Genomic DNA, 130734 nt, shown 5'->3' with positions numbered 1-130734 from the left:
GAATGTGCAGTGCAGCCACCTTCCATGAGTTGAGCTCACGCACGTGTGGTCCCTCACCTTCACTCTGCCTTTTAGGCAAAATGTGTGGAGCTAAAGCTTAATGTATATATATAAATGATATTGCAGACCTCCCTTCCTCTCCTTTTCAGTACTCATGGTGCATATTCTCTGACTTATCTATCTGCCTCCTCATAAATCTCAAGAGGTAACGTGTATATAATACATCACACATATCATCTTTTTTTAAGTTTATGTTTCAAATGAATTGAAAGGAAAAAGTACTGGAATAAAAAGTTTCTGAAATAGGCTAATGTTCTAGTTCTTTTCTATTAGTGAACCGTCGTCGTGTGTATAAAGATTAGAGCATAATAATAGAACATGCAAGCGGATACACACACACACACATGACACACCTCATTGTTCACTCTGAATGTGATTAACAACTAATCTTTCATAATAAACATGTTATAATCTATACCATTCGTTTGTTAAATCACTTCTTAAAAAAACCAGTCAAATTAGAAATAATTTAGTTATCCATATTAGCAAACAAATAAACAATTTTGATAACAACTTAAGATCTTCATAATGAACTATCTATTTTTTTTTTTTAATACATACTAAAACAAGAAAAACTTAGCAATTTCCTCTTCTTCTTTTTTTTTTTTTTTTCAGTTTTGATGCCATATTTAAATTGTTGATTGAGATTAAAAGGGATTGTTTGGTTCACATAGTTTGGAGATTATGAAGTGATATGCTTTCAAACTAAAAGTTTTAGGAAGATGGATTCAAACTTGAGACCTCTTTCAATATTGAGAAGAGAAATTTTAAAACTCAAACTTAAATTTGGTAAATGCATGATAAAGTGGAGTGATGTTGGACAAAGACATTAATGACGCGTGTGTATACACGTACACAAACGATAATATATTTCGAGCTAATAAGAACCTCTCACATACATGTTATCTCGTCTTATCACATTGTTGAGAGTACATTCCACATTGGAGATGAAGTCTGGCATTAAGTGCTTAATTAAAAGATTGGGTCTCTTTACTTATTATCAATTAGTTTTAGAGTTGGATGCTCACATATTCCGACATAGTAGATACTAGGGCTAGCTATTCACATGTTAGATCTAAGAGTCACACGTGCTCACACATCACCCAATATAAAACGAATATGTGGTACTCTCAGTCTCACATGCTAAGCCGTATTGGATGCTCACATTTTAACGTGTATCATGTCCATTTCTATTTTACTAGTCTATAAATAAGGACGGGGCTTCAGTTTCACGAATTATATCCATCGTTTACTCTTTTTTATTCCAATGGTGATCGTTACCAGCAATAGGAAGCCTGGCTTTCCCAAGATAGGCATGGATGAGGACCAAGTCCCAACTCCCTCTTTCTATACAGAAAATGATGGGGACGACGATGATGACGACGACGACGGAGATGTGGCACCAGCAGCATAGTTACTAGTGTTGTGGATGGGGATCAGTGGCATAAGGTTTGATATACTTCATCAACTTGAGTCTTGAGCTGAAGAGAAAAATTTATAAATATAGTAAGAATATCCGCATGCAGTTATGAACTTATACTCACGGATCAATATCCTATATTTAATACAACTGTTTGTAGACAAAAAATTTCCTTACACAGAGGAAGTGTATATATACTGGTATGGTAATCTAATATTAGGAGCTGCATGCATACAATGTAAATAAACAAAAGATTCCTCTGTGGCTTGTATATTAAGCACCAGAGGTATCTGAGTTAGAAGTACTATTGGTTGTCCGTGGTGCTCTTCCCCTATATCATCCTAATCAAGGACAGCTTCTTCATTACTGATGTGATAATCATGTACGTACCGATGTAATATTGGCATATTGCACTTTTGTAATTAGTGATATCTACTTAATTATTATGAGTACCTAATAAGATCTCTCTCTCTCTCTCTCTCTCTCTCTCTCTCTCTTCTCTCTCCCCCCCCCCCCCCCCCCCCCAAAAAAAAAATCTCGATTTGCATTTCTTACATGGACTTGATTTTGCATGTAGTTAATAAAGATCTTGATGTACGTAAGCTCAATTCTACCCCATATCCATCACTTGAACTATACTTATAATGTAATAGATAGTGCTGATTTTCGATACATAGGATTTGATCAGAAACAAGCTTTTCTATTCTAATCCAAAAAATTTCGGAATAAAAATTGCTTTCCAATTTCGGAATATTTAGAGTATTAAGAGTTTTGAAAATCGGTATGATCTCAGAATTTTTGAAACATATTACAAAATTCCTACATTTTACATGTTTTTCAAACTTAATTTTGTGGTCATGCAATCCAGTGTTTTCCCTTAATTTTTAGTACGTATTTTGTATATTTTTCATTACTAATTTGGCCTAATTGGATTATTAGTCCCCGTAGTAATAGGGTAGTTGAAAGATAGCCCATGCGGTGAAAAAAAAAACTAGGATTTAAGCCCATGTGGTGAAGTTTGTTAGGATTTATGCCCAAAATTGAAAATTACGTCAACTTTTTGTTAATTATTAGCACTTGAGCCACACATATTAGTTTAAAACAGAACTCTCCTTACACATATTAGGCTAAAACGAAACTCTCCGTTAATTGTTAACACGTGGGGCTGGCTCGTGTGCTAATGTTTAACAGAAAGTTAACATAATTTATAATTTTGGGCATAAATCCTAATAAACTTCACCATAGGGGCTTAAATCCTTTTTCTTTTCTTTTCTTTTCTTTTTTTTTTTTTTTTTTTTACCACAGGGGCTATCTTCTAACTATTATGTCACCACGAGGACTATTAATCCAATTAAGCCTATTAATTTTGTAGTATTTAAGTATGTTTATTTTATGAATATATATAACTAAGATAATGCTAGGGAGATCAAACTTTTAAACCAAATTTGTAATTGAATAGGAACTAAGTACATTAATCAATACTTAAGTAATAATCCAATTATCAATAGCCATGTTATTTGATTTGCAAATTTGGTCTTCCTAGCATCACCATAGAACTATGTTTATGAGTGTATAAAACATAAATACATGTCTGTTTGTAATATACAGGTACAATAGTGCACACCTAAATTTATACTCGTCAAATTCTACTCTTTATTTTGTATATATATGTTTATGATTAAATATAAGAAATAAAAATTAAAGGGAATCCAAAATTAGTTACAAATGGACACGATAAAAATATAAAATTTGACTACAAGATACATACAACTAGTAAATAACTAAAATTAAAGGGAATCCAAAATTGGGGCTTAGTTTGAAATTTTCAGAATCACTAGCTAGATGCATTTTGATTCAATCTAATTTTTTTCGGAATGATTAGATTTAAGACTTTTTCGATTGAGAAATTACTCATGTCGAAGTCGGACTTTCCAAACCAAAATGGTCAACATTATAACAAAAGTTCAATGACTACTAAACCTTCTTATGAAAGAAAATTGAAACACAAAAATTTCAATACATAAATTAGATTTGTTAGGAACGTTTTCTATTAGTATATATGAAATTACTCATAGGAGCAAGTGATCCTTTATTACAGTGATGAAAATCTGTTGAGCTCTTCCATGATGGCGTGAATTCAAACCTCATCGGTTGCTAATCTAACAAAATCTATCGTTTGACAACAAAAAAAAAAAGGTCATTTTGTTTCCGATCCCTAATCAACCTAGTTGTTATAATGAAACCTTATTTGTTTAAATAGTTTGACCAAGGTCCCTAGCATCATTTAAGGGATTTAACTACTGCTTTTATGCATTCAATATCCCACAAATTATGAAATTTAAACAAATCCAAATAATATTGTTACAATAACAATTACTTAAAAATTAATAATAGAGTAATTTGTTTGCACATAGTTCTAGCAAAAAAAAATTGTACCCACTTAGTTATTAATATAGTGCAAGAAATAACTATTGATATATTTTAAAACATAAAATAAACACATATAATTAGCATGGGTACATTCATAAAAAAATATTGGTACAAATTAAATTAAAAATATGGGTACATATTAAAATTCAAAACTAAGGGCACAAATTAAACAGAAAATATGGGTACATATTAAAATTCAAAATTATGGATAAAAATTAAAACTAAAAAGAATATTGGTATAAAAAAAATGATACAAATTATAAATAGAAATATATGAAGAAAAAAAAAACACTAAAAAGATTATATTTGAAAATGATTAATAAATTTTTATTTTTAAATTGACATATAATGACTTGGAAATAATTTAATATTCAAATAATGACATAAAGAAAAGTCAAGGGACCTTGATGGAAAGGATCCGGTGATCCTTTTTCCTAGGGATCCTGGGGATCCTCGGGTTCTTGTGATTATGACTGTTCATAGTATATCGTGCGGTCAGTTTTCTTTAGGTAGTTTTTATATTTAATTTTGAAATTTAAATTTAAAATGATTTCTGATTACACGATATACGATGAACGATCGCAATCACGGGATCCCCAAAAAAAGGATTCGAAGAGGATCCTTTTCGGACCTTGATGACTAAAAATAAATAAGGAATAAGGTTTCACTTAATGAGAAGGAGAAATGAGGAATGGAAACTTAATTTATCCAAAAAAAAAAAAAAAAATTCTCATAGTAGGATGTTTCTTCTTTCCAAGAGGATGAACATCGGGTCAAGAAAATCGTACTTACAATCAATTTTATACTACTTTAATCTCATTTATTGAAGGTATAGAGAAAAAAAAAATTATTTATTGGAAAGGTTGAACCCTTGCACGACGGCGTGGGTTTAAACTTAATCGGTGGCTAATCTAACACCTAATCTAATAAGATTTATTGTTTGACCAAAAAAGAAAAAGGTCTGATTTTTTTTTTTTGTTAATGAAAATATTGATTATTTAGGATATAAAATCACTCTTAGAGCTTCAATTTCAGATTTAATTGTTTGGCTTCGTACCCAATATTTGAGACTTAAACCCTAAAATCCAATCACTTAACCGATATAATAGCTCGTTTGGAAATGTTTTTCAAATGATTGAAAACGCTTTTGGTGAAAGTAGTTTTGGGTTCCAAAAGCACTTGAAGTGTATTTTAGAAGAAGCACCAGTTATGTGCTTCTTGCAAACACCAAGATTCACTTACATTTTTACTAAGAATTAGTTCCACAAACACTTTCATTAAAAGTATTTTCAATCATTTTAAAAGGAATTCCAAACATAGAATAAGACTAGCATCTTAATTTAAAGCTATAACATGTATGGATGTTGATTCTACACCCTCAAACATAACAACGTTAATAAATAGGACCAAATCTGCATAGACGAGTTATTTTCCTTTTCTTTTAAAACGTAGCTAAGTCACTTGATGTAAAACTATACTCTAATGTGACTAGATTGGATGGCGCAAACTGTGGATTTCCCGTTTGCTGTGCCGTAGCTTTTCCGTTGTAGAAATTGATTAGAAATGAGATTTTTTCAGCAAGTTCCGTGTTCTATGACATGGAGGTATAGGCCCTCAGAGCGTGGATGGACTGTTGATTCCACGTATGGAATGTGTAGTGCAGACACTTGCCATGAGCTTAGCCAACGTGTAAAAACCAACATCCCACTATGACAAATGAATGGAGGGAGCCCAACCATGTCATCACTCAAGATCAGAAAAAACTAAAGGGATAGCAGAACGCACCATAAGAAAATATCAGGTCTCTGTCAGAGAGATATGGTATTATTCCCTTGTTTCCTTATTATAAATATACAAGCAGAGATGTATACTATATACTATACTACTGCAGTCTCCAGCATAAAATATAAAGGTCTACCTGCAGTACATGACTTATTTAGTTTCTTGGTCAACTTCTTGGGTAAGCAGTTCCATTGTTGGTCATTAAGCGATTTAATATTTATTTATAAACACAGACACACACATATATAAATATATATCATTTGCTATGGAGACTTGGAATTCTTCCAAGTTGGTTGTTAAGGAGGACCTGATGAAGACTCAGCTCTATGTTCACAAAAAATATAATTGGGATGACGACGACGACGACGACGATGATGCAGGCGCTGTTGCCCCGGCCGCATAGTTAAATGTATGCATTGGGACAGCTTGAGGCACTTCCTCAAGATTGTGAGCTTGGCAACTATGGGGTACAGGATGGTGTGGTACTTCTACTTTTCTCAACAGGTGGTTGAGCAATGCTGGGTTTTGGCAAATGGTCCGTGCCAGTTCTCAAAGATATATCGTTTTTGTTTGATTGGGAAGGTTTCATATATATAGTATTGCAACAAACATTCAATAGAAAAAAGTATATAGATTACGTCTGCTTTATCTTGCTTTTCCCTGTGACTTAATCTATGATCTGGAGTCGTTACAAAAAAAAAAAATTATCACCATTTTTCAGTTGTAATGTACAAAGGCAAATGAGCTTTAATATCTTTCGTCATTTAAATGGGGACGCCAGACGCGTATGAATGTATGGTATACTGTTGGAAAGCTCATGCGACACAAAATCTTATTAGCACAAAACCACAAGATACCGTACCAAAAGCATCAAAATAGGCATGAAAATCTATGCAAAAACCTAGTTTTCTCAACCTTGCTAGGGTTTTCAAAAGCATCAGAACAGGCATGAAAATCTATGCAAAAACCCAGTTTTCTCAACTTTGCTAGGGTTTTCAGTTTTGTCCCAGACTAGCTTGTTCAGTTCAGATATAGCATGAAAGATCATTACCTAATTTAAAGGATTAGTGCAGAGGCTTATATGCTTGGATATGTTAATTTTTACTTCTAAACTTTGCGAGCGACGGATTCAAACTTGATTGTACAAAGAAAGTACAATAGTTTTTGCGGTCTAAAATTTCAGGAAGATTTTTGGGCGGTGTGGAGTATCTCTGTGTCTGTTTCCATTCTCTCTGCATGGAATGGGCCTCACATAAACACATCTTCCTAGTTTTTCTTTCCAATTTTCTCGTGGAGTTGGCTCAATAATTCTTTGGGCACCTTGAAAATCTTTTAGTGGTTTATGGGCTTGAATTGAGGAGCCTACTGGCTGAAGGGCCCAATTGGTATTCCAAATGGTGTGGGTAAATAAGAGATAATTCAGGACTAATGGATTTGGGCTATAAATAAAATTTGCATTTCGAAACATATTTTTATTACAACAAATTTATACTAAAAAATAAGATAATAAATTAGTATTGAACTTGCTATCCACGATATTTAAATCTAAAATCCGTTACTTATAAGTGAGGAATACGACTAAACCGTAATACTAAGTAACAAAAATACACTACAAAACATTAGAGAAATTTGAAATACGTTTTTAACTAAGGCATTACTAAACGTTGGGATGCTCTATCTAATGTTGAATTGCTTTTCTAACCAAGGACATGTTACTAGTGGATTTAGGCTACATGCATCGGCCGCACCTCCGTTTGCCAGAAATCGAGCACAAGAGCGATGGGCCGCCCTTCTAGTCCATCGGAAAACTAGCAAGTTTGCTCCCTATTGCTGGGCAGCGATGGTTGCATAGCCTTTTTCAAAAATAAAAAAAATAATCACGCCAAAACGACATCGTTTTGAACTTGGGAAAATTTGAAATGCAAAACATTAAGATCCTCTGTCTAATGTTGTATTTCATATGTAATCAAAGACTATTTGAGTTTGCATCTACAAGGGCTAAAAGGGTTATCTGTTTAAATATACTTTTTTGCCCTTTAACTTTTGTTTAAAAGCGCTTTCACTAAAATTTGCTAGTAGAAGCATGTCAAAATTAATTAAAAGCATGTGCTTCTTTCATAAAGCATGTCTAACATATAAACACCTAGACTTTTCTGTCAAACATAACCAAAAATGTTAATAATCTCAAGCGCTATTTTGTAACGACCCGTCTCTAAATATTACGGTTTTTATAATTTTTAAATGTGAAATTACGAAAAATGCCCTTCGAGGCAAATGCGTTGACTTTTGTTGACCGTCTTGTCGTGTCATGTAAGGACTGTTCCTTGGAGTATTCTTGTAGTACTCAATGTTACGAACGAGTAGGCACAAGCTGAATTGAATTTGGAGCTAAAATGAGGATTTTACAGAACTACGAAGTTGAGGGCAAAATGGTCATTTGACCATCATCTAGAAGGCTCCAGATTTGCTGGAGTAGTGAGATGGTGCCACATGTGTGGCTAGGATGTAGGGATGAGAGAAGAAAGTAAGGGGGACGACCAATCAGAGAGCAGAGAAAGAAAATAAGTGAGGAGCAGTCAACAACTTTTCACGGCTAGCCACCACTTGTAAACATCATCACAGAATCCCTCCTGTGATTCCCACCCCAAACCCGATGAGTTTTGGCCACATTTCATGGTGCATAGTACCCACGGGTTCGAAAACCCTTTGTCGACGATCGACCATTTCTAAAGCTTATTTCTTCCACCACCACCACTAAAGGACCTCCTTAAACCCCAGGAATAAGCCCTAAACAAGATGGGGGGTGTCGGAGTTCGATTTGAGGACGAATAAATGAATACCCATTTCTAAGGTTCCGACGAATCGAGGGTGATTTGAGATGTTTTCTGGCCCAATTGGACTTCGGCCCAGGTATGAAAGTTGTTCCTCTCATTGAGCTCTACTTGCCTGTAAAAGTTTGGTAATTTTTAAAGTAAGTCGAAAAATTGGGTTTCCGTTCGCCAGAAACAACCACATGCAGTGGCGCATAGCCTTCAGGGTCACCGCCCTGTGGTGGTTCGTGCAGTAGCGCGTGGGGGGAAACCCGAGATCCCTCCTTAGATTTTTCCACATGCTGAATCTGAATCCATTGTCTGTTTTCCCAAATTCTAACGTTTTAGCAGAGTTTTACTAAATGGTTCCTAATTCTGGTTAGGTGCATTGGTGGAAAGTGACTCAATCCTCGCTAGCTCGAATGGTTTTATAAAATGTTAGGTTTGCATGCATTGCATATTTTATGAAATGAGTAGGTTTTCTATTATGTCTTGTGAATTCTATATTCATGATTTTGAAATAATTATGATATATCGAAATTACGTTTTACTAAAGGATATAAATTATTGGATTCTCGTATATGAATTTTTATGGTTTTCGAATATGATTTATTTCACGGATTTATGATTGTGCAATATCATGGATTGATGAGATGAGACTTTGAGCTTTTGAGTTTCAGATTTGAGATGAGATTTTGTTTTCGGTACTTATCTAATAGGTTATCATACAACATATCCACACAACACGGGTATGTAGACGTCTATGGCCATATGACATAATTGAGGATATCTATGTATATATTTCTTCTCCGACGTAACCCAGAGTCGTACAGCTTCACCTTCGGGTGATGGGGCCTAACATATTTCTTCACTAGCGTAATCTAGTGTCGTACAGCTTCACCTTCGGATGATGGACATGTACTGCCTTTGGGTGAATGAGGAGTTCGTGATATTGATTATATACCCCCAGCTTCACTAGCTCGGGGCTAGTGTCGGTGTGTGATGTTATATGTTTCTTCTCTGGCGTAACCCATAGTCGTACAGCTTCACCTTCAGATGATGGGGCTTACTAGGTTTCTTCACTAGCATAACCCAGTGTCATACATCTTTACCTTTGGGTGATGGACAGGTATTGCCTTCAGGCAACTATGATACCCCTATAGAGTACAATATTGATGAATTTATGGATTTACCTTCAGGAGATGATAACACCATTATTGAGCATGGTTTTACTCGTACTTGTTTTACGAATGATGTCGTGGCATGCTAGAGTTTTCTGAAAACTTACTATATGTAGTATTGTATATGTTTTCAAAACATGGGGTTAGTATGTTCATAAACGAAATGGTTTTTATTATTATTAGTACTATTATTATAAACTTTGGTCCACTCACTCTTTTGGTTTTGCACCCCCTCAGGATTTAGATTTGAGGCACACTGATCCCGGCGTCAGGGCACATCCGCTCAGGCATCTTTGAGTCTCCTTTATGTAGTACACATTCCTCGGTTCGTACCTTTCTATAATGCTTTTTTCACTTTATTCTTGGTTAGTTGTATGCTCTGAACAAGTTTCTGCACTAGTATTTCTCTTTCTAATTACATATTTGATATGTATGCATGTTTTTAATGGCTTCATCACCCTTGGGTGTCGATCAGCATGTGCCTACCCTGATATTTAGGGGGGTATCAAGGTTGGGGCGTGTGACAACCCGTCCCACCAATTTAATTCAAGGAATTACATTTAGTGATAGGCCAAAAGTGTCGTTGTTACCTTTTATGTTAATAACCATTCTAACAATTCTCAATTGACAATTTTCCACTAAAATTTAATCTCGTTTATTTTATGGCTGCATCTAACTTCTCGTTAGACTTCCTACGTACCCTACGAAGGGATCAAGACATTCGTAGTTTACAATTTCTTTTTTAATCCATTTCCGATCATATCCAAATGACATAAATATCCAGCATTAGTTTTAATAATCAAAACACATCAATTGGATACCAAATACATTTTGAATATCAAAATTTGCATAAAAAGACAGCATCGGCCCACTGGCCACGTGCCGTCGCAGGTGGCGGTTTTTGGCAAACAGAAACCCAGTTTTCCGACGAACTCTAAAAATTACCAAATTTTATAGGCAAGTAGATTTCAATGAGAGGAACAACTTTTATACCTGGGCGGAAGTCCAATTCGGCTTGGAAACATCTCAATTCTCCCTTGAATCACTGGAAACCTTTGAATTGGGTGTTCTTGATTCGACTCCAAAACGAACTTCGATGCCTCATCCAATGATTGGGCCTTACTCCTGGGGTTGAGGGGGAGTCTATTAGTGGTGGGGATTGATGATAGTCGTTGTCAAAATCACCAGAAAAGGAAGAAAACCTTCAGGACAACCATGGGTTTGTGGCTTCGATTTGTAAAATTGGGTAAGAAATTGAGAAATCCAACACCTCAGGGATGTTGGGCTCACCGAGAGCTTCCTATAGACACCATAATCACCTCCAACAGACATTGGACGGAGGAGATGGAACCGGGTCAATGAACTAGGTCGGGTAGAGAAACTAAGTTGGCCGATTCTCTCATTCTCCCTTCCCTCATTTCCTTTTCTTCCCATTGGTCCTCCCTTCTCCCCTCTTTCCATATTGGTCACCCTTCCCCCTTCTTGTCACATCCTGGCCCGAACCCCCACCACATCCCGAGCACAACTCCACCGTAACACAATGTTGTCCGCTTTGGGCCCCTACCACACCCTTACGGTTTTGTTTCTGGGAACTCACAAGAGAACTTCCCAGTGGGTCACCCCTCTTGGAATTGCTCTCACGCGAACTCGCTTAACATCGAAGTTCCAATGGAACCCGAAGCCAGTGAGTTCCCAAAAGGCCTCGTGCTAGGTAGAGATGAAAATATACATATAAGGCTTACAAGATCCACTTCTCTGGGTGATGTGGGATGTTACACTTCTTCTCTCCCGCATCTCTCATTTTCCTTATCTCTCACGTTGCCATTTGGCAGCTTCCAGACTCCTTTTCCTCTTCTTTTCTTCTTCTTTTTTAAAAAAAAAAAAAATATTCTAAAACCTCTAATTTCTTCATTTCAATTCCGATTCACAAATGGTTTTTGCCTACGCTTTCGTATGATCGAGCTCTATTCAAATACGTCAAGAAATACGATAAAATACATGAGGATAAAATATGTCCTTGTAAAATTACATTTAGTCAACTAGGGCATTTTCATCTTTTTCACTTATCGATAAATTTTTTGACATAAATTATAATAAATTCTAGAAATAAAATTCTGAAATTTCTCTAATCAATTTTTTATAACCATAAATCTATTTATTCTCGATTTACTCCACATAATCATATATTTTAAATTTTCAAGATATTACATTCGACCCCCATTGAAATAAATCTTGTCCCTGAGATTTCAATTACATAATAAGGATAAGGTATTTCAAACCAATCTGCAGTACCGTTAACATTGAACGAAATCAAGATCTTATTCTATGATTTCATTCATATCCTTACGTGAACCAAACTAACCATATTTGTCACATCCCGGCCCGGGACAGACCACTTTCCGGGCCCGCTCCACCACCATAGCACGATATTGTCCGCTTTGGGCTTACCATTCCCTCACGGTTTTGTTTCTGGGAACTCACGAGCAACTTCCCAGTGGGTCACCCATCCTGGGAGTGCTCTAGCCCCCTTCTCGCTTAACTTCGGAGTTCCTACGGAACCCGAAGCCAGTGAGCTCCCAAAAGGCCTCATGCTAGGTAGGGATGGGAATATACATATAATGATCACTCCCCTGGGCGATGTGGGATGTCACAATCCACCCCCCTTAGGGGCCCGACGTCCTCGTCGGCACACACGCGACCAGGGTTAGGCTCTGATACCAAATTGTCACATCCTGGCCCGGGTGGGACCACTTCCCGGGCTCGCTACACCACCGTAGCACGATATTGTCCGCTTTGGGCTTACCAAGCCCTCACGGTTTTGTTTTTGGGAACTCACGAGCAACTTCCCAGTGGGTCACCCATCATGGGATTGCTCTAGCCCCCTTCTCGCTTAACTTCGGAGTTCCTACGGAACCCGAAGCCAGTGAGCTCCCAAAAGGCCTCGTGCTAGGTAGGGATGAGAATATACATATAAGGATCACTTCCCTGGGCGATGTGGGATGTCACAATCCACCCCCCTTAGGGGCCCGACGTCCTCGTCGGCACACACGCGACCAGGGTTAGGCTCTGATACCAAATTGTCACATCCCGGCCCGGGACGGACCACTTCCCGGGCCCGCTCCACCACCGTAGCACGATATTGTCCGCTTTGGGCTTACCATTCCCTCACAGTTTTGTTTCTGGGAACTCACGAGCAACTTCCCAGTGGGTCACCCATCCTGGGAGTGCTCTAGCCCCCTTCTCGCTTAACTTCGGAGTTCCTACGGAACCCGAAGCCAGTGAGCTCCCAAAAGGCCTCGTGCTAGGTAGGGATGGGAATATACATATAAGGATCACTCCCCTGGGCGATGTGGGATGTCACAGATACGCCCTGTAATACCCTGAAAATTTAAAATATATGATTATGTGGAGTAAATCGAGAATAAATTTATGGTTATAAAAATTTGATTAGAGAAATTTTAGAATTTTGTTTCCGGAATTTATTATAACTTACGTCGAAAAATTTATCGATAAGTGGAAAAGACGAAAATACCCTAGTTGACTAAACGTAATTTGACGAGGACATATTTTATCCTCATGTATTTTATTGTATTTCTTGACGTATTTGGATAGAGCTTGATCCTATGAAAGCATAGGCGAAAACCATTTGTGAATCAGAATTGAAACGAAGAAATTAGAGGTTTTAGAAAAAAAAATATTAAAAAAAAAGAAGAAGAAGAAGAGGAAGATAAGTCTGGAAGCTACTAGATGATAGCATGAGAGAGGAGGAAAATGAGAGATGCGGGAGAGAAGAAGGGGGAAGGGTAACCAATCTAGAAAAAATGTGGGGGGGGGGGGGTGGGGGGAAGGGAGGACCAATGGGAAGAAAAGGAAATGAGGGAAATGAGGAAAGGGAGAAGGTGAGAACCAGCCAACCTGGTTTCTCCACCCAACCCGTTCCTTGACCCGGTCCTATGTCATCCGTTCGATGTCCGTTGAAGGTGATTCTGGTGTCTATGGGAAGCTCAAGGTGAGCTTAACATCCCTGAGGTGTTGGATTTCTCAATTTCTTACCCAATTTTACAAATCGAAGCCACAAACCCATGGTTGTCATGGCGATTTTCTTCCTTTTCTGGTGATTCCAACAACGATTATCATTGATCCCTACCACTAATAGACTCCTTTCAACCCCAGGAGCAAGGCCCAATCATTGGATGAGGCATTGGAGTTCATTTTGGAGTCAAATCAAGAACACCTAATTCAAGGGATTCCCGCGGTTCGAGGGCGAATTGAGGTGTTTCCAGGCCGAATTGGACTTTGGCCTAGGTATGAAAGTTGTTCCTCTCATTGAACTCTATTTGTCTGTAAAATTTGGTAATTTTTGGAGTTCATCGAAAAACTGAGTTTCTGTTCGCCGGAAACTGCCACCTATGGTGGCTCGTGGCCAGTGGGCCGATGCTGCGTTTTTATGCAAATTTTGATATTCTAAATACGTATTTGGTATGCAATTGATGTGTTTCGATTCTTAAAACTAATGTTGGATATTTCTGTCATTTGGATATTATCGGAAATGGATTAAAAAGGAAATTGTGAACTACGAATGGCTTGATCGTTTCGTAGGGTACGTAGGCAGTCTAACGAGAAGTTAGATGTAGCCATAAAATAAACGAGATTAAATTTTAGTGGAAAATCGTCAATTGAGAATTGTTAGAATGGTTATTAACATAAAAGGTAACAATGACACTTTTGGCCTATCACTAAATGTAATTTCCGAATTGGCGGGGCAGGTTCTCACAAATGGTATCAGAGCGAATGATCTTACCTTACAATGTGAGATATTATTGGTGCTCATGGATGTGAATTGTGAATTGCATTGATATTGCATTATTTCATAAGTTCTTTGACTAATGGTGAATTTATGTGTAATGCCTATATTGTGAATCACTATGAAGTGAATTGAATTGAGTAGGAGTAGAAGATTTTAAAATGTCATATTTTATGTGTAACTTTAAGAATGAACGTTTGATTTAAAGTTTCGGATTAATCTTGAATTGGGTTGATTTTGTGTTATGCATTATGAAAAATTTGAATGTAAGATGATTGTGGAATTGTGACAAGTAGATGGAAAAGTCGTATTATACCTATGAAATTGAGGAATGTTGATTTGGACGAAAAGACCCGTGGATATCGATTTGGGCGTGATGCCCCGTGAAATGGGAGGAATGTTTGATTGGGCAAAATGGCACGTGGATGTTTGATTGGGCAAAGTGGCCCCGTGAATGTTGATTTAGGCGAAATGACCCGTGAAATGTGGAGAAATAATTGAATGGGCACAAAGGCCCAGTGTTTTCGGGAGAAAAGCTCCATGTGTGGGATGTGAGAATAAGTTATCAATGTGATGTGTATTGATCAAGTATATTACAATCTTTTCCAGTTGCTAGTCATGTATTGGGATAAAACAAAAAGATGATGAAATCGTTGTTTTGCCAATGATATCTATGGCTGAAAATTTTAATATTTACGAAAATCAAGATGAAATTTATCGAACGGGAAAGAAATCATAAATCGAAGTTATGAATTGTTCATTATAATTGGAATGGTGGAAAAACCATGGAGATTTCTTCATTTATTGAATTATTGGTGGACATGAATAATAGAATGAGAGTTTGAGTTCGTTTAATATAAAAGGAAATTGCAGGGTTGGTTTTAAATCCCTCATTTTTTTTATACAGTGATTGTGATTAGAAGTTCCAATGTTTTTTGTTGGAATTTCTGACATTTGGGTTGCCAATTCTGCTGGTTTGACTTGAAATTATAATATTGCTTAGCCACTAATGATTATGGCTTGAAATTCTGATATTTATTTGGCTGATGATGGCTACGATGGGAATATATGATAATTGTTTTGCTAAAAAAAAATAAAAATGAATACGGCAAAATTTTCTAACGTCTGGTATCGCCAGCGATTGTGGCCAAAAATTTTGAGGAAGGATTGAGGTAACGGTTATGTGTAGTCAATGATGGTAAGTAGTTTAACCCATGATTGTGGTTCTTATGCTTGTATTTATCTAGCTAATGGTAGATGTGGTTTGATAATCTGGTATTTACTTAGCCAATGAGGATTATGGCTTGATGTTTGGAATATTAATTTACCAATGTGTGTGGCTAGAAATTTGATACTTTTTTTTTCCACCAATTAATGTGGTTGGAAATCTGAGTGTATGAGTGAAAATTTTGATAATTGATAAATTGAATTACTTATTTTGAGCTTGAATAAAATCGTAGACTGAGGGTATGATTTTATTCACTATAAATGGAACGGTGGGATTAGTTCTAAATCCCTTTTTGTTATTCGATGGTTGGAAATCTCGAGAACAAGATTTATTATAATGGGGGTCATTGTTTTACCAATGATGAATATGGCTATGTGATTAATATTGTGACATCCCACATCACCCAGGGGAGTGATCCTTAAATGTATATTCTCATCCCTACCTTGCACGAGGCCTTTTGGGAGCTCACTGGCTTTGGGTTCCATGGGAACTCCGAAGTTAAGCGAGTAGCGCACGAGAGCAACTTCCCAGGATGGGTACGGTGGTGGAGCGGGGCCGGGAAGTGGTCCGTCCCGGGCCGGGATGTGACAATTTGGTATCAGAGCCTAACCTTGGTCGCGTGTGTGCCGACGAGGACATCGGGCCCCTAAGGAGGGTGGATTGTGACATCCCACATCGCCCAGGGGAGTGATCCTTATATGTATATTCCCATCCCTACCTAGCACGAGGCCTTTTGGGAGCTCACTGGCTTCGGGTTCCGTAGGAACTCCGAAGTTAAGCGAGAAGGGGGCTAGAGCACTCCCAGGATGGGTGACCCACTGGGAAGTTGCTCGTGAGTTCCCAGAAATAAAACCGTGAGGGAATGGTAAGCCCAAAGCGGACAATATCGTGCTACGGTGGTGGAGCGGGCCCGGGAAGTGGTCCGTCCCGGGCCGGGATGTGACAGTATCAAGATATTCCTTATTTTCTTAAATGTTGTACATTATATTTTGTTTCTCGTTTTAAGAACTAACGACATTTTATGTATTTGATTAACCAAGTAAAATTCAGAAATCGACTTATTTTTCTCACAAATAGATTGTACATTGTTCAATGTACTACATTATTCTATTTTATGAACATTTAGCCAAGCAAAAATTCTCTTTAAATAAACAAAAGTTATAGCAACACAATACATAATATATACAATAATGGCTTCTCATCTCAAAGATGTAAAGAATCAACAATGACGAATAAAAAACGTAAAGTATTGTGCGAGTACATTACAAATAACCAAGTAGCCCTAAAAAAACTATTGTAACAATGAGTTATTAATTTATATATTAAATGAGACCTACATGAATTTTTTATAATGTATTATCTTAAAAATTTAGCCATTTATTAATTTAACACGTTATCTTTAAGTTGAAACCAGTCAGACATATTACTTAACCGAGGTTATTTATCCAAGTTCTACCGTAGTTTGGAATCTCTCATCCAAAATCCAAACACACAAAGGGATGTTGCAGCATTGCAACTGAGTCTAACTGTTGATCGTGGACTAGAATTCTTTTCCCTCATCTTTACCTCCCCTTCCATCCCCTTCTCTCACATTTTTTATTTTGCCTTTCTCTTTCTATAAAAAATTAAAATAAGATGTTAACGTGACTTAACCATGATTGTTCAAATAAGAAGGAAGGGAAGGAGATGAAAAAAAAAAAAAAAGGAGAGAATCTTGCTCCGTTGACCATAACTTGCTTATGGATCAAACAGTACTGAATCTTGTAGTTCACACAGAGAATCCTGACCCAAGTTGTCTTCTTTTGGCCAGGCGGTCGACAAAGTTGTCAAAAATTTAGGACCCGGCTTCTCTGCCCTCCCAGTTTCCATACACTCTCATCCCCTCCTATTTTGTACGATCACGGTTAAGTCACGTCAACATTTTATATTTAATTTTTTATAAAGATAATAAGACAAAAAATAGTGATATAAAATGTTGACATGATTTAATCATGATCGTACAAATAGAAAAGAATAAGAATGTATAAGAACTGAGAGGGCAGAGAAACCAGGTTCAAAAATTTAAGCAGATCTCAGTTAAAGTTATCACTTCACTTGATAGTCGCGCTGGGACTGATGGCTCATGCAATTCCAGCCGTCCTTTTTTCGTGTGAAAAATCAACACGAACGTGTACATTGTGAGGACCAAGTCTCTCTTCACTATTCCCACCCCACAACATTCACCTGTCCCAACTCTTCAATCGTCAATTCTTCACCCAACAACACAAACTACTTCTGTCACAACTTATTAATTTCCCACAAATCTTTGCCTCCGACCCTCCAAGTTTCTCTGGAGTTTGGAGTTCTTAAATTTCAGAAACCTCACTTTCAGATTACTCTTTTTTCCACTTTCTGGAAATTTGACTTGTTTGTAATCATAAATTTGTTCGAATTCGAAAACCCATTTGTTGTTTTAGATTGGTTTTGTGTTTCTTCAATTGGGTAGTTCCTGGGAAACATGGCTATGCATGTTAGCAGTGCATGTTTTTCTGCTTTGAGTGAGAGGAGAGTTCCTAGGGTTAGAGCTGTTGCTTCTGAGAATGTGACCACAGAGGATGATAAGGTGCAATTGGGTGGCTCTGATTTGAAGGTGACAAGGCTTGGGATTGGAGCTTGGTCATGGGGTGACACCAGTTATTGGAATAACTTCCAATGGGATGGTAAGTTGCTGAAATTCCACTTAAACATTACTGAAATTATTAAATAACTGAAAATTCGTTTTCAAATTGGTGCTTTATCATGTTACTAGATATTATTAATTCTTATTAAAATATATTTTGAAAAATAGTGAACGTAACCAGCCACCGTCTTTGTTTTTTTTGTTTTTTATTTTTTGAAATCTCAACGGTGGAACAGTAATTTGGGTATTATAAAAGCTTCACGTTTTTCGTATTTCTTTATATTTATTCTTTATATATATAATTGTGGCTGTACTAGTTGCAGATGAGTTTTGCTGAAATTTTGTGCCTTTATTGTCTTTGTACATTAACTTTTAGCATCCCAGAAGTGGGTGTACGGTGTAACCATGTAGGCTAGTGTGGATGTGTTCCCTCTATGCATACGAGTTTAGATTAGTTTAAAGTAAAATATCGTTTGAATCAAAAGAAAAACTTTTAGCATATGAATGAGTGTCTTTAATTTAGCTTCACTCTTTGCACCTTCAATAACAAGGTGAAGTGTGAGCCATCATGGCTTTAGATTGAACGTGAGAAGTGAGTTGTATTTGCATGGTTCATCTTTATGCTAAAGCAATGGAAATTTTTGCTGGTGGATTGATGGGGTTTTAGGTTTGGCCATAAAATCCAAATAGTTGTATGAATTATTGTATGATTTGTATCCATTAAAGCAGTTTTCTTTTTTAGATTGGTTTCAATATTTATAAGGGGAAATTAGAAATTACTCAAATGTGTTTATGATGGCAATATGCTTGGAGAAAACTGCAGACAGGAAAATGAAAGCGGCTAAAGCGGCTTTCGATGTCAGTGTTGATGGCGGAATAACCTTCTTTGATACTGCTGAAGTGTACGGCTCCAGGGTGAGAAAAGCGTCTTATAGTTCTTCTGTTCCTCTCAAATACATTTCCCTAAACTTTGTTGCAAATCCATCGTTATCTATTCTCGCAGGCTTCTTTTGGTGCTGTAAATTCTGAAACTCTACTAGGAAGGTACATTGTAGGAATCTTCCGTAGTGGATCATTCTAATTTCAAGTCAACAGAGAGTACAGATAATCACGTCGGTTTCTGTATTTTGAGAATATTAGTAGACAACTGATTCCGAATTTTGCACAGATTTATCAAGGAAAGGAAACAAAAGGATCCAGGTGTAGAAGTTGTTGTTGCGACCAAATTTGCAGCTTTGCCGTGGAGGCTGGGCCGTCAAAGTGTCCTGGCCGCCCTTAAGGATTCCCTCAATCGCCTTGAACTTTCTTCGGTAGAACTGTATCAACTCCATTGGTATGTCCCTTATGAGGCTTTGCTCTTTGTGTAAATACTTGTTTGTGCTAAGGTAACTGCAAAATCTGATCAAGTGTTTGTGTTATTTTTCAGGCCTGGAATATGGGGAAATAAAGGTTGTTCATAAGCAACTCCATTTTTTCATTAAATAAATCTGTCTATCTAATATAATTAGGAGGTTACAACCGTTACGTATAATATTTTAATTTTGTTTCTGAAGAGGCGTATTTGGAAAATTAATTCAGGGTATCTCGATGGTCTTGGAGATGCTGTTGAGCAGGGCCTTGTGAAGGCCGTTGGTGTTTCCAACTACAGCGGTAGAAATCAATATCTTTATCTATTATATTGTTGGTTAAAATTAGCAGTTCAAACCATTTCTATCATAGATGCTCTTAACCAGAACATGATGCATAACGTTCGTCATTTCAGAAAAGCGATTGCGTGAGGCACACACGAAACTTCAAAAGAGAGGTATCCCACTAGCATCAAATCAAGTGAATTACAGCCTCATATACAGGGCACCAGAGGAGAACGGAGTTAAGTCTACCTGTGATGAACTTGGGATCACTTTGATTGCCTATTCGCCTATTGCTCAAGGTGAAGTTGGAACCTTGTGTTTTCTTACCATATTCTCATCGTCACTCACCTATGTTAGCTTATGAATTAATAAAAGAATTTCTAGAAGATATAATATCTTCTTATTTTACAGTATTCAAGACCTCTCTGCGTGAACTTAATCCTTTGCTATCACCTTCCAACTATATGCTTAAATGAAACAGTGAAGCACATAACATTCTGTATATCTTGTGCATTAATGTGCTTTATGTTTTCAACATCTTGCTTGTATTTGTCTTTTTGTTGAATTGAACTGTTGTTGGATAGTTGGCGAATAGCGGTCTTGCATGGTGAAGTTTTAAGGTGAAATATCTTAGCAATAGGAGGTGTTGTCTATTTGTTGTTCTACACTTGCACTCATATTTTCACCAAACCAATAATTACCTCACAAAGAATTCCAAACATCTTTTTTGGTTAAGAAATTAGACAGTTTTTAACGATACAAAAGGGATGTAGTTATTCTAAAACAAACAAAAAAAATAGGGATTCTTGATAAAAATGTCTGTTCAGATATTATATTAGTACTTGTAATCTCTTCACAACCCCATTACAACGAATATGGCCTTTAAACGCAGATTTTACTAGATTGGTCGTCACAGCAGTCACGTTTTGTCTGTCTGATCCAGGGGTGAAAGAGATGAGAAGATTGACACTTCTACTATTTATACATATGCAGGTGCTCTTACAGGAAAATATACACCTGAAAATCCCCCAAGTGGCCCCCGAGGACAGATTTATACTCCTGAATTTCTTACAAAGGTCATAGTCAATACCTTGAATGCCGCTACACGTTAAGTTCCAATTTTTTTTGCTAAAATAATGCTGTTATCTGCAGCTCCAACCTCTGCTGAACCGGATCAAGGAAATAGGAGAAAAGTACAGTAAAACAAACACACAGGTTTGTTGCTCTTTAAATTTAACTAGCTTTTATCTTTTTCAATTAGAAGCCCTACAGTTTTCATTTCTGTGTGAAGCATGGCCGAAAAATTATCCCCAAAAGATCTGTATTTTAGTAGTTAATTCATTTTGGACCCTTGAATACGAGTGTCAAACTCTTCATAGATACCGTTGCAACTTCCGGTTCATGCTGAAAGCAGCTCTTTGTTTCACTGTTTTATATACATGTGGTCCAACTCTTGGTAGTTTCATGTTCTCCATATAAGATCATAAAACCACATTGATATATCAGGCAAGAATTCTGAAATGTAGAAATAGGTGTTGGGGTACTAAAGTGTGTAAATATAGTTTGTTCTTGTTGCTGGGATTTAATGCGAGTCGGGTTCCTGTTAACAGGTAGTCCTTAAACTGGCTGATAGCCCAGGACAACGTTGTGCCAATCCCGGGAGCCAAAAACGGAGAACAGGCTGCAGAATTTGCAGGTGCCCTTGGATGGAGGCTCAACAGTGAAGAAGTAACCGAATTGCGCGCTTTGGCTACAGAGATAAAACCTGTTACTGGTTTCCCTGTTGAAAAATTATAAATTCTTATACAAGCATCTAGGCTGTAAATTCTTCTATACAAGAAATATATATACACATCGTCACATCTAATGCAAGTTTGACATATCTAATTTAAGAGTGACTGCAGGCTGACCATTGATGTAACTAGTAATCTTAGTCATACACTGTCATTGTGGTCTTAGAACAAGTTCATAAGTGTTTGTTCAGATGGACACGGTCCGGGCGGAGAACTAACATCGAACGACAGTTCTCTGTTTTCCGTCTTCCGATCCAAGTAGTTATGACTTACAAGGAAGAAAATAATGTTGTTCAACTTAACAATAAGTTGAAACACTATCATATAAATACTTAGATAAAGACATTTGCTTGTAAATGGAAAAATAAATCCAAGATCTCAAACATATCACTTGGACGACGAGGAAAAAAAAGCATAAAGTTACAGTACGCATTAACTAGCCTTTCTCTTAGATAAAGTACGATTATCTTCCTTCTAAATTCTTCTCATCTTCAATCTATTTTTATTTGAACAATCATGATTAAATTAAATTGTCATTTTATGAACTTCTTCACAATGAGAAAAAAAAAAGAAAAAAAAAAAAGGAAACTGAGAGAGGGGAGGAGGAGAAGAGAGAGAATCCTAATTCCCTCTAACTTGGTAATAAAGTAGCAGCTAAATGATAGGCCTGCTACTCCTGTACTGAAAAATCATAGCCTGCAGGTTCATGGATGGACAGCAGCAGGCCTCTGAGAACAAAGTGACATGAATGTTAAGTTCATATACTTTGGATCCTTAATCGATGGAGTCAGAAAATAATTGGCTTCTTGCGTACAAGTCGGACAATAATAATCTCTATGAGATCATTACTCATTACTTGTAAGGGAGCATTACTTTTTGCATTCCACACGGTTTTACGCATGTTCAAGTACTTTTTTTTTGTAAATTGGATGAGTGACTCCTTACATGTAAAAATGAATGATTCTTTACGTTTAAGAAGCTAAACTGTGTTTCATTAGTAGCATGTTTTTTACGTACTTAAAAATGGGAAGCAATGAATTAGGGCCAAGAAAGAAGGAAGGGTAAGGAAATCAATTAGTCCCTCCAGTTGATCTGATTCCTAAAATTCTACGTAGTGCATTGCAGATGGTAGTCAATAATCGAAATTATTTTAATTTCTGTTTTCTATAAGTAAACATGACATGTGTCTACCTCCCTCGTGAGCTCGTACGTAGTAGCCTTGTGCATAAACTTACATACACAAAATTCTAGCCAACAAGCACTACCTACAAATGAAAGCTAACATTAGCTGCAAGATTTTGCTCCAAAATCCAACAGTTTTCTCCAAAGACTTGGACCTTGCCTTTAGCTGAGGTTTTTAAAGTGGAAATCTTTTCAAGATATTGATCACGATTGCCTTTTGTCCTTGTGTTGATTCACATGAACATATAAAACATGATCTGTTAGCAGATTCGACTGGCCACCATCCTCCAAAAAATTTTGGCTTGGATCAATAGGTCTGCTACCTCCAATATTTATGGCAATTGTTGGCTTCCACGGTAGAAAAACTTTGGTGCAATTAGAGATATATTTCTGATTCCTCATCACTCTATATCACTTATTATGTATGTACTTATGACAATTCACATGATGAGTGATTTAGAAAATGACTAACAAATCTAAATTCTTGATTACATATATTGGGGGTTGGGGGTGCTTGTATAGACAAACTTCAAGGTATACCATCTTTAATTTTATTCTTTTCAGTACACATTTTCTTCTCTTACACAGATATTGTACTATGCAAACCGATATCATATTTTTTTTTTTATAATTCTCATCACTTGATTACATTCAAGAGTTGGCCTTCTACCGGACCTATATATCGATTGATGTTGTGGAACAGTGGATGTTCACTCAAAGAATAAAATAATGGGCCCTTCCACTGTTTGCCGAAGCTTGCCTCATACGACTCCTATTTTCTATAAAATACAAAGTCCACACAACATCAAAACAATAAGTTCACGAAGAGGAAGAGAGAAAAGAGAGGAAGAGGAAAGGAGATAACAAAGAGAATTATTTTGTACTCCTATTATTCTAAATTATAATGAAAGCACCACTACTGCTGCACACACCGTCGATTTTACAACACGTTATCAGCACGAGAAGCTCTCATGTCAGTGGAAAGTACAACGCCATAAATTCGGTGAAGCACTATTTACCTCTCACCTCTGTCAGCTAAAATCTCACAGAATAAAAGGTATGTCCATTTTCCGTCTCTCCAACCGCGCTAGAAGCACCCCACCAAATTCGGTGAGAATTGAAATTTACAACGAACTGCAGTCGTCACGAGATGAGAAAACTCATACTTGACAACTGGTTTCCAGAGATCCAGAAGAATCTCATCAAACTTAGAAACCCAGATCACGCTGTTTTTAACGGATGTCGAGGACTCCCATGAATCCTCAGTTGTCTGAGATGGTGATGGCAGGACTGACTCCACACATGCCTCCCTCTCTTGTGCCTCTATCAACCTTGCTGTCATCTATGTCTTTGTATGGAGGTTCTTGCTTCGCGATACCATGTTCCCTGGGTCATGCAAGAACAACGCAAGTCTCCGGTAGTCTTTTAGATTGAATTGAATTTGGGCAACCTCTACAACAACCCAACTGGCCCTACGTTTCAAGACTGACAGAAAAGGAAGAAAAATAATAGAAAAGGGGATTGATGGAATGGTAAGACACATGTGAAAAAAAAATTTGGAAATGTGTGGTGTTGACTGCACCCTAAGAAAAAAAATAATAATAAAATATAAAGGGATTTGAATGGTCCATGGCACCATTTGGTCAAAATAATAAATAAACAAAAAAAATACAAATATAAAGGTTTCTGTTGGTGCATGGCATCATGTTGCAGAAATAAGAAAAGTAATAATAAAAAGGTTTGAATAAGTGCTAACAAAAGAAAGAAAAATAATAAATAAAAGAAGGTATGATACTTCTTGTTATTTATGTGAATTGGTGTTAGTTTAAAACCCTTTCACAAATTCTATTTACTTTAAAGCAATTTATTTATCATGGACAGTATTACCGCCTACTGCTTTAAGTTTTGATTTATGTGAATGGTAATGAATTAAAGCCCTTGTCACAAATTTTATTTATTTATATGCAATTTATTCACTATGGCTGGAATTATCGCCTATTGCTTTAATTTATTTTACTTATCTTTTGTTACGATGAGTATAACAAGGACCCGAAGTTCCCTGATCAGATCAAAACCTGCAGTTTCTTGATCCTCATCATATAAAAATGATTGGACCCGAAGTTCCATCATACAAAAAGATTGGACATGAAGTCCCTTGATCCTCAGATCAGGTAATGAAGTTCCTTAATGAGTACAATAAGTTTGAAGTGCCGCAGTGCCTCAATTTAACTGTAATAAAGGCCAAAAAAGTCTCAATCCACACCAAAAGTTCCTTATATCCATATTCAAAATGATTTAGCAAAAACATTTATTAAGTGAATGAAATTGACAGTTCTTACATGAGTACATGCTATTTTGCATGATTCAGTATTAGTTCGGTTGAGACCTATTGCCAACCATCAATACTTCTCAGTACAACTCGTGTTTGGGCACCAGCCAAACATTATACATTTACGAGTTTTTGGTTGTGTTATCTATGTGCCTATTGCACTACCACAACGTACTAAAATGAGGCATCATCGCGGATTAGGCATTGATGTTGAACACCATCTATCATTCAATATTTAAAACCCTTGACTGGGGATATATTTACCGCGTGGTTTGCGGACTATCATTACAATTTTCTCACCGTTAGGGGGAGAAAATGACATCATTCCAGAAGAACGATGAGAAAATATCATTCTAGAAGAATGATGAGAAAAGACCGTTCTAGAAGAACGAAGAGAATTTGTCTTATTTTGATTCACGAAACAATCAATGAGAAAAATGAAATGAGAATGATTAATGATGCAATGAAAGTGATGAAATCACATTTACTTGCTGCAAATGTGCCTATAAGAATTGATGTTCTTGTTGAAAATAATAATACTGCAGTAAATGATTTATCTGTTACATTCCTGAAGCGTGACAGACCCTTAGACTCAAAAGGTTCAGTCATTTAAAAGAAGAAGAATATGATACTACTGAACTATTACATTCTCGTAGCATAACTGTTACATGCCGAAAGCATGACAGTTGCCGTATGGATACACATCCCAAAAAGGACAATCCGCAGACATGGGAATGTTGATGTCTCATGCATGAAGCATGATAGACGTATAGGTTCCAATGATTCAACTCCCAAAATAGAGATTAAAATTCAAGCTCTATAACGCTTAAGAGGAAGTTATGATCTGCATTCTCTAAATTATGACTATCCTAGAAGAGATAGTGTAATGCCCTTGAAGAGGTAATAGATATCCAAAGAAATGAAAAGCTTTTATGCATGCGCATGCAAATGAGAATATGGGATCACATATTGATGACAACCAATGGTAGTGTTGGTTTTTACAAGTAGCTACTAAATTCATTAATGAGTTGTGTTGATATTGAGTCTTGTTCTTTTTCCGTCAACAAAATTATTGGCCAAAATGGAGAAAGGCAATTCCATTACAATTTTGTAAGAACGTGGAAAAATAGACATATACACTTGAATACAATACAAATAGTCAAAAGATGTTAAACCTAGAAGGTTACATATGGGTATTTGTAATACCATGAAATACACTCACATGATATAACACAAGGTTGTAAAGGAGTTCATATGAATGAAGAATTATATACGAAGGGTTGTACGTCGCCCACATCATATCTCCATAAGTAAATCCCTGAAGAATACATAGGAGCAAATTGCTCTGTATAAATTTCAAAGGAAAATGTGTTATAAAGTGTAGAAAATCCCTGAAGAATTCAAATTGCTTGAAGAAAGCCCTGAAAAAGTAAAACATAAATTATGTACTCAATATCAATGGATGATATAAATTGCTTTAGTGAGTACTATCACTATGATATTGTTGCAACATACTAAAATCTCTTTCAAGAGTCAATGACAGTAAATTGGAACTCCTAAAGAGTTTAGAAAAATTATAAAGTGTTGAGAGAAATATTATCTCGAACTACAGATCGAACAATCTATTAACACGAATTTTATCCATGATGTTTATGATATTAAAGAATCATATGGATTGAAGATTATGAGTTGAATACTCAAATGATTTAGACACTAAGAATGATCATTTATCTTTGCGAGGGTAAAGATAAATTGATATTTGGTCCAGAAGTACAACATCTTAGTGAAGTATATGCTTTATTGTATTTAGCACAATACATTGAATGAAATAAAGTTTATCTATTGATATCTCAGAGAAATTACAAACATGTACATACACATGAGTTAAAACAAACAAGATAGAGCCTTCACAAAGATTGCTCATGTGATACCTCAGTATTCGAAAGTACCCCAGAAAGAGGAGGCATCGGAGGTTGATTATTTGGAACCTCTATACTTGGTAAAACTCTAGATTACGAAGACAATATGTGCCATTGGAACAAAGCCTTGAACCTCTGATTGTCACTTTGAGTCCGACTTTCGGATTTTGGCAGCTGGTCAAGCTTTTTTTTCATGCTCGTTGAGTAATTATTTGTAAGCATGTGTAACACTCTATTCTTGTGCTTAAGCTCTCTGATCTCTTGTTTAAGACTTGCCACCTCAGCTATCAATGATTCAACTTGGCGAGTTCGAACAATAGGCATTGGCCTATATTGGAAATAGAGGCAACACACTAAATGCTGAAAGGCAAGGAGTCTTGAACGACTGACTCATCAAACAGTTTTGAAATGATTCTGTTATCCTTTGGAGTGAGAAGATTCCTAGCTACCAATATAACGGTTATGTTATTCTTCATCACAGAGTCCCCAACCGTAAGAGGACCATTAGAAGATAAAAAGGACGTGCACCATATATTATCATGACGCTGCTCGTCTGTATCACTCCTAAGACTCAAATCTAAGCAAATATTAGATGGGCAAGCCATTTTCAGAAATGATGAAGGAAAAATAAGGTCAGATAAAATCTCAAAAGTGCAAGAAAGGGAAATTTCTACATCCTGCAGTTTTCCGAGCATACATTTTGAGCACAATTGATGACTCTATAAAAAGAAGAGGCAACATAGCCACTTGTTTGGAGATTGAAAAGCATCATTCTCAGAATTTCAAAAACCGGATTTCCTGGATCAAAGTTCATTAACATTTCTTAGACGCAATCTCAACTTTTTAGATATCACGTGCAACTTTGTCAAAGATTTTTGACAAAGTTGAAAATGCGTAAATCTTACTGTTCTAATTACACCACAGTTGCTAACAAAAGTAAAGGCACAGTACCACTACTTGTTATTGAGAAATCTCTATATATGTCGACCTCCGTTCTCCATAACAAGGCAGACCTGTAAGAATACCTAACTTTTCCTCATCTTCGAGAATGCATCTTCAACAAAGCATCTCGAAATACTCCGTTTTCTTCCTCTCCGAGAATACCTCATCAAACAAGTCACACCATAGCAACACCATAGCAAGCGTAGCTCATATCATCAGGGGGAGCATCCAAAAACAGATCAAGATTTTAACGAGTCAATCAAAGACTTGTGGCCATCTAGGAGAAATGTTGTAGAACAGTGGATGTCCACTTGAAGAATAAAATAATGGGTCATTCTACTATTTGCCGAAGCTTGCCTTATACGACTCCTATTTTCTATAAAATACAAACTCCACAACATCAAAGCAATAAGTTCACGAAGAGGAAGAGAGAAAAGAGAGGAAGAGGAGACGAGATAACAGAGAGTTATTTTGTACTTCAATTATTCTAAATTATAATGAAAGCACCACTGCTGCTCTGTAGACGTATTTCAGTCACACTAACTGTAGAAGAACCTTGTAAATTTTATATCTTATTTTATTTATTCCACTGTACACACCGTTGATTTTACAACAATTGACTAATTCTTTTTCCAACTCTTAGACGGAACTCAAAGCTGAAACTGATAAAAAATATAAATTAATATAAATTAAAAAAAAAAAAGAGAAAAAAGTTGACTTCATAGCTTTTCTTTTTCCTTACTTCTACCTTCCGTGGAGATAAGAACAAGATAAGTGCAGATTTGCAATTGCATCATCCAGCAATCAAAAAATTTGCCAATCTAGGCCAAGCTGTCAACAGAAACTTTGCCTCTGACAATCTTGTCCTTCATCATTGTCCAATAAAATACCACTGCCAATGCACACGTGGTACCACCCTCTCACATTATCAGATCACAGATCAATTGCCCTTCAAGTTGTAGATTTTGGCTGCCTTAAAATAACCAATCCCAGTCTTCCATTTTCCACACCATCCTGCATTGTACAAGCAACTGACCTAGCCACAAGTTTTCAGCATAGCACAAGTGGGTAACTGCCACGTGGCGTGATGGTATGGGTTTCTGTAGAAATATGTAGCTCTGTGTCACTAGCCAATCCTTGCTCTCACTGACAACAAGCCATGTCTTAACTCTAACTGCTGTAAAAATCTCATTAATTTGGTCGGATTCCCAGTTTCTTGTCGCCCTCCAAGCTCACCTCACAACCACAAAGAGAGGGGGAGAGAGAAAAAGAAGTGCTTTTAACAACAGCAGTTTAGAGCTTACTGTAAGCCTTCAGTTTCCAGTTCAGGAGGCGTGCTTTTGATCAGGGGTGCTTTTCTATTCAGTTTTCTGCTTTGGGTTTTCTTTTATTTCTCATTTCCCTTCTGGGTTTCTATTGCTCTATGCAATAAAAGAATTCCTTTTTGCTTTTTGGGTTTCTACTTTTGTGGAAAAGCAGAAAAATTTTCATGTCATAATCTTCTTTATTCTTTCTTATCTTATTTTTCTTAATAATATTTTCCTTTAAGTGGTGAACGATGTCTCTATTTCCAACTGCAACTTTCCTGTTGAAATTTCTCCATCTTTTGCGTGTTTTTATGGTAGGGATTATTATATTCTAAATTTTTAATGATTTTTTATGTTAATCAATACTTTAATGATGAAGAGTTCTGAATTTTTTAATCCACAAACTTTATGTGGTCTGGTAAACAGGATATTAAATTTTGTAGTTATATATTTGGGGTTCTTAGGATTGGTTCCATTTTTAGCATGCAGCATTTTTTAAAGTTTTTGAGATATCACAACTTCGAATTATAGTAGTATTAATCATTTGCAATCATCTCTAAATCTGTCTTCTTTCTTTGTTTTGCAGCAATTTCTGTCTGCTCAGAGACATGAATTCTTGCATTCCCGAGTGGAACTTTGAGTCTGATCTCCCCTTGACCAACCAGAAGAAATCAATAGGGTCTGTATTCTCTTTACTTATTCTCAAAGTTTTCGCCTTCCATGTTGAGCTATCTTGATAGGGGGGAAATATTTTACAGGCCAGACCATGAACTTGTAGAGCTCTTGTGGAGAAATGGGCAAGTAGTTTTGAACAGCCAAACGCATCGAAAACCAAGTTTTAATCCGAATGATCAATCGAGACAAGTTCAGAAACATGATCAGCAATCAATAAGGTCTGAGGGGTTGTATGGGAATTCAAGTAATCCGATTCAAGATGACGACACCGTTTCACTTATCCACTATCCGCTTGAGGATTCTTTCGACAAAGAGTTTTGTTCCCATTTTTTCTCTGAATTCCCTTCCTGTGATCCAATTGAGCTTGACAAACCAATCAAACAGTTTGAGGGAGAGAAGGTTGTGAAGTTTGATGCTTCTGACACAGCGCGTCTTGTTTCCAACTCACCGCGGCCTAACGGCAATTCCTCTGCTGGTGTGGAATACGCTGCAAATCCAATGCCTCCTCCAAGATATCAATACATTAATTCAACTGATCAGCAGAACCAAAATCAAGGAGGCGTGGGGAAAATAGTTAATTTTTCACAATTTGCAACCCCGGGAAGGGTTTCAGCGGGATCTTCTAGAGGACAGTTAGGAGGGAAAGAGTCCGGAAATTTAGCTCAAGCGGAGGTTAGGGAGTGTTCTGTGATGACAGTTGGTTCGAGTTACGTTGGTAGCAACCAAGTTCTAAATGACCTTGATGTGAGCAGGGCTTCAAGCAATTGTGATGGAACTACTGGTTTATCGGCTGGACATTTCTACGACAACGTTCATAAGATAATGCCTCAGAGCGAGACAGGGAAAACGGATACACTTGATCCAACGCTTACTTCGTCTTCTGGCGGTTCTGGTAGTAGTTTTGGCAGAGGAGGAAACCAGTCTAATGTTGTCAATAGCAACAAGAGAAAGGGTAGAGAGGCAGCGGACTCGGAGTGCCAAAGTGAGGTAAAAATTTAATTGAAACCCTCTTTCCAACACATGACTTGTAATAATGATTTTCGCCGCGATTAATAGGATTTTACTTATGTTTTAGGCTGCTGAACTTGAATCAGCTTCAGCTGCGAGAAGTAAGTCAGCGCATCGATCAGGATCGACCAGGAGGAGTCGTGCTGCTGAAGTCCATAACCTCTCAGAAAGGGTAGAATTTTTTAAGTTTCCTAGCATTACAAAGTTTCGGAATTTGTCACTTTTTGTTTCTTTCTAATAACTTGTCCATTTGTGCAGAAACGGAGAGATCGGATTAACGAGAAAATGAAAGCATTGCAAGAGCTTATACCTCATTCTAACAAGGTGAATTTACTTTCTTACAACCCCTTTAATTGTTTCTTAATTATTATCTAATTATAAATATCTCTTACTGATTTGATCCTTAATTTTTCAGACAGATAAAGCATCAATGTTAGATGAGGCAATTGAGTACTTGAAGTCACTTCAGATGCAACTGCAGGTACAACATCCCTTCATAAAACCGAAATTGGTCCTATATTGTTTGTACGTAGCTCAAGCTACTAATAACTTTTCTGGTTGATTCAGGTAATGTGGATGGGAAGCGGGATGGCACCAATGATGTTTCCGGGCGTGCAGCACTATATTTCCCGAATGGGAATGGGAATGGGAATGGGAATGGGACCGCCGGCCTTGCCTTCTATGCAAAATCCGATGCATTTACCTAGGCACCCGCTCGTTGATCAGTGCATGAATGTGGCTCCAGCAGCAAACCAGACTGTAATGTGCCAACCACCGGTCTTGAATCCCATTGATTACCACAACCAGATGCAAAATCCCTCTTTTCAGGAACAATACGCGCGTCTCATGAACTTCCATCACATGCAGACTATGTCTCAGGTTTGTTTTCTTAGTCTTGGAGTAAATTATTAGTCATCGGTGTCTTGTTAGACACAAAAATTTATTATCGTTAATTATCTAACTCAAACGATTTTCATTTCTATCATATCGAAATTTTTGGGTAGCCAATGAATATGTTCAGATTTGGCTCCCAACCTCTACAGCAGAATAAGATGATGGCACCAAATGGTTTCAGCAGTGGACCTTTCGGTGGAGGAGCTGCAACTAATGACCCTTTAAGTGGAAAAATGAGTAAGTCACTTGAAAGCACTTAACGTATAATCACTTTTTATACAAGAAGCATGCATAACTTTTTTTCAAACTTAAGGGAATAATTTGTTTAAGTAAGTTCTGTGAACCCTAGCAAGTGGCTGTCAAAATCAGGGGCTATGTGGTGAATTCGGTTGAATTTTTTGTGTTCATTTACCACCTTATCTTCATTGCCATCTCTCAAGAGAGTGAATGGTCACAAACTTTTTACTACTCTCTAAAGGGGTTGGCCGCATATATTCTTGTTGCGCAGTATAGCAGCTCATATCTGTTGAAGAATGTAAGAATCTCATGTCGGAGACTTGATAAAATAAATTTCAATATATAATTAATGGTTTCACACTAACTGTACTGAGACTTTAAAAAAAAAAAAAAAAAACTTTACACACCCAGGCGATGTTTTCTATTTGCATTCCCGTCAGCTAAACAATCGGACCAGACAGATGCAGGCCGCTTGACGGCCTTACCCGTCATTGAAACACAAGTTGGAGATGTATCGGCCTATATTCCAACCAATGTGATCTCCATTACCGATGGACAAATCTGTTCAGAAGCACATGGGCGCGTCTCACTGAATTGAATTCTTCTTCTAGCTCTTCTGTTTTACTGATAATATGTTCAAAGTAGTTTGGTTGGTTGAATCATTGATGCCATAAGTGTCACTGTCATACTAATTTCAGTGGACACACTGCTCTTTTCTGATGTTAACAGGTTAATGAGAGAGGATGCATACTTATCTCATCTCTATATATGGTCCCCCGGCCCTAGCTGGCTTATAAAACAAGATCATATAATTGGTGGCAGAAGTTGTTGAATTATATTGGAACATTTTTTGCTCACGCGGATCGCATGATCTTACCATTTAGATAATTCGAAGAGTCACTTCTCGTATGCGTATGCCAATGAACAACTACTGCAAGAGTTCAAACATCTCAATCCGGCATTGAACTGGTTCCGAAACCTTACAAGCGGACACAAGACTAGTTGTGTAGCTTTCTGAGTTGAGTTTTTTACTCTGGGAAGAAAGGAAGATGGTAGTTCATGCCCCATAAAAATGTATAAACACGGGCATATTATTGCTGCTCATTGATGTTCCTCTTGTAAAAGGATGCCTGAAATTTTAATGGAAACTGATATATGTTTCTTCAAGTGTTTTCTTTGTTTGCGCCGTTATGCTTATGCTTTGCCTGTGAGGAGCTTGTCTGTCACTGCAGATATATGGAGAAACTGGAAAACTCAAATGAATAAACAAATAAAGTTGAACGATCACATAAGCTTTTCTTTTTTCTTACCTTTAAATTTTGTTTTTTGGTAAATTCAATGTTGTACTTACAGTTCGAACACATGATAATAATGGTATGTTTCAAGAGACTTGTTGCTCAATTCATAAAGAGCATTCAACATTTGCACTGCGAAATCCTGAGTTCGATTCTCTCTTGTGAAATTATTGTATGTCGTTTTCAAAGTTGAGCATCAATAACCTATCTCAAGCTTTATATATCTTGGTCTCTTAGTCAATTACAGCGGTCTTGGAATCAAAATACAACCAAAGCCAACTTGTGATACCCTTTAATTATTTGACTCAACTATGACACAATTAACGTTTAGACTTTGTAATTCAATTTATGATCAAAGTGATTATTTTAACCTTCATAGTTGGAAGATTTACCAAAGTGCCATTCTGATTTTAAGTTAAGGTTTCTGGATACTCATGTGGAACCAAAATTTATAATAGAAAAATAAAATAAATAAAAACCAAATGAAAGGAGAGAGCTAGATGATCTAGAAAGGAGGGTAAAAAGCTGGAGAAAAAAAAATACAAAAAATAGAGAAAAGGAAGGAAAGCTGGAGAATTCGGGGTCCTATTTTCCTCTTGGGGGTGCTATTCCATCCTTCTTGGGGGTTAACCCTCTCTCTCATCTTTAGCTTTCTTTCCTTGGAGCCTTTGATTCTGGCCTCCGAAGCACCAAAGAACTGCCCTGGTGCGGTCGGATGAGGGTGCTCTACAGAGCTAGATTTAAGTTAATTGTAATTAGTGGAGACGTAATTTAGAGATTGAGGATACATTGAAGCAACCAAGGTAAATTCTCGAATCTTTGTGGCTGCTGGAGCTCTAATTCATGTTGCATGTTGGTTGAGTTGTCACCATAACGTATACTTTTATTTAGTTGGAACCTTAAGACAGATATTTGAGCAGATTGAGATATACTACTTAATAAGATGTATTCATGCAAAAAGTAATTTAATTGAAATTGTGATGGTACAATTTAAAGCTATGGTTGGATGTTGATGAAGTCAATAACAGATCAGGGATTAAGAAAATAATAAATAATTGGTGAAATCCAAATAGTTTGATCCCTACGTAAACAATTTAACCTAAAAGTTAAATACAACCATAAAATAAAAAGAATTTAATTAGTAATATGCATTTCAATTCATAATTATTGTGATACAACTACTTTCGGCTGATATTGGCTACCTTTTTATCTATAAACTTCCATGTTACATAGTCATCAAACTCCAGGATCATGCACATGGCTTGCACGACTTATCCATTTAGTGCATTATTTGACTTGGGATCCAAGTTAATTGCCTTTTATGTTTGAGATATTTGAATTGGACACTTGTCATAGGGACAATTATACAACTTTGTGCTTCTGCATTTTTAGCATTTTGAATTCAAGTCAACAGCCACCACAAAGTTATTGTCTCCTTAGTGGAATGGCCAGAAATGCGGTTGCATAACGCCTACACCTAGGCCCTAATTGAGGCTGGTCACTGCCTAATGTCTATAAGTTATCTAGGTCTATAAGTTATCTAGGTCGATTTTTCGAACATTATCACAAAGTAGCATATATTTGGTACTTTGAGAAAATATGTTAAGTGTAGTTGCCTACTTAAATGGACAACAATCGTCGTATTATTTATGCGATATTGGCCTCACATGCATTGATGGCCGATTAACTTACGCTTTGGTACATCTTATATATGGTGGGTCCACTTTGGCTCATGCAATGCCATCAATCACTTGCACTCATCAGCAACGGGAAACTACGGACATCTGCAGCGTAAACGCCTATTAGGATTTAAGGATTAGGGTTCTGGTACTTAGACTAACTAGTGCGGTTCTAGTTAGAAGTACAATATTATATAACAATGACTTACATGTGGACGTGCATAATTGACATTTGCCTCCCATCATCATTATAATCTATAAAATAATTGATCAAAAATCCATTCCCCTTTCCAGCAAGAAAGGATTTCTGCTTTCTCCGACATGCATGGGATAATAGCATTATATTCCACCAAGTGGGTGCGGTTCATTGTCATCTTTTCAAGTTCCTGAAAAGCTCACTTGGAAGAAAATGAAAATGAGAAGTTGAGAACTAACGTACACTAATCAGAGAGTAGAATGAAATGTAAACCTAAACGTAGTACACTTACTAATCGCATCTTGCATAAATAGAAAATTTGTGTGAAAGTCGCTTATATGAGCCAGTTTTATTTCCATCAAAGTTAGATATAATCGTCAATATGATCAACAAACGTAGTACGTGTAAATGTTAACTGTTATGATTTAGTTTTTTTTTAGTATGCAACCGTATACTATATGACGTCATCTATGATTAGTTGATTCTTGACTACACATCTCATACATCATATTCATGTCATATTCTGAAGTTTAGTACAACCTTTTCAAATTTTGTTCTCACTTCCCCCAACTTGTACCCTATTTTATGTCTTTTGTCCATTGATGTAATTCACATGCAAATATGAAATAGCAAGGCCTCACCACCACCACCACAACCACTGTCATCATCCCATGACTCCTATTGCCTCCCAATTGTTACATTGTACCGATGGGGCCTCCACCAGAAGATCTGGCCATATAAACAGATAACCACAAGAGCTGATACAGGAACCATTTGAAGCTAGTGGCAAAGGTCAGCTTCTCTTATTTACTAATATCTCTCTCAGTCGTCCCCACTGCATATCTTTTTCTTGATGTTGGAAAGGTGGACGAAGACTGATCGGCATCACTGATTGGTCCCATTTCTAGCAAAACTTGCCCGGCCAACTTTCACGAACATTTTTTTCCCCAACTTGTCTTATCCAAGTTGGATCGACATAAAATTAATATCCAGTAGTCATGTGCATGGCATTAATCATCACCATCGTTATACCCCACTTCATAGATTTTAACAACCATGTTTAAATCGTCATGAATCAATTTGATTTCCCTATCAATCATTGGTGTTCTTTACCATGACAAAATGAAGTTTTTTGTTTGTTACTTAAGATTACTATTTCAATTTGAATAGTTATATGTGTAGACATATATATTTGTACCTAAGATCAATTAATAATTATATAATCACAAAAATTAATGTCATGGAATCCACTACCCTAATAGTATGTCGGTAAGTTTTGTTTATAATGTAGAATAACTGACTGGAAGAATTGAAGAGAAGCTCATGAGACGTAAGCTTGGAAACAACAAAATCCAACATTTGCAAAATTGGGCTCCGAGCTCTAACTTGGGCACCATAATACAATAGAACGGGAAGAAGAGTCAAACAAATTGAGACTTTTTTTTAGTGCACATTAGAAGTACACATTTAAGTTATACGTCTAAATAAAGGCCGTTAAATCATTTAACCTTAGAGAATCTATTGACTGTTGTTCAAATGTATAACTTTAATGTGCACTAGAAAAAATTCATTAAGTTACCTGACTTGCATTTGCAAACAAAATGTTTTTGTGTAGTTTTAAAAATAGCAAATCCCACATTGGGCCTGCATAAGAAGGTGCTCAACTAGCACATTAACTGCTGGCACAATAACATTGTGTTAATGGTGGAGTCTCTTCAGATTTCCTTCAAAACTGCAGCCTTAATTTGGTTACATGCTCTTATTTATTTATTTTTTAAGCAAGATTAAATGGTTTCCTTAATCATAGCATTAGAGGTTAAGGGTCTTTTTTTCTCCAAAAAAAAAGTAGTTAAGGCCTGTTTGGTATCCTACTAAAAAAATTCATCCTTTTTAAAAATATTTCTTAAGACCATTTTTAAGAACAATTTTCAATAAGACTCAAAACTTATTTGGTATAAAATTCAAAATTATTTTTATGTTCACATTTTTTTTAAAGAAAAAAAAATGCACCCATCAATTCATTGGTGGCACTGACGGAAGTAAGAAAGAGAGGATCTGGCTTGAGAGTAGAAAGAGGACAGAGAGGATGTGGTGTTAGAGTAGAGAGAGATGAAAGAGAAGAGATTGGGACAGAGGAGGAAGAGAGAGAGAGAGAGAGAGAGGACAGTGTTGAGTTTGAAAACTCTGAAAAACTAACTTTTTCTGTTTTTAATATAGGCTGTTTTTCAAATTGGTTTTGAGTTCAATTTCTAAAAATAGTTTTACCAAACAAATATTCTTAGCTTGAAACTGAAAAACTGTTTTTAAGTTAAAAAACTGAATACAAATTGAATACCAAACATGCCTTCAGTTTCTTTGGTTCTTTGCTTTCGTTGATGGAAATTTGGTGATGTTACCTTGGAAATCAATGTCTCTGGACACATTGTTGGAACGGCTAGCCCAGCCAACTGGGCTGGGCCTAAGTCCACTTCGAATGCCACATTAAAAGCCTAATAGAGACTTGGGAAGCCCATTCATTTTTCCAATGGTGCATGCCAATTATTTTCATGTGCAAGTCACATGACTTAAATTGATGGTAATTTGAATTGAATAGCTTCTATTCTTATAGTAAAGATGAAATCTGCAGTTTTTAATGAGTTTAAGGACTTAGTTTATAGATAAAAATTTTACTCGAAATATAATTAAAGGATCAAATCGACAGTTTACTCTATTTTATCTATCTTAAATTTTTACCATTCAACTTTAGCAAGGAGCTTGTAGCTTGTAATTTTACCAATATGCAGCTTACTCTATTTGAAGATGGCGTTTTACTGTATGGTGAAAACAATCACACCTATGCACTCTGGTGCGCATTCCTCTCCCCTCTAACAACTAATTATTTAATCTATTAACCCTATCAATCTACTGCAATAAGAGGTTAAAAATATCTTCCATGCATCCAAAGTTCAAGATTTGATTTTTCCTCCTCTCAAAATCACTTGTAGAAAAATGTTCTCATAGAGAACAGCGACCATGAGATTATGAGGATCATATGTGAAACTTAAACTAAAATCCTCACACAATCCAACGTCATAAAAAGATTTACCATGAATTGATTTCTTAAATCAAATTTTTACTATAAGTTAAGACAACTCATTTTAGTGCGTGCTAAATGCCTTCTGTGAATATTTTTCTTTCCTTAACAAATATGCCAAAAAGAGAAAGCTTGTGTGGGATTCAAACTAACAAGTAATCTTCACAAATATATTAGAACATGTTGTGTATTAACTTATAAACGTAGCCTGATGCTCCAATGGAGTTGGGTGGACCGCGACAAACCGGATGTTACTTTTTGTGATTGTGTAATTTTATAGCGTTAACCTAGCTAGCTGATGCAATGTTTAGCATCAACAGTTATCGTGCCCTTTAGATTGTTCTTCCTTTAAAAAGAATCCTATGAACTTTGCAAGATAAGGTTTTCTTAGAGGCTTTTTCAACCCTTAACGAATAGGATGCTTACAAAAAAGGTTGCCTTATTATCTGACCCCTTCTCATATCATTTGGCTCCTCGTAGGGCATATTATACGTACACAGTGCATGCAGGGAACGTGCATGTGGGTCATGACCTTTCAGTTCCACGTTTCTCATATCATCTTGTGAGAACGAAAACTACATTTAGGGGTGTGTGAAGGGCAATGACCTTATCATTTAGGGGTGGACTGTCCATTGAGTTAGGTTAGGTGATAAAAACAAGAAGGACGAGAGGATATGAAAAACGTGTGGTTAATATGGAACATTAGATTGGTATCCAAAAATACGTTGGAAACCAAAGCGCATAAATCCAAGTCATGACTACGACTACGAATCGAAATTGCACAGATATATAACTCAACACATCTAGTCAGTAATCACGATTAATTTGTAGACAAATGGGCATATATATATATATATGAGAAATAATCAATATTCAACAATCCCACTAATAGTGAAGTTGAACAAAAGCTAACACATGGGCAAGTGGTAGCGCAGTCCACCAAATCAAGAGTAGAAAAGTTAGAGAAAATGATAAATTTAAAAAGAAAATTTTGGGGGAAGGATTAAAATGAAAGATTACTCTAAGATAAGTGATGGAATACTTAAATATGAGCATAACTTTACTAAGTCACCTTCATTTTCTTTATATTTTTCTATGTTCCTTGATGTTTGAAAATTTAAGCTCCTTATGTATGGTTACTCGTCAATATAATCCTGATTTTAAGCAAAACATAGGGTTGGAGGACCTAACTTTGTTAAACTTTAATTAGCTTAGAAAAGGCAAGCTCATATTTCTTGGTTTTAATAGGACTCCTTACGAGCGTTGTTTCTATCTAGCATCTCATGGTTATTGACAATGAATCAAATCAGATGGTTCTATTTTTTAATCTTTCTGACTCGCTCCTACAGAACTAAGGTCGAAAAGATTGAGAGTTATCCACAATCACTGATAAAGAGTTCCTTAAAAAGTTAAGGATTAATAATCCTTTTTTAGAAATTGAATGAATTCGACCTTATACATGATACGCGGGAACACCAAATAATTTTTTACGAGCGTTGTTTCTATCTAGCATCTCATGGTTATTGACAATGAATCAAATCAGATGGTTCTATTTTTTAATCTTTCTGACTCGCTCCTACAGAACTAAGGTCGAAAAGATTGAGAGTTATCCACAATCACTGATAAAGAGTTCCTTAAAAAGTTAAGGATTAATAATCCTTTTTTAGAAATTGAATGAATTCGACCTTATACATGATACGCGGGAACACCAAATAATTTTTTATGAAGAAAAATAACAAAAGAAAAGACTGGGTCACGGGCTCAAAAGCCTGAATAAACTCCATTTGGGGAGAAAGAAAAACAAAACAAACGTCGGGAAATGAAAGGATGCACGTGTCCCCAAGCCACCGACTTATGTCCCCAAGCCTCTGGCTTGACAAAATCCTCAAGCGGAGGAGTGGAAAGTAAGATATTTACGTGACCCTCGGCAGGGCCGGCCATGAGAATTTGAGGATCCTAGGTGAGTTTTTGCAGTGAGATCTTAGAGTTTTTTCATTCCCGATCCTTTATACATTGATATATGTAAAAAAAATTCACTAAATACATAAAAAATCTATTTATGCATCAAATATCATTAAAAATTAATATTAAAAAAAAAGATATACAAACATTATTCAAATATTACCCTGCTTGCGTTTTTAGATGCAAATGCACATATTAAGTTTACATAATCTAATTTTTCAACCAATTCAAACGAAAAGAGAAGTCTCTACCCAGTACGCTAAATTCCAATCATTTTTCTATCGTTACAATTTTGTTACATTGAATAAATGAATGAGTGGTTGGATTACAGAGACAACATCTTATAGCTAGGGAAAATACTAAAGTGAAGAGGATAGTAATTTTCGTATACGCGCCTAGGCAGATAAGGCGGATTTGAATAATTTATTATATTTTATGTAACTAATTAATTTGAACATTAAATAATATTATTTTTCAAAAAGGTGAGAGTTTCAACCTTTTAGGTAGATAATAAAGATACATGTGGTGTGATCTTTGTGAACACGGAAAATTCTCGATGTCTACAATCTTAAAATAGGGTAATAACATCCCATTAAATAAACATAAAGGTGATATTTAAGAGAGAAGCAAAAAAAGTAAAAATAAGATGGTGATGACTACTTAAAAGGAAGAAGACGTGCATCTATAAAAGAAGATGGTGAGACTATCTTAAGTAAAATCGTGCAATTAAAATGATGTTGGGAATAAGATTGTCTTCTTCCTCGCACGAGGCCCACCTATAACAAAAGATTTCCAGATTCCTGCGTATATAACCTCGCATAGCTCCAGTTCATCTCTGTCCAAACCTACCTAGCAGCCTAAAAATTGGGGGCCCTTCCAAAGTGGGAGCCCTAAGCGGGCGCCTACTCCGGCTACCCTCAGGGCCGGATATGACCTTTGGTTTACACCACCATAGGAAGATAATTTTGCGACAACAAATTAAACACGAATTATTTATGTCTTTTCAACACGTGGTTGGTCAAGTGCCCCCATGCATAATCCTCATGAATGTGAACGTCACTTTCCCCTTGACATTTCAACCTCTGCACAGAAATGGCGTTTGAGCCTTTGAGGGCTTTGAAAAAAATGTGGTCGGTGCTGACCGGCCTGAGTAATGAAAGAGCAATATTGAATGGATTAATCTAATTTAATCATTGTTTATTAGTTATGTAAAAGTTTGTGGCTGATAATCCTTGTGCAAAGCATTGGTAAGTAGGATCACCAAGAAATCATATGAGCTGAAACATTTGGTACGTAATTAGGTAAGGAAAATCATTTGGCATTTGCTCCAATTCTGCAAAATTAGGCTGCTAGTAATTAAAACTACATTGAAAAGATCTAACCCTTTGTATGTTACTCCTTTGGGTTGTTGTTTTTGTTTTTTTGTTTTTTTGGTTTTTTTTTTGGTTTTTTAATCCTCAAAAGGAAGGGTTGTATGTTTCAAATTCAAAAGTATTATTTTATTATTGGATTATGAATTTTCTGTCTCTTCTAATTTTTCTTATTAACCAAAGGACTTTTTGTATTAATGAAAATCTAACTAAAATGAGTCACTTAGTGTGACATCCCACATCGCCCAAGGGAGTGATCCTTATATGTATATTCTCATCCCTACCTAGCACGAGGCCTTTTGGAAGCTCACTGGCTTCGGGTTCCGTAAGAACTCGAAGTTAAGCGAGAAAGGGGCTAGAGCAATCCCATGATGGATGACCCACTGGGAAGTTGCTCGTGAGTTCCCAAAAACAAAACTGTGAGGGAATGGTAAGCCCAAAGCGGACAATATCGTGCTACGGTGGTAGAGTGGGCCCGGAAGGGAACTCACGAGCAACTTCCCAGTGGGTCACCCATCATGGGATTGCTCTAGCCCCTTTCTCGCTTAATTTCGGAGTTCCTACGGAACCAGAAGCCAGTGAGCTCCTAAAAGGTCTCGTGCTAGGTAGGGATGATAATATACATATAAGGATCACTCTCCTGGGCGATGTGGGATGTCACAATCCACCCCCTTAATGCCCCGACGTCCTCGTCGGCACACCACGGCCATGGTTAGGCTCTGATACCAAATTGTCACATCCCGGCCCGGGACAGATCACTTCCCGGGCCTGCTCCACCACCGTAGCACGATATTGTTCGCTTTGGGCTTACCATTCCCTCACGGTTTTGTTTTTGGGAACTCACGAACAACTTCCCAGTGGGTCACCAATCATGAGATTGCTCTAGCCCCTTTCTCGCTTAACTTCGGAGTTTCTACGGAACTCGAAGCCAGTGAGCTCCCAAAAGGCCTCGTGCTAGGTAGGGATTAGAATATACATATAAGGATCATTTCCTTGGGCGATGTGGGATGTCACACTTAGTACTACAATTTAGTGGTATTCATCATCACTTGTAAGTGAGAGGTTTTAGGTTCAATTCTGGCCGAAAACAAATTTGAACAATATTATTGGTAGGCCAGGCTTAGCCTACCCATCACCTTCTTAGTATAGATAATATTATTTGTTTAAAAAAAATTAAAAAAAAAAATCTAACCAGAAGTTATGGGTTTATGAGCAATGCACACATGCTAAACAGTTAACAGAACTTATTGATATTGTGAAAATTTTAGTAATTGAAATAGATAGCCCTGATAAAAAAAAAAATATTATACGAAATATCCCTAATATATAATAAGCGTAGGGAAGTGTTATTGCTATTAAAAAAATCACATTCTACACTCCTTATAAGTGTATTTTTCTTTCCTAATATAAAAAGTTTAAAATATAGAATGAAAATTTTAAAGTACTAATAATAATTCTCTAAGCGAAAAATATATTAGAAAAATGACGACATGATAAGAATTTTGGAAAAGTAGTTGACATGTCTCTTCCCTTAATAAATAGTTTAGATATGGATAGATGATATGCGAGTCATATGTCCAGCTACAATAAAAAAAATTTAACTAGTACTGTTAGAAATGCTCCACGTATTTTAGCTAGTACTGTTTGAGCTAGCCTCATGTATAGGATAACTCCTCTTATCGGTTGCCCTCCAACCATCTCTTAAATCTCAACCCTTTCGGTAAATTCTATTAAACCTTGATGAAAAATGTTAAAGATATCATATTTTGAGATAATATATTATATACTACATGTGACGATTGATTTAGGATTTAGGGTTTAGAATTACATCCATCAACATACACACTGCATAAGCATTTGTCATGCCTAATCACCCTCCATTAGCAACTTGGTTTCTCTTCGATTATTGCTATATTGCTTTCTTTATTTTTTCCACCCTATAAATATATATAATTGTTGGGATTGACAATTGGCTGCAAGTCCTCAATCACTAGTTGTAGTTACGTGGAAGGAGACTCCATGTACGTAGAACATGAAAAATGCTAAGGAGGTTCTCAAAGTGAGACTTTTTGATACGTCACAACTTAACGTTAATTTTTATGCCAACATTATAAAACATTGTGTAAAAGATATGAGATAACATAGAGTTCATGAAAAATCACTTTTAAGAGAGTCTCCCTTACATTTTTTCGTAGAATATTGATGTAGTCCTGTAGAAAGAGTCATCTCTGTTTCATCAGTAAAAGTTAAATGAATATCATATATTTTTTTACCACTTAAAAACGATGATGAACTTAAAAAACGATCATGAACTTGATGGGTGGTAGGATAGTTGGATTTGGGGCTCCTTTTGTTTCTGAAAAGGCACTCATCTGATGCCGACTGCTGAGGCAGGAAAAATTTACTAAAAAGGGAGGCCGACAGCTACCGGTTTCGGTTACGTTTCATTTTCTCTATAGATAGCCTTAGGGAGTGGTCCAACTTAGCGGTTTTCATAATAATAATAAGCGGGGCCTATAATTAAAGAGTCGTCACTCATGATACATAAAAAGGTTTGGCGATCAAATACATTTTTTTTTTAATTTTAATAAAGATTTGACTCCTCAAGGGTTAGGAGGAACTCTAATTAAGATACTACGTGATCAATTTATAGAATTTTGTGGTTATAATTGAGATAGTTTATATCATAAATTATTAGATAAACTGTCAAACTATTATTCCAATTGAAATTGACCCGTGAACTATTTTTTTTGGTAAATTAATCCCTTGAACTATTTGAAATCAGCCAATTGATCCCTTGTTAGTAGATTTCATCCACTATTTCGTCAAATTCAAAGGAAAATAAGTTTTTCCTTCATTAATTCTTACTTGTCAACTATAACCACCAATAAAATTATGACATGTGAAAACAAAATAATGTGTTGGTTTTTTTATTTTTTTAATACTTTCTCATTATGCTATATGTTTATGGATTATTTTGTATCCATGTGTCAAAATTTTATTGGTAGTTATAGCTGACAAGTAACAATTGATCATGAAAGGACTAATTTGCCCTTGAATTTGACGAAATTGATTTCGCATTCTAATGACAAGGTGTTAATTGATTGATTTTAAATAGTTTAAGGGGTTAATTTACCAAAAAAATAGTTTAGGAGCTCAATTTCAACTGGGATTATAGTTTAGGGATCAAACGACAATTTACCCTAAATTATTATATAAATATCATCTTTGTAAAAAATCAATTAAACTAAAATTTTTGTCATCGAACTATATGGAAACAGATAGACCGATTCAATAAAAGCATTCCAAACGGTCTATCTATTTGTTACAATTATTGATGAAATGATCTTAGTTTTAATGCATTTTTTGCAGAGATGTTCTTTATATAGTGATTTATAATATAAACGATCTCGATCATAAAATGAAATTCTGTAAAGAGGCCACAAAGTATTTTGACGAGGAACTCCTCCTCAACTTTAAGAAGCCAAGTTTTTTTCTTTCTTCTTCTTAATGCATGGTTTGGTGATCAAATACATATCCTCTCTACATGTCTTGGTTATTGACTGACAAACCCTAATAATTAATTAATTAATTGGTATTACTTCCAACCTTTAGTTCATTTCATCATTCAAGATATATGATCCAATTTGATAACAACTTTTACCTCATGTCATTCTTGCTCTTTAGAACATACAAACCTTTAGTTCATTTCATCATTTTAGAACATATAAACTTTTATAACACTTAAAAAACTATACAACACTAATGTAATATATATCTGCATGATCAAGGTGATGTAAAAACATAATTTCTCTAGTATTTTTCATCTTCAAGTTACGATCCACGTGAATTTAAAAATAGTAATTAGATATGACTTTTCATTTCAACATCGACATTTATTTAATTTTTTAATTTTACATTATTCATTTAACTCTAATTTATTGTTATTGGAAGACCTGTGAAGTGAAAACAGTGGCAATGGAAGTCCTATGTGTGACACAATAATTAAAAATGACTGGTTAGATTATCTTAAAAGTTAGAAAATAATTAATAAGAATTTGAGACGTCATTATCGTAAGATCTAAAGATTCCACTCACATCAATATTAATATTTATGAATTACTTGGTTTCACCAGTTACCATGTTTGACGGTTGAAATAAAACATCAGATGACCACATTTATTTTTATATAAATATCACCAAATAAGAGGAGTGGAATGTCAATATCACGAGTGTATTTGTCTGCAAACATGTTATATTGTAGAAATTTTGCATGCAACATATTTTTACATATCGTGACTATTGTGTCTATTCCGGAATTCCCACAAGTTTACACTTCTCAGTCTGTGGAAGATTTGTCCTTGTGTGTGTAAGTTTCGAAGATACTTTTTTTAATGGAGGTAGATTGTTTGCACTCTTGTTTGAATGCTTTTCTTATTCTTTTTTATTTGTGCAGTCACGGTTAAGTCACGTTAATATTTTATATTCTTATTATTTTTTGTCTTATTATCTCTATAAAAAAATTAATATAAAATATTAACGTGACTTAACGGTGACCTTACAAAATATGAAAAGATGAGAAGAGCACCAAACAGAAAGGCAGACAATTTGCCTCCTTTTCAAATGAGCCAAACTACCTCTCCAAGTTCAGGTTGTTTCGATGATGCAAGTGTGTGACAAAATGATAAAGATTCAATTGAGATGGAAAAGCATCTGATTAGCTCTTTATAATACTACTCCTGTTTTCTTATGGAAATTGTTATTAATACTTCAAAACTTTCTATAATAGGAAAGAAAATACATTAGTGAGGAGTGTAGAATGAGATTTTTGAAGTGCCAATAACACTTCCTTTTCTTATTTTTCAATATTAACCCAACTCCTATCATTCTCTTAAAAGATGCGCGCAAACAATTAATTTGACACGTAAATATAACCTTATCTACACAAAGCCCACAAAAGTGGTACATTAATATGAATCCAGATCCTCGACGAATCCTCTTTATGAGAATTCTTGGAATTCATGAATTATAACATTCCAGATATATTCAATTAGGATTTTAAAGAAATTTATAACATTCCAGGTATATTCAATTAGAAATTGATTTTAAAGAATTTGAGAAAGTTAAGGAATTAGAGGGAATTAGAGAGATTTTGTAGTGTATTTTAAGCATTCACAAATCTCATATCTTCCCATGAGATTTCAAGATAATTGAATCAAAATTTCATATGAAATCTCTACAAACAATTAAACTTCATAAAAATCTATTAAAATTCCTCAAATTCTCAATCGAATACACCTTCCTTATTTTAAGTTTTTTTCTTGTCATATTAAATTTTTAGTCATTTTCATTAAATAAAATTATTAGATTTTTTTCTTTTAAGAAAAAACTTGGATAAACTTAAGAAAAGAACAAAACAAAAAAAATTAAAAGTTAAAACACATTATTGCTAGTCTATTGTAAGATTAAATTCATTATTTCTTTTTTAATATAAATGTTCTCGTTTGTCAAAAAAAAAAAAAAAAAAAAAGAAAAAAAAAAGGGGTTTAATACCGTACACGGCACAGCAATTGACGCTTCACTTTCTTTGCAGCTGTTGCCACATTTAACCCTACTCGGGAAAATCCATTTTTGCGCGAAATTTTGAAATCAGAGTCCCTATAATTTCCAAAATATCATCTCCACGCGGCACAATCCTGAAGCGAGTACACATCGAGCTACCCCAGCGAGTACAGAAAACTTTTATCTCCTTAACCTGTTGGGGCTGGCCTAGCTGTCTATATATACGCCATGGCAACCATGACGGTGGGAACCAAATCTCTCTCTCTCTCTCTTTCTAGAATTCACGTTTCGTTTTCACCAATTTCTCACAAAACCCCCTAAATTCCAGGTTGCACCCAAATCCGCAGCCAAAAGTCACGACTTGCACCTCGCCCCGATCTCTCCAGTGTTCGATTGCGCTCGATATCTCGCCGGAAATCGGAATCCAATCGGCGATCGCAGCTTTTTGAGAAATCGTTTGGTAACAAGAAAGTCGCATGAGCTGGTCGGGAGAGCTCGGTTTTTCAAAGAGGACATTGAATTCCAATTCCAATCACTTCATTACGTGTCTGTTGATCTTCATTCTCCATTACTCCCCTCAATTGCCTCTTACCATTCTTAAATTCGAGAAGAAAGCCCTCGATCCTTTATTATTATTATCTAATTTAAATTTTAATCCCAATTTTAATTTTAATTTTAATTCCAATACCAATTTCGATTTGAATCACCATGGCGTCTGGAAGCAAGAGTAATCCCCAATTGCGAAGAGGTCCGTTCACATTTACCTTTTTAATTTCCATGTGGGGTTTAAAAGTTCGTTTCTTTTAACGGTTTTACTGCTTTGGTAATCCTGGATTATTTGTAAAATTAATTTGTTTGGTATTTTTCGCTTGCAAATTCAGCTCTTTGCTCAAATGGTGAGAAGAGGCAGCGATCGGCGCCGTCTCCGTCTGTAATAGTTATAGGCGGCGGCATGGCGGGTGTTTCAGCCGCTCGTGCTCTTCACGATGCTTCAATTCAGGTACCCAGATGGAATCCCAGCTCAGTGTTTTGCACATTGAAGTTTGCAGTTATGGGTTTGGTTAAATTTTGAATTTTGATGGTCAGGTTGTGCTGTTGGAGTCTCGAGATAGACTTGGCGGTCGAGTTTGCACCGATTACTCATTCGGTTTCCCTATTGATTTGGGTGCATCATGGTAAGCCAAGAATGTGGATTGCCTGCTTGTAATAGGGATTCGATTCGCCTGAATTTCGAATTCAGATGACTTGAATTTAGAAGCCTAAATTTTGTTGTTTGATGCTTCAGGTTGCACGGAGTATGCAAAGAGAATCCATTGGCACCATTGATTGGGAGACTGGGGTTACCCTTATACCGTACAAGTGGAGATAACTCTGTGTTATATGACCATGACTTGGAAAGGTACTAATTTCTTCCTCTAACTGATACTCCTTTTATGTAGGTGTTGTGTTGAAATGAGTGGCTGTATTGAAATGATGTGAATTTTAAATGTTGTTCAATTTGGGGTTGTCGGTGATCATTGCTTTAGTTTTACAGTGCTTGGTTCTTTGTTTTTGGGTCTAAATTGTTTCGTTGCTTTATACTCCTACATTCTAGTATATGACCAAGGTATGCCGTCGACAATTTACAGTATTACCAGCAGTCTTCAATGTAATATACATCTGGTTGATACGTTCAAGTGTGTTTAAATATTTGTGATGGTAATACATTGCTTTCTCTTTTCTTTGAAGTTGATTTTTTTCTCCCCGGCTGTCATATGCACTGGGATGTCTGACATTATGGAGATATTCTTGTGTTCTTTGCAGCTATGCACTCTTTGATATGGATGGGAATCAAGTTCCTCAAGATTTGGTCACGAAAGTTGGCGAAGTATTTGAGAACATTTTGAAAGAGGCAAGTCATCTGATGTGTATATTTTATTTTTCTAAAGCTATAGAATTGGGTTTTTGAAATGCTCTTATTGTTTCTTTGCTTTTATCTTAAGCCTTAAATAGTATCTTGCCATTTTGGCCATTCTTTGATATGCTTTTGTTTCCTTAATGCAGACAGACATGGTAAGACAGGAATTTAGTGAGGACATGCCAATCGCCCGTGCTATCTCAATTGTTTTTGAAAGGAAACCGGAATTAAGGTACATAATTTAAAATCATATTTAATTATGTTGTTTCAGTTGTTTACGTCTTTTGGTCTAGAAATAGTTTATGGAAAGTGTTATGCTTTACGTTGGACAGGTTGGAAGGAGTTGCGCATAAGGTACTGCAGTGGTATTTGTGCAGAATGGAAGGTTGGTTTGCAGCAGATGCTGATACAATTTCACTTAAATGCTGGGATCAGGCAAGTTTCTCATCCATCAGTTTACTTATAAACGCATTGCCTTTCTGTGTCTTAATTCAACTGTAAATTGTATGTCAGTGTACATTAATCCGAATTTTTGCATTAACGAGTTTATAACCTTGGCGATTTAATTCAAAATTTTGATTCTTTTATATAGGAAGAACTGCTCCCTGGTGGTCATGGTCTGATGGTCAGGGGTTACCTCCCTGTTATTAACACCCTTGCCAAAGGTCTCGACATACGCTTGAGCCACAGGTATGCATTTTTTTTTTTATTCATGTTGTTTTATATATGTTCGGCAATCTGCATGCAGCTAAACTAACAAGCATTGTACATTCCTGTTCTCAGGGTCACAAAAATAACAAGGCGATATAATGGGGTGAAGGTAACAGTCGAGGATGGGAGAACATTTGTTGCGGATGCTGTTGTTGTTGCTGTTCCTCTCGGTGTGCTTAAAGCAAAGAGCATAACATTTGAGCCAAAGCTACCCGATTGGAAGGAAGCAGCCATTGAAGACCTCGGAGTGGGAATTGAGAATAAAATCGTATTGCACTTTGAAAATGTGTTTTGGCCAAACGTGGAGTTCTTAGGAGTGGTTGCTGACACATCTTATTGCTGCAGCTACTTTCTAAATCTTCACAAGGCAACTGGTCACTCTGTGCTTGTTTATATGCCTGCAGGGCAGCTGGCTAAAGACATAGAGAAAATGTCTGATGAAGAGGCTGCTAATTTTGCTTTTACGCAACTCAAGAAGATCCTTCCAGATGCTTCTACTCCGGTAATTCTTGTTTTCAAAACTCCATAGACACTGTGAAATGCGATGTAGTCTGTTTCAATCTTTTGACCCCTAACTTAATTGATCCCTTTCCAACTTTCCAGATTCAGTATCTTGTTTCTCGCTGGGGCAGCGATGTTAACACGCTCGGGTCCTATAGCTACGACATGGTAGGCAAACCACATGATCTGTACGAGAAGCTAAGGGTCCCAGTGGATAGCCTATTTTTTGCCGGGGAGGCAACAAGTGTGGACTTCCCAGGCTCAGTGCACGGTGCATTCGCTACTGGAGCAATGGCAGCCGAAGACTGCAGGATGCGAGTTCTTGAGCGTTATGGGGAGTTGGATTTGTTCGAGCCAGTCATGGGCGAGGAGGCCATGTCTATACCGCTTCTTATCTCCCGCCTGTAACTTCCCGGCCGCCATCCTCCGGCTACATGAACCCAAGTCTTGAAGATACGTTCACGTCAGATTGGCTCACATAAATTCGCCATTTCGGTTGGGGTGGCGGTGGCTGGGAAAGGGTATGAAAAATTACCGTTTTCCCTGTGGATCAAGCTGTGGTGTTTGTGTTTGCAGGTCTCATGTGAGTGGCATATCTGTATTTGCGCGATCACTGAACTATTATATTATTATTATAAAATATAGCCTAAGAATAGGTAACGGAATATTATAAATAAATTGTGATATTTAGTAGGCCTCCGTTTAATTGGCGGTCTTTTCTGTTGGTTTTAGATAAACCGTTACCCGAATTACAAAGTAGAATTTGAATACTACAACTTATCAACCGCTCAGCGTTGGTTGATTTTCTCATTTGGCTGCTGCTGCAGCTTTTCCTACCAAATCAATTCAAAAATTATATTAAAGTAATATTAATTAATATTATCATTAATTGTCAAATGTGTGGGTATATCTGATTTGAGCCGTTAAACTTTTTTTTTATGACCGTTAAAAAGATGTAGTTGGTCTCGCCACAAGGATCATAACACAGGAGGCACGACAGCCCTGGTTGACAACGGCTCAACAATCTCAATCGTAGAAACTGGGCTTGTTGTGAGCCCACCCGCAGCGAATCTCCCGGTCATGTTTGCTTTTGACGCGCGGGACCACCACTTCCCCCTTCACGTGTTGCTGCAGCTTGCCGGGCCCTCTTCCCACTTGCATTTCTTATCCATCTAGGGTGGATGCAAGCACCAAATACCCACTTCCGAACCCAAATTCCTGTTTTTGTCACCCTCAAAATACTTTCTTTGGAGATGATCTGTTGAAGACAGCCTAAGATTCTTATATGCAGTATCTAACTATTGATTTTTCAAACCAACTCGGTAGTACGCCATGGGAGAAAAATTGTATTTATACCAGTGGAGATGGAGCTGAGGATGGTGAACATACGACCGTTGGCGTGGTGCCTAGTGGCACTACCCGAGAGGTGTTATTAATTTATGTGCTACAATATACGTTGACAATATAGTTGATATTGTATGAAATTAGAATATAATATTTGATAAAATAAAAAAAAATAATACGCGTTCTGTAAAGTGAATTTGTAACGCTACATAATGGTGTGCCGGTTGCGTAACACCTGCCCTCCAAAACTGAGAGAATGAGAAGATACAATTGATACAACTCAAGAAAATGAATATGTGAATTTCATTTAGATAAATACTTTGCTCAGTTAAACCACATACATTTACATAGCTGAGCATAAGTATTGCTAAAAACCAGCCCTCCAAAAATGAAAACAAAACAAAGAATAAAAGAAACAAAAATCTCCTATATTTTCACTTCTCCAATGCACAAAAATCAAATGAGCTTCTGCTTCCCTCGCTTTCGTTTCTTCTCGTAATACGCTCTAAAAAATGTTTCCTTTCAACAGATGAATGAGATGAGAGTTAAGCAGATTCCGAGTTCCCCGAGTGGCTCTTTCAGAGGGAGACATCAGAGAACAGAGCTGAAGCTTTCAATAGGATCAGATTCTTCAAGCATGGAAGCTGCCTGGAAGCAGTCTATGGCATCCCCTATTCGTCCATCATCTCTGTGAATCATTCCCAAGTAATACCAAGCCTTTCGATTGCTAGGATCGATCCTTAATGCATCCGAGAGCAAGCTCCTTGCCACAGGCAACGCCGTTGATCCCATCTTTGACAGAAGAGCGGCAATCAAAATCTTGCACGGAACATAACAGGGTTCTAGCAGAAGACAATCGATATAAGTGGCTAGAGCTTCCTGAATTTGTCCCTGTCCTTCAAAGATGACACCTACACATGATGTAACTTAACAGTCAACATAATGCACATCAAATGATCACATTACATTTCTATAAAGGTACACGGCTTCTGTGCCACGTTAGGTCCCCTAGTGTTGGAAGTGTTTGAAAGTTCTGTCACACTATTTAGTTCCTTCATGATTAAAACTCACCCTTGAAAAACACTTTGGAGATTTTCACGCATCACTTTCTAGGAAACAGAATAGAAATGCCTTAGAAATCCATTAATTATGGTACATGAGTTTAGTTCTTACCTTCTGCATGCAGCGTTTCTGCAGAGTGTTGCTTCAGCTCTCTGGCTTTACTCAAACAAATTTCAGCATCCTTCCAATATGAAAGGCTAGAGTATAAGTCTGATAATCCATGCCAAACTTCAAATTCATTGACTTTATCATCCTCAACCTACATAAAAAGGCGAACAAAAACATAGGAAGGAACAACTTGTTGAGAAAATATTTAAAATGTAATTTTAGATACACAAAATATTGCATCAGAAATGATTTGAAAATGAAAGAGGAACAAGTAAATGTTAATCGAATGGCAACAATTACTCGTTTCCCAGTTACTGGACAGTGCCACACATCTTGGTATATTTTAAAGTGCAGAACTAGGCCCCCCTTGTAAATCAAACTCATAACCACTTTTAAGCACCCCTACCCCCGCCCCAACCCAACCGATATCTTCAGATAAAGCAACTTAATCCAGCGTTCACATACCAACCCCAATATCTGAAAGAAACTACGTGAATGAAACAATCAGATCAAATTTCTAAACTTCCTCCCAAAATATTGCAGATTCACAATATAATATCACTTTCCCACCACTACAAATAATAGCTTAGGGAGGACTCTTATATTTAGGAGGAATCTGGATAGACTCTATTTTGATACAACGTGAAGAACGTAAAGCAGTAGTCAGAATGTTAACCTGAAGACTAATTCTGAGAGGCCCAAGGGATTTCCTTTGAGCTTGAACCAAAGCAAGAAGGTTACGATAAGTTTCAATTGCATCCATGGGTAACGATTGGGAAATTTTTAGCTTTGCTTTAAGCCTGAGAAGTGGCCCTTGTTCCCATTTTGTGGTCTCATCTAAAGCAGCATCAGTGACCACATGAGCTTCTGAAAATCGTTGTTGAGCAGACAAAACAAGAGCGAGCAACCTCCAACCTTTTATTAGGCAGCCCCCTGTTTGATCAATGAACTTTTTTGCATAGCGCAAAGCAGTATCTAGATTTCGGTGCTCAGCGTAGTGAACATCCCAACTCAAAAGCCAAATCTGAATTGTTCGGCTCCAAATTAATGGCCTCATTTAGTGATTTCAGTGCTTCAGACTGAAGACGAGACCTCTCGAAGTCAGAGGAAGAAACTTTTGCTTGCTTCACCAAACAAAGACCCAACAAGCGACGTCCCACACCCTTTAAATATTCATCCAACCCCTGAGCATTGCTAATAGCCCTTTGTGCATATCCCACTCCCTCAGCTGCAACATGGGAATCCTCACTGCAGATTTTGGCGGCCAATAACAATGCCATGAGTTCCTCTGGTCGTTCATGTTTGTGCAAAGACTTCCTTAATAGGTTCAAAGCCTCTTGGTTCTGTCCTGCTCCACAATAACAAAGGGCTAAAGAATTCCAACGATCAACACGGTGATATACTCCAGGCATGATTTCTTCAAGTTGCTTGGCTAAAACAAAAGTTTGGTTGCATAAAGATAAAGCAAACGTTAGATGTTCCATCAATGATGAATCCCATTTCGTTTTACCTAGGGATAATTTTCTCAAAAGGATCATCAAAAGCAGAATAGCCTCCTCCAGATTATTTTTAGGGACATATGAACCTTCAACCTGAGCACCTAAACTGGGTGGACCAGCCTCTACTCCACTATACAGCAAAAACACAGCAAACCCTTTCTGAATTCTTGCACAGCAGTCGTTGTCAAGGTTCCATTGACTAAGTAGGGCACGTCTATAAGCAGATATTGCTTCTTGAGGGTAGCCAGCTTGCTTCCAAAGCTCGGGAAGAAGCTCCACAGATTGGCTGACTGTCTCTTGTAATCTGCCATCTACTTGTGCATCAGGTATGCCCTGATGGAATATTTTTTCCACGGCATCAAGAACATTGTTGCATTCATTAGCAGCTTCTGCAAACACATAAAACAAGATTCCAATTTACTTTAATTCAAACTTACAAGGTAAAAGATAATGGAAAACCGTCACATAAATTACTGGAACAATACCAAACCTTTTAATCTCCCAAGCTTTTGTAGAGACTTGGCTTTTAAGTATATGGCATCAAGAACGAGAGTAGCAGCATGCTGTGGGACTGTATGCTGTGAGTCAGAACGAGATCGGCCCTTCTTAGAAGGTGTTTTCTCAGCAAGATTGGGTTGCAATCGCTCTATGGCAGCTTGAAGATCAATGCCATCAAACACACGAAGTGCACCTTCCAGGTTACCTCTTTGATACTCCAGCTTTCCAAGAAGGGCTCTTGCTTCCTGTAGATTACCAGAAACGAGTGTTTTTTTCATCTTGGATAAGTCATAATCAATCATCAAAGCACTACTCTGATTGGTGCTAATAGCCGTACAGAAAGAGATAAAATTATGGAAAAGATGGTTTCTTTTTGACACCTGTCGATGATGCAATAAACTAACCTCGAAATTGAGTGATAGCCCATCTCGTAATGAAGATTCTGCCTCCTGAATATTTCCTTCATCAAGCTTGGCCTGAACCTCTGTTGCTTTCATGGAATTCCCATTTGCAGAGAATTCAACCACCATGCCTTCCTCATACTCTCCAGACTCCATAGATTGGTTCACGACTATCTGTTCCCTCACCCTTTGTTCACAAATTTCACCTTTGTCCCGGTCTCTAATCCATTCAATACTTCGCTGACAAACATACAAATGCCACGGTTCTTATAAGTCAAACAGGAAAATCAAATGAAGTATAAAACATAATTTGTGTAAAAACATCCATCTACCCTCACAGATTCTGCGCATGTGTACTAATTCCATGTGTACATCTACATTAACTTGCATAGCAAAAAAGTCAAAAGCTGTACACTGTAAACTTTCACTTAATTGAAACAAAACCTTACAATGCATTACAACCTTCACGCCACTCGACCAAGTTAGCATTGCATCCCAGGAAGCAAAAACACAAAAGATAGCAGGAAAATGTGGGGGAAATTGTTCTAGTTAAACTGAAAATTATAACAAAACTTTGAGGGGAGGGTATTGGAAGCCGAAGAAAAAACTGAATCTTAGGTTTCCCCTATCTAACCTGTAACACATTTCATCTCAGCTAAGCCCAAATGCATATGACTAGAAGCTATTCCATTTCCCAAAATTTCTCAGCAGAGAAACAGATGGTTAAGTACTACATTACTAATATCTATATAATCTACAGTTTTACGTAACGAACAATGCCAAAGGAAAATTACCAATCTACAGATCCAATGCAATCCAATTAAGGTGAAAGAAAAAAAGTAAAGTCAAACTATCATTCGGTTGCTAAGAAAATGTAATAATTTGAAAAGAAAAGTGATCAAAAATCATAAATTTACAAGCTTTCATAATCCAGGGCCCAAAAAGCAACATTTTCTGTCAATGTTTAGTTGGTACCGACATTTCGAAATTCCAAAAGAACCCCATCTGAAAAACACAACCTTTCACAATTTCATCACATTGCCATTCCATTTTATTTCGTTTTCTCTGTCAACTTTCTCACCAACCAAACACCTTTCAAAATCCCCACTTCCTAATAATTGCTCACCTTCCCTGTCGTACCAGATTCAGATCACGGCATGCTGAAAACGACGGAGCTGAATATCGAATTCCCGCGACGGAACGCGACCAGTGGGGGGAGAATCCGCGGAAGCGGTGTGTTTGGTAAGTGAGAAAATTCAGGGCGTTTGTGAGGCGGAGAGGATGCCTGTGTGATCTGAGAGAATGTTAAAAGTATTATGCATTTAATGGGGTTATCTGCGGCTGCGACATAAAAATAAACGTTCTTCTTCTTCTTCGCCACCTTCTCCTTCTGTCTATATTATTTTATTTCATTCTTGGGGGTAAATCTCAAGTTTAAAATTGGTTTTTATGGAAAACAATGAACAGTGTTAACAATGGATGGTTCCCTAGAATCTTTTATCTAATTTAAATACCACTTGTTATAACGATGTATCGGTATTTTTTTTATTTGATTTCCGTTAAAGGTAAATTTGAACAAAATTATTACAGCAAATGAAAAGTTTAGTCCACTCTCTTACTAGTGATGTTAATAATATCGAATATATTAAAAAAATTCAAGTTATGAGCGGGCACTAGTATTATAGGGCGAGGATTCAAGCTAAGTTTTATTTTTCTTTTTATATGAAGGGCATTTGGGAAATGGGGAATTGAATTCGGGATTTTGTGTGCAAGGATGACTAACACATGACCAAAGTCGAGACGTGTTTGCCATCACATGAGGGTTACGTAGCCTAGTGCACAACAGAAATGATGATAATAATAAGAAAATGCGACTAAGTAAAAACCAAAACTAAACTTAATTTGTCACGCCCCAATCCCGACATACGTCCAGAATTGACACTTGACGTCACCAACAATCCGTATCCATCATACACCGCCCCTGGAATATGGCAAAGCACAACTCAGTAATCGAATCGCGTAGAAATTTTTTGTATGCCTTATGGCTGCATCTAACCTCCCCGTTAGATTGCCTACATACCCTAAGCAGGGATCAATCCATTCGTAATTCGTCATGCACAATAATTGACATATATCACAGTCCGATTAAGTCGAAAGACATAACATTTCTCAATCAATCAATATAACTTGACAAGCATGAAATTACTCGACTCAGGGTTACATAGCAAACCTACCTGAAAATCATGATTTCCCCTCCATCTATATTAGGTCATTATGTCGCAACATGAAACTGCAATTCACAACATATATCATTTCAAAGAACCAACGAAGCACAATACCATTCTCTAGCCACATTTATCAACAAGTCTAATCATAACAATAACAATGATATCCAACATAACAATCCCACATGACGATTAACATTTCCACTTCATCCATCACATAATTCATCACGTTTCCCACATAAAATCGCATTTCATAGTGTGTAACATAGTTAAGAATTAACAAAGTACGCATTATTCTCTAGAAATATTAATCAACTAAAATACTCTTGATAACCACACTCATATCCAACGTCATTCCATAATCACATCAATCAATAATGTCAACCATCACATCATCAATAACACATACAACATGTCGAAACACAAGGCTAGAGCAACACAATCCGGTTGAAGATTACATCTTTGGAAAAAGGGGATTTTGGACCACCCAACGGACAAAGGCACCAAAGGGGATTCTGGACCATCACTCAACGGAATCCAAGTAGAACTCAGTTCCAGACCACCCAACATAATTGAACGGAAGTCCAAAAAGCATAACAACGGCTTGAAGGAATAAGACATGATTCAAGTTACTCAATTCACGAAAACTCAACGAAACGAAGCAATATCGAGCACAAATCCACATCACAATGGGTTATCGGTCAATTACTAGACCTCACATCTCCCAAGCAATTCAATATGCATTTCAATCACATGTCACAACCATTTCCAATACACAAGTCAAATCACATTTCACTTCATCATACCAATCACTATGCTTCCAACATTATATCTCAATACATAGCTTGTAACATATCAAGCAATCACAAAGCACAATATTAATATTTAATTACGTTAATCAATCAGTGAGATAACATATCATTTCACGAATTTAATTAAAGAACTCTACATAATTCCCTACTTTGGTTAACATGGTAATTCTAATTTATTTTCACAATATCTATTGTGGGTAATTCTCATCTACTAGAATTTAGGATTCTAAGATCACCTTACGGAATGAACAAGAGCAAGGATTCAAACGGAATCCAACAACATTGGGTTCCAGACGACTCAACTGAATCCAACAACATTGGGTTCCAAACCACTCAACGGAACCAAAACATCAAGCAGTTTCTCATAATCTACCCATACCTATCATATGTAAAGTCAATGCCAATATTATGGAATTGGTGCACTGGCAAATCAGGCACTCAGATAAGCTGAGAGGCTCGGGTGAGGGACAATAAAATAAGCATGTGATACAATAATAAAACCAGCCATCAATCACAATTTATAAACCTTGAATATAAATCTTTCATCCAAAAGTTCATTTCAAACAACCATAACATCTCACACCCATATTCACATACACACAATGAAAGTAGAATTAGGGCGACATAGTTCATCCAAAGCCTACACCTTTGCAACTATCTCAAACTAAACTCAATGAACTACGGTGGATACAATCCCAAACCATCACTCAACGGGATCGCGGAGTAAGAGGGATTCCAGACCATCACTCAACGGAACCCAAACCAAGATACGATTCCGGACCATCACTCAACGGAATCGAGGAGTGGAGTAGGAAGGATTCCGGACCATCACTCAACGGAATCCAAACCAGGATACGATTCCGGACCATCACTTAACGGAATCGCGGAGTACATTGCATAACCACCAATCAATGAAACAACACATGAATCAAGTTACTCAAGTTATAAATGCTCAACGAAACAAGAAATGAAATAATGAAACGAGCATTGAGACATGTTTCGAAGAAACAAACCCCATGACAATGGGTTAATGGTCCACCACTAGCCCTCACCTTCATCAAATCAAGCCAATCATACAAAACAAACCATATTTCCAATATGCACGTCAAATCCCACTTCATATAACTACATCATTGGCTAAATATAAAAATTAACAATTTATAGGAAAAATGATTATAAAACCATTTCATATTCACATATATTGAAGTCACTCACATTTCATCATATCATACCATCTATGTAAATCAACCACCTTTCGAATATGCACGTCAAATCACATATCACGATCATCATCAATACACAAGCCAAATCATGTTTAATAAACATAGGTCTATGGCTAAATATATATATATATATATATATATATATATATATATATATATATATATATATATATAATCACATTTTAATAGAATCACATTATAAAACCAAGTCAAATTCACAGATGATACCAATATAAGAAATCAAGGTAATAACCATATCACATATGTTCAAGTCACTCTCTAACCAATGTAGGCCTACTAGACTTCACTTAAGTCTCCCATAGTACTAATTTTATTATTTAGAACGTTACGAGACATGTTGACCACAATTTAACTCTCGGTCAACGATGGGGTCCACAACGATCCGCAAATCAGATTTATGATCCATAACTTCCCAAAGTCCACATTATGCTTCGAGAATAACATACTAAAGTTTCATTATGATCCAACGGTCGGATTGTCGTCAATCACACAGACAAGTGGCGGTCCAAATTGATCACCACACCAAACAATTGAATCTTTGGAAAATGACCTAGACATAGGTTCACAGGGTCACTAGAATCTAGACATAGGTTCACAGGGTCACTAGAAGGTATTTAAAACCTAGACAACACTCGTGAACGATCCCACGCACTGCCACATACGGTGGAAGTCAAGATGGAGGGTTTAGAAACCTTGAATTTTCAACATTAACTAGATGAGTTCAAATTTACGTGGTAGCTAGAGCTCAACAAGGGAAACATTTTTCACAACTAGGCCGACGATAAATTCTAACCGGAAACTGTTCAAATTCACCGGAGAAAACCGGATTTCTAGGGTTCTAAACACCCAACTTTAAAATGAATACGAAAGTACAAACTAAGCATACCAACTTGAAGATTATGAATAGTAGATGAAGTTTCATACCTCACTCGAAGGAAATCGTTGCCGGAATCGCCGGAAAAATGATAAAACCGCCGGAAAAGTCGTGGGCTTGCGACCTCGAACTGCAAAGATGGAAAGGAAATGGAGAAATCTAACATCACAGAGATGTAGGGCTCATCAAGAGTTTTCCATGGACACCAAGATCATCCAAAACAGAGCTAGGATGAAGAAGATACAAGCAGGTCAAGTTTGGTGGGTTTATGAGTCCAAGTCTCCCTAAAACGGGTTAGTAACAACTTTTTTTCCATTTTTCAAAAACCTCCCCCTTTTCTGGAGGTTTCACTCCCATTTATAGCATTTTAGTAAAATAACCAAAATGCCACCAACTTCAAACGACTCTAACTTTTCCGTTCTGACTTGGAAATAAGATCTGTTTACGCATACGCGCTCATGGAATCAAACTCTACCTAACTAATTCAAGAGTTGACCGAAAAGGTCGAGAAAATTGGAAATGACTAAAGTAACCCTTACTTCGTTTTTCTTAAATTTGGAGAAATAAAGAACTAGTTCCAATCAAATTTTTGAAATACATCAAAAATAAAATAAAATAATAATTTTGGGAATGGAATATCACATACTTAAACTAGAGATAATATGTAAGTGGGTGAAAGTGATCAGGTATAAGATACACACATATCAAAGCATAGGTAAACGAAAGTGCAATCGAACTAACTAAGTATTAATTGTACAAACAGGGAGAAGATCCCTACAATTATTTAGTAGATTGTCAGAACCACCGAGAAGTCCTCGTGAGCCACCAAGATGTACAATTACTTAAGACCTGGAGGGGCGCAAAACAGAAGGGTGAATGGGCAAAAACAAAATGTTTGAAAACACATTTATCTTTTCTGAACATAATAACCCCTCACTATAAAACACGTATAGTTCCAGAAAATAATACTACGTATATATATACGAATACCAATGCACAAGGGCAATAAAAATTGAAGTATGCCTTGCCATAACGTTTCAGCACTAAAAGATGTAAGTTAGGTGAAATCAATATAAAATAATATGCTAGTCGGAGTCACCTAATGTGATATGTACGACTAGACCTATAGCTCATCAATATATGCTAGCACACGAGTCGAAACCACCTATTGTGGTATGTACGACATGGCTGGGTGTAAATATGTACGCTTAAGAGCTACGATCATGTGAAGGCTGTGCAAATAATCACGGGTCACCAACGAGTTGGATCTACCTATTGTGGTCTATACGACAGGGTTGGCACCAAACTTGGATCCAAGGTGACCGTGCGGTGTGGGAGGTGAACATCATGTGAATGATTGTGTCCTGGCCTCGAGCGGGATCACTAACACCAGGGTGCAACAATGATGAGCTCTAAATGCGTTTATGTATAACAATGTGCCATGCAACCAATACCATCACAATATACTCACCTGAAGCTTACCTGAACCTCCGCATCATTAAACGATATACTTCACGATTTATAATAATGCAATACTTAAAATGCAACTCATTTTCGACATGGCATTTAAAGCATAAATCATTTTAAAAATGTTTTGGAAACCACGATATATAATTGTGGCCCCCCTAATCTCACTTGTCCATGCTCGTCCTCGGGGTATGTTTCACCTGACGCCATAAGAATATTCTGTTAAAGTTAATGGAATATTCTCCTTCTTCTCTGGTGGACCTCGCAGGAGCCGTCGTATGTATTCGCCGGTTTCTATTAAGAGTCCAAAAACCAACGGAAAATGGTCGGAAAAACCCTTGGAAAAACCGGCCAAAACTGGAATCCTTTGAACTCGTGTGTCCTGACGTCCAACTACTCCAAAACTAGCCTAGGGTCCCTATATAGTTGATTAGAAACCTCCTTGAGCCTTAAAACCTTGGAAAAAGACCACGATCACGTCAGAGCCAAAAAGACACATCACCGGAGGTTATGATTCTTCGAGTTAAAACACTTTAACTCACCTAACGAATGGTATCATGAGATTCTAGAGCTCGAGATGAGTGTGAAGGTGGAAATCTCGAGTGATTCGTGAAGTTTTGGTATAGTTTGAGTGTGGGTGTGCTCTTGGGTGTATGGACGAAGGAGAAGGATCGAGAAGAGGTGAAAGGGTAAGGGTATGCGTACGTGTGTGTGTCTGTGTACGGGATTGACCAGAAGAAAATGGTAATAAGCCCTGATTAGGATGTCGTGAGAAAAAGGGAGAGAGAGTTAAGTTTTAGTTGGCCCAAAGAAAAAATAAAACAAACCCAAAGTTTGATTGGGCCTAATAAAGTAGGAGTTAAGGTGATTAGTGGACAAAGTATAGTCAATCCTAAAATATAATCCTACCCATTTACATATTCGTTTATTCGTAACTTTTTCGTTACTAGTCCGATTCGGCCCTAACTTATGTCAACGCACTCGTGATGTCGAGTACGATTTAATTACATTATCGGGAAAATTGATTTAAAACTGTATACGTACGTCCACTTCACTAAGCCAACGAGGGCAACATCGTCATTTTACATACTTGGGGAGAAATTATACATAACAATTTGGGACGAGTCGTCACAATGACTGTGCTTACTTAGATCTGTAATTTTAGGCACTAGCACTATGATATTATGCCTAACCTATGGCGGCTTGAATGACAAGTGTAGCGTAACCCAAAAATTTTTCATCTATGTTTAAATTGTTCTTAAAATAGGTTAAATGTTTTAAAATAGCTAAAAGCATAGTATATCGTATGTATAGAAAATAGCTAAGACCGTTTTCAAAGAACCAAAAATTTGACAAAAAAGTTTGAAATCCTTGTAACTAAAATTCTTGATGTGATTTTAATAAAGATTATTTATTCGATTTCTCTGTAAACTTGTATCGCACTATTGATTTCTTTTGTGTAATTTAAATAACATTAATGATCAACATGAGATAAACTTTTAATAAAACGTTAGATGAGATGTACTAGTGAAGGATATTGACTATTTATAATAGCTCAAGAATATATTGACCAAAATAAAAGGCAAGGGGATATGGGTAGTGGGGTATAAGTTAGGAGGAAAATCGATAAATTACTCTTTAAAGAATGTGCTTGTGGCCAAACACTTATAAACGACATTCAACTCGTTATTTATACAAGTCAAACAACAATTTTTCGTTTACAGGTCCAAAAAATATTAATGTTTAGTTAAATCTCGACCGTACAATTATAAAAAATGACGGTCCGGAGAGAATCATGGTGTAGAACAAAAGGAGAACCCAAAGCCCAACAGGCCTTGAGCCTTGAGGTCCGAGGCCTAATTGTTTGTGTGTATGTCCATAACTTTCAGGTTTTCTCTGTATTACCAGTCACTCCCGCTCTGAAAAGATAAGATTTTTGTCAAAAAAAAATGACAGTCTTCTGCTCCCACACCTTCTTCAGAAATCCCCTTCAACTCCACTGACACTCAGCTTTGGTTCAATCACTTCTGAGAGACATCCAGAGGAGAAATGCCTCAAACCCTTTTCTTAAGGCCCTTTATTTCATCAGCTCCTTTGGATAATTGGAGGTTTGTTTGTTTTTCCTTCATCTCCTTTTGTTAAACCCCTGCAAAACCCTCAGAAACCCATCTGACATTTGAGCTTTTGGGTTTCTTTTCGGGTTGTAAAGTTCGAGTTTTTAGTGTCCTGTTTGGGGTTCTGGGTTGTTTTTACTTAGAAAGTTGCATGCTTCAGCTATGAAATTATGAAGGCAGCCAAACAGGGAACTGTGGTTAACTAAAGTTTCAATTTTGATTCAAAATTCTGAAAGATTGGTATAAAGGTTTTTTTTTTTTTTTTGGCTGTTATACTTTTCCTGTCTTGCATAATTGCTGCATTTCTTGGGGTTGAAGGTGAATTTGCTGGTTCTTTATGTCTTTGGAATCAAAGTAGGGAGTCATATAACTCAAAGTCGAAGACGTGCAAGCATATACTATACATATAAGAGTACATTTACATTATTTTATATCTTTCTAATTGCAGTGTTAAGTAGTTTATTCTTTGTGGTGTGGCCTTTGGCTTGTTTGCGCAAGTGGAAGTTGTCGACTTTGTACATTCCTATTGTCATTAACCTGGGACGATCATGTTTTTGATAGAACTTACTAATTCGAGAGCACTTCGATGATTTATGTGTTCATTGTGATATCAGTAATAACTCTGTGAGTTTTTGTCTTCAGTAAATTGAAAGAATGCACAAGTTCTATAGGTTCCAATCTCAAGGTGCGTGGAAGAGTGGGGATAGTTTGTATGGGCATGCTGGCACCAAGAAAGTTCTTGCAGAAAAGGAAGAAGGTAGAAGTTTTCAAAGATGCTGCTGATGAAGCCGAGCAGAAGAACTGGAGGAGACTTATGAATGAAATTGAGGAGACAGGTTCTGCAGTGTCTGTGCTCAAAAGTGAAAAGCTGAAGGACAAGACTATTCCCAAGGATGTTGTCCTTGGAACTTTGGTTAGATTTAAGCAACTGAAAAAATGGAACCTAGTCAGCCAGGTATGTAAAGATGCTCTTTTTTGTTGTGCAATTATTCGGTTTCTGAGCGCATTTCTTTAAGTACTTGATTTTATTTGGTGATTAAATCACTTGTTTGCTTATGTTCTTTGTCTTCTAGATTCTCGAATGGCTCCAAACTCAGAACTGGTGGGACTTCAGCAAAATGGATTTCCTGATGCTTATAACAGCTTATGGAAAGCAAGGGCACTACACGAGGGCTGAGAAGCTTTTAAGTTTGATGAATCAGAAAGGCCATCCACCAAGTGTAATATCTCATACTGCTCTTATGGAAGCATATGGAATAGGAGGCCGATATAACAATGCTGAAGCAATATTTAGAAGGATGCAGTCTTCTGGCCCTGAACCATCTGCTGTGACATATCAAATAATACTAAAGATATTTGTTGAGGTAATAACCTTCTTTAGCCAAACTCAGTGTCCCTAAAAACATCGATTAAATCTTAATTCTAAATTTTCAGCTTAGTGCTGACAACATTTTGATGATGCCGGCATCTTCAATATTTATGACATAGCTGCCATTTGAGCAATATGCATGCTTTCATTGGAGTCTTTCTACCTGCCTCACATGGTACCTTGAAATACAGGGATGTAAGTTCAAGGAAGCTGAAGAAATATTTGAGACTCTTCTAAATGAGGAAAAATCACCTTTAAATCCAGACCAAAAGATGTTCCACATGATGATTTATATGTATAAGAAGGCTGGGAGCTATGATAAAGCTCGGAAGATGTTCGCAATGATGTCTGAGAGAGGGGTTCCACAATCGACGGTTACTTATAATAGCTTGATGTCATTTGAAAATAATTACAAGGAAGTCTCCAAGATGTATAACCAGGTAAATTTTGGGAAAATATCTTAATACTTAGTCGTACAGCTTGGTAGAGCATACTAAACCTTCCTATTAGAGTATGCTTTAGAATTATAAAATACGGTTACAGCAATATTTTCCTGGTTTGTTTTGAAGAAAGAAAAATAGTTTCCTTAGTCTGTTTTTTTAAGCATCATTGGTTGATCTATGATCGAAATAGAAGAATGTCCGGTCTTGCAGCAATGATGTCCTGTTTAATTTAAAAAATAGTTACCTTAATGAAAACCGATGCGTTTTTATCACCCAGATTTAACTATGATTTTACATGGTTCCCAATCACATGTAAAAGTTACATATCAATGTTCTGTATAATTCTGAAAGAGATTTGACAAAATTTATTGATCAAAGCAGACTTAAAAGTCCTGTATTTTCCCCTTTCTCATGCTTATCGTGTTACTTCGTTTTGCTGAAATTGGTACAAACTACCCACTTGAAGTTCCGTGACCTTAATATCTTATCATGCTGCTCAAGTAATAGCTTTATTGTTAGTAATAAAATGCATCAGAAATTAAAGGAAACTTCTAATGGCAGATGCAAAGAGCTGGTCTCCGACCTGACGTAGTGAGTTATGCCTTACTCATTAGTGCTTATGGGAAAGCTAGAAGAGAGGAAGAAGCCTTAGCTGTTTTTGAGGAGATGCTTGATGCTGGTGTCAGGTACAGGGTTAATGCTACTTTTTCTTGTCATACAGGGAGCTGAAGTGTTTGAAACTTAAAAATGGATTTTCAACTCTTGACATTGATTCGTCACCATTGATGAAACCTATAATTGCCACCATTCTCTCTCTTTTGCAGACCAACCCGCAAAGCTTATAACATTTTGCTTGACGCATTTGCAGTATCAGGAATGGTGGACCAAGCTCGAACAGTTTTTAAAAGCATGAGAAGGGACAGGTATATTTCTCAGTACCTTCATGTTGATTATGCTATAGTCGACGATGAGTTGCACTTGCTAAACCTTATATTCTTGTTTTGGTTTGCAAAGGATTGTTGTTGTGCTGATTAGTTGCTATAAATGAATACCTAGCACCATGTGCAGTCTTTGTGGGATAGTACCTAATAACGAAAACTGGATAAGAAAAGGTTTCACCTATAAAATATTTACGCTAGTGTCTCTTTCTTGTCTAGCTCTATCAGAATGAATTTACAAATAAGTGGTTACATTGACATATTAGGTTAGACCGGTTAGTTGTTGGGTTCACATATCCTAGATTCTAGGACCTAGAAGTCTGGGACTTGGAAGTTATAGGTTAACTGAAGTTTACGCGTTGGATGATGTCAGTATTTCATACTTGATAAGATATTTAAATAAGTTTCATTTGCAAGCAGGATTTTTCATGTATATATGACATGCGTTGCCTGTGTCCATCCCGTTTGCTTAAAATTTTGTTTTATGCTGAATTTGTTCTGTTTATGTATCCGAGCATGCATATCAACTTACTCACATTTCCACAAACTGATCATTATTAGATCAGATTGTGAATTCTACAAACCAGTCAACATTAATTGGATTCAATTGGCATCCATCAGTCCGTTCCTTACTATTGGATTCAATTGGCATCCATCAGTCCATTCCTTACTTCTCTCCCTTCACCTAGTATCTTCACACATATTGCCGGAGTGAAATACCTGTGTAATTGAATGCACTTTATGGTTCTACTATCTGTTTGTTAGAACCACAAATTTATTAGGCTGTTTTCAGTCATAATGTCAAGTATCGTATGTCAAAAGTATGTCAGAAACAGTGTGGTCTATCGACAGATAATCAAAGGCATGCTTTTGTAGGAGGGCAGAAATAGCCCTATCCCTAAAAGTTTACACTCTATGATCTGGATAGTGATCCCTCTTTTTTTTGTCTGTTTTTGCTTCAGGTTTAATCCTGATCTGTGCTCTTATACAACTATGCTGTCAGCATATGTAAATGCATCTGACATGGAGGGTGCCGAGAAATTCTTCATAAGAATAAAACAAGATGCATTTAAACCCAATGTCGTCACTTATGGGACATTAATCAAAGGGTATGCTAAGACAAGTAATATCGAGAAGATGATGGAGAAATATGAGGAAATGCAGGCATCTGGTATCAAACCAAATCAAACAATCTTGACAACAATCATGGATGCATATGGAAAAAACAGAGATTTTGGCAGTGCTGTTGTTTGGTACCAGGAAATGGAATCCTGTAGGCTTCCGCCTGATCAGAAAGCAAAGAATATCCTTTTGTCTTTGGCGAAAACAGCAGAGGAACAGAAGGTGGCTAACCAGCTTGTAGGAAATTTGGATCAGAGTATCAATGAACAAGGATCTAGTAAGTATCTGGTGCCTACCGATGAGAATGATAGTGAGGATGAGGATGAAAAGTATGATGATGAATTAGATGGTCCTTCACTGGTCACTTCATCAAATGCGGAGCAAAAACATGAACTGGTTTATCTCAATGGGGTTAACGAGAAAAACCTTGAGGGTTTACTTGCAGTTGCAGATTTGTAAAGTTGGGATACTCTAATTTGTGATATAGTCACGTTACTCAGGCTTGGTTATTAAGTCGAGAATATAAGTTAAGTAATACTACGTGGGAGCGATATCATTTCAGACCAGCTTAAATGAGTACATTTTGCTGCCTGTGAACTATACTGGCTCTGTTTTCCGGCCACCCTTGATCTTGTTGCTCTTTGAGATGGACGGAGAACAAAATGGAACCGTTCGATTTTGTAGCAGCCTAATTAATGTCTACAACCACAAGCACAATTTTGTGATCCAAGTATTGCAGCTTCTACTCAAAATGTCTGGTGCAAATTTTTACTACATTCTGTGAAAGAAGTAGGACTCTTTTCTTTCCTTTAAGCCATCAAACTTTGTAACAATCTGGTTAGTAAAATGTCTAATTCTCGTCGACCGTGGTGGCTCAGCCGGCTGAGCCACCACCATCTGATGGTCTTGAAAGAGGAAAACTATAAGGTATAACTACCATTCAAAAATGCTGGGTGACCACCAGTGTATAAACGCGTGACATTAGCAAGAGAAGTTTAGCTGCAGCAACCTGATTTTTCTTTAATAATTACACTAAACCATCCATAAACCTAAGTCAAATATAGTCAAGTATCCACATTCGGAGGCAGTGCTCCATTATAAATTGAAATTGATTGTGACCGGTCAGATAGCCATACCAGTGTCGAAATTACGAAGCACAAATTTATGTCACGTGGCATCACATGCCCATAAAATAAGGACGTATGGACAACAATTTTCACCAGACTCCTCATTAGGTTAATGAGGCACGTTCCAAATTTAACTAATTTTTCATTATTACTAAAAAAGGAATGAGGATCATCTCCGGATCCTCTTTGTGAGGATCCCGATAATCCTTTAATCGTGTCCGTTTATCGTACATCGTGCGGTTAGTTTTTGTTCAGGTACTGTTTATATTCAATTTTAAATAAAAAAATTTACAATAATTTTTAACCGCATGATATACGATGAACGGATACGATTGAAGGATCTTCAGGATCCTCACAATGACGATCCAGAGAGGATCCCCATTCCCACCATATATTCAAAAATGTGAGAATTTGTGTGAAATCCCGTCCTTGGATTTCACTATTTAAAATTAAGATTTTCGTATTATTAATTATAACGTGTTTATATTTACAACATATGTTTTTTTTTTTGGAAAGCACCTCGACCACATATTGTTGAAAACTGAAACCATGTGAGTGGTTGTTAAAAAAAGAAAAAGAAATTAGAGCTGCCAAATGGCAGCTAGAGAAGAAAAAAGAAAAGAAAAGAAGGAGAGAGGAAGAGGAACGGAGGAGGAAGAGAGAACGGGAGAGAAAAGGGGGAGGGTGCAGTGAATCGGGAGGGAGGCAGATTGTCTGCCCTTCTAATATGGTGCCCTTCCCATGCCCTCCTATTTTGTGCGGTCACGGTTAAGCCACGTCAACATTTTATATTGATTTTATTTATAGAGATAATAAGACAAAAAACAATAGGAATATAAAATGTTGACGTGGCTTAACCGTGACTGCACAAATAGTAGGGTATGAGGAGGGCACCATAACAGGAGGGCAGACAATCTGCCTCCAATCGGGAAAGGAGAGAAGGAGTGGATGGCCCAATTAGAGAGAGGGAGGAAGGAGGGAAATGAGAGAAGCGAGAAGGAGGGGAAACCCCGGATTCCCCTTTGACCAGCAACCCGGACTTGATTTCTTCATGATTTCCGACGCCTTTTCAGGCCATTTTTCCGGCAAATCGCAGCCACCCACTACCTGGAACCGACTCAACATCATATTCTCTTCCATATTCATTCAAAAATTAACACGAATTAACCTCTAATTTGTGAGATAGCACCGGCGGGTTCACGGGTGCACGGTGGCGGAATCCGTCATTTAAGGAATACCCAATTATAGGGTTCCGGCGGATCAAGGCTGATTTTAGGTGGTTCCTGGCCGAATTGGACTTCAGCCCAGGTATGAAAATTTCTCCCCTCACTGAGATCTACTTGCCTGTAAAATTTGGTAATTTTTGGAAATAGTTGAATTTTTCGACGAGATGGGGCAGCTGGCTGCGACGTGCGGCGGCGCGTGGGCCAGAACCCCACCTGCCCTTCCTAGACTAATTTGGATACCCTGATTCCATATGTGACGTTCGATTGATGAAATCCCATCGTATGACTATAATTTTGATAGAGACCGCCACTTGGACATTAAATGAATCGACGATCTAACCGTTGGATCGTCACCAAAATTTAGTACATTATAGCACGTAATATTTGAGGACATTAGAAACTTACGGATCGGGAATTTGACGTATGGATCTCCTCAAATTGGATTTGTAAGTTCATAAAATAAAATATCGACTGCCACATGAATTTGTGATTGGCGGGGATTCGACCGTCGGATCATGATGAGATTTTAGTATGATGTTCTATGAGAATAATGAGGACCCTAGGAAGTTACGGATCCAAAATTTGATGGGCGGATCTTTCATATCAAATTACATGGAGATGTATACCCTACAGTTAACCGAGAATTGACTTTTGGTCAACATGTCTCGAAATGTTCTAGATACTAAAATTGGTACCACAGGAGACTAAGTGAAGTCTAGTGGACCCACATTGGTTAGAGAGTGATTTGAATATATGTGATATGGTTATTACCTTAATTTCTTATATTAATATCATTTGTGAATATGACTTGGTTTTATAAATGTAATTTCCTTTGAAATGTGATTTTTTTATGTATTTAGCCATAGACCTACATTTATTAAACATGATTTGGCTTGTGTATTGATGATTGTAATATATGTGTGTTTAATTATCCCTTTTTAGCAATGTGAATGATAGGTATGATAAATGCTATGACTATGTGATCTTAGAATCCTATTAGAAGTATTCTGTAGAATTTATATGCTTGTGTGACGTATTAGTTGGTGGCCATGATAAGTTGATGGTGTAGTGACTACGTTGTAACCCATAGAGGTTGAGTTATGGGTAGGTTGTGTGTTGAATTTCCTGCACCATGTAGCAGTGGTACATGGATGGTCCTGCTTGGTTAATCCGCAATAGGGGACCATACTATTTATGGATCGTGCTTGGTTAATCCACGATATGCGATCCTTATATCTTTGATATGGCCATATACACACACTTAGGGGTGATCATGCTTGGTTAATCCGCGATAGGTGATCATTGTCTAATAGTTCTGTAGGTGTGACTCTGCTTGGTTAATCCGCGATGGGTGGTCGCTACCTACTTGGTTATCTTGGTCCTGCTTGGTTAATTCGTGATAGGGGATCATGGTCCTACTTGGTTAATCCACGATAAGGGACCATATTTTCTATAGATCATGCTTGGTTAATCCACGATAGGTGATTATTGCCTAACAGATGTGTAGGAGTGACTTTGCTTGGTTAATCTGCGATAGAGGGTCATTGCCTACTTGGTTACTGCATGGGTGGTTTTGCTTGGTTAATCCGCGATGGGGGGCCACTTCCTGTTTGGTTACTTTAGCAGACTTGGCTTAGCTGTGTCACTCTAGCCTTAGTTTTTATATATTTGTGACAATGGTTTCGAGAATCTTGTCAATTGGGTTAGAAAAGCTGTTGGACGTCTGGGTGACTCCTTCGGGATTTTCTACGATTCGATTATGATTTCATAAGGTATGAATTCAGAAGATATGGGAATGATTGTTATTATTTTGATAAGATTAATTAATTAATGTGGCTAGAGAATGGTTTTGTGCTTCGTCGACTCTTAAATATGATGTATGTTGTCAATTGTGATATCATGATGAGACATAATGATTTATATGTTGGATGGATGAGATATCATGATTTTCATGGGGGTTTGTTATGTAGCTTGAGTCTAGGAATTTCATCTTGTCAGGTTATAATAAATGATTGAGTAATGCCATGCTTTTCTGCTTGAACTCAGTGGGATAAACGTCTGATTTTGTGAATGATGAACTAGGAATCGCTTGATCCCTATTGAGGGTACGTAGACAGTCTAACGAGGAGGTTAGATGCAACCATAAAGTATACGAAAAATTACTTTGCGATTCGATTCTCAAGTTGTGATTTGCCATATCCCGAAGGCAAGGTATGTTTGAGATACGAATATTTGGTGACGTCACATGTCAATTCGGGATGTATGTTGAGATCGGGGCGTGACAATTTGAATTCTCCGTACCAAGTCGAGGGACCGGTATGACCAAGGCAAAGAGTGCGACTCGTGCTTTTGGCCCAGCCGATCGACTGGTTGCCCACGTTAGAAGCTCTAATCACGGGGTTTTCGCTTCATCGTACCGGTCGCTCGATATCGCCGACTGATCGGATTTTTTTGTATTCCTCTTTTGTTATTGAAATTTTCCAACATAATAGAATCATAATTCATTAGGTGGTTGTCTGTCGTAATGTCAAGTATCGCAAGGCAAAAGCAGTGTGCTCCTTCGACAGATAATTAAAGACATGCTTTTGCAAGAGGGTAGAAATAGCCCTGTTTTTGTTTGTTTTTGCTTCAGGTTTAACCCTGATCGTTGGTCCTATGCGACTATGTGACTATGCTATCCGCATATGTAAATGCATCTGACATGGATCAAAGGCTAAGACAAACAATATCGAGAAGATGATGGAGAAATATAAGGAAATGCAGGCATCTGGTAACAAACCAAATCAAACAATCTTGACGATAATCACCAGCTTAAGCCAGTACGTTTTGCCGCTTGTGAACTATATTGGCTCAGTATTCCGGCCACCCTTCGTTTTACCATTCGAGGTGAGACGGATGGAGAACAGAATGGAACCGTTTGATGTTGTAGCAGTTTAACTACAAGCACAATGTGATTCTAGTAGTGCAGCTTCTACTGAAATTATGCCTGGTAGAAATTTCTACTGCCACAAACAAGTAGGACTTTTTCTTTCCCTTAAATCATCAAAATTGCAACAATCTGCTTAGTTGTGTGCAGGGTAAGAAAGAAACGTAACAAACATCTATGCTAGTTCTCGTTGACCATAATGCACTGTCGAATCAAAGGATTTTGAACAGGAATCGCACGTGAAATGAAGTTCAGAAACCTTCACAGCAGCCTTATATATCGGTCACCAAGTCTAATCTTTCTGCACTTGCAGATTTCTTCAATCGTTCAGCTGCTTTTACAACCTACAAAAGCATGATCATTGGTGAGAACTTTTGGTCAAATGCAGTTCCTGTCTCTATATATTCAATGATAATTATATCTTCCACAAATTTTGAAACTTAAATTACCTCAGAATCCCAGTTTGTTCTTGCAGTGAGAACAATTAGAGTTACTGTTTGTAGAAAAACTCCAATGATCATTCCCCACCAAATACCCTGAAAAATACCAAAAGTTCATCATTTTCCATCACTCACAAAGCAAAGCAATCACTTTACTAGCAAAAGTGAGGTGAGATTCTACTTACTGAAACTCCCATGCTAGTTTTGAAGCCTAGAACACATCCAATCGGAAGACCGATAATATAGTAACAAGTCAGGTTAACGTACGCCACAACAGCTTGCCATCCGCTTCCGATTGCCACACCTAAAATTCCACACAACATGAATTAGAATTGATGCTGATAGTGCCTGCAAACCTAGTTTGCTTCTCCACGGCTTCCATCATTTTTCAATACCTGAGAGTATAGGTTGAATGCCATTCAAGAAAACAGAGATGGCGAGCAATGGGGTTAAATCAGATACTGCCGTGATAACTTCAGCGTCGCTTGTAAAAAGCTTGCTCAATCCAACTCGGAATATCAATATAATCGCACTGAAGACTATGCTAATCAATATGCTCGTCCCGTTCACTACAAACACTGAAAACTTGGCCACCTTCGGGTGACCGGCACCAAGCTCATTACTAACACGAACACTGGCTGCCGCGGATAGGCCTAACATAAATTGCATGTCCCAGTTCAAGTAGTTCATGCTGGAATTGTATCACATCAGAAAATGAAAAGTTAGATGTCAAATAGCAGTTAACAAAAATTATCAAGTTGAACGGTAAAAGTAAAAAGGTTAAAAAATGGATTGCTTTAACAAAAGGTGTACCAAATAGAAATGGAGTCTAGAGAGATTGTCGGATTGGAGAGAAGCCCTGATATCAGCACTAGTCCTTGGTTGTACCATATCTCCAAACTACCATAAAACCCAACAGTTAATTGCAAGCAAAAAATATTTTAAGTGAATGGTAAACTGAAGAAGGAAAAAAAACGTAATGCGTAAAAATATAACCGGTTTTAGTTTTGTAATCAATCTTAAAATCAGAACACCAGACAATGCATGTTTATTCTTTATTTTAAATGTGTAACCGGTTCTATTTTGGCATATTTCTCAAAATCTTGTACTTACCAAAGCATGATAGCGGACGCAAGTGTCAACTTAAAGTAAGGCCAAATGCCCCTAAAAGCCTTCCATGAGAAGCCAGTCCAAGTCTCCTTACACTTGGGGCTGACAAGAATGTAAATTCCATATGTGATGACAAGAAGCCACCAAGAGAAGCTGAGTGTCAGAGCCGCCCCCGTCAGCCCATAGTCCACCACATAAACCACCACCCAAGTGAGCAGAATGTGGAGGAGGAAGACCCCGAGTGACATGTAAGCTAGAGGGTTTACAATGTTCTGAGCTTGGAGAAACCTCTGCTGGGGGCAGTTTATGGCAAATGCATAGAGCTGTGGGATTATTCCTCTGGCAAATACTTGACCTTGTGCTGCTATGTCTTCTGTTTGGCCGATGGCTATAAGGATTGGTCCTGACCACCAGTACACAAATGTGAGTAGTACTGCTGCTCCCAAATGCAGGATGATTGCCCTTTGGCATATGATTCCCATTGCTGGCAGTTGTTTGGCTCCATATGCTTGCCCACACACTGTTTGGACAGCACTCGCCATTCCCAACTTTGATTCCAAACCAAGAATTAAGAACACAAAAAGTGTTAATCCAACCACACAAGAAAAGATGAAATTCGGCCACACGAGTAATGTAACGAGAGTTGGGCACTCTCGGTTTAGTTTCTGTCATCACTCCTAATCGAATACTTTGTGTGTTTTTCATGCGCGAAGGGAAAACACAAATACTATACCGAAGCGTATGAAAAAACATGATGAAATTGTGCCATATAAGTTAATCAGAGAACTATTATCTGCGCAACATAATAGTTAGGATAGTGCATTTTCAGGATTATTAGATGTTGGAATGTGCTAATATCCTTATTTATAAAGTACATTAAACTAGAGGACTTACCATGATACCATAAGCGAGACCCTGAATTCCAACGCTAGCTATAGAGGCCCCAGCAAGCTCCAAGGCACTCAGGTGCCCACAAAACATGAGAGTCACAAAGCTGAGCATGTAGTTGAATATAGAGACAGCGATAGATGAACCGGATAAAATCCAGAGGAGCCTCGACTCCCAAGCCACCAGTTTAGGCCACCATCGAACCGCCACGGGCTTGTGCTCCAGAAACTCTTCAATGGCACTGGACGACAAGTTCGGTATCTGGGAGTGTGAATCGAGCCTGATGAGTAGCGGTTGGTACTCCTCCTGCGACCCCATGGTAACCTCCGACGGCTGAGCCACCACTACTTGATATGACACTGAGAGAGAGTGTGTGTTTTACCTGGGAGGAGTAGTGGGATTATGTATATTTATGCCCTGTTACAGTTTGTAGAAAAATGGAAGGGAGAGAGGAGACACTAGGGTAGAACTACCGGTCAATATGTTTGTTTGGTGCCTACCAGTTTGTACATGTGTCTTCTTAGCAAGAGAAGTTTAGTTGCAAGTAAGTTACCTATTTTTTGTCATTTAGTTTCACCAAACCATGCATAAACCTAAGTAAAATCTATTTGATTTTTCGAAATTAAATAATTCAAATATTCACATTTCAAGGCAGTGTTGCCTAAATACAAGCTTGAATTCAATGCGACTTGTCAGATGATCCCAATGTCATCAGGTTTTTCTTTTCAAAGGAAAAGTGCATTAGGTTACTGGACATTTCAATTTTCTTATATTTTTTTTTCTTCAATTTTTGTAAGTTTTTTTTTTGTGGGAAATTGGCTTTAGTTTACAAAACCACCAACTTAATTAGCCTTGTTTTCGAAAGCTAATATGCACTTTATCGCTAATACTGAAATGATATAAATACAATATTGATATATAGTATCGAGTTAATAGTAAATTGATACAATATTGACGATAAAACAAGGTATTTTTAGTAAAAAGAATGTTATATTTGGAACCAAGGTTTTTATTTATTTTTATTAAGATATCTACATTGATCTACATTAAAAGAAAGGAGAAGAGTTTTAAATCGGATCGCAGTAAAACAAAACTACTAAAACCAGCTATTGCGAAACAGGGTAATTCACTATATGAGTTTGTAAAGGGGTTACTAAAGTCAAATCCATTTATTTTGAGCATTGAATTTGTGTTGGAGCTCGATGGACAATGATACTTTTGGGGGAAAGGTGTGACGATGCTTCTATCCAAAGGTGGGTTAAGTAAGCACGTGTACATGGTAAGGTCAGCACCCATTTTTTTAAACTGCATTTTCTTTCTGATTAGGTAGGGTTTAGCAATTGGTAGTTGTGATCAGGGGTTTAAAGGGGGCCGTAACTTTAACACCTTCACTTCACAACTCCTGTGTACTTTGAAATCTTAGATGCCATGTTGACCGTGGCATTTTTGTAGAAATTATATTTGAATTATGGTCTCACAAACCATTATTATATTGAATGGGTTTTACAAATCCAACTAGTTTTTGGAAGGACCTCTATGTTCTTTTCTTTTCCATTTATAACCACTCTGCTGAATTTTTTTTATAACATCATGCTTATATATATATATGCACATACAGACAGGGCAGAGCCGTGATATTACTTTTTTTACATAATTTTTTACACAACTTTTTGTAGGACCCATTCCGTAATGTATTTCAATGATGCAAGCATATCTTTTAGGTCTTTTTTCAAATATCATGTGCACTCAAAATCAACCAGACCCGAAACAATATGACTGTTGAATTAAATTTATTGTTTCCTTGTAAAAATGTGTCAAATTTTGTGTAAAAAAGTGTTGTCACAAATCTGCCTCCAATATAAAATTAGGAAAATATGTATAAGAAACCTCATTTATAAAATGGCTTCAAATTTTTCATTCTGATAAATCAAAGATTGTTCAATAGAAACAGGTATGAAATAAGCAGAACAACCATAGAAAAATAAACAAATACAGGAGAAATTAAAAACAGGTACAAAACATATCATCTTTAGAGTTTAAACAAATACAGAAAAAAATTAAAAGAATTTGCTTGATGAGAAAAATTGTGGGCATTCACAAGGAAACTGATTTTCACCCATAGAACTCACATATTCCTTTTATTTTTAACCACCAAATTCACCAAGTCAAACAGAATTAACTTATACGAATGCGTAAGAGGCTAAAAATGATTTGTGAAAGTCATCTCGCTTTCCACAAATGCTAAAAGCTGGGGTGGACCAGGTTTCTCAATCAAAACAGATTTGTGGTCCTTTAGCTTTGGGCCGAAGTAGATTATGGACTTTTAGCAAGAACTTTTGAAAGACAGAAAATTCGGACGTAATCCAGAATCTGTCCATTTTGAATGTCCTCCAGCTCTATTGCAACTTCTTTCATCGAGTGGCGTCTCTTTCCATTCAAGTCTAAGCATCTTCTTGCAAGGCAAGCAATTGCCTCAACCTGTCCTTTATTTCCCTCCTTTGTAACTTAAACATCAACCGATATCAAACAGACGATTTTCTTCAATTCTAAGAATGAAGTATGTGGCTAGACTTCTCCCTTCTTCCGATCTTATGAATGAAATAGGAGTTTGACTAGTCAGGAGCTCAACGAGGACAACTCCGAAGCTATAAACATTGGAGTTTTTTGTGAACCAGCTTGATTGGAAGTACTCTGGATCCAAGTATCCAAAAGTGCCTTGTACTTGTGTGGTCACATGAGTTTGATCAATGGAAAAATGTTGAAGTTCCAAAATCAGCTACTTTTGCTCTATACTTGTCATCTAAAAATATGTTTGTGGACCTAGTATAGCGATGATAAATGGGAATGGAAGCTGATGAATGCAGGTAGAAAAAGGGCTCTAGTGACCTCAGTGGCGATTCTTAAGCGCATATCCCACGTAAGCGGAAACTCTTCATTATCTTTGTGGATATACTCGAAATGGGTACCGTTTGGAACAAATTCATACACCTAGTAGAGGAACCTTTATCCTCAAACAACACCCGAATAACTTAACCACATTCTTGTGGTTAAGCTGGGAAAGAATGACAATCTTGTTAATGAAAGGCCTCTAAGTTTCCCTTCATCAACCACCTTGGACTTTTTTACTGCAACAATTTTTCCATCTGTCAACATTCCTTTGTAAACGGTACCTTGGCCTCCCTGGCCAAGTTTTCTATTCACATTAAAATGATTTGTGGCCTTCTCTAGCTCCTTTGGTTCAAATAATTTTATTTTCTCAACATTGACTTTACCGGAACTCAATTGTTCTTCGAGCAATAAGCCACCGTTTTGTTTGAAGAACTTCTCTCGGCAATTACTGTTATTTATTTTCTTCTCTACCTTGTATAACCACCATAGAGCAGCAAGAAGAAGTAATAGCCCCAAGCTTGCACCAATATCTACATAAATCAATACATGTTACAAAAAAGTACCTAATTCTTCAGCTAATCTCTTGAGAATTTTAGTGAACTGTTCAAAATTTTCTCATTTTGAATCCACTGAAAGTTATTCCAGGTCAACTGAGGGGACAGAGGTGTACCTGTAACCACTGGTTTCATCGCAGATTTCTTCTTTTTAGGAGGGCCGTAAAAGTATTATTACAGATAGAAGTATTGTCAAGATTTTCTTATTTTATTGTCTAATTCATGTTGTTTCTGCATCATCTGGTATAGTAGTCATACTTGATAGTGAAAGGCTGAAGTATCCTAATGAATATAATTAAAATTCAAATTAAAATATCAGCCAAAATAAAAAAGAAAGAAATTTCATCAGAGTTGTTCAAGATTGAATGGAGGAATCATTAGTCAATCCCATAACTTTTGGAAATCATATGATCAAATTATAACATCTAGATCATAAGAATTCGCCATGAAAAATGAGTTTTGGCTGTTGACTACTTGACAGAGTCCACCTCCTTCTTTATTCGGGCTTAGGGTCGGCAATATAAGATAAACTTTCACAGGCTTGGGACCGAACCACTCAATGAAATCCAAGTTGGATACGATTCCGAACCACTCAACGAAATTGCGGATCATGTGGGATTCCGGACCACTTAACGAAATTGAGACAGAATAGGAAACTAGACCACTCAACAGAACCCCAGTGGAAACCTAGTTCCAGATCACTCAACGGAACCGAACGGAAGTCCAAGGAATATAGTAACGCTCGAAGAACAAGACATGAAACAAGTACTCAAAATACAAAAGCTCAACGAAACAAGAAATGGAACAAAGCACAAGGTACACAATTAGAAGGGCTCAACAAAACGAGAAATGAAATAATGATACAATATGTGAAACAAGTCTCGAAGCGACAAATCCCATGACAATGGGTTCATGGTCCACTACTAGCCCTCACATTTCATCACATCAGGCCAAACATACAAATTAACCACACTCCACAACAAGTTCAATACAAACGTTAAATCACATAAAATAAACAAGTATAACATAATGTGATGCCATAAGTACGTAAATCGGGTGCATGTTATTCGAGGAAGACATGTCATCATGCTAAGCCTAATAAGCTCTATGGAATCTCAACAACACTTTAAGATCAGCAACACGCTAGAAGAACTTGAGCTAGTTGACTAAAAAGCCAATCGTCGATCAAGGTCGAAAGTAGGGTCCACAACCCTAGAAATCTAAACCAGAACATCCGCCTATCAGATTTCTGATCTATAACTTCCCAAGAGTCTCACTACTCTTCTAGAAGAACTAACTAAAATTTCATTACGATCCATCGGTTGGATCTCTGCCAATCATTAAGATTAAGTGGCAGTCAACGTTTGATTTTACAAACTTAGAAATCTAATTTGGGAAGATCCGTACATTAGATTCCCAATCTATCAGTTTTTAACGTCCTCAAATATTATGTACTATAACGTATTAAAGTTGAGTGACAATCCAACGGTCGGATTGTCAAATCATAAAATGATCAAGTGGTGTAATATTCAATAATAGGTTCAAAGTATTGAACCACATCAAACGGATATCAAATCTGAAATCAGGACATTGAATTTAACTTAAAAAGGTAGTGTCGACCCACCACGCGCCACCGTATGTGTTGCTGCAGGTGGCGGTTTCTAGTGAACGGAAACCACAAATTTTTACCAACTCCAAAATTCACCAAATTTTGCAAAATGTACAACTCAACAAGGGAAACATTTTTCATACCTGGGCCGAAGTCCAGTTTGGCTGGGAAGTAGCCAGAAAATCCCTCGAATCGTCAGAAACCCAGAAAAATGGGTGAACCTCGATCTGTCGAATTCGAAGCTCTGCCGCCCCTAAACTTGTTTGGGGTTTGTTTCTGGGCTCAAGAGACACCTGAGGGTGGTGGTGGTTGATGGAGAACATTTCATAAACGATGGATCGCCGACGAAGGGTTCTTGAACCCGTGGGTTCTGTGTACCACTAAAGGTGGCCAAATCTCATCGGGTTTGGGGTGGAATTGGTAAAGGAAGGGTCGTGGAGTCAAGTGCAGGTGGTTGCGATGATCAATTCGCTGGGAAATACGAAATACGTAATTTTAAAGAGTGAAATCCGGGGATGGGATTTTACACTACTAATATGTTCTCTGAATTTCCCCAAAGCACTGTTCTAAAAACTCCTGCCTTGTGCCGCCTAGGCCCCGCTTAGGTGCTAGGCGGTTAGCCATTGTCCCGAATAATTCCTAGGCATTTGAAAATTAAGAAAGGGTGTCTAGACCTCCTTAGGCATCCACCTAGCCCGTCTAGGCACCCCCATGTCGCGACTCTCATTTAGACAGAAAATCGATGACTTTAATTTTTGAATTTTATGTTTGTTTATTAAATTATAAGAGACTGGTTAATACTTTAATTTTTCAATATGTTATAATATTTTAATTTAAATGTCATTTTGTTTTACAATTTATGTATCTCAATGCAATTATGTATTTTGTAAGTATAAATAGGCCCCACCTAGCCACCTAGATGCTAGGCCCAACCCACCACATGACTAACACCTAACGTCTTTTATAACTTTGCCCCAGAGTCATTATATAACCTATATATTCCATATCAAACACTCAAGGCTCTGAATTATCAAACATGTTAGGATTACCATCTCATCCGAGTGTACGTGGACCGTGGCCGAGTTTCATGTAGTGATAACAAAAAAATTTCATATATCGGGATAAATTTATATGAAAATATTAACAAAAAAATTTCATATATCGGGATAACTTTATATGAAAATATTTCTTTTGGCCCATATGAGAATTTTGTGCAGAATTATCCTCACAGAAGAAATATTGAAGATTTGGTTACGGTTTTGCCATGCTTCCTGTAATGTATCATTTATTATCCACTTATATTTTTATTTTTTTAAGGCTAAATTGGATTAACGGTCTTCGTGATGAGAGGGTAATCGGAAGATAGCCTCATGGTGAAAAAATTCAGATTTAAACCCTTGTGGTGAACTCTGTTAGGATTTAAGCTCAAAATTAACATATTCCTCATTTGTCTGTTAACCCATTCAACCTTCATAACCAAAAGAGAAAAAAACTCATTCATCCAAGGCTATGAATTCGTTCAGCACAATACAAAATGAGAATGTCCAACTTATTACGATACAAATAGTTCGCCGGAGGATTACAGCCACTAGCGTGATTATCTATGGCAACGTAAACGATTGACTATTCAAATCCAGTCCATGTACACAAGATTTCAAATCCCTGGGTTAAATATAATGAACAGTGTGGCCAATTAAGTACTTATCACTAAGCAATTTGGAAGGCCAGAAATCCTATATCCAATGTGATCAATGATTTGAATTTCCTCATGGAATTATGTTGAACAGTAAACAAAGCAAACAAAAGGGCAGATTCATTGAAATTCGAATTCATGTATTTTGAATAAGATCTCAAACTGTAAATCAGGAAGCAAGGAAGGAAGAGATGAGACGCACCACATCGGCGAAGGAGTTATCAGCATCCATTTCGGGGCGGAGCTTGGCATAGAGTTGGGGGCTGCAGTAGACGGAGCCAGGGGCAACAAATTCATAGCCTTGGATGAATGAGTTTTTTTCCTCTTTTGGTTACGAACGTTGAATGGGTTAACAAATAGATGAGGAAGATGTTAATTTTAGGCTTAAATCCTAACGGATTTCACCACGAGGGTTTAAATCCGAATTTTTTTTACCACGGGAGCTATCTTCCGATTACCTTCTCGCTACAGGAACCATTAATCCAATTTAACCTTTTTTTTTTTAATAAAGGGGGGGGCCTCTTACGCTTACTAAACTAATGAAGAAGAAAAAGGTAGTACAAATACCGTGGGGTGGGGAGACAAAAAAACCAAACCCCACAAAAGCAACTATGGCAATAAGATAATTTGTCTTAAGGAAGTTTTACCAGACTTTTCTTCTCTTTCCCTTAATTTCCAAACTTTGATCTTCCTATTATTTTTTTAAAGTTTTTAAGTTGTGTAATTTTCCTTTATTTTCTAGGATTGATTCAAACATTTCGGAGCAGACCAATTTTGAAGCTTGACTGTGAAAGTTCTCAGCCAAATGCCCCTTGACATTTGACAGCCAAGGGAAATAGGCTGCCAAATGTCACCCTTCTTTTGATTACTGGTGGTGGAAATTTAAACAGAAAACTAAACCACATAGAAGTGGAAAACACAATAGCATACTAGGATTTAGATTATTTAAACAGGAAGAGTCTAGAAAATACGACCTTTTCAGACTGCTAATAACAGTTTGTGCAGAGAAGCTAAAACTGTCGGACACATCAAAATTATTAGCACATAAAACATCAAGAACAATCGGAGCATACAGACACCACTAAACAAGTTGATTAAAACCAGAAAAAAAAAAAAAAATTTCTTGCTTCGAAAACAAGATCAGGGAAATCTCCAGTTTCCACCAATTGCTGGTCGTGATCAGTAAGATAGTAGTGGTAGTGAATCTTTTGACGGAGTAGTACCTCCAGCCAAACACGACCCTGTCGATGTAACATCCCAAGGACCAGTTACGTCATTTCTAACATATTCGACCTCATCGTAATTTTGTTGCAGATTATTAGAAGACTTGACTGATTTTTGAATCCTCTCCAACTCCATTGCCACTTCTTTCATCGTAGGCCGTCTCTTTCCACTCATCTCCAAGCATCTGTTTGCGAGGTTAGCAACTGATAGTATGTCTTCCGTTACACCCTCCTCCTTAACTCGAGCATCAATAATATCAAACAGACGATTCTCTTCCATTGTAAAATTAAAATATGTAACTAGGCCTCTGATTTCTGGTGACCTTGTTAGAGAAACGGATTTTTCTCCAGTCAATAGCTCAAGAAGGACAACTCCAAAGCTATACACATCACTCTTATCCGTAAACTGACTTGATTGGAAGTACTCTGGGTCCAAGTACCCGAAGGTGCCATGTACTATTGTGGTGAGGTGGGTTTGGTCAATGGAAACCGATCTTGAAGTCCCGAAATCTGCAACTTTTGCTCTGTATTTATCATCTAAGAGTATGTTTGTAGACTTGATGTCCCTGTGGTAAATTGGAAAACCTGCTGCTGAATGTAAGTAAGAAAGAGCTCCTGCAACTTCAGCAGCAATCCTTAAGCGCATTTCCCACGTAAATAAAAACTCCTCATTTTCTTCGTGGAGATATTGGTAGATAGTCCCTTTCGGTATGAATTCATAAACCAAGAGAGGTACTTCTGTCTCTAAACAGCAACCCAACAGTTTAACCACATTCCTATGGTTAATTTGCGAAAGAATGACAATTTCGTTAATGAACTGCGCAATTTCGCCTCCATCAACTAATTTAGACTTCTTTACAGCAATGATTCTTCCATCCGTCAACATTCCTTTGTAAACAGTACCTTGGCCTCCCTGGCCAAGAATTCTATCGATGTTAAAATGGTCTGTGGCCATCTCTAACTCATGTGAATTGAACAGCTTAATTTTCTCAACATTTACTTCACCAGCCGCCAGTTGTTGCTCCAATAGTATACCACCATTTTGTTTAAAGAACTTCTTCTTGCGTTTAATGGCTTTTGTTTTCTTTATGAGTTTATGCAACCACCAGGCACCAAGGAGCAGTAACAAGAATCCAAGACCACTGCCGATACCTGAATAACTGAAGAAGATTAGAAAGGATAGTGTGTGTGTGTATACATAAGCAAAGATTATTTCGTTTTTTCATTTGCTGAGATTTGTTATATATATGGTTGCTTATTTTGCTCTTCAAAATTCCAAATCATTTTGTTAATTCTAGATTATGCATTATTAAAGCAGAAAATTATACTGTATAGTGCAGGAACATACCTATAATGATGGCTTTGACGGGAGATTTGCTCTTCGGAGGACTCACGCATCTGTAACCCGAACGCTGATTCACACATACTAGGTGCTCGGAACATTTGCCAACCTCACATTCATTGATGTCTGGATTAATGTGTATTGAAAAAATTAAATTGATCATCAATCACCTACTAACTCATTCCAAACACAAAGAAAAGAACTTTAGACATTGAAAATGGTATTCGAGTTTACCTTGACATCCGTCGAGAAGATAGGGATTTCCTTCAGCGCCCCCTCCGCAGGTACAATCAAGCCTTGAGGATCCATATGCGGAAGAGTTGTCATGGTAGCTAACACACCGAGGCCGGATTGGGTACTCGCTTCTTGTCGTTGCATTTACTTCCAAAAAGGTTCCAAACACTTCAGTTGTGGAATGAAACATGTTCCATTTAAGCACCGCAGGAATATTGTCCCTTTCGCTGATGGCAGAAATGTTTGTTAAATTGTTGGCATACCCCTGAAACCATTTGCGGTCTACCAAGAATGCGTAATTGCATGAACTTCGTGTTTTATCGTCATCAGGCTGGAAACTCGTATTGAAAGCAGAGAGAAATGAAGGGATGGCTATCTGGCAGCAGTCCACACCGTTGCATACATTATGCCGGGCACCGTTACTCTTATTTATGGAAATGTCACACTCGGACTTGCATCCACTTGAAATGAAGTAGCCATTTGAGTTTGAGGTGAACGTGGCCATAAAACCACAACCAACTGCAGTGAACACGTTCTTTGTTGAATACACAAAAGGGCTGCCCTCCAAGTTGGCCGTCTGGCGGTTGATTGGCTTGTTGCTGCAATTTGAGAAGGTGATCGGGTTTGTGACCCTTAGCGTACCTCCTTCAGCAGAAATTTCGAGGACCTCCAGATTAGTACGGTTCAAGAAAGGAGTGGGATTGCCAGTAGAGTTGTCACAGATTATTTGGAACCAGTCGTCAATGAAACAACCTGCCCCAATTCCAAAGGGATACGGGATTTCAATGTCTCCACAATGAGACTGACAGTTAGGCTTTGCTATGGGCGGTTTCTGTGATGATGATACTGGTAGTAACTGCAGCAACAGCGTAAACAGAATAATATGAGTTAGCAACTTGACAACCATTCTGGTTATTTTTCGTATTCTGTTTACCTATACCGGCGGTTTCTAGTTGTAAGCTCTGAGTAAGGTAGCACAGAAAATGATCCTCAACTCTCAACCTTCTTCATAGTAGAAGTAAAAGTGCATAGATATATAGTTAGTCCTCAGCACTTTCCCGTTGATTTCTCTGCACTTTCCACGACAGAAGAGAAGATTAGGGCGGCGTTAGAATATGACTGATGCTGATTTCTCTGCACCTTCCACGACAGAAGAGAAGATTAGGGCGGCGTTAGAATATGAGTGATGCTGATTTCTCTGCACCTTCCACGACAGAACAGAAGATTAGGGCGGCGTTAGAATATGAGTGATGCTGATTTTTCTCAAATAATTTTTAAAGTTTCATTGTTGTATTTTCTGCTTTTTCACCATATATAAAAATAAAATAAATGATAAAATAAATAATATTAAGTTTGATATTTTAATGTAAAAATATAATTTTTTATTAAAATAAACAGTATCGTAGATTTTTCGTTTAAAATCTTTATTTTGTAATGGCCCTACAAGTTTGGTGACTTTCCAGTGAAATGCTGAAAATATGCTAATAAATATAGTCAAAATTCAAATTATAAAAATAGCAGTGAAACTGAAGAAAAATCATGAAAGTATGTGAAAAGGATTGGAGGGATCAATCAAATATTTGTTTTAAAATGTGATTAATTTCCAGCTTCTAAAAAATTAGAACAAACTAAAAAAGATAAAATTACATTTTATCCCCTTAGGTTTGATGCTATTAGAACTTCATACAACATCTTTAAAATATTTTAATTTTATTCATGATTTTTCATTTTATTGCAATTTTATACATTTGTTAGTTAAACAGTTAATTGCTGATGTAACAAATATAAAACTAATATATTTTGGTGATGTGGTGAACCAAAATAATTAAATATTAAAAATTTGAAACGTAACCTTCCCTTCTTCTTTCTCCAGCTTCCCCTCTCTCTGGATCTCCATCTTCCATGGAAACACCTTCAAATCCCTCCCAGGTCCAAACCCCACAATCCCTCTAGCATTTAGCACCATGAAATTTCCATTTCTTAACAAATCCCACACATCAAAGAACTCGGGGAGAAATCGAACCTCGCAGTGGTGGATGTGGTTCGGCGGGGCGGGCTTGGGCTGAGCCTTCTAGGCCCGGAAGTGGTGGCGGGAGGTGAGGTAGAGGGAGAGGAGGAAAAGGGCGATTGACGGCTGCATCATTGGTAGGAGGAAGAGATGGGGTTATCGGGCTAAGCTTTGTCCAGATCCCCTATTCAATTTTTTTTAGTTTTTAATTATAATATAGATTGATTTTTTATTAAATAATCATTTTTTATTCACATGGTGCAAAATTAACAGTGATATGCCATCATGTTAACTTAACAGATTTTTTGACAGATATATGAAACTGAAAAAAAAAATATAACTAAACGTATAAAATTAAAATATTTTAAAGATGTTGTATGAGGTTGTCAAATTACATGATCTCACTCTTAAGATAGAAAATATGAAAAATCTGTTGAAATGAGGAGCCAAACTTGATGTTCTTTCTTGCCTTCACAAATTTCGTTGGCTTTGCCAAGCTACACCTTCGAGGCAGGACTGGCATCAGGTTTCCTCGGGTGTACCAACGTTTCTGGTGGTGCAACTGGAGGCTACGCCACGAGCCTTGCAAGAAGACGACCTTCTGCTTCCTTTTTCTTGTACACAAATCATATTGGGGTGGGGAAATTGAACTGACATGGTACTTTTGATGCAGGGTTATACTTTTAACTACTTTAGTGGTTGGAGCAAGCTAGATCTAGAGTTCGAAACTCTCAAATATGAGGAAAACACTAAAAAAATATTCACATTTGCTTGAATGACAAGCCTTTAAAACTAATATTTTATTTTATGAATAGACAAAATATTTTTTTTTCTATTAAAACCAAAGGGAAAAATACTCAAGATTATGGTGGACAAGTCCCGTGTTTAAAAGAGTGGGCACATGTCCGTTCTTATTTGGTATTAGCTTGTATTTGCATCCGAGGTCTTAACTTCGAATTCCCCTCCCCAATGCCGTTGGTATAAAAAAAAAATTCAGTTTTCTTTTATCAAACGGAATGGAATTAAAAATTGAGGACTGAAAATGAAATTTCGTTTCCATTGGCTTCTAACTTAAATTAGCCTCCACAAACTATTTTAGACTTTTTAAATTCTTCCATTTGACAAACAAACAATTCCTTTATAAACTCTATATGTATAATACATTCTAACTTGTAAACTAATTTGGACATTTTTAATTATCCAAGTTGACTTCACCAGAAGATAAACGCTGTAGTTCCATCAATAAACTGCCATCTTGTTGCGAAAACTTCTCCTTGAGTTTAATTCTAACGACTTTATACAACCACCAAGCACCAACGAGTAGAAACAATAGCCCAAGACCGATGCCGATACCTGAAAATATAGCCGAGTAACATAAGAATATTAACCAGGTCAAGAAGATTTTTATTTCTTTTTATAAAGGTAAAGGGATAGCTATTTGCAATATTGGCAATGCATATTAGTCTGGAAACTGGTTGTCGATAATGCCATCGATATCGTTGTTGACAACAAATTATAAAACCATGTTATCGACATATTTTCTATGGTATCATTACAATATCGATCTTTAAAGAACTAACTTCATGCACAAACAATCCTTGTGTTTTGTAAATAAGAAGAAAAGTTACCATATAAGAAAGCAGATTATATTTTACATATCGTAGTGTGGGGAGACAAGGGCATACCTATAAAGACCACTTTAAGCCAAGAATTTCTATGTGGTGGGTAGCATTCATAATACCCAACATGGTTCTTACATATGGAGCCTCCAGTACAATGGTTCCCAGCCTCACATTCATTTATGTCTGCAATATTTTGTATTAAAAACGAAAAGTTAATAATGTTGTAAATTTCCTGCTCAATAAAATCAAAATGGTAAGTAGAGAAGGTAGACAAACAAAGAAGGATGGTGTTTGTTGATTTATAAAATTATAAATTAGAATTGTTTACCTTGACATCCTTGTGGGAGATAGGGATTTCCCTCATAGCCCCAATTGCAGAAACATTCCAGCCTGAATGAGGATTCATGTATTGAAGAGCTGTCATTATGACTTTGGCAATAGAAGGATGATTCGGAACCCAAAGATCTCGGATTTACTTTTACCATGACTCCAAATACATCGACCGTCGAATGATACAAGTTCCAGTCTAGCATGACAGGGACATTGTCCATGTCACTGATGGTAGAAATATTTTTTGTTGAATTGTTGGGAAACCACTGAAACCAGTCATGGTCTACCAAAAATGCATAACTGCATGAATTAGTACTTTTTGTATAATCATCATAAACCTGGAAAGTAGTAGTGAAGGCAGAGAGAAACCAAGGGATGGGGGTCTGGCAGAAGTAAACTCCATTCTTTTTCACATTTGTTGAAATATTGTCACATTCGGACTTGCAGCCGGCTGAAACGGTAGAGCCATTTGAGTTTGAAGTGATCATGGCCATAACGCCGCAACCCATTGCAGTGAATATGTTCTTCTGGGAGAACACAAAAGGGCTTCCCTCCAAGTTGGCCGCTTGGCGAATAGGCTTATTAGTACTGCAGTTGGAAGAGAACGTAATTGGGTTTACAACCTTTAGTGTACCCTTAACAGAAATTTCTAGCACCTCTAGATCGATGTTGTTCAAGAAAGGTTTGGTTGAGTTGACACATGTTATTTGAAACCAGTCGTCAATGTAACAGCCTGCTCCAATTCCGAAAGGGTACGGGATTTCAACGTCTCCGCAACGTGATTGGCAATTAGGCTTTGCTAATAATGGTACTGCTAGCACTGCACTACTCGTAAACAAAAATAATAGAGTAATATGAAGTAGAAACTGTAAAAAATCCATTATTCTGCTTCTTCTTCTAATTGTTCTAGGTACATAAATAGATATTTCTCTTTATATATTGTGTTCAGAGAAAGTTCTTTCCTCCCTTCCTGCTGTTTGGTTTTTTGCATTAATCTATACTAGTAATCAAGGATGAATTGTCTTCAGAAGCATACTAATTCATGTATTCTTGAAACTTTCCCGAGTCCTTGGAGGCTAAGTCAAAGTTCATTTATCATTCATGTTTCTAGTAGCCATACCTTCCCCCCACCGAACACCATACATTTCAAAATAAATAAATAAACCAAAAGCTAGCAGCCATACTTTGACCAGTTGAAAATATTTAGGTGACTTGGTAAAGAAAAGCTGAATTATGTTATCCACATGGTGATTTTATAAGGCAGCTACAAAATATCAACGAGTAAAATGTAGAATTTGTCCTTGAACTTGCACTTGAGTTTAGAATTCGTTCCTAAACTAAAATTTCGTTAATTTGCATTTCTAAATTTAACAAAATGTGTATCATTGGTCCTTGCCCTCAACTTCTGTTAAAAAACTGTTAGCTTGATGATGTGTAACCCATTTGGGTCTCACATAACCGAGAAGAAAATTCATCAGGACTTGAAGAGTGGTTTCAAGCTAGGTGATTTTTTCTTTCACATAACCGAGAGGTATAAGGTAATTAATAGTCTAAACGATTACAACTGCAGGAACACATACATCAACTATATTTTGAGTACAAAAATTGTGATTGTGCATAGATAAAGAACCGGTACGATTTCTAACTTTTGCCTTCACAATGTCGAAAGGCTTGCGCCGATAACCAGAATTGCATCTACTGAGGTAAATTTGTATCCTTGAGCACTTGACATTGTTGTTACTTAACTACAACTTTTTTCCTTTGGAATGCATTCCAATTCACAGAAGGCATCTTAGACCTATTCCTCTTCGGGTACATTGCCCTTGAGGACACATCTGTGCACACTCATCTGGACCTTACAACACATCCCTAATCTAGAGCATGCAAGTGTCCAGTACTATGGATTACACAACAGGCAAAAGACTCTTCAAAGGATATTTAAAAAACTAGCCGTTACTACTCTTCTTGCCACCTAAGCCAACTTTAAGACTAAAATTAAACAAGCTTGAATCAAAATTAACTTCCAACAGCTCGCTACTAACTCAAACACTGCATAAGCCAAGTAATTTCATTATGATTAGATCACTTCCAATACTTAGACTAGTAAGGGAATAATTTGAGTTCTTATGAGCTTTTTTTTTTTAAGAACCTGGCCGCTGCACTTAGGCCTAACATAAATTGCAAACTGAAGTTCCAGTAGTTCATGCTGGAATTGTTCATCGCATAAGAACATGCATGCAAAAGTTAGATATAATAATAGCAATCATGGTTCAATAATTCATGAAAATTAACTGGCAATGAAATGGTTAAAAGATGCGTTAACAAAATCCAAACTTACCAAACAGAAATGGAGTCTAGTGAGACTGTAGGGTTGGGGAGGAGCCCTGAAATTAGTGTTAGGCCTTGGTTGTACCATATCTCCAAACCACATTAATGCACAAAAGAAAAAAGATGTTAGCATGTGAAAGGACACACTTTCTAATAGAGGTAGACCGTATTGTTATTATAGGACTGACCTATCACAAAGTGTATTAGCAACGTGGAGAACTTTGTCTGTCTAAATAGCTTTAATCAAAATTTCAAACGAGTAATGATATAGACACCATAGTTTTTAAAACAACATTAGTAAATGGCCTTATGTGTTGAGTAATTCGCACCTCGGCTTCGACATAATGAGGTCATTGATCAATGTGGTCTAAGAAAGCCTAAGTGGTCGCATTTGCATCATTGTTTTTGTTTCACCTACCAGAGCATGATAGAAGTCAACTTAAAATGAGGCCACAACCCTTTGAAAGATTTCCAAGAGAAGCCAGTCCAAGTCTCCTTGCACTTGGGGCTCAGAAGAATGTAAAGCCCATAAATAATGACAAGAAGCCACCAAGACAAGCTCAGCGTAAGAGCAGCCCCAGTTAGACAATAATCCACAACAAAATACACCACCCCAAGTGAGACGAATGTGAAGGATGAAGACTCCAATAGACATGTAAGCCGAAGGGTTGACTATGTTCTGAGCTTGAAGAAACCTCTGCTGGGGGCGGTTTATGGCAAACGTAAATAGCTGTGGGACAATTCCTCTTGCAAAGATTTGAACCCGCTCTGCAATTTCTTCTGATTGGCCGATGGGCTACGAGGATTGGACCTGACCACCAATACACAAATGCGAGGAGGATTGCTGCTCCCAAGAGCACGATGCATGATTGCTCTTTGGCATATGATTCCCATTGCTGGCAATTGCTTGGCTCCATATGCTTGCCCACGACATAATTACACAGTTATATTCTCAGCTTGTCATGCTTCAAGACTCGACAATGACATGATTATATTATCCAGCTTCCCCTAGCTATGACTAGTGGATAATATTGTATGATATGCCAACAGTAAGGATTAGCTCAGCATATATGTAACTATCAACTTGCAGTGTATACACATGTATATATCAATTTTCAGTTTTTATGGCATGCTTAGGCTTTCAAAAATGATACATAGTATTATATGTGTTTCCAAAATAAGGGGTTAGTATGTTTAGAGAATAAAATAGTTTTGGAAAACTTTATTTTTCGTCCACTCACATTTTCTTGTTTTGCACCCCCTTAGGAACTAGTAGCAATTGATGTGAGCATATTGGACATCGATGCATCTTTTTAGGCTCTCACACATCCTTATCGAGTTGGTTACCTACTCCGCTTTATCCGTGAAACTAGTATTAGACAACTATGCTCTGAACTAGGTCGGAGACCTATTAATTGTGGCCCTTCGGGGATGTGTTGAAATAAATGTATTACCTGCAAGGGTTTGATTTAGGCTTATCTTTATTTTAGGAGAAGTTATATCGAATTTTCGATAGATTTTATTAGTTGATAATTTAGCTATGTTTTTATGCATGTTATGGCTTCATGATCCATACGGGTGATGTCCAACACGTCTCAATTTTGATGTTCGCTGGACATAGTGTTGAGGTGTGTCATGTGAGGGCTTCAATTCTGCATAGGTAGTGTCGACTAATCCTAGAGGAGATGGCCAGAATCCGCGTCAGCTTGTTTCGAAGTAAATTGGGTTGGTGGGGGGGGGGGGGTGGTAAACGGGTTGTAGCTGAGGTCTGGGTTTTTCCAAATTTGGAACTTTCTATTTCTGACAAGTTCCATGTTTCCAAAATGAAAAACTTACTATTTATAGTAAGTGAAAAAGATCAAAATGCCCTTCAATTTCGATGCTCATAACTTTTTTGTTTTAACTCTGTTTCGTTAATAGTTTTCATTTAAATCTCATGTAATTCAGCGCTATTAAAAAAAATACAAGATTTGAACAACTAAGCTAAAAAAAAAAATTTTGAAAAAGAAAGGTCAACTCAAGTTTTAAAGAGTCAAAACTGGGATTTTCGAATTTGAAAATACAACAATTACCAGAGAAATTAGGGTAACATTGTGTCACACCGTTTGCAGTGAACCTTGGAAGTTGGAATAAACAAGGGAAATGACAAGTCAACTCTCAACCTTGTTTCGTATAAGAGGGTACTAATGTTTCTATGCCCACCAGGTCCTTAGATATCATTTAACAATGCAATAAGCTTGTCATTAACATTTTTATTGAAATGTCACTCATACTATGGTCTGGTGGTATTCCTCTTCATTTAGAGGTGAGAGGTCTGAGATTCGAATCTCGTGGATGGCGAATTCGATACCGAATTAGGTTGTCCATCGTGTGGTTTAGCCGAACTCCCCCTCCTCCTAGTGTAAAAATATCGATATACTAAAAAAAACATTTTTATTGAAATGGTAAGTGAGAAAATAGGACACGTGCGCGGAAAGGGCAACCAAAAACATGTAAAAGAAGAGGAAAAAAGTGCAGGCCTTGTTTTTCTCATTTGTTATGTTTCGCAGATAGCTCTTTGGTCCTTCCTGGTGCTTGGTGATCTTTACTTTTCTCAAGGAAGATTTGTGTAGACAAGGATATACTAACACAAGGATAGCTCTTTGGTCCTTCCTGGTGCTTGGTGCTTGGTGATCTTTGCTTGCCACACCTTAAATTAACCTCCAAACTACCTTACCGCACGATCAAGCTCAAAACATTCGAAAGAAAAAAGATGTTAAAATGTGAAAGATTCATTTAAGAAAGGGGATGGAAAGTTGAAATTATAGACACATTGTTTCATTAGAAGAAATAATTTTAGACCACATTGCAATGCTAGAGTGACAACTTTTTTAGTCCACATTGTTTCATTAGAAGAAATAATTCCTCACAATGACTTGAAGGACAATAGTGGTTGTACATCCAATGAAGAGGCTGTGCCACTATCCATACAAGAAGCTGTTGATATAGAAACAACATCCCAAGGCTCGGTTATTTCACTTCGAACATAATGAACTTCTGCAAAATTTTGTTGCACATTAGAAAATTTAACTGACAATTGAATTGCCTCCAACTCCGCTGCTACTTCTTTCATGGTAGGTCGCTTCTTCCCATTCAAATTCAAGCATCTCTGTGCAAGGTTAGCAACTGCCATAATCTCGTCTTTCCCAGCCTCCTTCATTACTCGAGCATGAAGAATATCAAATAGACGATTCTCCTCCATAGAAAGAAGGAAATAAGTTGCTAGGCTTCTGCTTTCTTGTGAACTCAAAACTGAAACTGGTTTTTCTCCAGTCAAGAGCTCCGCAAGGACCACTCCAAAGCTATAAACATCACTCTTCTCTGTAAATTGGCTAGATTGGAAGTACTCTGGGTCCAGATAACCAAATGTTCCATGTACTCGTGTCGTAAGGTGAGTTTGATCAATAGCAACTGATCTTGAAGTCCCAAAGTCTGCTACTTTGGCTCTGTAGTTTTCATCCAAGAGTATGTTAGAAGACTTGATGTCGCGGTGGTAAATGGGAAAAGAAGCTGCTGAATGTAAGTAGGAAAGAGCTCCTGAAACTTCGATGTAAGTTAGGTATCTGGGAGTGTGAATCGAGCCTGATGAGTAGCGGTTGGTACTCCTCCTGCGACCCCATGGTAACCTCAGACGGCTGAGCCACCACTACTTGATATGACACTGTGAGAGAGAGAGTGTGTGTTTTACCTGGGAGGAGTAGTGGCATTATGTATATTTATGCCCTGTTACAGTTTGTAGAAAAATGGAAGGGAGAGAGGAGAAACTAGGGTAGAAAATGGAAGGGAGAGAGGAGAAACTAGGGTAGAAAAATGGAACGTATGATTAATGAAGGACATATTTATACATGTGTTTTCTTAGCAAGAGAAGTTTAGTTGCAAATAAGTTACCTATTTTTTTGTCAATTAGTTTCACCAAACCATGCATAAACCTAAGTCAAATGTATTTGATTTTTCGAAATTAAATAATTCAAATATTCACATTCCAAGGCAGTGTTGCCTAAATACAAGCTTGAATTCGATGCGACTTCTCAGATGATCCCAATGTCATCAGGTTTTTCTTTTCAAAGGAAAAGTGTCATTAGGTTACTGGACATTTCAATTTTCTTATAATTTTTTTCTTCAATTTTTTTTAAGCTTTTTTTTAAGCTTTTTTTTAAGCTTTTTTTTTTTTTTTTTTTTTTTTCGGTTTGTGGGAAATTGGCTTTAGTTTACAAAACCACCAACTTAAATTAGCCTTGTTTTCGATCGCTAATATGCACTTTATCGCTACTACTGAAAGGATATAAATACAATAATGATATATAGCATCGAGTTAATAGTAAATTGATACAATATTGATGATAAGATAAGATATTTTTAGTAAAAAGAATGTTATATTTGGAACCAAGGTTTTTATTTATTTTTATTAAGATATCTACATTGATCTACAAGGAGAAGAGTTTTAAATCGGATTGCAGTAAAACAAAACTACTAAAACAATCCAGCTATTGCGAAACAGGGTAATTCACTATATGAGTTTGGAAAGGGGTTACTAAAGTCAAATCCATTTATTTTGAATACCGCATTGAATTTGTCTTAGAGCTCGATGGACAATGATACTTTTGGGGGAAAGGTGTGACGATGCTTCGATCCAAAGGTGGGTTAAGTAAGCACGTGTACATGGTAAGGTCAGCACCCATTTTTTTAAACTGCATTTTCTTTCTGATTAGGTAGGGTTTAGCAATTGGTAGTTGTGATCAGGGGTTTAAAGGGGGCCGTAACCTTAGCACCTTCACTTCACAACTCCTGTGTACTTTGAAACCTTAGATGCCATGTTGACCGTGGCATTTTTGTAGAAATTATATTTGAATTATGGTCTCACAAACCATTATTATATTGAATGGGTTTTACAAATCCAACTAGTTTTTGGAAGGACCTCTATGTTCTTTTCTTTTCCATTTATAATCTATGCTGAATTTTTTTGTATAACATCATGCTTATATATATATATATATATATATATATATGCACATACACACATGGCAGATACGTGATATTACTTTTTTCACATAATTTTTTGCACAAGTTTTTGTAGGATCCATTCCGTAATGTATTTCAATGATGCAAGCATATCTTTTAGGTCTTTTTTCAAGTATCATGTGCACTCAAAATCAACCAGACCCGAAACAATATGACTCTTGAATTAAATTTAGTGTTTCCTTGTAAAACTGTATTCGTCCATTTTCTTCACTACAAATGAATGTCTTAATAGTTTCGGATATCTAATTTTTTACCACTATGCTCTATGAATGATGTTCTAAAATATAAACTTCGGATCGTTGAAATACGTTATGAAATGGACCTTACAAAATGTGTCAAATTTTGTGTAAAAAAGTGTTGTCACAAATCTACCTCCAATATAAAATTAGGAAAATATGTATAAGAAACCTCATTTATAAAATGGCTTCAAAATTTTCATTTTGATCAATCAAAGATTGTTCAATAGAAACAGGTATAAAATAAGCAGAACAACCATAGAAAAATAAACAAATACAGGTACAAAACATATCATCTTTAGAGTTTAAACAAATATAGAAAAAATTAAAAGAATTTGCTTGATGAGAAAAATTGTGGGCATTCACAAGGAAACTGATTTTCACCCATAGAACTCACATATTCCTTTTATTTCTAACCACCAGATTCACCAAGTCAAACAGAATTAAATTATACGAATGCGTAAGAGGCTAAAAATGATTTGTGAAAGTCATCTCGCTTTCCACAAATGCTAAAAGCTGGGGTGGACCAGGTTTCCCAATCAAAACATATTTGTGGTCCTTTAGCTTTGGGCCGAAGTAGATTATGGACTTTTAGCAAGAACTTTTGAACGATAGAAAATTCGGACGTAATCCAGAATTTGTCCATTTTGAATTTCCTCTAGCTCCATTGCAACTTCTTTCATTGAGGGGCATCTCTTTCCATTCAAGTCTAAGCATCTTCTTGCAAGGCAAGCAATTGCCTCAACCTGTCCTTTATTTCCCTCCTTCGTAACTTAAACATCAACCGATATCAAACAAACGATTTTCTTCAATTCTAAGAATGAAGTATGTGGCTAGACTTCTCCCTTCTTTTGATCTTGTGAATGAAATAGGATTTTGACTAGTCAGGAGCTCAACGAGGACAACTCTAAAGCTATAAACATTGGAGTTTTCTGTGAACCAGCTTGATTGGAAGTACTCTGGATCCAAGTATCCAAATGTGCCTTGTACTTGTGTGGTCACATGAGTTTGATCAATGGAAAAATGTTGAAGTTCCAAAATTAGCTACTTTTGCTCTATACTTGTCGTCTAAAAATATGTTTGTGGACTTAGTATAGCAATGATAAATGGGAATGGAAGCTGATGAATGTAGGTAGAAAATGGCTCCAGTGACCTCAGTGGCGATTCTTAAGCGCATATCCCACGTAAGCGGAAACTCTTCATTATCTTTGTGGATATACTCGAAAGAGGTACCGTTTGGAACAAATTCATACACCAGTAGAAGAAACTTTATCCTCAAACAACACCCGAATAACTTAACCATGTTCCTGTGGTTAAGCTGGGAAAGAATGACAATCTTGTTAATGAAAGGCCTCTAAGTTTCCCTTCATCAACCACCTTGGACTTTTTTACTGCAACAATTTTTCCATCTGTCAACATTCCTTTGTAAACGGTACCTTGGCCTCCCTGGCCAAGTTTTCTGTTCACATTAAAATGATTTGTGGCCTTCTCTAGCTCCTTTGGTTCAAAAAATTTTATTTTCTCAACATTGACTTCACCGAAACTCAATTGTTCTTCGAGCAATAAGCCACCGTTTTGTTTGAAGAACTTCTCTCGGCAATTACTGTTATTTATTTTCTTCACTACCTTGTATAACCACCATAGAGCAGCAAGAAGGAGTCATAGCCCCAAGCTTGCACCAATATCTACATAAATCAATACATGTTACAAAAAAGTACCCAATTCTTCAGCTAATCTCTTGAGAAATTTAGTGAACTGTTCAGAATTTTCTCATTTTGAATCCACTGAAAGTTATTTCAGGTCAACTGAGGGGACAGAGGTGTACCTGTAACCACTGGTTTCACCGCAGATATCTTCTTTTTAGGAGGGCCGTAAAAGTATTATTACAGATAGAAGTATTGTCAAGATTTTCTTATTTTATTGTCTAATTCATGTTGTTTCTGCATCATTTGGTATAGTACTCATACTTGATAGTGAAAGGTTGAAGTATGCTAATGAACATAATTCAAATTCAAATTAAAATATCGGCCAAAATAAAAAAGAAAGAAATTTCATCAGAGTTGTTCAAGATAGAATGGAGGAATCATCAGTCAATCCCATAACTTTTGGAAATCATATGATCAGATTATAACATCTAGATCATAAGAATTCATCATGAAAAATGAGTTTTGGCTGTTGACTACTTGACAGAGTCCAACTCTTTCTTTATTCGGGCTTGGGGTCGGCAATAGAAGATAAACTTTCACAGGCTTGGGACCGAACCACTCAATGAAATCCAAGCTGGATACGATTCCGAACCACTTAACGGAATTGCAGATCACGTGGGATTCCGGACCACTCAACGAAATCGAGACAGCAGGAAACCAGAACAACATACTAAAATTTCATTACGATCCATCAGTTGGATCTCCGCCAATCATAAGAATAAGTGGCAGTCAATGTTTAATTTTACAAACTTAGAAATCCAATTTGGGAAGATGTGTACATCAGATTCCCAATTTGTCAGTTTTTAACGTCCTCAAATATTATGTACTATAACGTATTAAAGTTGAGTGACAATCCAACGGTCGAATCGTCAAATCATAAAATGATCAAGTGGTGTAATATTCAATAATAGGTTCAAAGTATTGAACCACATCAAACGGATATCAAATCTGAAATCAGGACATTGAATTTAACTTAAAAAGGTAGTGTCGACCCACTGACCACGCGCCACCGTATGTGTCACTGCAGGTGGCGGTTTCTAGTGAACGGAAACCACAAATTTTGACCAACTCCAAAATTCACCAAATTTTGCAAAAATGTACAACTCAATGGGGGAAACATTTTTCATACATGGGCCGAAGTCCAGTTCGGCTGGGAAGTAGCCAAAAAAATCCCTCGAATTGTCAGAAACCCAGAAAAATGGGTGAACCTCGATCGGTCGAATTCAAAGCTCTGTCGCCCCTAAACTTGTTTGGGGTTTGTTTCTAGGCTCAAGAGACACCTGAGGGTGCTGGTGATTGATGGAGAACATTTCAGAAACAGTGGATCGCCGGCGAAGGGTTCTTGAACCCGTGGGTTCTATGTACCACGAAAGGTGGCCAAATCTCATCGGGTTTGCTGTGGAATTGGTAAAGGAAGGGTCGTGGAGTCCAGTGCAGGTGGTGGCGATGAACAATTCAATGGGGAAATGCCGAAATCTGAGTCAGAAATCACGTAAGGTGTCCGGGTTGGGCGCTAGGTCTTTCTGGTCGAAAATGGGTTAAGGATTCAGTGTTCCTCCATCTTCTCCTTTCTCTCCTTTCTCTAGTTCTTGATTGGGCAGTTCCACACATCATTTCTCTTCTCTTATTTCCATCACAGCCACACACGTGGCTCCATCGCACTGCTCCAACAAAATCTGTAACCTTCCAGATTTATGGTCAAATGACCATTTTGCCCTCAATTTCATTCATTAATAACTATTTCGTTGTAACTTCAAATTACAATCCGTTTGTGCTCACGCGTTTGTATCGACACGTACTATCCAAATATGTAATGAAATCTAGAAAATCATGAAAGAATCAAATACATCCGTGAAAATTCCGTTTAGTTCATTAAAGGCGTTTTCATCATTTTACTTATCGAAAAATTTGTACGCCACAAATACAAACGTGTCAAAACTACGAATAAGAATACGAAATACGTAATTTTAAACATTGAAATCCGGGGATGGGATTTCACACTACTCACATGTTCTCTAAATCTCCCCAGAGCATTGTTCTAAAAACTCTTGCCTTGCGCCACCTAGGCCCCGCTTAGGTGCTAGGCGGCTAGCCACTGTCCTGAATAATTCCTAGGCATTTGAAAATTAAGAAAGGGTGTCTAGACCTCCTTAGGCATCCGCCTAGCCCGTCTAGGCACCCCCAAGTCGCAACTCTCATTTAGACAGAAAATCGATGACTTTAAATTTTGGATTTTATGTATTAAATTATAAGAGACTGGTTAATACTTTAATTTTTCAATATGTTATAATACTTGGATGAATGAGTTTTTTTTCTCTTTTGGTTATGAAAGTTGAATGGGTTAACAGACAAATGAGGGAGATGTTAATTTTAGGTTTAAATCCTAACGGAGTTCACCACGAGGGTTTAAATCCGAATTTTTTCATCGCGGGGCTATCTTTCGATTACCCTCTCACCACGGAAACCATTAATCCAATTTAGCCCTTTTTTAAATAAAAGGGTCCTCTTATGCTTATCAAACTAATGAAGAAGAAAAAGGTAGTACAAAGACCGGGGGGTGGGGGGACAAAAAAACCCAAACCCCACAAAAGCAACTATGGCAATAAGATAATTTGTCTTAAGGAAGTTTTACCAGACTTTTCTTCCCTTTCCATTAATTTCCAAACTTTGATCTTCCTATTATTTTTAAAAGTTTTTAAGTTGTGTAATTTTCCTTTATTTTCTAGGATTGATTCAAACATTTGGAAGCAGACCAATTTTGAAGCTTGACTGTGAAAGTTCTCAGCCAACTGCCCCTTGACATTTGACAGCCAAGGGAAATAGGCTGCCAAATGTCACCCTTCTTCTGATTACTGGTGGTGGAAATTTAAACAGAAAACTAAACCGCATAGAAGTGGACAACACAATAGCATACTAGGATTTAGATTATTTAAACAGGAAGAGTCTAGAAAATACGACTTTTTCAGACTGCTAATAACAGTTTGTGCAGAGAAGCTAAAACTGTCGGACACGTCAAAATTATTAGCACATAAAACATCAAGAACAATCGGAGCATACAGACACCACTAAACAAGTCGATTAAAACCAGAAAAAAAAAAAATTTTCTTGCTTCGAAAACAAGATCAGGGAAATCTCCAGTTTCCACCAATTGCTGGTCGTCGTGATCAGTAAGATAGTAGTGGTAGTGAATCTTTTGACGCAGTAGTACCTCCAGCCAAACACGACCCTGTCGATGTAACATCCCAAGGACCAGTTACTTCATTTCTAACATATTCGACCTCATCGTAATTTTGTTGCAGATTATTAGAAGACTTGACCGATTTTTGAATCCTCTCCAACTCCATTGCCACTTCTTTCATCGTAGGCCGTCTCTTTCCACTCATATCCAAGCATCTGTTTGCGAGGTTAGCAACTGACAATATGTCTTCCGTTGCACCCTCCTCCTTAACTCGAGCATCAATAATATCAAACAGACGATTCTCTTCCATTGTAAAATTAAAATATGTAACTAGGCCTCTGATTTCTGGTGACCTTGTTAGAGAAACAGATTTTTCCCCAGTCAATAGCTCAAGAAGGACAACTCCAAAGCTATACACATCACTCTTATCTGTAAACTGACTTGATTGGAAGTACTCTGGGTCCAAGTACCCGAAGGTGCCATGTACTATTGTGGTGAGGTGGGTTTGGTCAATGGAAACCGATCTTGAAGTCCCGAAATCTGCAACTTTTGCTCTGTATTTATCATCTAAGAGTATGTTTGTAGACTTGATGTCCCTGTGGTAAATTGGAAAACCTGCTGCTGAATGTAAGTATGAAAGAGCTCCTGCAACTTCAGCAGCAATCCTTAAGCGCATTTCCCACGTAAATAAAAACTCCTCATTTTCTTCGTGGAGATATTGGTAGATAGTCCCTTTCGGTATGAATTCATAAACCAAGAGAGGCACTTCTGTCTCTAAACAGCAACCCAACAGTTTAACGACATTCCTGTGGTTAATTTGCGAAAGAATGACAATTTCGTTAATGAACTGCGCAACTTCGCCCCCATCAACTAATTTAGACTTCTTTACAGCAACAATTCTTCCATCCGTCAACATTCCTTTGTAAACAGTACCTTGGCCTCCCTGGCCAAGAATTCTATCGATGTTAAAATGGTCTGTGGCTATCTCTAACTCCTGTGAATTGAACAACTTAATTTTCTCAACATTTACTTCACCAGCCGCCAGTTGTTGCTCCAATAGTATACCACCATTTTGTTCAAAGAACTTCTTCTTGCGTTTAATGGCTTTTGTTTTCTTTATGAGTTTATGCAACCACCAGGCACCAAGGAGCAGTAACAAGAATCCAAGACCACTGCCGATACCTGAATAATTAAAGAAGATAAGAAAGGATAGTGTATATACATACATACATACATACATACATACATATATATATATATAAGCAAAGATTATTTCGCTTTTTTCATTTGCGGAGATTTGTTATATTTATGGTTGCTTATTTTGCTCTTCAAAATTCCAAATCATTTTGTTAATTCTAGATTATGCATTATTAAATCAGAAAATTATACTGTATAGTGCCGGGACATGCCTATAATGACGGCTCTGACCGGAGATTTGCTCTTCGGAGGATTCATGCATGCGTACCCGTGAGGAATATTCACACAAACTAGGTGCTCGGGACATTCATGCTTGCCAACCTCACATTCATTGATGTCTGGATTAATGTGTATTGAAAAAAATTAAATTGATCATCAATCACCTACTAACTCATTCCAAACACAAAGAAAAGAACTTTAAACATTGAAAATGGTATTCGAGTTTACCTTGACATCCGTCGAGAAGATAGGGATTTCCTTCAAAGCCCCCTCCGCAGGTACATTCAAGCCTTGAGGATCCATATGCGGAAGAGTTGTCATTGTAGCTATCACACTGAGGCCGGATTGGGTCCTCGCTTGTCATCGTTGCATTTACTTCCAAAGAGGTTCCAAACACTTCAGTTGTGGAATGAAACATTTTCCATTCAAGCACCACAGGAATATTGTCCCTTTCGCTGATGGCAGAAGTGTTTGTTAAATTGTTGGCATACCCCTGAAACCATTCGCGGTCTACCAAGAATGCGTAATTGCATGAACTTCGTGTATTGTCGTCATCACGCTGGAAACTCGTATTGAAAGCAGAGAGAAATGAAGGGATGGCTGTCTGGCAGCAGTCCACACCGTTGCATACATTATGCCTGGTACCGTTACTCTTATTTATGGAATTGTCACACTCGGACTTGCATCCACTTGAAATGGAGTAGCCAGTTGAGTTTGAGGTGATCGTGGCCATAAAACCACAACCAACTGCAGTGAACACGTTCTCGGTGGAATACGCAAAAGGGCTGCCCTCCAAGTTGGCCGTCTGGCGGTTGATTGGCTTGTTGCTGCAATTTGAGAAGGTGATCGGGTTTGTGACCCTTAGCGTACCTCCTTCAGCAGAAATATTGAGGACCTCCAGATTAGCACGGTTCAAGAAAGGAGTGGGATTGCCAGTAGAGTTGTCACAGATTATTTGGAACCAGTCGTCGTCAATGAAACAACCTGCCCCAATTCCAAAGGGATACGGGATTTCAATGTCTCCACAATGAGACTGACAGTTAAGCTTTGCTATGGGCGGTTTCTGTGATGATGATACTGCTAGTAACTGCAGCAACAGTGTAAACAGAATAATATGAGTTAGCAACTTGACAACCATTCTGGTTATTTTTCGTATTCTGTTTACCTATACCGGCGGTTTCTAGTTGTAAGCTCACCAACTCTCAACCTTCTTCAAAATACAAGTAAAAGTGCATAGATATATAGTTAGTCCTCAGCACCTTCCTGCTGATTTCTCTGCACCTTCCACGATAGATGGAACATTTCAAGCAGGTTAATAAAATTCTCCAGCATTCTAAAATTCCAGACCAGTTCTTTCTTTGTTGCCAATCCATTTCTAGTCTGACTTTGACGAGTTCACTATAACAGAAGAGAAGATGAGTGATGTTGATTTTTCTCAAATAATTTTTCAATTTTGTATTTTCTGCTTCTGCACCATATTTTCTAGTAGCCCTAAAATTTTGGTGACTTTCTAGCGAAATGCTGAAAATATGCTAATAAATATAGTCAAAATTCAAATTATAAAAATATCAGTCAAACTGAAGAAAAATCATGAAAGTATGTGAGAAGGATCGGAGGGATCAATCAAATATTTGTTTTAAAATGTGATTAATTTCCAGCTTCTAAAAAATTAGAACAAAGAAAAAAAAAAGATAAATTACATTTTACGATGCTATTGAAACTTCATACAACATTTTTAAAAAATTTCAATTTTATTCAAGATTTATCATTTTATTGCAATTTCATACATCCGTTAGTCAAACAGTTAATTGAAAGCGCAGTAAATATAAAATTAATATATTTTGATGATGTGGCTATCCAAAATAATTAAATATTAAAAAAATTAAAAATTAAAAACGTAACCTTCCCTTCTTCTTTCTCCAGCTACGCCTCTCTCCGCATCTCCATCTTCCATGGAAACACCTTCAAATCCCTCCCAGGTCCAAACCCCACAATCCCTCTAGCATTTAGCACCATGAAATTTCAATTTCTTAACAAATCCCACACACCCAATTTCTCACTCTCAACCCCCTTGAAAACTCGTCAGCAAAACCCACATGCAAATATCATTCTTCTTCGTTAGATTTAACGACGACGATGCATCCATCTCACCAAGATTGACATCGTCGGCTTCAGAATCGCACAGGGGTCCAATGGGCGAAATTGCTGCAGCCGCTCCACTCGAAAACCGTCGAGTTCGAGCAAGAATCGAAGAACTCGGGAAGAAATCGAACCTCGCAGTGGTGGATGTAGTTCGGCGGAACCAGCTGGACGGCGGCGGCGGGCTTGGGCTGGGCCTTCTAGGCCCGGAAGTGGTGGCGGGAGGTGAGGTAGAGGGAGAGGAGGAAGAGGGTGATTGACGGCTACATCATTGGTAGGAGGAAGAGATGGGGTTATCGGGCTAAGCCTTGTCCAGATACCCTTTTCAATTTTTTTTTAGTTTTTAATTATAATATAGATTGATTTTTTATTAAATAATCATTTTTTATTCACATGGTGCAAAGTTAACAGTCAGTACAAATGTGAATTCTACCTGTGTTGTCATCATTTAACGGTTAAATTAACAGATTTTTTAATAGATATATGAAACTGAAAGGAAAATATAACTAAACGTATGAAATTAAAATATTTTAAAAATATTGTATAAGGTTATCAGATTACATGATCTCACTCTTAAGATGGAAAATATGAAAAAACTGTCGAAATGAGGAGCCAAATTTGATATTCTTTGCCAAGCTAACCTTCGAGGTAAGACTGGCATCAGGCTTCCTCGGGGGTACCAACGTTTCTGGTGGTGCAACTGGAGGCTACGCCACGAGCTTTGCAAGAAGACGACCTTCTGCTTTCTTTTTCTTGTACACAAATGATATTGGGGTGGGGGAATTGAACTTACATAGTATTTTTGATGCAGGGTTATACTTTTAACTACTTTAGTGGTTGGAGCAAACTAGATTTAGGGTTCGAAACTCTCAAATATAAGAAAAATACTAAAAAAATATTCACATTTGCTTGAATGACAAGCCTTTAAAACTAATATTTTTATTTTATGAATAGACAAAAATTTTCTTTTTCTATTAAAACCAAAGGGAAAAATACTCAAGATTATGGTGGACAAGCCCCGTGTTTAAAAGAGTGGGCACAGGTCCGTTCTTATTTGGTATTAGCTTATATTTGCATCCGAGGTCTTAACTTCGAATTCCCCTTCCCAATGCTACTGGTATAAAAAAAAGAAAAAAATTCAGTTTTCTTTTATCAAAAGAAATAGAATTAAAAATTGAGGACTGAAAATGAAATTTCATTTCCATTGGCTTCTAAATTAAATTAGCCTCCACAAACTATTTTAGACTTTTTAAATTCTTCCATTTGACAAACAAACAATTCCTTTATAAACTCTATATGTATAATAAATTCTAACTCGTAAACTAATTTGAACATTTTTAATTATCCAAGTTGACTTCACCAGAAGATAAATGCTGTAGTTCCATCAATAAACTGCCATCTTGTTGCGAAAACTTCTCCTTGAGTTTAATTCTAACGACTTTATACAACCACCAAGCACCAACGAGTAGAAACAATAGCCCAAGACCGATGCCGATACCTGAAAATATAGCTGAGTAACATAAGAATATTAACCAGGTCAAGAAGATTTTTATTTCTTTTTATAAAGGTAAAGGGATAGCTATTTGCAATATTTGCAATGCATATTAGTCTGGAAACTGGTTGTCGATAATGCCATCGATATCGTTGTTGACAACAAATTATAAAACCATGTTATCGACATATTTTCTATGTTATCATTACAATATCGATCTATAAAGAACTGACTTCATGCACAAACAATCTTTGTGTTTTGTAAATAAGAAGAAAAGTTACCATAGAAGAAAGCAGATTATATTTTACATATCGTAGTGTGGGGAGACAAGGGCATACCTATAAAGACCACTTTAAGCCAAGAATTTCTATGTGGTGGGTAGCATTCATAATACCCAACATGGTTCTTACATATGGAGCCTCCAGTACAATGGTTCCCAGCCTCACATTCATTTATGTCTGCAATATTTTGTATTGAAAAAGAAAAGTTAATAATGTTGTAAATTTCCTGCTCAATAAAATCAAAATGGAAAGTAGAGAAGGTAGACTAACAAAGAAGGATGGTGTTTGTTGATTTATAAAATTATAAATTAGAATTGTTTACCTTGACATCCTTGTGGGAGATAGGGATTTCCCTCATAGCCCCAATTGCAGAAACATTCCAGCCTGAATGAGGATTCATGTATTGAGGAGCTGTCATTATGACTTTGGCAATAGAAGGATGATTCGGAACCCAAAGATCTCGGATTTACTTTTACCATGACTCCAAATACATCGACCGTCGAATGATATAAGTTCCAGTCTAGCATGACAGGGACATTGTCCATGTCACTGATGGTAGAAATATTTTTTGTTGAATTGTTGAGAAACCACTGAAACCAGTCATGGTCTACCAAAAATGCGTAACTGCATGAATTAGTACTTTTTGTATAATCATCATAAACCTGGAAAGCAGTAGTGAAGGCAGAGAGAAACCAAGGGATGGGGGTCTGGCAGAAGTAAACTCCATTCTTTTTCACATTTGTTGAAATATTGTCACATTCGGACTTGCAGCCGGCTGAAACGGTAGAGCCATTTGAGTTTGAAGTGATCATGGCCATAACGCCGCAACCCATTGCAGTGAATATGTTCTTCTGGGAGAACACAAAAGGGCTTCCCTCCAAGTTGGCCGATTGGCGAATAGGCTTATTAGTACCGCAGTTGGAAGAGAACGTAATTGGGTTTACAACCTTTAGTGTACCCTTAACAGAAATTTCTAGCACCTCTAGATCGATGTTGTTCAAGAAAGGTTTGGTTGAGTTGACACATGTTATTTGAAACCAGTCGTCAATGTAACAGCCTGCTCCAATTCCGAAAGGGTACGGGATTTCAACGTCTCCGCAACGTGATTGGCAATTAGGCTTTGCTAATAATGGTACTGCTAGCACTGCACTACTCGTAAACAAAAATAATAGAGTAATATGAAATCGAAACTGTAAAAAATCCATTATTCTGCTTCTTCTTCTAATTGTTCTAGGTACATAAATAGATATTTCTCTTTATATATTGTGTTCAGAGAAAGTTCTTTCCTCCCTTCCTGCTGTTTGGTTTTTTGCATTAATCTATACTAGTAATCAAGGATGAATTGTCTTCAGAAGCATACTAATTCATGTATTCTTGAAACTTTCCTGAGTCCTTGGAGGCTAAGTCAAAGTTCATTTATCATTCATGTTTCTAGTAGCCATACCTTCCCGAACACCATACTTTTCAAAATAAATAAATAAACCAAAAGCTAGCAGCCAGACTTTGACCAGTTGAAAATATTTAGGTGACTTGGTAAAGAAAAGCTGAATTATGTTATCCACATGGTGATTTTATAAGGCAGCTACAAAATATCAACGAGTAAAATATAGAATTTGTCCTTGAACTTGCACTTGAGTTTAGAATTCGTTCTTGAACTAAAATTTCGTTAATTTGCATTCCTAAATTTAATAAAATGTGTATCATTGGTCCTTGCCCTCAACCTCTGTTAAAAAACTATTAGCTTGATGATGTGTCACCCATTTGGGTCTCACATAACCGAGAAGAACATTCATCAGGACTTGAAGAGTGGTTTCAAGCTAGGTGATTTTTTCTTTCACATAACCGAGAGGTATAAGGTAATTAATAGTCTAAACGATTACAACTGCAGGAACACATACATCAACTATATTTTGAGTACAAAAATTGTGATTGTGCATAGATAAAGAACCGGTACGATTTCTAACTTTTGCCTTCACAATGTCGAAAGGCTTGCGCCGATAACCAGAATTGCATCTACTGAGGTAAATTTGTATCCTTGAGCACTTGACATTGTTGTTACTTAACTACAACTTTTTTCCTTTGGAATGCATTCCAATTCACAGAAGGCATCTTAGACCTATTCCTCTTCGGGTACATTGCCCTTGAGGACACAGCTGTGCACACTCATCTGGACCTTACAACACATCCCTAATCTAGAGCATGCAAGTGTCCAGTACTATGGATTACACAACAGGCAAAAGACTCTTCAAAGGATATTTAAAAAACTAGCCGTTACTACTCTTCTTGCCACCTAAGCCAACTTTAAGACTAAAATTAAACAAGCTTGAATCAAAATTAACTTCCAACAGCTCGCTACTAACTCAAACACTGCATAAACCAAGTAATTTCATTATGATTAGATCACTTCCAATACTTAGCTCATTAAGCAAAACAAAACTAGGAAGTAAAGGTGTAAAACCGAAGGCTTTCGCACCTAAAAACCGGATGTCTTGGCCGGTGATGCCTATTACAACTATCAAAGACATGGGTGAAACATTTTGATGCCTATAATACAAACAACTTACAGATATTATGTAGTAACGACCTAGAGAGTAGGAGAGGTTGAACTTACTGCCACTCCCATACTAGTTTTGAAGCGAAGAACACATCTGATACGATGGGAACAATTATATATTAACAAGCTACGTTGACATAAGCCACAACAGATTGCCATCCACTTCCAGTTGCCACAGCTTAAATTAACCTCCAAACTACCTTACTGCACGATCAAGCTCAAAACATTCGAAAGAAAAAAGATGTTAAAATGTGAAAGATTCATATAAGAAAGGGGATGGAAAGTTGAAATTATAGATACATTGTTTCATTAGAAGAAATAATTTTAGACCACATTGCAATGCTAGAGTGACAACTTTTTTAGACCACATTGTTTCATTAGAAGAAATAATTCCTCACAATGACTTGAAGGACAATAGTGGTTGTACATCCAATGAAGAGGCTGTGCCACTATCCATACAAGAAGCTGTTGATATAGAAACAACATCCCAAGGCTCGGTTATTTCACTTCGAACATAATGAACTTCTGCAAAATTTTGTTGCACATTAGAAAATTTAACTGACAATTGAATTGCCTCCAACTCCGCTGCTACTTCTTTCATGGTAGGTCGCTTCTTCCCATTCAAATTCAAGCACCTCTGTGTAAGGTTAGCAACTGCCATAATCTCGTCTTTCCCAGCCTCCTTCATTACTTGAGCATGAAGAATATCAAATAGACGATTCTCCTCCATAGAAAGAAGGAAATAAGTTGCTAGGCTTCTGCTTTCTTGTGAACTCAAAACTGAAACTGGTTTTTCTCCAGTCAAGAGCTCCGCAAGGACCACTCCAAAGCTATAAACATCACTCTTCTCTGTAAATTGGCTAGATTGGAAGTACTCTGGGTCCAGATAACCAAATGTTCCATGTACTCGTGTCGTAAGGTGAGTTTGATCAATGGCAACTGATCTTGAAGTCCCAAAGTCTGCTACTTTGGCTCTGTATTTTTCATCCAAGAGTATGTTAGAAGACTTGATGTCGCGGTGGTAAATGGGAAAGGAAGCTGCTGAATGTAAGTAGGAAAGAGCTCCTGCAACTTCGATGGAAACTCGCAACCTCATTTCCCATGTAAGGGGGAACTCTTCATTTTGGTGGTGAATATACTGAGAAAGTGTTCCATTGAGTATGAATTCATAAACCAAAAGGGGAACTTCGGTCTCTAAACAACACCCCAATAGTTTAACCACATTCCTGTGGGAAATTTGTGAAAGAATGACAATTTCATTAATGAACTGCCCAACTTCACCTCCTGCAACTATTTTCGATTTCTTGACAGCAACTATTCTTCCATCCGCCAGCATTCCCTTATAAACAGTACCTTGGCCTCCCTGACCAAGAATTCTGTCAGCACTAAAATTGTCCGTGGCTTTCTCTAACTCCTTGGAATTGAACAACTTAATCTTTTCAACATTGACTTCACCTGAAGATAATTGCTGTTTCAACAGTAGACCACCATTCTGCTTAAAAAACTTCTCTTTGCGTTTAATATTTTTTCTTTTCTTTATGACTTTGCGCAACCACCATGCACCAACTAGTAGAAACAATAGTCCAACAACAGTGCCGGTAACTGAGTAGCTCAATAAAACAAGAAAGGATACAAAACTTTTGTCAAGAACGTTTCAGGTTCAGTTTTTAAATTTAGTTCATCAATAGTAAAATGATATTATAGTTTATGATAGTGCAGGAGCATATACCTATGATGGCCAGATTAACTTGTGACTGTCGTGGATCGGGGAATACGCACTGATACCTTCCGGGGTAATTAATACAAAAGCCGGGAATGCATCTGTTGAAGTGGACTGGATCCTCACATTCATCGATATCTAAAATTTAATTGCAAGAGATCATTTAGCTAAGGATCCTTGTGCCTGAAGACTTATTCTCATTGCCACATAAAAAGTGGTTTAAATACTAATAAATCTATCGTATTGAAGACGTCAAAAGGAAATTCAATTTGTGCATGTATTATATACAAATTTCGGACAATTGTAGCTAGAGGTTTTACCTTCACATCCATGAAGAAGATAGGGGTTTCCTTGGAAGCCCTTTGAGCAGAAGCAACTTCCTCCGGTGCAATCCATATCTGTCGAATTTGTTGAATTTGTCGTTCCATATATATCGAAAGTCGTATAGTTAAATAAGTTCCATTCCAGAACTATGGGGACATTGTCCATGTGACCAATGTCAGAAATATTTGTTGAATCTGATGTAAACCAATCTTGGTCTACTAGGAATGCATACTTGCATAATTTTGCTCTCTCCGCGTTTGTTATTTCACCGAAACTAGTACGGAAGGTGCTAAGAGATGAAGGAATGGTGGTCTGGCAGCAATTCAGCCCACTGCAACTGTTATTTCTTAAAACATTACTAGTATCGTCACATATGGACAAGCAGCCTCCAATTGTTGATCCGGATAAGGATGTCATCAAGCCAATTCCTCCACAACTCATTGAAGTGAATCTGTTCTTCTGGGAGAACACAAAAGGACTTCCCTCTAAGTTTGCTGTCTGGCGGCCTGATGGCTTGTGACTGCAATTGGAGAAGGTAACCGGGCTTGCCACCTTTAGTGTGCCTTCAATATTGATTTCGAGCACCTCTAGACCGGTAGAGTTCAAGAAAGGTTTTGGAGGGCTGGTGGAGTTGTCGCAGATTATTTGGAACCAATCATCAAGGTAACAACCGGTTCCAATTCCAAAAGGATACGGGATTTCAGCGACTTGACCGCAATGCGATGAACAATTAGGCTTTGATACGGGTGCTAAAGTTGCTGCTCTTTCTACTGCAGTCATAAACCACAAGAACAAAGTAATATGAAGTAGAAACCGGCCGACGGTGTCCATATATTGCTTCTTTCTTCCTCTCTTTAGTCACCTCTTTGATGTCTTGTTGGAAGTTAATTTAAATTATTTAAGGGTGGTATCCAATTTGAAGCTAATTTATGGTATTCAAATACTCATTGGTTTGAAAAAGAAAAGTATTGGATCCAATAAAAATACCAAACAAATCATTTCAAGTATGAAACCTTCTCAACTACCCATGATAAAACTAAAAGAAAACACGGTTAGGAAGGTGCAGAGATAGTTCTTGTTACCTTAGAAAAGTATTTTCGTAGTTTCGTCCATAAATTTTTTTAGTCAAGTCGCTCAAGTCCACAACAGTACGTACAAGTTGTCAAAGCTTATAATTTAATTTCAATACAAGAAAAACCAAACACACCCGGACCCGGAGGCTAAAGTGAAATAGAATGTAAAGCAACACCGCAGATTTATGGGCACTTCTTGGCTCCCTTCCCATGAATGGAGAAATTTTTAGTTGTGACGGGAACACAAGTGGTATACCTCGTATTTTAATAGAAGTGGTAAGAAATTTTACTTTTTTAAGTTATTAACTTTTTAACACACATATCCCACTATTTGTATAGTGACACGTGGTGTACCACCCCGTGTAACGATCACATTGAAAAATCTCTCCCATGAGTGAGCCTGTTTGGACCCATATTTGACACCTTCTACATGGCATGTCGTCACCTTGAATGGAGTAATAATTACTCAAGTCAGCCATGATTTTCAAGGAGGAAATTGATTGCAAAAATATTGAAGACAAAGAAGCCAAGTATATTTTGAATTTGTAACGAAAGTGAATCAAAGATGAGGAGGAAATCAAGAGAAGACATTAAGAATTGGATGTCTCAACTAGTATACAAATGATTTTCTAGGTCATTGTTAGGGGTCCGGCCCCGGCCAACACGTTCAACATATCGTTTTAGTTTCTTTGCACCCTTGCGTGTTTTCATCTATTCAAAATGTAGCCTATTTCCGCAAATTATTTTTTAGCACCTAGCTTAATTCTTTTTTCCTCACTTAGAGTAAAAATAATTTTCGCGCACTTTGAATAATTTTTATTTTATTGCAATTTACTTTCTCGTGATTTATTTTCTTGCAATTTACGATCTCGCATATTGTTTTATCACAATAAGAGTATTGTAACGTATAGAAAGAAATCAAAACCAAAGCGTAGTCAAAATCATGAACTTCTCTTTACTCGCTCAGCCTTAGGCTGCAAGTTGGCACACCCGCACACAAACTAGAAGGACCAAAAGATCCCCAAATTCTCAGTAGCTGAGACCGATTTGAGACCAACAGAGCCATTCCTCGTTCTTGCATATAAAAATTTGACACATAGTAAAAGTACTCATCAAATATACATAGAAAAATTATTCACATATGTCAAACTGTGATTGTTAGGAGTGAAACGACCGAAGGAGCCAAATATTTTCCTCCAATTACAATGGAAAGCTCTTCCACGGTGCACAAGACCCTGGTTATTTGGGCCAGGATGGGAATTATTCGTTTCGTTGGTCAGGACTTCTGTTATGGTTCCTAGTGTGGAAACATTACAGGATGAATATTAAGTAGCCGCCAGCAGCCAGACTTGACCAATATAAGATGATCATCTGCATACAATTTTTCCAGTCAACGTATTTTCTATCTTAAAGATGAGATGATCTACGACTTGGTTAACAAGTCAGCGGGGTTGCATTGGTAATTTGTTATAACATTGAGTGCTAATTATTGACCACCCAGGTTTACCACGGACGTTTAATTGAACTTTTGAAGGGGCCCGGTGAAGAAGCACCACGTACATTTCCAACCGTATAATGTTTTCGTAATGATATATGAGTTGGTTGATCATTAAGGTTTCGCCATGGCATGCACGAAACCATCATCAGGAGTTTCTACACATGGAATAAATCTTCAAACATGTTGCCCAAGTAATGCGCTGTTAGATTTTAGTGGAACACAAAAGGAAAGATGTTAGTTTCTCAATGGAACCTCACGTATTGCGAAGTTCAAACCTAAAGCTTAACACGTGGATAATATAAATCAGGTGTCGTTAAGCAAGTGTAACCGTTGAGCTTCAAATGTAGGCCTATGCTTTGATACCATGAAGTAAGTTAATGTTCCACTATAAAACTAATTGACAATATTGAAAATAATTAAGAAGCATATAAGTAGGGCACTTACTTTTGTAGTTTGTGTGGAAATATGCACATATACATTTTAAAATCTACCTGCCATACTTGACCAGTCGATTTGCCCTAACTTCCTTGTAGATACAAAGTAAAATAAATAAATAGTCACAGAGGATTATAGTCCAAAGGAGCATATGTAATTTTATATGATAGCGAATGCAACATACAATGACGTTCTCTTCACCAACAACACCTTAATGCTCAAGTTTCATTTTCAACAAGTTGTTTCTGACATCTGAATGGCCTCCAACTCGGTTGTAACTTCTCTCGTTATAGGGCTATTTCTTCCATTCATATTCAAACATCTTATTACAAGGTTAGCAACTACTCTGATCTCCGTTTCAGAGCCCTCTTTTAAAACTCGAACATCAACAACGTCAAATAGACGATCTTCTTGCATAGAAGTAGTGAAATATGTGACAAGGCTTGTGTAATCTTCGTCTCCTTGCCGTGACCTTGTTATTGCTCAAATTGGTTTTTGTCCAGTCAAGAGATCGACAAGGACGATTCCAAAGCTATACGCATCACTTTTCTCCGCAAATCTATTTAGGAAATATAGGTCCATGTAACCAAATGTACCGCTAGCATGTGCTGTCAAATGAGTTTGGTCGATAGAAAATGATCTTGAAGTTCCAAATCAGCAGCTTTTGCTCCGTATTTTCATCCAAAAGTATGTCGGAAGACTTGATGTCCCTGTGTAATATAAAGTTTTCAGGCAGTGAAATATAAATCTAATCCCATATCACCATTTTCTCAGATGTTGATGCTAAAATCTGGGGATTTAGTTCGGTCCGAGGCTAGCTTAGCAACAGGTAGTTTTGTTTGGGGTGGTTTCGTTGAGAGTATAAATCTCATGTCGGGGAAATGAAATCCTTGCACCACTCCATCTTAGATGTTGAGACTCTTCCCCTATTCCCTTTAACAATATCAAGATCAACAACGTGCAACACGTCTTTAGCTTTCAACAAAGCTCATTTCACATATTGCCGTATCAAGCCACATTAAGAAACAAAGTTTAGCTTTAGCTCTAACGGACTTGTAGTTCAGTTGGTTAAGATCATTCAACTCCTGCACTTGAGTTCCCAAGTTCAGTTCCGCCTCCCCAATCGCTTGAATGAAGAAAGAAGAAAACCAGAGTTTAATTTGAGCTTATTTTTTCCTTATATAACAAAAACAGGCCAGGTAGAAGATTGGTTAAGGGCCAAGTAATTGTTGAGTATGACTTATAGGATCAATTAGCTAATTGACTGTTGATCCGTCAAGATTAGTTTTCTGTATCCGTTCGTATGTGTGGGAAAAAAAAAAATCACCAGTTAATCAGCCAGACATCACCGATATGTGGCCTAAGGATCCGAAGGTTCAAACTGCAGTCTCATTCACTCTAACAGAAGAGTTTTAAGAAAAAATGAAAAACCTAAATATATGAAACTGGAACATTCATTACAATATTTAAAATTTAGAAATTTAGAAATACAGAAATATAGAATTATTGTTCACAGTGACTTGAAAGGTAAGAGCAGGATTCCATGCGTTCGTGATGAAGCAGCACCACCATCCACTGCAGGCCCTGTGTCAGTTGAGCTTGAAATAACATCCCATGGCTCAACTAATTCAGTCCTCAGATATTCAACCTCTTCGTAATTCTTTCCACCGTGAGAAGTAGCCTTTTCCGCCATTTGAACCCCTTCCAGCTCTGCCATGACCTCTCTCATTGTAGGGCGTTTTCGTCCGCTTAAATTCAAGCACCTCCTTGCAAGGTTAGCAACTATTGCGATATCTGCTTTAGACCCTCCCTTCACAACTTGAGCATCAAGAATGTCAAACAGACGATCTTCCTGCATCGAAATAATGAAGTATGTAGCAAGACTTCTGACTTGTTCTGGTGACCGGCTAGAAAAAATCGGTTTTTGTCCTGTTAATAGCTCAACAAGGACCACTCCAAAGCTATACACATCACTTTTATCCGTAAATTGGCTTGACTGGAAGTATTCCGGGTCCATGTAACCAAATGTGCCATGTACAAGTGTGGTAACGTGAGTTTGGTCAATGGCAACTGATCTTGAAGTTCCAAAATCGGCAACTTTCGCTCTGTATTTTGCATCCAAGAGTATGTTGGTAGACTTGATGTCCCTGTGATAAATGGGAAAGGTAGCTGAGGTGTGTAAATAGAAAAGGGCTCCTGCAATTTCTGTGGCAATTCGTAAGCGAATTTCCCATGTAAGTGGAAACTCCTCATTCTGCTCATGGATATACTGGGAAAGTGTTCCGTTCGGAATAAATTCATAAACCAAAAGCGGAACTTCAGTCTCCAAGCAGCAACCCAATAGTTGAACAACATGTCTGTGGTTGATTTGTGAAAGAATTACAACCTCATTGATGAAATATGAAAGTTGGCTTTCATCAATAATTGTGGACCTTTTTACAGCAACAATTTTACCATCAGCCAACATGCCTTTGTACACAGTACCTTGGCCTCCATGCCCAAGAATTCTATCGACGTTGAAATTGTCGGTAGACTTCTCCAACTCCTTCGACTTGAACAACTTGATTTTCTCCACATTAACTTCACCTGAAGATAATCGTTGCTCTAATAATAAACCACCATTTCGTTTGAAGAAAATTTGCTTGCGTTTTATGTTCTTCCTTTTCTTCAGGACTTTGTGTATCCACCATGCGCTGATAAGCAGTAACAATAGTCCCATGCCCGCACCAAGACCTGCGTAACGTTAAATTGAAGTTTTATAGATTACTCTACGACCGCATCACTTGAGTACGTACTTGATTGAGTTCTGTTTTGATTTTAAAAAGTGTTCTTTTAACATGTTAAACTTTTATAAATCCAATTCTTTTAGGTCTTCTGTGAGTAAATTTTACATGTTCAATAAGTAAATTCCACCATTGACTCCACTTTTTTCCTGCATACTTTTTTTCCTATGTCATTATTATCGTACACTATGATCATCTTTCATATATGAATCAGTTAGAAGACTGATACATACATACCTATAAGGATCAGCTTGACCCTTGTCCTTTGAGCCACGATGTAGCACGTGTGCCCCCCTGGAATGTTCATACAGGATGAAGCTCCTCCATTCCCGCATATTTTCTGATCTGTGCATTCATCAATGTCTGCAATGCAGGGACCAATAAAACAAAAATTGTAATTTAATCTGGGGATCGAAAATTTTAAGATATGGTAGAGAGTTGGTTTACCATAGCAAGGGTCGCCAAGATAGGGGTTTCCTTCGAAACCCCGAGGGCAAGAGCATTGAAGCCTTGACTGATCGTACGGGGGAGTGGCATTTAGTTTTGTGCAACAGGGCATTGGATCATCGTCTGCCCTTGACTCATTTCTTCCGATGAATCTGTGAAATAATTTGTCAGAAGTATGGTCAAAGTTTAAGCTCCACTTTAGAACCACAGGAACGTTCTCGTGATACTCATTGACACTGAAATCGGAAACACTTGCAATGCTCCTAAACCAATTTTTGTCGACAAGGAATGCATAATCATTGTTACAATCATCTCCTCTTCCTCTATGGATGTCCGTACTGATAGTGATAGCACTGAGATGTGGTGGAATGGTAGTCTGGCAACAATTTATACCAACCTCACAGTTACCATAGTTTATACCAGTCCCCTCACAAATTGACCTGCACCCACCAACAAAATACTCATCTGAGCTCACCCACGCAACGTGGCCACAACTCACTGCAGTGAATCTATTCTGTCTCTCGGAGTATACAAAAGGGGTTCCCGTCAAATTAGCGGGTTGACGACCGCTGTTCCCAGCACAGAAGAAAGTGACAGGGTTTTTGACCTGAATTGTACCATCGGCAATAGAAATATTCAGTACCTCAAGGCCGGTTTGTCTTAAGACAGGCACGTTCCCGGTTGTCTTGTTGCAGCTTATTTCAAACCCTTCATCAAAGTAACAATCTCTGTTACGTCCAATCCCGAAAGGGTATGGTATGTTAACATTTCCGCAACGGCTTGAACACTTAAGCTTTGCCATCGGCGCTTCTGCTCCGGACGCTGTTGTGCTTAAAAAGCATAACAACACAATGAACAGTGCCATTTGAACTAGCAAACAATATTGCATTCCTCTTTTCTGATTCTTCCCAAGTTTCCTCTGCTTCGTGCTAAAAAGGAACATATGGAGCTTGCTAAAGGTGTTATAGAGTTTGCAAAATACTAAAGAAACGATGGCACTTAAAAGTAAAAGGCCCCCAAACTGATCTTGACTTGCTACTCGGTGATTGACTTACAAATATCCCTCTTTTCAAGTCTTCTTTTGTCAATTGCTTGGAAATTCTATATATACTAAAACCCGGTGAAAAACACAACCCGCTGAAAAACACTGTTCACAAGCAGTGTAATGGCTTAAATGCCCCTTGGTGTGTACTTTGTTTCCCGTGGTCTTAACTGCTTGGTACAGTTAAATGGCAAACTTGCCCCAGAGATCCACGCGTCAATCCGCTTCAATACAATGGAAAAATCAGGTACTGCGTTTGGTTGCAGACTCCTATACACGTGTTGCTCATCCGGAAAAAAAGACGGATGGAAAAGCCAAGCTCTCTCTCAAGCATGCAAGAAGGTTCGTCTCTCTCTCTCTCTCTCTCTCTCGCTCTCAAACCTCAACTTCTCTCTTTCACTTTCTCCGTTTTGCTGAAAAACCACCCAACCAATAAACGCTTTCGGTTTGATTCGAAAAAAAATTTTACCCATAAAGGATAACAAAAGGAAAGATGTTAGTTTCTCAACGGAACCTCACGTATTGCGAAGTTCAAACCTAAAGCCTAACACGTGGATAATATAAATCAGGTGTCGTTAAGCAAGTGTGATCGTTGAGCTTCAAATATAGGCATATGCTTTGATACCATGAAGTAAGTTAATGTTCCACTATAAAACTAATTGACAATATTGAAAATAATTAAGAAGCATATAAGTAGGGCACTTACTTTTGTAGTTTGTGTGGAAATATGCACATATACATTTTAAAATCTACCTGCCATACTTGACCAGTCGATTTGCCCTAACTTCCTTGTAGATACAAAGTAAAATAAATAAATAGTCACAGAGGATTATAGTCCAAAAGAGCATATGTAATTTTATATGATAGCAAATGCAACATACAATGACGTTCTCTTCACCAACAACACCTTAATGCTCAAGTTTCATTTTCAACAAGTTGTTTCTGACATTTGAATGGCCTCCAACTCGGTTGTAACTTCTCTCGTTATAGGGCTATTTCTTCCATTCATATTCAAACATCTTATTGCAAGGTTAGCAACTACTCTGATCTCCGTTTCAGAGCCCTCTTTTAAAACTCGAACATGAACAACGTCAAATAGACGATCTTCTTGCATAGAAGTAGTGAAATATGTGACAAGGCTTGTGTAATCTTCGTCTCCTTGCCGTGACCTTGTTATTGCTCAAATTGGTTTTTGTCCAGTCAAGAGATCGACAAGGACGATTCCAAAGCTATACGCATCACTTTTCTCCGCAAATCTATTTAGGAAATATAGGTCCATGTAACCAAATGTACCGCTAGCATGTGCTGTCAAATGAGTTTGGTCGATAGAAAATGATCTTGAAGTTCCAAATCAGCAGCTTTTGCTCTGTATTTTCATCCAAAAGTATGTCGGAAGACTTGATGTCCCTGTGTAATATAAAGTTTTCAGGCAGTGAAATATAAATCTAATCCCATATCACCATTTTCTCAGATGTTGATGCTAAAATCTGGGGATTTAGTTCGGTCCGAGGCTAGCTTAACAACAGGTAGTTTTGTTTGGGGTGGTTTCGTTGAGAGTATAAATCTCATGTCGGGGAAATGAAATCCTTGCACCACTCCATCTTAGATGTTGAGACTCTTCCCCTATTCCCTTTAACAATATCAAGATCAACAACGTGCAACACGTCTTTAGCTTTCAACAAAGCTCATTTCACATATTGCCGTATCAAGCCACATTAAGAAACAAAGTTTAGCTTTAGCTCTAACGGACTTGTAGTTCAGTTGGTTAAGATCATTCAACTCCTGCACTTGAGTTCCCAAGTTCAGTTCCGCCTCCCCAATCGCTTGAATGAAGAAAGAAGAAAACCAGAGTTTAATTTGAGCTAATGTTTTCCTTATATAACAAAAACAGGCCAGGTAGAAGATTGGTTAAGGGCCAAGTAATTGTTGAGTATGGCTTATAGGATCAATTAGCTAATTGACTGTTGATCCGTCAAGATTAGTTTTCTGTATCCGTTCGTATGTGTGGGAAAAAAAAAAATCACCAGTTAATCAGCCAGACATCACCGATATGTGGCCTAAGGATCCGAAGGTTCAAACTGCAGTCTCATTCACTCTAACAGAAGAGTTTTAAGAAAAAATGAAAAACCTAAATATATGAAACTGGATCATTCATTACAATATTTAAAATTTAGAAATTTAAAAATACAGAAATATAGAATTATTGTTCACAGTGACTTGAAAGGTAAGAGCGGGATTCCATGCGTTCGTGATGAAGCAGCACCACCATCCACTGCAGGCCCTGTGTCAGTTGAGCTTGAAATAACATCCCATGGCTCAACTGATTCAGTCCTCAGATATTCAACCTCTTCGTAATTCTTTCCACCGTGAGAAGTAGCCTTTTCCGCCATTTGAACCCCTTCCAGCTCTGCCATGACCTCTCTCATTGTAGGGCGTTTTCGTCCGCTTAAATTCAAGCACCTCCTTGCAAGGTTAGCAACTATTGCGATATCTGCTTTAGGCCCTCCCTTCACAACTTGAGCATCAAGAATGTCAAACAGACGATCTTCCTGCATTGAAATAATGAAGTATGTAGCAAGACTTCTGCCTTGTTCTTGTGACCGGCTAGAAGAAATTGGTTTTTGTCCTGTTAATAGCTCAACAAGGACCACTCCAAAGCTATACACATCACTTTTATCCGTAAATTGGCTTGACTGGAAGTATTCCGGGTCCAAGTAACCAAATGTGCCATGTACAAGTGTGGTAAGGTGAGTTTGGTCAATGGCAACTGATCTTGAAGTTCCAAAATCGGCAACTTTCGCTCTGTATTTTGCATCCAAGAGTATGTTGGTAGACTTGATGTCCCTGTGATAAATGGGAAAGGTAGCTGAGGTGTGTAAATAGAAAAGGGCTCCTGCAATTTCTGTGGCAATTCGTAAGCGAATTTCCCATGTAAGTGGAAACTCCTCATTCTGCTCATGGATATACTGGGAAAGTGTTCCGTTCGGAATAAATTCATAAACCAAAAGCGGAACTTCAGTCTCCAAGCAGCAACCCAATAGTTGAACAACATGTCTGTGGTTGATTTGTGAAAGAATTACAACCTCATTGATGAAATATGAAAGTTGGCTTTCATCAATAATTGTGGACCTTTTTACAGCAACAATTTTACCATCAGCCAACATGCCTTTGTACACAGTACCTTGGCTTCCATGCCCAAGAATTCTATCGACGTTGAAATTGTCGGTAGACTTCTCCAACTCCTTCGACTTGAACAACTTGATTTTCTCCACATTAACTTCACCTGAAGATAATCGTTGCTCTAATAATAAACCACCATTTCGTTTGAAGAAAATTTGCTTGCGTTTTATGTTCTTCCTTTTCTTCAGGACTTTGTGTATCCACCATGCGCTGATAAGCAGTAACAATAGTCCCATGCCCGCACCAAGACCTGCGTAACATTAAATTGAAGTTTTATAGATTACTCTACGACTGCATCACTTGAGTACGTACTTGATTGAGTTCTGTTTTGATTTTAAAAAGTGTTCTTTTAACATGTTAAACTTTTATTAATCCAATTCTTGTAGGTCTTCTGTGAGTAAATTTTACATGTTCAATAAGTAAATTCCACCATTGACTCCTCTTTTTTTCCTGCATACTTTTTTTCCTATGTCATTATTATCGTACACTATGATCATCTTTCATATATGAATCAGTTAGAAGACTGATACATACATACCTATAAGGATCAGCTTGACCCTTGTCCTTTGAGCCACGATGTAGCACGTGTGCCCCCCCGGAATGTTCATACAGGATGAAGCTCCTCCATTCCCGCATATTTTCTGATCTGTGCATTCATCAATGTCTGCAATGCAGGGACCAATAAAACAAATATTGTAATTTAATCTGGGGATTGAAAATTTTAAGATATGGTAGAGAGTTGGTTTACCATGGCAAGGGTGGCCAAGATAGGGGTTTCCTTCGAAACCCCGAGGGCAAAAGCATTGAAGCCTTGACTGATCGTACAGGGGAGTGGCATTTAGTTTTGTGCAACAGGGCATTGGATCATCGTCTGCCCTTGACTCATTTCTTCCGATGAATCTGTGAAAGAATTTGTCAGAAGTATGGTCAAAGTTTAAGCTCCACTTTAGAACCACAGGAACGTTCTCGTGATACTCATTGACACTGAAATCGGAAACACTTGCAATGCTCCCAAACCAATTTTTGTCGACAAGGAATGCATAAGCATTGTTACAATCATCTCCTCTTGCTCTAATACCTGTATCGATGTGCATACTGATAGCACTGAGATGCGGTGGAATGGTAGTCTGGCAACAATTTATACCAACCTCACAGTTACCATAGTTTATACCAGTCCCCTCACAAACTGACCTGCACCCACCAACAACATACTCATCTGAGCCCACCAACACAAGGTAGCCACAACTCACTGCAGTGAATCTATTGTGCCTCTCGGAGTATACAAAAGGGGTTCCCTTCAAATTAGCCGGTTGACGACTGCTGTTCCCACCACAGAAGAAAGTGACAGGGTTTTTGACCTGAATTGTGCCTTCGGCAATAGAAATATTCAGTACCTCAAGGCCGGTTTGTCTTAAGACAGGCACGTTCCCGGTTGTCTTGTTGCAGCTTATTTCAAACCCTTCATCAAAGTAACAATCGCTGTTAGGTCCAATCCCGAAAGGGTATGGTATGTTAACATTTCCGCAACGGCTTAAACACTTTGCCATCGGCGCTTCTGCTCCGGACGCTATTGTGCTTATACAGCATAACAACACAATGAACAGTGCCATTTGAACTAGCAAACAATATTGCATTCCTCTTTTCTGATTCTTCCCAAGTTTCCTCTGCTTCGTGCTAAAAAGGAACATATGGAGCTTGCTAAAGGTGTTATAGAGTTTGCAAAATACTAATGAAACGATGGCACTTAAAAGTAAAAGGCCCCCAAACTGATCTTTACTTGCTACTCGGTGATTGACTTACAAATATCCCTCTTTTCAAGTCTTCTTTTGGCATTTGCTTGGAAATGTAGATATAAAGCCGTCAGACATGACTGGTGGTAGAGGATTTAGCCTACTAATGCTATCATTCGGTCAAAATAAAAAATATAAAAATAAAAAAAATTTAATCGCACGTATGGACGAAGATATGTGCATGTATAATGTATATAATGATTTCAGTACTAAATTGTGTAGTCAAACTAACTTAATGAAACATGATTAATTTAATGAAACATTTGGTACTGTGTCATACTAAGAAGCTAGACTAATAATAAATTACTATTGTATTTCAATTTCTTTTCTATTAAAATATCAAAATTAATATATGTAAAAAAAGGGCATAGCCCTCTCTTCTTGAGAGAGGATCCCTGCCGGATTCTCTTTATAAGGATTCCAAAGATTTTCGAATCACTTCCGTTCATCGTAAATCGTGCGGTCAATTTTCGTTAAGTACTGTTTATATTTAATTTTAAATAAAAAAATTTACAATAAAATTGATATGACTGCTATGGATACTGAATAAACAAGTATCCCCCCAGATGGAAAAAGATTTTCTTTTAAAAGTAGCTTTGTCCCATTAAGGATCCTCACTTTCTCCTCTTCACGATTGTTGGTGTTCCTCGCAACTTGGAGAATTCCCGAATTTCTAATGACAAAAGCTTACCCCTATTCAAAACCCAAAAGATTTCCAAATAAAAAATACTCAAGAACAGAACCCTAAAAAGACCCAAATAAAAAAGACCCAAAAAAAAACCCCAAAATCTTATGCAGGGCCCGCGCTTGTAGTTATTTTGATTGGGAAATTTAGAAAAAATAACTAAAATTTGGATTCCGAATAAAATAATAGTCATTTTTCTAAGTTTATAATAATTATAACATAAAGTTAGTGTACAATTACTAATTTACCCTTAATGACTAAAAAAACTTCCTCTTATCCTCTTAACCGTGAAGAACACTCGTCAGTGACGCCCACCTGCAAGCCTCTGTTTACCCAAATCTCGTAGTTCTTCCTCCTTGCTACGTCGCCGACGTTAAGCTTTCTCCCTGGCATGACCACTATGTGGATTCCAAATGGGCACGTGGCCTATGATATCATCCCCAAAAGTGGCCACAAACACCCCCCAAAAAAAAAAAAAAAAAAAACCCCACATGTGGTTTCCAAATGGCCACGTGGCCTATAATATCATCCCTTGAAGTGGCCACAAACCCCTTATTTCTTGAATTATTCTCCACGCAGCTGGGAAAATTGATCAGAATTCCTCACCCAAAATTATAAGTTAATAAAAGATTGAAAATCTTGGAGACAAAAGGAAGAAGATGATGATGAAGAAGCAAGTACAACAGCTATCCAATACCAGAAGTGATAATCAGAGATAAAACCCAGATGGAAGATTTTGAAAAACTTGGAGGAAAACCCAATACAACTCAACAATCATTGAATTTAGAAAGGAAAGAAAGAGGCAAAAACGACCGTGTGAAGTGAATGATCACATGCTCATCTTTTCAATCGCAACTTCCCTTCGGAGCTGAATCGGATGGAGATCGAATGGAGATCGAGTACAACGAGTATTCTGGTGTGTTTAGGAAGAAAGAGGAAGTATTTAGTCATTAAGGGTATATCAGCAGCTTCATATCAACTTTTTAATTATTATAAAATTAAAGTTGTGGTTATAATTCTATAATTGTGATTATTTTTTTAAATTTCCTATTTTGATTCCCTCAATATCGAGAATCACTCTTGATTTTATGGGGGGCCACACTATTGTTGATTCACACGCTTGCATAAGATATTTTTTGAATCACGACATGCTACGCTTGACTTACATGTTTTAAATGTATTTATATACGTGAATTGACAAAAGGAAAGTCAAATAATATCGTTTGTTCAAAAAAATAATAATAATAATCATTTGATAATTAATTTAATCATATTAATATGTACGTGCGAAAGACATTTTTTATAATCGGCATTACACGTCTCTTAGGATGTTTTGAACTTGTTTAAATAATAATAATAATAATAATAATTAATGAACAACTGATTGAATCATATTATTACTAGCATATTGTAAGGTACTAATAAAAAAATGCAAAAAAAAATTAATTATTAAAAAAACACTGTTAAAATGACGAAATACCCCTACCACATTTGATGCATTATTTTGGGTTGCTTTTAAAAAATTTTGTTTGAGGAGCATTTATGTACAATTATTTTTGATGAAGCATATGACACCAAAAATCACTGTTCAAAAATCTGCCGGCTTTATATATAAGATTAAGAAGTAATCCACAATGGGAATAACTATCATTCCAATTTCTTTCCGCGTAAGTTAAAATGCCCTTAAACTGTTGATGAAACATAGTAAACAACAAAATTTGGCCTAAAAAGACTGTATGTCATGATAAAATGGTGAATTGCACTCGATGCACGGGACAATTCCCTGTTTAATAAAATTGCCAGTTCAAAAAAAAGGATTTGGATTCCATCCGAAATCAATTTGTGTGGATCGTAAGAATCCTCACGTTCTCGGCTAGAATTATTTTGAATTTATTTATTTAAAATTAAATACAAATAGTAAGTAACGAAAATTGATCGCATGATGTACGATGAACGGTCACGATATGAGAATCCTTAGTATCTGAATAAAAAGAATCCGAAGAGGATCTCCATCCTGAAAAACAAGCTTGAATTTTGCTGTTGAATTTACGAATTTCAGTTTAATCTTCGATCCACTACGTCGTCTGATCTACGTCAAATATGATTAAACATATAATAGTTTGTCCAAAGAAAAAAGAAAAAATGATTAAACATCGTTGTTAGTTGACTTGACTCACCAACAGAAAGAAAAGCAGTGAGTCATGATAGTTGGGTCCACGTACATGCTCAGTAAATTATGCTGTGGTCATACGTCAGTACATTTTACAAAATGGTGAGAGGTCGTTGCACCAAAGAAAACGTTGAAACCTTGTCAATCACCATCCATTCGCAGAAATTAACTGCTCTTAAACCTACCTAGCTCAGTCATAAATCCTATTCCCTTTTCCTTCTCTCCTCTATATACCTTTCCCCTCTCAGTTTTTTAATTTTCGGGTCAGATCTGGGAGCTGTGGGGTGTCTGAAGGGATGACCAACATGTTTGTTCAGCTGAAATGGTCAACTACTCTGCAAAATTGAATTTGGGCATTAATGAAAAGGTAGGCTTCAAGAGTGGGTCACAAACCTAGTATTTGTGCCTGTGGTCCTGTGGTACCTTCAATTAGAATAAAAAAGCTTTGAGAATAAGGAGAGATTGGAGAAATTTCAAAGGGTGAAGTTGGACAGCGCAACAACAGTCCATTTGGTGTATACTCTGAAAGATATAGCTTGTGGATATACTGTGTCTCTGAAAGAAATGGCCGAAACGGCAGTTGAGGATCTTGTGGTCCACCTGGAACGAAATATGGATCTATCTACTATGGAACAAGGAATCAAGTTAGTGGGTACGGTGTTGGCTCAAAAAACCCTTAACAAATAGCTGGGGGAGATTGAAATCAAATGGGTCAAAGACTACACTTTCATTATAAATGTCCAAGACGAGAGTACTGCAGAGAAGATCATGGACCAGGTGCCGTGGGGAGTTATGAAACAAAGTTTCTCTGTAAAAAGATGGTCACAGGTGTTAGCCTTGGAGGAAGTAAACATGGAAGTTGTCTCGTTTTGGATACAAATTAGGGGGCTCCCACCTTATCTTAGTTCAGAAGCAAATGTGAGGAGACTGGCGGCTAAGATTGGGGAGTTTGTGGAGCTTGAAGACCCCGAAAGGGCCAGAGGATTTCTGAAAGTGCAAGTAGCGGTTGATACCTCAAAACCCCTAACAACGGGATGTTGGCTACCGAGGGATAATAATAATGAAACTTGGATTGAGTTCAGATACGAAAGACTGCAAGACTTCTGTTACCGTTGTGGAAGGTTGGCCACGCGAATACAGAGTGTTCGTTTGCTGAGGTAAAAGGAGGAATGGCTAATTATGGAGATTGGACAAGAGCAGCACCAGTTAGGGAATTTATTGAATCCCCAAGACTTCTAGCCATTACTGCGGGAGAAAGGAGGCACGCAGGGGCGATAAGAGTGGGAACAAGAGGTTCGACTCAACAGTCGAAGGGAGGAGGGTACTGAGGAAGCTAGTGAGAGAAGTATAAATGAGCCTATGGACCCCAACCAAGCTGCACAACAACAGGAAAAGGGCATAGGAACAAAAAGATGGCATAGAATACAACGGAGGAGTGAGAGGCATCTTCGAGTCATCTCAGTGTAGGATCCATCCTCTTATTCATTCAATTTTATATTATTTTTTTTAGTATTTTAGTTAATTATATGCTCTGAATACGTTCCTTAAATGCATGTTTATTATATTTAAATTTATAAGTTTTATTTATTCTTTGTTCTCAACATTTACATTTAATAAATGGCTTTCGTCACCCTTAAGTATTAGTCAGCACGTGTCTATCATGATGTTTAAGGAATATCGGAATCGGAACGTGTCATCTAAGATGACCGACCCTTCGAGGTCCGCCATAATATCGTAAATCGGAAAAGCTTCTGAAGAGTTTGATGTAAATTAATGAATCTTTCAATTGATTTGACCAATAGCCTATTCATGTTGTCTAAGCTTAAGATCCATTCTAGGACCAAAGGAACCTCGTGCATACCCTGTATACCTCTATATATATATAGTATGATCTGTATACCTTTTTGCACTCAGATTTCTTGGGCATGCCAGCCTACAGGTTTGTCTCCCTTTCTTGATGTGTGATTTCCTTTTTTGCATAATCTTTTTGGATTTCCTTTTTCGTTTTGCAGCTTGTCTTGCAGGTTCTTACCTTTTAAGGTTTATAAGAAGGTTTGGGCATATGTCCACCCAATCTTTTTCTTGTATTTTCTTTTTCAAGAGAGGTATGGTCTATGTAACAACCCGTCCCGGAATTTACGTAAGAAAATAGGTATTTTTGTATTTTTACTAAGTTTGGGGGATACCTTTCTTTTTAAAATTGTTTTTGAACCTTAATTGGTGAGCCCAAGGGGCCCACCCCCTGTTTTTGTTCCCCGGTTTTTCCCTTTCCCTTTTCGTTTTTTTGAAAAGTCTCTTCTCTCTTCTCTCTTTCTTCCTCCATGCTCTCTCCTTTCCCCCCCCTCTCGGTCCGACAAGAACACACCCACACACACACACACACACACACACCCATGCCCATGCCTATAACTCTTTTCTAACCCCGTGGATGTGTTTTGGGACGTCAAACCACGAAGAAACCACCTCGGGAGACATTTCCCAGTTTTCCGGCGAGCACCGTCCCTTTCGAGGCGATTTCCGGCCAAACCACGGCGAGTTGGCCGGCGTGCGAGGTATCAATCTCTTCGTCTCGCTGAGTACTACAACTTTCCTTTTTGTTTCACCTAATTTCATTGAGTATTGAGGAAGTTATGCTCATTTGAATCTTACCCAGTTTCCGGCGGACACCCGTGGCTTCCAAGCTGTTTTCCGGCCAACTCCGGCCACAATGACGGGAACCAAGGGTATATTTCGATTCCTTACTTTCGGGGCTTCAATTTGGTATATTGAATGACATGTTTTGGTTGCGTTTTGAGCTCCAACGGAGCTTGGGAATTCTCCGGCCGAAATCCGGCCTTCTCCCTCTTTGGACTCCGGCGAACACCCAAGGCCTTTGGGCCTTTCCTGCCAAGCCCAAAACCTGGGCAGCCCAACCCAACACCCTTTGTAATTAGGCCTTTGGGCCGTTTGTTTTAGGGCCTCTGGCCCGTTAACCCTAAACCCATTAGACCCAAACACTTAGGCCCAACCCGGATCCAACCCAAGTCCAAACCCAATACCCAAACCCAATTCACCTAAAACCTAAACCCATTTACCCTAAACCAAACCCAAAACCCTAAAGCCCAAACCCGTGACCCGTGACCCGTGACCCGTGACCCGTGACCTGTTGACCCGTTGACCCTGACCCGTTGACCGTTGACCCGGTCAACGGTCAGCGTTGACCAGTCAACGGTCAAAGTTGACTTTGACCGTTGACTTTGACCTCCGGGTTGACTTTTTGGGTTTTCGTGCGGGACCCCTCCTAGGCTAATTTCGACGTCCTGAACCCGTTTCCGATGTCCGTTTTCCCAAATTCAACCGTTTGAGTAGAGTTTGACTAAATGTACCGTTTATGTGCTTAGGGGCGATTATCGATGGCGTTTCCTTCTTCGCTAGATGACGTGGCTTTTCGACGGCGAAGTACTGTGAGTGGACCCCTTCTAAAAATGCATGTTTTAATGGTCGAATTGCATACACAGAAAAGCATGACTTTACGATTATGTTTTATGAACGTTTTACGAGATAATATGCTTACTAAGGTTAGTTTGAATTATTACTATTTTTCCTATAACCCATGTTCTTGTAGAATATCTGATGGATGACGATATGATATTTAGAACATGTTTAGAACACCTCTTTATAGTATAGATGATGGATGACTTTATACTATGAAGTTGATTTTCAATATATGTATGTTCACTGGTTTTGTACTTACCTAGTGGTCCTTTCCGCTACGGGACGTAGGGATAGATCCGGTCCGTCCCGGGCGACGGTTTGGTGTTGGCATAGGGCCTGGAGTGTATTTTCCTCTGACTGTCTGCTCAGAGACGGGGAGCCGGCACGGGGCCTGAAGTGTATTTTCCTCTGACTGTGTGCTCAGAGACGGGGAGCCGGCATGGGGCC

At 37.5% G+C, this 130734-nt stretch overlaps 13 protein-coding genes and 2 pseudogenes across 21 annotated transcripts; 4 read left to right on the top strand and 11 right to left on the bottom strand.

Annotated features, from left to right (window-relative positions):
- The first annotated feature begins 17835 nt into the window (after window positions 1–17835).
- On the top strand, window positions 17836–21897 carry LOC103947397 (uncharacterized oxidoreductase At1g06690, chloroplastic). 2 transcript variants are annotated; one of them, XM_048578386.1, is made up of 10 exons: window positions 17836–18414; window positions 19198–19289; window positions 19378–19418; window positions 19543–19707; window positions 19801–19823; window positions 19953–20024; window positions 20137–20304; window positions 20999–21081; window positions 21158–21220; window positions 21620–21897. In XM_048578386.1, the coding sequence occupies exons 1-10, from the start codon at window positions 18213–18215 to the stop codon at window positions 21800–21802; spliced, it is 1092 nt and encodes a 363-aa protein (XP_048434343.1). In that variant the 5' UTR covers window positions 17836–18212; the 3' UTR covers window positions 21803–21897. The 2 variants fall into 2 exon arrangements, with proteins under 2 accessions (XP_048434343.1, XP_009356579.2); XM_009358304.3 differs by having other exon boundaries at window positions 17841–18414; window positions 21616–21897.
- Window positions 21898–28990: 7093 nt separating this feature from the next.
- LOC103947396 (transcription factor PIF4) lies at window positions 28991–33458 on the top strand. 5 transcript variants are annotated; one of them, XM_009358301.3, is made up of 9 exons: window positions 29309–29520; window positions 30064–30156; window positions 30236–31139; window positions 31228–31332; window positions 31419–31484; window positions 31576–31641; window positions 31728–32039; window positions 32165–32291; window positions 33021–33458. In XM_009358301.3, the coding sequence occupies exons 2-9, from the start codon at window positions 30086–30088 to the stop codon at window positions 33023–33025; spliced, it is 1656 nt and encodes a 551-aa protein (XP_009356576.2). In that variant the 5' UTR covers window positions 29309–29520; window positions 30064–30085; the 3' UTR covers window positions 33026–33458. The 5 variants fall into 5 exon arrangements, with proteins under 5 accessions (XP_048434342.1, XP_048434339.1, XP_048434340.1 ...); XM_048578385.1 differs by lacking the exon at window positions 29309–29520 and adding an exon at window positions 28991–29260 and having other exon boundaries at window positions 32165–33458; XM_048578382.1 differs by having other exon boundaries at window positions 29280–29520; window positions 32165–33458.
- A 14211-nt stretch (window positions 33459–47669) lies between these two features.
- Window positions 47670–51347, top strand: LOC103947391 (polyamine oxidase 2). The gene is made up of 10 exons (XM_009358294.3): window positions 47670–48176; window positions 48310–48428; window positions 48515–48603; window positions 48714–48827; window positions 49232–49319; window positions 49472–49557; window positions 49658–49760; window positions 49918–50015; window positions 50109–50538; window positions 50640–51347. Exons 1-10 carry the CDS (start codon window positions 48137–48139, stop codon window positions 50943–50945), a joined length of 1473 nt encoding a protein of 490 aa, XP_009356569.2. The 5' UTR covers window positions 47670–48136; the 3' UTR covers window positions 50946–51347.
- An 814-nt stretch (window positions 51348–52161) lies between these two features.
- Window positions 52162–55697, bottom strand: LOC103947392 (protein NPG1). Its single transcript, XM_009358295.3, is given in 6 exon segments — window positions 52162–52792; window positions 53055–53202; window positions 53728–54054; window positions 54056–54939; window positions 55041–55293; window positions 55453–55697. Coding segments are annotated over 6 exon segments (2085 nt in total). The 5' UTR covers window positions 55606–55697; the 3' UTR covers window positions 52162–52472.
- An 8268-nt stretch (window positions 55698–63965) lies between these two features.
- Window positions 63966–68809, top strand: LOC103947393 (pentatricopeptide repeat-containing protein At3g59040). Its single transcript, XM_009358296.3, has 7 exons — window positions 63966–64179; window positions 64828–65140; window positions 65259–65549; window positions 65746–65994; window positions 66559–66683; window positions 66822–66920; window positions 67898–68809. The coding sequence occupies exons 1-7, from the start codon at window positions 64121–64123 to the stop codon at window positions 68514–68516; spliced, it is 1755 nt and encodes a 584-aa protein (XP_009356571.2). The 5' UTR covers window positions 63966–64120; the 3' UTR covers window positions 68517–68809.
- Window positions 68810–73306: 4497 nt separating this feature from the next.
- Window positions 73307–76145, bottom strand: LOC103947394 (protein DETOXIFICATION 41). Its single transcript, XM_009358299.3, has 7 exons — window positions 75781–76145; window positions 74890–75434; window positions 74590–74676; window positions 74172–74467; window positions 73962–74080; window positions 73786–73872; window positions 73307–73680 (listed from the first exon to the last, which is right to left on the bottom strand). Exons 1-7 carry the CDS (start codon window positions 76090–76092, stop codon window positions 73609–73611), a joined length of 1518 nt encoding a protein of 505 aa, XP_009356574.2. The 5' UTR covers window positions 76093–76145; the 3' UTR covers window positions 73307–73608.
- A 1848-nt stretch (window positions 76146–77993) lies between these two features.
- On the bottom strand, window positions 77994–79352 carry LOC125474561 (annotated as a pseudogene).
- A 4077-nt stretch (window positions 79353–83429) lies between these two features.
- LOC103947511 (wall-associated receptor kinase-like 22) lies at window positions 83430–87506 on the bottom strand. Of its 2 annotated transcripts, none has more exons than XM_048578379.1 (4): window positions 87171–87506; window positions 85319–86516; window positions 85091–85210; window positions 83430–84894 (listed from the first exon to the last, which is right to left on the bottom strand). In XM_048578379.1, exons 2-4 carry the CDS (start codon window positions 86223–86225, stop codon window positions 83699–83701), a joined length of 2223 nt encoding a protein of 740 aa, XP_048434336.1. In that variant the 5' UTR covers window positions 86226–86516; window positions 87171–87506; the 3' UTR covers window positions 83430–83698. The 2 variants fall into 2 exon arrangements, with proteins under 2 accessions (XP_048434336.1, XP_048434337.1); XM_048578380.1 differs by having other exon boundaries at window positions 85319–86452.
- An 896-nt stretch (window positions 87507–88402) lies between these two features.
- LOC125474560 (wall-associated receptor kinase-like 10) lies at window positions 88403–90159 on the bottom strand. The gene is made up of 3 exons (XM_048578485.1): window positions 89277–90159; window positions 89012–89131; window positions 88403–88679 (listed from the first exon to the last, which is right to left on the bottom strand). Exons 1-3 carry the CDS (start codon window positions 90157–90159, stop codon window positions 88519–88521), a joined length of 1164 nt encoding a protein of 387 aa, XP_048434442.1. The 3' UTR covers window positions 88403–88518.
- A 1161-nt stretch (window positions 90160–91320) lies between these two features.
- On the bottom strand, window positions 91321–92539 carry LOC125474559 (annotated as a pseudogene).
- Window positions 92540–94286: 1747 nt separating this feature from the next.
- Window positions 94287–98319, bottom strand: LOC108867247 (wall-associated receptor kinase-like 1). The gene is given in 4 exon segments (XM_048578381.1): window positions 94287–94379; window positions 94670–95164; window positions 98029–98254; window positions 98257–98319. Coding segments are annotated over 4 exon segments (786 nt in total). The 3' UTR covers window positions 94287–94377.
- A 3277-nt stretch (window positions 98320–101596) lies between these two features.
- Window positions 101597–108356, bottom strand: LOC103947395 (wall-associated receptor kinase-like 2). Its single transcript, XM_048578484.1, has 8 exons — window positions 107435–108356; window positions 107170–107289; window positions 106681–106837; window positions 105293–105602; window positions 104460–104732; window positions 103429–104287; window positions 103194–103319; window positions 101597–102966 (listed from the first exon to the last, which is right to left on the bottom strand). Exons 1-8 carry the CDS (start codon window positions 108315–108317, stop codon window positions 101771–101773), a joined length of 3924 nt encoding a protein of 1307 aa, XP_048434441.1. The 5' UTR covers window positions 108318–108356; the 3' UTR covers window positions 101597–101770.
- A 1280-nt stretch (window positions 108357–109636) lies between these two features.
- Window positions 109637–112761, bottom strand: LOC125474525 (wall-associated receptor kinase-like 22). The gene is made up of 3 exons (XM_048578378.1): window positions 111707–112761; window positions 111396–111524; window positions 109637–111268 (listed from the first exon to the last, which is right to left on the bottom strand). The coding sequence occupies exons 1-3, from the start codon at window positions 112539–112541 to the stop codon at window positions 110061–110063; spliced, it is 2172 nt and encodes a 723-aa protein (XP_048434335.1). The 5' UTR covers window positions 112542–112761; the 3' UTR covers window positions 109637–110060.
- A 3279-nt stretch (window positions 112762–116040) lies between these two features.
- On the bottom strand, window positions 116041–118920 carry LOC103947388 (wall-associated receptor kinase-like 1). 2 transcript variants are annotated; one of them, XM_009358293.3, is made up of 3 exons: window positions 117947–118920; window positions 117737–117862; window positions 116041–117449 (listed from the first exon to the last, which is right to left on the bottom strand). In XM_009358293.3, the coding sequence occupies exons 1-3, from the start codon at window positions 118887–118889 to the stop codon at window positions 116227–116229; spliced, it is 2292 nt and encodes a 763-aa protein (XP_009356568.2). In that variant the 5' UTR covers window positions 118890–118920; the 3' UTR covers window positions 116041–116226. The 2 variants fall into 2 exon arrangements, with proteins under 2 accessions (XP_009356568.2, XP_048434334.1); XM_048578377.1 differs by having other exon boundaries at window positions 117737–118920.
- Window positions 118921–121123: 2203 nt separating this feature from the next.
- Window positions 121124–124119, bottom strand: LOC125474524 (wall-associated receptor kinase-like 1). Of its 2 annotated transcripts, XM_048578376.1 has the most exons (3): window positions 122917–124118; window positions 122707–122832; window positions 121124–122418 (listed from the first exon to the last, which is right to left on the bottom strand). In XM_048578376.1, exons 1-3 carry the CDS (start codon window positions 123854–123856, stop codon window positions 121196–121198), a joined length of 2289 nt encoding a protein of 762 aa, XP_048434333.1. In that variant the 5' UTR covers window positions 123857–124118; the 3' UTR covers window positions 121124–121195. The 2 variants fall into 2 exon arrangements, with proteins under 2 accessions (XP_048434333.1, XP_048434332.1); XM_048578375.1 differs by having other exon boundaries at window positions 122707–124119.
- Window positions 124120–130734: the final 6615 nt, after the last annotated feature.

The sequence above is a fragment of a genome, unplaced genomic scaffold (assembly GCF_019419815.1).
Source record: "Pyrus x bretschneideri cultivar Hongxiangsu unplaced genomic scaffold, Pyrus_bretschneideri_v1 Contig12, whole genome shotgun sequence".
Taxonomy (NCBI): domain Eukaryota; kingdom Viridiplantae; phylum Streptophyta; class Magnoliopsida; order Rosales; family Rosaceae; genus Pyrus; species Pyrus x bretschneideri.
Note: the sequence above shows the minus strand (reverse complement) of the source record. Positions and strands in the feature narration are given on the sequence as shown.

Coding starts and splice junctions, on each gene's coding strand:
- LOC103947397 (XM_048578386.1), top strand. CDS start 18,213: ATGGCTATGCATGTTAGCAGTGCATGTTTTTCTGCTTTGAGTGAGAGG. Junction 20,025..20,136: donor TGGTGTTTCCAACTACAGCG/GTAGAAATCAAT, acceptor TCGTCATTTCAG/AAAAGCGATTGCGTGAGGCA. Junction 21,082..21,157: donor CTCCTGAATTTCTTACAAAG/GTCATAGTCAAT, acceptor TGTTATCTGCAG/CTCCAACCTCTGCTGAACCG.
- LOC103947396 (XM_048578385.1), top strand. CDS start 30,086: ATGAATTCTTGCATTCCCGAGTGGAACTTTGAGTCTGATCTCCCCTTG. Junction 30,157..30,235: donor AACCAGAAGAAATCAATAGG/GTCTGTATTCTC, acceptor AATATTTTACAG/GCCAGACCATGAACTTGTAG. Junction 31,333..31,418: donor TCCATAACCTCTCAGAAAGG/GTAGAATTTTTT, acceptor CCATTTGTGCAG/AAACGGAGAGATCGGATTAA.
- LOC103947391 (XM_009358294.3), top strand. CDS start 48,137: ATGGCGTCTGGAAGCAAGAGTAATCCCCAATTGCGAAGAG. Junction 49,761..49,917: donor CACTTAAATGCTGGGATCAG/GCAAGTTTCTCA, acceptor TCTTTTATATAG/GAAGAACTGCTCCCTGGTGG. Junction 50,539..50,639: donor TTCCAGATGCTTCTACTCCG/GTAATTCTTGTT, acceptor CCAACTTTCCAG/ATTCAGTATCTTGTTTCTCG.
- LOC103947393 (XM_009358296.3), top strand. CDS start 64,121: ATGCCTCAAACCCTTTTCTTAAGGCCCTTTATTTCATCAGCTCCTTTG. Junction 64,180..64,827: donor GCTCCTTTGGATAATTGGAG/GTTTGTTTGTTT, acceptor TTTTGTCTTCAG/TAAATTGAAAGAATGCACAA. Junction 65,995..66,558: donor TCTCCAAGATGTATAACCAG/GTAAATTTTGGG, acceptor TTCTAATGGCAG/ATGCAAAGAGCTGGTCTCCG.
- LOC103947394 (XM_009358299.3), bottom strand. CDS start 76,092: ATGGGGTCGCAGGAGGAGTACCAACCGCTACTCATCAGGCTCGATTCA. Junction 74,677..74,889: donor GCGTCCGCTATCATGCTTTG/GTAAGTACAAGA, acceptor GTTTTATGGTAG/TTTGGAGATATGGTACAACC. Junction 74,081..74,171: donor CATTCAACCTATACTCTCAG/GTATTGAAAAAT, acceptor GTGGAATTTTAG/GTGTGGCAATCGGAAGCGGA.
- LOC103947511 (XM_048578379.1), bottom strand. CDS start 86,225: ATGGTTGTCAAGTTGCTAACTCATATTATTCTGTTTACGCTGTTGCTG. Junction 85,211..85,318: donor TCTTCTCGACGGATGTCAAG/GTAAACTCGAAT, acceptor ACATTAATCCAG/ACATCAATGAATGTGAGGTT. Junction 84,895..85,090: donor CGTCAAAGCCATCATTATAG/GTATGTTCCTGC, acceptor TCAGTTATTCAG/GTATCGGCAGTGGTCTTGGA.
- LOC125474560 (XM_048578485.1), bottom strand. CDS start 90,159: ATGGATTTTTTACAGTTTCTACTTCATATTACTCTATTATTTTTGTTT. Junction 89,132..89,276: donor TCTCCCACAAGGATGTCAAG/GTAAACAATTCT, acceptor AAAATATTGCAG/ACATAAATGAATGTGAGGCT. Junction 88,680..89,011: donor GCTTAAAGTGGTCTTTATAG/GTATGCCCTTGT, acceptor CTATATTTTCAG/GTATCGGCATCGGTCTTGGG.
- LOC103947395 (XM_048578484.1), bottom strand. CDS start 108,317: ATGGATTTTTTACAGTTTCGATTTCATATTACTCTATTATTTTTGTTT. Junction 107,290..107,434: donor TCTCCCACAAGGATGTCAAG/GTAAACAATTCT, acceptor AAAATATTGCAG/ACATAAATGAATGTGAGGCT. Junction 106,838..107,169: donor GCTTAAAGTGGTCTTTATAG/GTATGCCCTTGT, acceptor CTATATTTTCAG/GTATCGGCATCGGTCTTGGG.
- LOC125474525 (XM_048578378.1), bottom strand. CDS start 112,541: ATGGACACCGTCGGCCGGTTTCTACTTCATATTACTTTGTTCTTGTGG. Junction 111,525..111,706: donor TCTTCTTCATGGATGTGAAG/GTAAAACCTCTA, acceptor ATTAAATTTTAG/ATATCGATGAATGTGAGGAT. Junction 111,269..111,395: donor AGTTAATCTGGCCATCATAG/GTATATGCTCCT, acceptor TGAGCTACTCAG/TTACCGGCACTGTTGTTGGA.
- LOC103947388 (XM_048578377.1), bottom strand. CDS start 118,889: ATGTTCCTTTTTAGCACGAAGCAGAGGAAACTTGGGAAGAATCAGAAA. Junction 117,450..117,736: donor GGTCAAGCTGATCCTTATAG/GTATGTATGTAT, acceptor AACGTTACGCAG/GTCTTGGTGCGGGCATGGGA.
- LOC125474524 (XM_048578375.1), bottom strand. CDS start 123,856: ATGTTCCTTTTTAGCACGAAGCAGAGGAAACTTGGGAAGAATCAGAAA. Junction 122,419..122,706: donor GGTCAAGCTGATCCTTATAG/GTATGTATGTAT, acceptor AATGTTACGCAG/GTCTTGGTGCGGGCATGGGA.